At 39.2% G+C, this 144,179-nt stretch overlaps 1 long non-coding RNA gene across 3 annotated transcripts; it reads right to left on the bottom strand.

The window, feature by feature from the left end:
• Positions 1-6,560: 6,560 nt before the first annotated feature.
• On the bottom strand, positions 6,561-94,079 carry LOC106485862 (uncharacterized). 3 transcript variants are annotated; one of them, XR_010884966.1, is made up of 4 exons: positions 93,717-94,079; positions 92,370-92,452; positions 9,380-9,523; positions 6,561-7,583 (listed from the first exon to the last, which is right to left on the bottom strand). It is a non-coding gene; the product is annotated as an uncharacterized lncRNA (long non-coding RNA). The 3 variants fall into 3 exon arrangements; XR_010884967.1 differs by lacking the exon at positions 93,717-94,079 and having other exon boundaries at positions 92,370-92,639; XR_010884965.1 differs by lacking the exons at positions 92,370-92,452; positions 93,717-94,079 and adding an exon at positions 86,450-86,576.
• Between the last annotated feature and the right edge of the window lie 50,100 nt (positions 94,080-144,179).

The raw sequence follows: 144,179 nt of genomic DNA on the forward strand, positions 1-144,179 counted from the left end.
GGAGCTCCCAGCCCCCCACGCACATTTGGTGCCACTTACAAGCAGTCTGAATTCCTGTGTTTTACACTCCAAAAGGGAGGCTGTCAAGACTTGGAGATAAGGCCTGCTTGGGCGCCTGGACCTTGAGACACAAAAGCCTCCTCTCACGGCTGGGGCAGTGTTAATCGCTGTGGTCAGGACTGTCTCCTCCTCATGAGGACCTCGGGAGACACCACCTCCTCTCACGGCTGGGGCAGTGTTAATCGCTGTGGTCAGGACTGTCTCCTCCTCATGAGGACCTCAGGAGACACCACCTCCTCTCACGGCTGGGGCAGTGTTAATCGCTGTGGTCAGGACTGTCTCCTCCTCTTCAGGACCTCGGGAGACACCACCTCCTCTCACGGCTGGGGCAGCGTTAGTGATCGCAGCCTGGAATTACCTTCTTCTGACCCCAGCTCTGGACTCTCTCCTTGGGACCCCCACCCCTGCAGGAGTAAAGCAGACATTCGCAGTCACTCAAACGCCTTTCTTCAGGGCTGAAGAGTGCGCGAGGCAGCCGGCCTGCTGCTGGGGTGCTCCCCCACTCCCATTCTCGTTGAGCTAAGCTTCCATTAATAAGAATTGTTGCTTTGTACCATTGTAACTTGTGTAGTAAATCTTGATCTCTGAGACAAGTTGTGAGTCATGCAGTAAATCTCCTTCTCCCCCTCCTCCCCTCCCTCGCACCCCATGAAGCCCACATGGTCCGGGACTGTAAGGTAGTCGGTCGTCCAGCGACAGGGTTAATTGCACTAACCTTAATTAATTTCCCGTCAGCACAAATGCACCCACTTATGCAGGCTGCTTTTTGTGTTGATGATGACCCTGCTGTTTATTAAAGTAGAGTTTACAGTACAATAAGCACAGGATTAATGCAATGTTTGAAATGCACACCAATAAAAAAAAAAATTATCAGTGCAAAATTAGCAAAATCTGTCAAACTGTGGGTGTTATGGCCATTTGGAGCAGATATCTATCATTGCATTACCACTGGCTAATATTTGTATTCACACTACATCTACTCAGGCCATGACCATTGTTCCTGACCTCTTCCCTGCCAAACCACAAAACTATTTGACCTGAATTTAATGGTGCTTTTAATTCAACTGCCCAACTCAGGTGACTCCTCTGGTTTGGGCTGCTGGCCCACGCAGTCTGCAAGGAGGTAAGATGCTGGCAGTCTTTCCTCGTCTTTCCCCAATTTTTCTACCACTGTTAATGAACAGCCAAGTTCTGTGCAAATCTGCAAGACTCTGCTTTTTCTGGAGGAGCAGAGGGGTGAATAAAAATAATTTGAAAAAGCCTGCTGTGAGAGGCATTCCCATAAATCCCAGACAGGCAGAGAAAGGCAACGCAGGTGGTGGTAACACTGTTAAAAAGCTCCATTACCAGTGCAGAGATCCTGCCACCCAATACATTCAGATCCGTAAGAGAGTCTCCACTACAAAGACCTGTCCAAGAGGGTGCAAGAAACAACTGTTAGCTGAGGAACAAGACAGGCTCTGCTGTCTAAGAAAGTCAAAAGACTAACACTCTAGATTTAAGGACTCTTAAGGGACAATGCCAAAGCAAGATGTCTCAGTTGTACCTTTTAGCTCCTGCTTTTGAATCCGATTTATTCCCAGCTTATGGGGTCTATTGTACTAGCATGATAAAACCCAACAGCACTCAAATGTTCATGGCTGGATATATGTATATCCACCTTTGCACCCTTTACAGCAGTGCTGAATAAGAGCAGCACAGGAAAAAAAAATACATAGTGAAGTTCAAGCTCATGAATTCATATTAGTATATTTTAACCTCTTTGGTATGCTCTGAATCTTGTTTAAATATAATAGATTATGGGGGCTAGACATACACACACAGAAGAGACAGGAAAATGCTAAGGCAGAATAGACTTATTTCAATAACAGGAAAAGAAAACATATGTTTTGTTAGTAGCACAGATGCAGCTTAAATGAGACTAAATCTCCACTTCGGCTGTTTGTTGCTTTTAACAGCTTTTCCCCCACCTGCTACACTGACCCCGATCTGTCCTCGAGAAGACCCGGGTGTGCAAAGACCCTCTCCAGTGGATGCAGAGCGAAGCGCTGCCTCGCTGGCGCAGCCAGACCGGGCACAGACAGCAGGGGGAAAAGGCAAGATTTTTCCCTAAGCCTGATCGTCCTGTGGACGCACTCTGAGGAAGCAGCAAAGAGACAGTGCTAAAACTAATCCTACTAACTCGACACGAAAACTTTGACATTTGAGTTTCAAGCAACCACTACGAGCTCCACCGCATTGTAATCTGTTGTGAGAGAAGAACCAAGACCATTGGTATTATGTTTTTTCCTCCTAACTTAGCCAAGAAGCTGTTCAACCAGGATAGGTCTCTTGAGATAAGCAAACATTATTAAAAGTCTGTGAAGGTGTGTTCGTTAGGGCATGACATCAAAGCAGACCATAAACCCGGTGCTTGCACTGGGAACTGGGTTTTCCCTTGCCCCTGTCCAAAAACAGTCAGTTGAAAATAAGATAACTTGGAGTGAAAGATCTATAGCAGGATAGAATGAAATTGCTATGAACAGCTCCCATTTTCTGTCTTCTTGTCTCCCGCATACAGAGGGAGCCAGAGAAAGCAGCTTCACCAGAGTCCCACCCTAGCACTGTGGCAAAACCATCCAGGACTAGAAAAGTCTCCAAGGGTTTAGGCAGCTTTGAAGCTGCCCTTTGGTGCCCTGGCGGGGCTGAAGAGCAACATGCAACATTTGTCTGTTTTTATTCACAGCCTTTCTGAACTATTCAAGGTGAAGAAAATGAGAGGGGTAAGGAAAAAAAAAAAGGCTCATGGGACTACTGGCCTCCACTTTAAGCACAAGATTTGAGTTGGGGAATATGGGACTAGGGAGCCCTAATGTGCATGGTAGAAGATGTCAAAACAAAACCAATGGAGGGTCACAAGGCTGAGGACATTTTAAACCAGAATTTCCAGTTAAGGAGCTTACAATTTGGGAACCTAGCCCTCCCTAGGTGCTGACCCAGCACTTCAAAGTCAGCAATAGTCTCTTTGGACACAGATCACATAAGACAAACGTACTTAGCTTTATCAGGCCATATTTTTGCTATTCCTGGAAGTAAAAGTGTAATATGAGATCCAGTGTAGGCTTTTGGTTTTTTTTCTAATGCAGGCTGAAAATAAAACTAGTAATATTTCTCAGGAAAGAAGGTTTGATGCTTATTTCATTTGCTCTGATTTTACATCTCTAATGCCATAAAGCATGGCTATAATCTGAAAATTGTACTATAAGTGTGGAATAACTTTACCACAGACAGCAAACTAATTTCCATCAATGTAACTAAGAGCTAAGTATAGCTGCTGCTTCTTAATGGCCTATCAGGTTTATTCTAAATCATTAAAATGACAAAACAAACTAAACCAAAATAAAACTGAATTTTCTTGCCTTTATCAGCACATAACAACATTACAAACAGAGATTCCATAAAATATATTTATCAGCATTGTGACCAGTTATAAAATGTTGTCAGGACAGAGTGTTTATGTACTGTAGCATAGTAAAATTGTCCCCCTGTTAACTCTAAATCAGCCTCTGAACAGGTATTGGTGCTTCTTCAAACCGCCATCTAGCCCAGAGGGAAATGTCATTTGTGATGTCTGCAGTCGCATTTTTGCAGTGATGGATGTCATGGTTGAATTGTGACTTCCTATAAAGGTAAAATTTGCTGGATTTTGTACAAATAAATCCTAGAGACAGATCATGGAGGGTTTTTTGTTTTGTTTTTAAAGATGCAGTTAATTTTTAAGTGAGCGAATCAAGACCTGTAAACTTCAGTGTGATTAATGTAGCGTGTCATCTGCATGCTACAGCCATATTAACTCACGCTGTTATCTCATCAGATCTCATAAACAAAACACTGCCAGGATTTGTCAGCACCCGTATGTCTTCACCACAAAGTCTGGGTGACTGTCAGCCACATCCAAACAGCTGAATTAGCTTAGGCCAAATGCAAGTATTCCCTAAGCAAAGCATGACCCCCATTACTGTCTCTTAACTATTTCCAGCCTCAGTCATATTTAGGATACATTCCGTACTGAACTCATGGAAAATGAGTTGTTCTTTCTCCCCTCCCACCACTGAAATAAATAAAATATTCCAGACCAAATGTTCTCCTCCACATAACAAAGTATTTGTTGTGGTCCTGAACTGCTTTTCGGCATCATTGGATATATTCTCTAGCATTCTCCATGCTTCTTATCAGGAAAATTAAAATTTGGTGGTAAATGAAGTAATCTGCATAATACAGTTACAAAAACACCATCTCCATAAAACTAACAAGTTAAACAAAATGCCATATAAAGCCTCATTAATGCTACAGACAATGGATAAACATCTATAGGAGATCCAGTTGTAAACTGGGACCTCAGTTTGTAGTGAAAATTGAGTACCTCAGGCTTTTGATCGATATGTCTCAGGAAGGAAGGGGCAATTTTTCAAACTGAATAAGAACTTTCCCCTTTATTTTGCAACAATTCGCACAGGTAATCCTGAACAAATACTTTATCTATAATAGCTGCACTAATAACATAATATAGCCTTGATTCATAAAGTTATTTAGGAGCTCAGTTCCACAAAATCCATTGAACTTAATCCTGGATTTTTAGAGGCGTTTAGGAACTAGAAGTCACAGTTAAATGCTCTATGATCTTCAGTTTAATATCTTCCTTTCTCTTCCTTTTCGTAAACAAATAACATTCTCTACTGTATTTAGTAATCCCTGCTGAAGAAAGAGCAATAATAGCAAGAGAAAGACCTAGCACATTGCTTTTATGGGCAATAAATGAAATATTTCAGGTTTTTCTCAAAAGCAACATATAATTAAAAAAAAAAAAAAGCAACCCACTTTCACTTACAAATGCAAAGGATTATTACCTCAGAAGTTCAGACTGCTCTCATATAGTGGTTTCATTAGTCAGTAACAATTATCTTTTGTCCATTTAGAACATTTGAAATTTGTCTTTTTCAGTCATCTCATGCTCTTTGGTACTAATTCCCAGTCTTAACAGTCTCTCTGTCTCTCTCTGTTATTTATATATATCATGTAAAAACATTATCTTTCTACTCTCTCTTCTTCAGGTCCCTCAGGTTAGAAGTTATTTTAAAGCCATATATTCTAAAGTATTTTTCTATTATTCTCTGCTAAAGACAGCTTCCTTTTCTATAAGGGTCACAAAGTTCAGTAAAAGAGAAAGTGTTACTCTGTTAATTGTATAAGCTACCAGTCACCTTTGATTTAAAGTGAAAGTTAGTTTCAGAACTAATTTCTTCCTCCGTAAAGCTTGCAGCTGACCATATATCCATTTATCTCCATCTTAAAATGCAATTCTGAATTTCTTAAACCCAATCCTGGCAGGCACCACCCAGCTCAATGGAGAGAGCTCATGAACCGCCTTCATTAGCTCAGTTCACCTACAATCAGTGTTTGTCTCCTCCTTCCGCCAGTCGCCTCCGAGAACTGCATTTTGGAACAGGAAAATTCTCATATCGTCAGTGTGAAACCAGCGGGGCAGTGGGAAAGAGCGGGCAGTGCCATGAGCTGTGCTCCGACTCACCATGGTGCGGGCAGCTGCTACTCCAGCTTGTTGCAAACGCACCGGAGGCGCAGGCATCTACCTGCGCCTGCCGTCCCATCAGTCCGGCGAGTTAGCGGCTCCCCTCCACCTGCCAGCAGCTTTACGGCGCGGCAGCAGAACCATTTCAGCGTCCTGGGAAAACACTTACCATCCCAAAAAGGGTCTCATGCTATCCTGGGGTGAAACTGGGAACTTTCGAGGTCTGCTGAAGGAAGGCCACCCCCTCGCAGACCCGTCCGGGCACGAGCACACGGGCGCACGACCAGCTCCCAACCTGGGCACCATCCACCCGCACCACCAGCGGCGGGGGCTCTGCAGGGGGCTGGCGCCCCGGGCGCCTCTCAAGCCAATGGGCCAAAGCCCTAGTGCAGCTGGCTGGGTTGGGTGTTTGCTTTTTCTTCTCCTAGAAGATATTAGCCAAAACAGGAATGTTTTATGAACAAGCTTCAAAAAAAGTTTCAAACTTTGACAAACTTGCTGTTTTGCTTTTGTTTTTCCTTCCCCCAGAACACACGCAAACAGCTCAAATGTTATCATACAGGTTCAGATAGTAAGGCCGTAATTAGGAATCTGCCTCCCAAAGGAAAAAACAGAACTATGACATAAGTTGTCTTAAGGGAGAAATTTGCTCCTTGCACCCCAAGGCTCATTGTAACTAACTATTGCTTTTAGCTTTAATTGGAGTTGTGCAGCAACAATGTCATGCTCTTTCAGCTGGGAATAAACTCCCTCAAGTGGAGCAAAAAACCCTATATTTCTGGAAAATTTTAGCAAAATTATTTCCTATATGAAAGTCAGCAGCAGCTAATAAAATTGCATAAACTCTTAATGATACAACTAAATAAATGCAATCAGATATTTATTCAATATACAAATAAAATGCAATCAAACAATAACTCTGAAGAAATGCTTGAATTACATTTATTTATTTGTCCCCCTCAGGAACATTTTCACTTTTTATTTCCAACACAGCAAAATTTAAGGTCTTTAATGCAGCAAAGTACAGCTAAGAGCTCCTACCACATCCCTGAAAGTAGGGCTGATTGACATCACTAGTTTTGTACGGTGGAAATAAAGTGTTTCTATTAAATATTTAATATTGATACACAAAGTGGCATTCAAATGGACAAGGCTTTGTTCACAATCCATGTTTCTGGAATTCGCTATTGATTTTAAAAGATTTTACAGCAATAAGGTTGTTTCACAGAAAAATACAGGTAAAAATATTTAATTTTAAATACAAGAAGAAATTACAGCTATAAAGAAGACACGGCACGCATGTCCCACCGACTGCCTCAGGAGGACCTCCACCAGGGAGGAAGGTGATGCTCTCCACCAACAGCACCCTGAGTACCCTCGCTGTTGGGCTGCAGAGTCACTCCCATGCCTTTTCGTCCTGTCCCAATTAAAATCTTATATGGCCATTTCACAGCAAAGACCACCACCACATCCCAGCAAGCAGAAATAGCTGGCTGGACTCTGCACCATGAGCTGCTCTCCCCAAGGGACTGATGCTGGGCAGCTCACCAACGTCTACCCCAACGCTTTAACCAGCAGGATCACAGGGGCGGTCGTCACCTTCTCTTCACTGGTTGAGTTCAGCCCAATTTTTTTCCCAGCCAAGTCTGTCCAGCTAGCAACATCTAGCCAATGCATATTTGGGCCCAGCACACTCAAAAAGCCCCAGCCTCACCCATTAACACAGGGACAGACCCCGTTTCACTGCTTCGAGGCTTGCGTCACATTCCTTCAGGCAAGGAAGGGAAGTCGAGGCTAGGAGATGCCGCTATTTCCCAGGCAGCTCCCAAACCCGCATCAAGGGATGGTAGCGGCTGCTGACCAGGGCGGTGGGCAGGCATCCCAGTGGGGGGACTGCGCAGCTCCGGCAGACACAGGACATGGTCACTCAGGCCTCCAAGGCGATTAAAGGAACTTGCTGAGAACCAGAAATATTCAAAATAATAATAATAATAATAATAAATAAATAAATAAAAGAATAAAGAGGTCTTTTCTATCTATCTTTCAGGAATATAGATTTGAATCTCCTGAGAAAAATCCAACTGGAGTTAGGACTATGCTTAAGCCAGCAGTCCTTTACAAGTGACAACCTGCACATACAAGGGTCTTCTCCAAAAAATTATTTGCTCTGCACTGGACAGGCATTTGCCCAGGGTGCACCAGGCTTGCTTTCTGGTAACCGTTCAGGAACGATGCACCCCACCTGGTCTTCTAAGCTGAGAGCAAAGAACCTCTCCAGATGCAGGGCAAAGAAAGAAGCCACTTAATGAATGACCAGGATGCATGGCAAAAATAGGAACTTCAGGATGAGCAGCCTTGGAGTGCTAAAAAAAGGGAAAAAAAATCATCACACAAAACCTGAGACTTGCCAGGATAAGAGACGGAATTAGGTCAGTGAGAGAGGGCGGAAAGGCTCATGCTTGGAAGAGGCAGGAGCATGTGCTCACCACACCATGCTCACCTGCTGCAGCCCAGCTCATAGCCCACTCCTCGCTTCCCCCAGAAGCGGTGTCCTGGGAATCCAAAACCACTTAAACCAGACGTTCCAGAAATTTAGTTTCTAGCTTATCTTTCATGTCAGATGGAAAGTAAAGAGGAGAGTCGATTGGGAGAAGAGGTGCAAATGAAATCAAAGCTGAACTTTGAACATAACATACGATATGAAAGAGTATTATATATAAAGTAGACATTGTAAATATACATAGCAATACTAAGAAATGCTTAGATCTTTGCATTTTTCCTCTGTCTCAAAAAAAACATCCCTTATTTCAGGAATTCAGGCTGTTGAAGCTTAGTTGTTTTCAAAAACCTATTCCTGCAAAATTCAGCTCATGCAGTACAATAGGGAATAACCATGGTTATCATTATTGAATATTTTCTTGCTTCAGGGAAGACACTTGAAATTCTTAGTTTTCAAACATTACTTGAATTGGTGATAAAAAAGACCCTTTTAATTGTACCCACATTGGAACGTAAGATTTTAGAATCTCCAAATGTAAACATATATTTTGCTGGAGGTATGCATTATTTAACCACAACAATAGTTCTCATTAAAACTTAACTCCATTTTTTTCAGCTTTTTCAAAACATCTGCTTCTCATGGTAACTGTTTTTATAATTATAATAAACCAGATTTCTCTAGTGATGCTTCCTTAGTTGCACAAACAATAGGATTGTAGAATTTCTTTATAGCTTTGATAAACAAAACTTTATTACAAAAGAATTCATTAGTGCATTTCTTTGTTATTTCAAATCTATTGCTTTAAAAGTTAATGCCACAACACTTGACTGGGTTGCCATAAAGCTATCATTAGAAGCAAAAGGACTCTGAAAAACTTATTTTTACAAAGGTTTAAGAATAATATAATCTTTTTGATCCTAATTTAAAACATACCATAAAATTTGTTCACAACAAGTCAAAGATGTAAGTCACAAGTTGTACATATACCAGAAGAAGCATAGGATTAAAGCGTCAAATTATTGAAAGATTTGCCAGAGTTATTAATGCTTGATGGCAAAACTATTTAGAAGGAAAATGGAAGGCACCACAACAATGAATGATTTTATGTTTTAGCTTTAAAACTTCAGGATGGGGCATTATGAACAGAAGAATTAGAGGTTTGGTATAGATTCTTCAGATTATCAGGTTTGTATGCTTGTCACAAATTTAGAAGATAAAATACGATATTAATATTGTGACTAGATGACACTTACCACATGTCCCATGTAAACGCTTTCAGAAAACACATCCAAGACTGCTTTTTCTCCTGAAAACAGATTTTCAGCAAAAGTTGTGTGTGCCAGTCCGTATCTTGTATGACCTCAACAAGCCTTGGAGAGTTCACTTGCGTGGGCCAGCTAGCAGAGATGGGAAATTAAACTTAATTATTCACAAATATTTGAATCTAAAAGCCAAAGATTCACTTAAATTCTTTCATAGTAGTAAATATCATGCAGGACATTTCACAGGAAACAAGTGCAAAAGGTGCATATCCACAGTCTAGACAGATTCATTATAAGACATAAACACTCTCTTGCAACTTCTGTTATGATTGCTTAGACTGATCTGTGACAGGGTAATGGAAGCCATATACCTGAGATCAAAACAGCCAGTGTCCTCCCTTAAATTCTGTTGACAGAATTTAGCTAGCATTTTTAAATATTATCAGCCATTACTATTTTCCTCTTGGTTGTTAAATTAGCAGTTTGGGCATTGCCTTACACAGAGATGCTGAACATTCATCGACACAAAAAACTGCATAATTTTGCAAGTCCTTATCAGTAGGAAACAGTTGAAATGACTGGTCTTAAAGCAGGGTACATGACCCATCCAGGGTACTTTCTGTCCAAAAGTGTTCTTTACCCTCTGAAAACTTAAAAGCATAGTTATGTGAAGTCACAACAGGAATGAACAGAAATTGGTACTGTTTTTCCGTTTGTTCAATCCCACAACTCTGTTTTAAAGTCAGTGCCATATGTGATAATCTGTTAGTTGCAGATAGCAGGTATAGTTGTAGTCACTAAAAGTTTACAAACTTTAAGGCAAGCCTTAAAATATGCTTTTGGGGGGAACTGCCTTCCATTACTTTCTCCTCCCTACCTCTGCCCAAAAATGTCCTGTATATTAAAGATCTAAACTGTCAAATCCCCTACTGCAGCAATAGACCTTTAAAATCTGAGTTAAGCTAGTCAATTAATAATGAGTTTTTTTGCACTGGGAAAACAACACAGGTACTTACTGTTCATTTTTAATCATAAACTTATAAGACAAACCCAGAACTTCACGTTTTTAGAAGAGATTTCATGAGTTACATGAAATATGACATCCTATTATTATCACTAAGCCTTTTTTTTTTTTTTTTTTTTAAATGAGAACTGCAAATGTTTGGGGATTCCCACGCCCCAAAGCAAAGCAGTCACTGGGCAATCCTTCCACGTAGCTTTTGCCGATTCCACCACAAATACTTCTTATAAAATACATCCATTCAACTGTTGGAGAACAGTTTAGTAATCCCTCAACAGGGACTTCATTTTCCTTAAACAGCTCCTGCAGAGATTATTCCCTTCATTCCTGATGAATACCCCATCAGCAGTTTTCCCCCCATATCATGTATCATGCTACATTTCCCTATATTATTAACTCTGCTAAATTCACACAAAACCAGAAGTCTTGTTTAAATGGATAATGAAAACTCTGGCAGATTCAGAGGAAGAATAAACTCTTTGGTTCCTCTCATCTCTCATAAGAGCCTTGCAGTACAATTATTTTTTAATTGTTTCCTTTTGGCAACTCTCTGCCTTTTTTTTTTTAATCATAGTGGGAAAACAGATGGCCAATATCTCTAAAAGTTTCTCAGATTACTGTCAGAGTAATAAAACACCCAGTTTGGAAAAAGTTCTGACTTTGTTCTTTGGAAAAGTTCAGGCTCCTCCTGAATACCTCAACCTTCTTTCTCTACCAGGCCACACAACCTGGTATCAGAGGAAGGTCGGATCAAGACTGTGTACGTTTCAAAGTAAAGCCTGGCTTAACTCTAGAAACATGTGCTAGCACTGTTTTCGCTTACAGAAATGCACATTTCACAGAGTTTCAAAGCCCCATCCCCTTTATTTTTTAATATACAAAGCATTATGTTCTGGAGGCCAAGAATATATTACACCCATTAACTTGTCATTTATCTTATGACAGGAAAGTTAAGGTGCCAATTGCAATCCAGATGGGAAATACTTCAAGCCTTTCACAGAATAGAATAAAAAAAAATCCTGTCAACCACCTTGCGTATGTACAACCGAAGTGAAATGTTCCTGACTGAGAAAAAGGATAGGAACACGCAGGCACGCTGTGTTATACAAACACACTCACAGAGATGGATTTTCGTCATATGCCAGTACCCATGGACGCAGACTCTTCAATGACCACAAAACACATCTACATTGAACTGAAGTTTCCTGTCAGCACTTTTTTTAAGAGGAAAGCTTAGATTTTGATGAAGAAAATGATCAAAGAACCTGAAATACAGAGCTGGTTAAACTTTTTTCAAATGAAAGTAATTTAACCACATTGTTATATCTATTCTCACAAATGAAGTTTCATCAACTTCTTCATCCCTTTTCCTAAGTAACTGTGGTTCCACCTGGGCTACGGGAGCAGCCGGGGAGGGAAGAGCAGACAGGAGCTTTCCCCCACTCCACTGCGGTGCAGTCGGCTCTCGGAGTCTTCTGAGCGCAAGCAGATAAGGCACCGGGCACACAGCACTGGTACTGTTTTCTCCTTCTATGCATGCTATTTCTACCCTTGGCCTCACCCCCAAGTCGCAAATTTATTTCATTTCCTCTCTTTTCCTTTCCTTTTTTTTTTTCTTTCCTCTCTAGCCAAACCTGCTCTTTGGATTTAAATATTCAACCTGCCTAAGGATTCTTGGTAAACATTACTTATGCCATATGACAATACTAAATTGTAAGAGTCCATACAATCTGCTCATTAAGTGCATTAACAGAGACAAACCTACAAAAATGAGAAACCTGTGACTATTCCTGTTAAAAATGCAAGTTACATTTCTTCTAAGCATTGTGATAACTATTTGCCTCACTGGGGCTAAATCAATCTAGTCTAAAACTGGGAAAAATCATAATCAGAGCAGTAGGGGAAAAATAATGAGGTGCATTAAAAGATTCAAGGGACAAGAGATGCATATCAGTAGATGCACTGAACAGAAAACACACTGCAAGTTTGAGATTTTGGACTGGGACTGACAATTAGCTATTACTCAGGGAAGCCCTGTCTCTGGCCTCTCTCCCTCCTCCCACCAGAATTAGCTACCCAGCCAAGGGAACTGAGGTAAAATAGGATAAACTGACAATTTGGATTATTACTGTATTAAGTCATTATCATTTAAGGGACTGGAGCGTCTCTCATACAAGGAAAGCTGGGACTGTTTAGCCTGGAGAAGAGAAAGCTCAGAGGATTTTATCAATATTTAAAAATGCCTGATAGGAGAGTGTAAAGAAGATGGAGCCAGAGTCTTCTCAGTGATGCCCAGTGACAGGACAAGAGGCAACAGGCACAAACTGAAACACAGGAAATTCCATGCGAACACACAAAAACACTTTACTGTGAAGGTGGTTGAACACTGGAGCAGGTTGCCCAGAGAAGTTCTGGTGTCTCCATCCTTGGAGATGTTCAAAACCCATCTGGACACTGTCCTGGACAACCTGCTCCAGCTGATCCTACTTTAGCAGGGTGGTCAGACCAGATGATCTCCAGAGGTGCCTTCCAACCCCAACTATTCTACAACATCAAGTTCATCTCTTCTTTCCAATAACATCTCTGTTAAAATAGCTGACCTGAAATTTAGTCTCTCAAATCTTTAGGAAGTAGCACCTCTGCAGGTCTAAATCAGAGGAATTGTTTCAAAATTGCAGCTAGCATAAGGAATCACATGAAAGCTGCTTCTGAGCTGAAAGCATCACAACGGGAGTCAACAAGAGGCGCCACCAAAGCTGGGATAGGGCTTTCGCTGACTCAGCTATACCAGTATGCTAGTACCAGCTATTTTGCTGCTTCAAGACCTCCAGTTCCCAAGTGGATTTCCTAATCCTTTAATACTTCTTCTCTGTACCTTTTTTGTTGATGGGAGAAAGAAAAGCTCTTACGTTTGCCTGACTAGCTAAACATGTATGAAATTGCAATATATCACTTACATTTATAAAGTATCACTTGAACCATCTTTAATTTTTTAAACTAATCTATCTCAACTGCAAATACTTTGTATGACCTGGAAGCCAAGTCAGGACTCGTTCCTCTGCCCCATAAACACAGGGCGCCTTTCCTTTTCTCCAGCAGCAGCAGCCAAACACCACAGGACACTGTGCAGAGCTTTCAGAGCTGGGTTTTAGCTGTGAAAGCACGAAAGCTGCTGCTTGCCCAGACAGCAAAGCCATGTTGCTGTCAGAGGTGCCACCTGCAGGCAGCAGATACTGTCCCCTTCCAGTGGCAGCTGCCACCATTGCCAATAACAGGCACCTGCTGCCTGCAGCAGCAACACCGGTCAGCTCTGCTGAGAGGGAGACCTTTAGGCACTGTTTGCTGCCCAAGCAGCTCTTCAAGTCTTCTCCAACTTCTTCATCAATGACCTGGATGAAGGCACAGAGTGCACCCTCAGCAAGTTTGCTGATGATACAAAACTGGGAGGAGTGGCTGATACACCAGAGGGCTGTGCTGCCATTCAAAGAGACTTGGACAGGCTGGAGAGGTGGGCGGAGAGGAACTTTCTGAAGTTCAACAAAGGCAAATGCAGGGTCCTGCACCTAGGGAGGAATAAACCCAGTCACCAGTACAGGTTGGGGGTTGACCTGCTGGAAAGCAGCTCTGCCGAGAAGGACCTGGGAGTGCTGGTGGACACCAAGTTAAGCATGAGGCAGCAATGTGCCCTTGTGGCCAAGAAGGCCAATGGTATCCTGGGGTGCATCAGGAAGAGTGTTGCCAGCAGGTCGAGGGAGGTGATTCTCCCCCTCTACTCAGCCCTGGTGAGGCCACATCTGGAGTACTGCATCCAGTTCTGGGCTCCCCAGTACAAGAGGGATGTGGCACTACTGGAGCAAGTCCAGCGAAGGGCCACAAAGATGATTAGGGGACTGCAGCATCTCTCTTATGAGGAAAGGCTGAGAGAGCTGGGCCTGTTTAGCTTGGAGAAGAGAAGGCTGAGAGGAGATCTTATCAACGTGTACAAGTATCTGAAGGGAGGGTGTCGAGAGGATGGAGCCAGACTCTTTTCAGTGGTGCCGAGCGACAGGACGCGAGGCAACGGGCACAAACTGAAACACAGACGCTTCCATCTTAACATGAGGAAAAACTTTTTCACTGTGAGGGTGACAGAGCACTGGAACAGGTTGCCCCGAGAGGTGGTGGAGTCTCCTTCTCTGGAGATATTCAAAACGCGCCTGGATGCAATCCTGTGCAATGTGCTCTAGGTGACCCTGCTTGAGCAGGGGGGTTGGACTAGATGATCTCCAGAGGTCCCTTCCAACCTCAGCGATTCTGTGATTCTGTGATTCCATTGAGAAGAGACATCTGGCCAGGTGAAAGCGACCCACGGGCCAAGCCTCACACAAAGGCTCCCATCAGATCACACAAGTTCATACCAAAGCTGCTTACAGATTAAGGAACAACCATTTCCTTATGCAAGTCAATATATTGATGTTACAGATTGTGTTGTTTTTTTCCCCATTCAATAGAAAGTGAAATGAATGGTAAGTCATGTCTGCACCAAATTGTTATCAGCTGTTGAAAGCTATTGTTTCTCTTTTTTAAAAAAAAAATCCTTAAACCATTATTAAAGATAAAAGCAGGATGAAAACAGATTTGCAGTCATTCACATTCAAGTGAAGAAAATAGTTTTGTACAACAAGTGTTGAGATCAATTAAATCCTTCATTTTAGGTATAATTTAAAAGCCTCATAAAGTGATTTAATTTCCTGTTTCAAGGCAAATGCTGTTTTCTGTCAGTAGAAAAGGGCTATTCTCTTACAGGACAGCATGGTAATTATTCATCATCCTTGTGCTTTCAAACAGATGAGACTCGATGAAAAATAGTTCAATGAAAACAACATTAACTTACATTCAGCATGGAAGATCTCTACAGAAATAGGTTTTTGTAAAGGTGAGGGTTGGTTTTTTTTTTTCATTGTACAATCTCCCGGAGTTAAATTGTTATGTTACCAAAATAAACTAGCCCTTACACTGTGTAAAAAGCATGCAGATGTATTTAAGGCAGCTGTATTAAAACCCAAGATGTATTCTTTCAAGAAACAGCTACAAGAAAAAAAAAGGCAGTTCATGCTTACTAAGTAATATTTACACTGTGCTTGCACAAACTTTAATAAGCTTTTTAAACATAAGGCTTAATTAAAGTATATGGCAAATAACATGAACATGCTGGGGTTTGTCTCTAGCATCGGACAGTAGAAAAATAGCCTTTAAAACTGGCACAATAAGATGACTCAGATCTAAGTCACTTATTACCCTGCAGTGCAGAACAACAAGGCTGTAAAACCAAAGTTACTGCAGCTCAGTTATTGCCAGGGCGATTTTTTCTTTTCTTTTTTTCTTTTTTTTTTTTTTTTTTTTTAAGAGTTCAAAGGAGAGCAATAAAATAGGGGCATTATTCAGGTTCAATAAGGCTAAAAAAGCAGCAAGGAAGAAGTCATTTATTGTCTGATCCTAGGCACATTGAAGTCAATAGGAATTTATTGACCATAAATATTTTCTCTCCATAGCTTCTCAAATTATCAACAGCTTTACTGGCCTCTAATTATTTTATATTTTTAAAATTTCACTTGTAAGACTTAGGAGAACTACCAATAATTAGGCAGAAGGTAAGCAGGGCAATTCTATAGCACTTGATGAAAAAAGTCTGTATTATATTTATATCAACAATCTCTATGTAAAAAAACCTCTCCATTTAGTTTTATGAGTGGCACTCACCACAATGGCATGTCATGATGTAGAAACACTTTTTCTTCTTGAATGTTTTGTAGTTTCTAAAAAGTGCACTTTGTTCTTACTGAGCACATGTTCAAAAGCACAGTGAATTATCTGGTGTAGTTTCAATGTGTCCACAGACATAGCAGAACTGCAATAATACATGTGTAAACAATACCTTTAAAACAGCTGAGGTTTAATCCTACAGGTGCTGAATAGACTAACTGTGATCCAAGCAAATATTTAGCTCTAGGTGCATGCAGAGCCATATTCAAAATTAATGGAATTTCCTGTGCATACAGTTAAAACCACATTTTCATGCCTTATTGGCCAAAGAGCACACATTAAACACGTTGTCACAGTGAGTTCATAAAGCATGGAATCTTGTTTCTGAAAAGAAAGAAACAGGAAAAAGGAAGAAACAGGAAAAAGGAAGAAACAGGAAAAAGGAAGAAACAGGAAAAATATATATATATCGCAAGAGGTATTCTTTCTCCCCCAAGCAGTTAACAGAGAAATATTCATATTTTTTTCCTCCATTATCTGGAATGCCCATGTAGTACATTACCATTTCATATCCCATTCATGTAATGTGACAAGGAAAAAGTTAAAAAACAATTTGCGTTTGCGCCAGATCAAACAGCACCACATTTGTCATCATGTCCACAACACCTGACTTCGGAAAGGGCAAGTTTTGAAACTCAAATGAAAATTAAGTGGAAAGGTTATTAGGAACAGTGGGAAAAGGGCTGAAGAAGAGAGAAGAAACATGGCTTTTAAGGACATTCCAAAAATGCAAGCTAATTTCACAGGACAATCTTTTTGTTTAAAGTCCAGATTGAATTCAAAACATATCTACCTTTATCTAGTTCTTGAAACATGTACAAATCCAAAGTTTGATTATTTTGCATTATCAGAAATGTGTGTGCTAAGAAACTACAGAAACATTCTAACTAAAAGCATATTTATGATATATTTTCAATACAAAATCTGTATTTCCAAAATATTGTCAGGTTATATAGCAAAATGTAAAAGGAAATACATTTATAGGAGTTTTGAAATATGCTCCCAGAACTTCCTACCTGCTATGTCAGTACTGCAGTACTAACTCTGAGCCTTGATTACTCTTTCTGATAATACAGGGGTGGCTTGGAGCGGGTGTTGGGCCGACATTTCATACAAATCTCCCACCATCTCCAAACAGCAGTTGTTCCCCAAAATGCAAGATCTCATTTCCTCTCTAACCATTTCTTTTGCATCTTGTTATAGTCCTCCTGATAAACATTCACATATTTCCCCATCCTATGCCTGTCCCTCTCCACTGCCCTATTTAATTTACCTCCCCTTTTCTTTCCCCTTCAACTCCCGCACCTTTCAACTCACAACCAGAAACTGGAGCCACTTCACTTGGCTCATGCCTAACAAGCCAAGTTGGTTTTTTTATTCATCCAGGTCCCTGAGAATGGCCTACTAAAAGGACCTCAATACCTCACTTTCATAGGGAAGTACATACACTCATTTAGCAGTTTAAGGAGCAGAGGTTCCTGAAACAGCTGAGAGTTGGTGCTCCCGCACCCCCTTGTGCTCAGGTTACTCTTGGGTAATTCCGCCAGACAATTTCGCCTGCAGGCAGGCAGGCCTTTCACATCCACAGCTTGTAAAACAGTGCTTTTCAGACCAATTAGTGTGGATATTGTGATCCCAGGACATGCCAGGTACTGAGGGCAAATGCTAACAACATACAAACAGTCTCTCAGAAACAACAGATGTTGACGTTCTGGACATCGCTACCTTTATGCTGCCTTAGAAGATGATAAAGAGTTTATTAGGCTGCTCAGCAGCACTGTTCAGAATATTGTAGTGCTATTCAGCAAACCTTTTCAGGTTTTAATTTCAGCTAGTGGTGGAACAGAACCACCCCACTGGTGCAAATCTAGTTTGTAGACAAATCCCCTGACGGCAAGCCATGTCCCAACATCTAAAGCTCTTCAGCACAAGCCATCCTCAGTCTCTGCTCCGTCAGAGCTTTGAGGCCAATATATTTTCTCCAGACTTGAAGTCAGATGTGCCAAGCAAACCCAGAGATTCATTGTGTCAGCATCTCCTATTCCTTCCTCACCCACTGGCTTCTTTGGAAGCCCAGCTGTGTTTTCACAGTGCATTTCAATGTTTGTCCAGGAAGACAGTGATATCATTCAACCCATGTTTCTAAAGCACAACCTCTAGAGCACATGTTGACATAGCTAGTCATCTGGATCAATTTTCTTTTACCCTCATAACAATATTATCCATGCAGATTTTTTTTTTGACGGTCTCATAATGAACTTAAAACAATCAGCCAATGACTTCCTTATAGGACCACAGTATAACATAACCATAAAAAGAAAAGAAAATTAACTAACTTGTTGCCAAAGATTAAGGATTGTTTGTTTCCACTGTCTCCCAGATGCAACACACTATTGTTAAATCATGGCAAGTGAAATTAGGCAGCTTGTTAGTGAAGTCTACTCATCCATTAGCAATTTAAATTCCTGAGAGGATCAAAATACTTGAGTATTTCACTGCCTGAATATTAATAGCTAATACTTTTTGTTTATATGTAAATATCTGAAGTTTGTATCAGAAGCTAGTTGCAAAGAACAGTGTCAAACTACTTTTGCTTTTGAAAAAGTTCTTGAGCTCACAATACTCATTTTTTCTGATGCAGTTTTATTAATCTTTGCCCTCACAATTGGGATCATGACCTATCACATCTATCCAACCTGCACGAAAGAAAAAAGGAATAATTCTGCCCATCACAAGATCATTTTGTTTTCCTTTGATGTAGCTCTCAGTATTTGCTATGAGTGAGAATGCTTCTTTCCATACGCTAGCCAAAATGATTTGGATGCATAACAGGGAATCCATACATAAGCTCAACATTATTCTACAAATCCATAGACAAAGGAATAGGTAAAGAGAAGAATCATGAATGAGGGCATCATAAATGGATATCATAAATGCTCATTAATAAAGTATTAAATGCTGTTATCCTGATCTAGTAGCAGGAAGTAAATAAGAGTCAGATAACCAAGACTGCTATTGGGTTCTCATACAGCAAGCAAAGACCACATCACAGCAAGCAAGCAGTTTAGCATCCTCATAGATAGGCTAAGGAAGAAGAGCTGAGAATGGGACTCTTCTCGGGGCAATAACAGGACACTCCAGAGAAAGCCAAGATCAGAGACAGATCCAAGACGACCCTTCCAGGACTGGAATCTTTTGGAAAAATCATCTGGATAACAAGTTTACAGCAACTTTGGCATCTGATATCTAAGGGCAAACTACATGCTTATTTTGCATTATTCTCTGCTTCATGCTGCTTACTGAGAAATGGAAAATAGCTGGTGTGGTACAAGCCAGTATGCTGTGACAGTGACTGAGGCAACTGCGCATTATTTTTGCTGCTTTTACTGTGGCAGAGTATCCTACATGAGAGGCAAAACAAACACCTCAAACCATTACAGACCTGGGAGCCAGAAACTGAAAGACAAAGCCTTTTGCCTTCTATCTACAGTGCCAACAAGTTTCAGAGGAATGGTAAGTTATTGATCAGTCTCAAAAAGTACTAGGAGGCAGGTCATTATACTTATATCAGTAAATACTCCAACTTCTACAAAATGGCTCATGGAGATTTTGTAGGGCATCCTAAGAGTCAAAATCTGGATTATAAACAAGGGTTAAAATAAAAGTTGCAATCATGAATGGAGTATATCCCCTTCTCACATTCAACCTCCTAACTTTTCAGACTTCTGCTTGAAGTTTTGAGGCAGTTGTGTATGTGTGTGTGCATACATACATAAATATATATATATATATCACCGCAACAGCATGAAGTCATATGATATTGCCAGCAGTTTACTTGGATGCCACAAAATGTATAGTCAATAATACAAAATATCATCTTCCTGCTCGTGAGCGGCCCTCATTTCAAAAAGATTGAAAGCACCAATACGGTAATGCTAGATACTAATAAGCTGCACAAGCAGGCTCTCGCCATGCTCATTAACTCACCTATGGTGTTCTAGCTACAACCCACACGCACATTTTCCAAAAGCTTTTCCCTCCCCTCCTACTTCTTTGTCTAGGATTTTTCACTATAACCACACTCAGGAAGAAAATTATAAAGTCCATTATGACAAGTGTGTCTTGCCACAGCTTTTATTAAGAAATAATAAAAGGCAAGATGGAGAGGTACTGAAATAGAAGGGCTTTTGCCCTCCTAGCAACAGAATAAGTTAAACTGTGGAAGGAGAAAAATGCATGCTTTCTCTTGTTCTGGGTGAGGGTTTCAAGGACTTCCACAAATAACTTGCTGCAGAGGTCAATCCAGTTCATGATGTTTCCTTCCAACACACAGACTTCTTACTACAGCTGTACACAAATGAGTCAACCCCTCTGCCCATCCTCAGATGACTTGTCATATCAGGGTGCAGCCTAATATAAATGGATGTAACAAAGACTTTGCACAGCAAGAGCAATAAGAGCCATTCCCAAAGTGCCAACAAAGCCTATTCTCAAATTTCCCAACAGAAACTCTTTGTTGTCAGGCTTGTCTAAACATTGCTGATAGTTCATTTCCAGACTTTGCTTCCCAAAGGGCATGTGCTCAAGATCCATTGCACTGCTTTTTCTCATCCGCTTACCTCCCTGCTCTACCATACAAGGATATGAAACCAGGTAACTTCCACAAAGTGGAAATGGGCATGTCCCAGAAATGTATCATAATGTGCATATTACACTTCTGCAGCAGATCAGAGCCTTTTGAGAAGCCTGTCAGTTCTCAGTTCCTATGTATCTATTTTCTGACATTAAGAAGGAAGTCCAAACAAGTGCTCTAGCAACTAGAAATAGGTACCCACACTATAGCAAAATCTTTCTTTTGAAACTGAAAATAAACCTTAAAGGGAAAATTCAAAATCAATCTGAAGAACTGCTAGGTTTTTTTTACACTGTTTGCCTAAAAACAATTTTAGTCCACATAATTGCATAGATCCAACTGTAGAATTCATCACTAGGGGAGAGAATGACAAAATCTAAACTGTCTTTCCTCTGAGAAGCATTTCCTTTCAACAGCTCTGGTTTTGCTTCAGATGAAGTTGCAACCTGTATTCTTTGAAGATAGACACCAACTATAGATCATGTGAATCAGCAGGGGCACATGTCAGATTTACGGCTTTATGAAGCATCACAGAGCAGCAGAACTATTGCAAGGGAATGGAAAATTATTCGATACAAATAACTTTCATATCCTGTTTTAGTGTTTCATGGAAAATTGCCAACAATGGGATGTCTCTAATTATTACATAATCAACATTAATGAGACTGGTTTGTTATTGTAAGTTAAGTTTTGTGTGGAAGAGAGTGATGGGCTGAAGACAAAAGGAGATGTTAATCAACTTATAAATCTGATCTTCAGGGTTCGCATCAAAGCACTCATTTTCCAGAAAGCCAAGAGTCTTACTATATCTTTTATAACTGTGCATTTATTTATTTTTCCCAAACTGGAACCCTGCAGATTATTCCATGGGGGCTTGCAAAAGGCAAATAAAGAACTAAAGCTACTTAAGAGACAAAATCCCATAAAGGAGTCAACACCTTCTTTAGAACATTTATATAATACAGAAGTCAAAAGATGAAAATACTGCTTTACAGGACACAGGGTGTACTTCTTCCTCAACGAGGAAGGCCATGAGGTCTAAAAGCAGCCTCTTCAGTCATGCCTACAGCTTTCAAGACAGCTAAGCACCTCCGTAGGCATTAACCTTGCTATGTCTTTGCACCATCTGCACCCAAGATCTGCTACTGAGCAGAGGGAGCAGGTTCCCCAGACCTTTCCCCAGAGGGCAATCTTGACTTAGCAAAGCATGGAAAGGGAACCCCATCTCAACAGCATACACTGCCCGCCTTTTAGATCCAGCATAAAACCACCAAGTCACATTCACAACAAATGCCCTAAGCTCTCATTGCATTGTGCTTCTACTTCAGGAATTTCCAAAAATGTCAGTAAGCTGTGACCAGAAAAATATTTTTTCCATTATCAGTCTCAGTGACCACTGAAAAAACAAGAACATAAATTTGCCTTAATTTTGGTAATGGATAGAGTGTCCCCCACCCAAATAGATTTTTCCTCTAAATACAGACAAAAATTGTTTATGAGCAGTGTAACACCACAGACTTCCACTTATCAAATATATCGCTTAGTGAAATAATACTATTGCTAAAATTGTGAAGATTGAAGGGAAGATCATTAGCATGAACTCATTTTTGTTGTGCTTGAAAAAGCACGAACTTGCATAAATAGTTAGTAAAGGGCACCTTTAAATATCTTCCCACAACTCCTTAGTATTGCTTAGTTTGTTTTCAGATACAAGAAGTATTGGCTTCAGCTGAAGTCTCTTTCCTCATTAAGGATCTCGGCTCAGCTCCCAGCTAAGCTGGCTCAATTACATTAGGGACCAAAGACTAATTACACAAGTATTATGTTCTATTTAGAAAGTTAAATAAATAAATAAATAAATAAGGTATCTTTGGCTTTGTATGGGTGCATAGGGCTTTGTTTTTAAACGAATTTTTTTTGTAGCAGTTTTACATTTAAATTCATATGAAAGAAGAAATAGCTCATCTCAAAAAGGTCTCCCCAGCTGAAAGGCATTTTGTCACTTGACAGAGTAGCTGTATTTGGGCAGTATACTAAAAATAAAATAATAATGATTAAAAAAAAAAAAATCCACAACCACACACACACTGTTAGTTCTAAAACAAAACCATAACCCCTCTAAGATGCTGCCCTTTTCACTGCTGCTTTAACGAGTCACCCCATACTGACTTTGCTTAACAAGAACTATTTGCTAATACAACATAACTAGCAATACAAACTGTATTTTCTTATCTGAAACAATAGGAGACCAATTCTTTCCTCGAAGAATTAAAGTTTCCAATTTTACCCATGGCTACTTTGCATTTTCTTTAAGTAAAATCAGAGTTCTTATTTATGCGGCTGTTCAAAGAATTGTTATTTTATTTACAGTTAAATCTCATTAACTTAACAGGTTCTTGTCAGATGTCTACATTTTTTAGAGGAAGACATGTCCCCAAAAAAAGTAACAATAATGAATCCAAGGCAGCAAAAAAATATTTTCTTCTTAATATCCAGTTTCAAAGCACAGTGAAAATTATGCCCAAAGAATCTACAAATCCTGAGCTATTGCCTAGTTGGAGCCTCTGTATGATTTAACACATTTCATAATCACTCTTGGAATGTAGGAAAATGGTATTATAAAAATAGTTTCTTCTTGACTTAAATTTTACATCTAGAACATAATGGAATATTTAATATTTATCAAGTCAGTTCCACAAAGTTACTTGACACTGCTGAAGTGGAAGAATGCAAGGGAGGGCATGTTTGCATGGGACAGCTACATAAAGATATCCAACTTAATAGCAAATGTATAAATAAATAAATATATAAAAAAAAGTGTGCGAGTGTAAATAAATAAATAAATAAAAGCAGCTATGGCTAATTTATTCTGACTGAGCAGCCCATAAGCAGAATAGATGACAACACGAAGGGGCAACACTTCTTCTAGTGCTTGAAGCAACTGTGCAGTCTGATGGAGCTCTACATCATACTGTGTAAACAAAGACTAAATGTACATGGAGATTTAACTCATTCTGAACAAATTCAGTTTTCTGATAAGGTATCAAAACTATTTTTAGATTTGCCAAAAACTATCCTTTCCTGCCTAAATAGGCTTTAAATCTGGCTATCAGAAAGCAATCTTCTGTTCAGTAGGGAACCAATACACAAGCCCAGAAGCAAGAGGCATGAGTGGCAGTAATTCTGCTTTAAGATTCAGTAATTCTTTTGCAGAGAAACCTGATCTTCAAGGGGATGAGTGTCCTGAAATCCTGTCCACGAGGCTTGGCAGAGCACTCAGGCTAGCGCTGAACCCTCAACACCCAGAAAGGGTGTCTTAATACTGAAACTGGTGTTTAACACAGGTCGGAGATACACATGCAAATGCTAGGTATGCACATCAATTAAATCTTACTGGTAAAACCAAACAGTACCCTCTGCCCACATTTTCTTTAATGACAGAAACATTTGAGTAAATGCTGTCATATTTGCACCCTTAGAAATGCTCATTCTCAAACAGGCACAAAGCACATTGACAGGACAAGGAGGAGGGGGAGGAAATCAGTGTGCTTTTTTCTCCTCCATGGTCAAAGCCTTCAGTCAGAGGAACGGCTGAGCAGCACTGACCACAATCACATCAATCAATTTGATTAGGTATAATTTCACTCACTCACACAATCCTCTTTAATCATCTCAGGATATCTACAAAATTGGTGCTTGGGAGACTAGGAACATTAGATTTTATTTCTTGCAGTGATAAAAATGGCCTTTTTTGATTTTCAGCACAAAGTCATACTGGTGGGTTTAATTAGCTGGTAAAGATATCACCAGCAACCTCTCCCATACTCAAGGCTTCATAAATAATTAAAAAACAAAAACAAAAAGCAAAGCTTTGTAAAGTGTCTGGTTAAACATGACAACTAAATCCAATTTAAGCATCTAGATAAGAAGCTTGATTTTAAAAGGCATCTGTTTTCTGCCTTCACAGTACTTTTCAGTGATCACTCTTTTCCATACATATCCTTACTTAACGTTAAGAATTGCTTCCTTCTAATTCAGTGATTTATGAAGCACCTTTCTCAGCATTAAGGCTCCAGTTTCTATTAGAGAAAATAAGAGGTGATTGCAAGTCATTAGTATTGCAACAGTATATCAGAAATTCAGAATTGGTAAAAAAAAAAAAAAAAAAAAAAACCACACACAGTTCTCCAAGATCACTTATATACCTAAAACCATCTCCACAAATGGAAATTATCAAAAGGTCAGACATAAAAAGCATCAATTCATAAATACTAATTAGCACCTTGCCAGTGATTGCATGATAACATTTACTGATGCATAATTGAATACCAAAAATTAAAAAACAGAGAGTGTGGGTAGATTTAATAATTCATTCCTCCCACACTAATCAGAGTTTAACTATTTCTTCTAACAAGCACAATTAGATATTTTTGCTTCCTTTTTCTTTTCTTCTTCCTTTGTGAGTAACAGACTATCATCCTGTCTTTTTAATATTCTTATGTTTAAAGCTAAGGGGAGGGGGAAATCATTGCAATGAGCATAGCAAAATAGTTTCCAGCAACTCTAAAATGCTAAGTGTTTTAATTCATAAGTTTTTGCTTCGTTACGTGATATTTCTAGGATTCTTTGTTTCATAAACAATAGGAATTAAGTTATCCAATTAAAGTAGATGCATCTTCCCTCAAACCTTCTTCCGTGACTGCATGCTTATGATCCAGTGCATTTATAATGTATATTTGTATACACATACTCAAAAAGCCATCATCCACTATCCCAATAGCTGGGTGGTGGATAAGGACAGCTCATCTCCACTTTCAGTTTTGTCCGAGTAGACAAAAGAATCGAATAACATACACTCTTAGTTATTAACAGGATCAGTTATGTCAAGTTGTAACTATCTGGATGGAAGCACTCTGGTTTGAGAGCAGCCACAGTGAGCTCACACATCTTCGGAGCGCACACAAGAAAAAAAGATGATGCGCACAGAAAAAGCAGCCAGCAACACGAGTGTATAAAACATCAAAAACCACATATAGGTCTGGCAACTAAGAGCATTACGAGCACAACATAATAAAGCAACTATTGGCTACAGGGGAAGCATCAAACAAAGTCAAATCAAAAGTGAAAATACTTTATACTTCAGCCAAACCTTAAAACCTTGTCTTTTCACAATATTTTGTATTGCCAATATACTCTGCAGTCCAATGCTGGTACAGTGAGGATTAAAAGAAGTCACAACAGCAAGGCACACAGTTCTATAGAAGCCATATGGAAACCAAATTTCTGCAAAATTTAACAGAACAACAACAACAACAACATCCAGAATTCTGAGATCAGCCTCCCAGCATGTGAACCAAAAGAGTTCATCCATGGAAAGAGTGTGACATTTTATGTCATAAATAATAAAAAAAAAAAACAACTCACAGTCCCCAAAACACTTTCAAGAACACAGGAATAGGATTCTCAGTCTAACACTCAACAACATTAACAAAACATGTTCCCGAAGATCCTTGTGTCCCGCACTTGAGGGTGAGAGGAACAGCACTTGAACCTCCAAACCTTCTGGAAAAGCAAATCCTGCTAGAGTCATGTGTAACTCGCATAAACCAGCAAGAGGGCAGGGTGCAAGAACTGCTTCACCCCGCTTGCACGTTCTGCAGTGAGCACCAGCAAGCTACTTTATGCTTCTCCACAATGCTGCCTGGCACTAAAGTTTTCTTCATCCCCTTTCCAGGAAACCGTGGAGTACAAAATAAGTGTGACCCATTCAAGAGCCGTTCCCCATGCCTATAGGCATCTCTGCAGGCCTCCAGGAAGATACTGCAAACAATTCTAGCTTGTATCTCACAAGTGAGCTTAATTATGAGTTAATTAAGAGTGAAGGGACTGCAGAGCCCTCTGGCAGAAAGCACACAGGAATGGAAACCCTTCAAAAACCACTCTGCTTCTTCTGGGCTTGGATTAGGGAGATGTTGGCTGCAAAGAAGAACTGGAACGCAGCAGCCTCCCTCCCAGAGCAAAATAATACACATACCATTACAAATAACCCACATCAAGCTGGTCCTCTATCCAGTCATACCCCACAGACTTATTCTAGTGAACCTGGTTAAAATTCAACTAAGATAGCAAAAGAAGTTGTAATTGGGGGGGGGAAAAAGACTTATTAGAATATTTCTTGCTTGCTTACAACACTCAAATCTGGTAGTGCTGCACTCCATATGTGCTATACAATTCACAAAGTAAAATCATCTTAGCCAGCATTAAAGAATAATTTTTAATAATTAAAAGTGTTGTCTGTTTGTTTAATTATTGTTGGTCTTCTTTTTTTTAATCATTAACATGCATCTGCCTCCAGATTCCTTGGTCCATAAATGGCACTATATTTTGCATAATACATCTTTTACCTTACATTTCACCTTCGTGATGTGTGACATTAACACACCGTTAAAGTGACAGCTCTTTCCAATGATGTATTAGTTTAACAGTTCACATCAGGTTGTCCTAGAAATTATGGTACTGGACAGATCAAGTTCCAGTAAGGTACTCTGGCCAAAGAGGACTGTCAAGATGGATTCAGCTAACAGACAGGACAGCATGAGGTCTAGAGAGCAAAAGTGTCACAACCTCTAAGTATTTGGAAGTGGACAGTTTGCACTTAGCAGTATTGGGGGAAGAGGGGTAACGGCAGTTGATCCAGAGAAGGAATTACAACGCATGGCGTCACGTTTCTGTCGTCGCTCTCCTGTTTTAGCGGATTGCTAGCACTCAGCTGCTAAATTAGAAGGGGTGAAGGTCTGTTCTTTCTTATAATTTGTCCCTTCAATCCCTTGTTTGCAGAACAGCTCCCGGCCGCCACCAGCACGTTCCCACGGCCACGTGCAGGGGACGCTGCCAGCTCTCGAGTCCCTGCAAGGGCAGACAGGGCTTGCATTCAAGGGGGGGAGAGCGGGGAACAAATATTGGCGAGACCAGACACGGAAACAAGATATAAACTACAGCTGTAGAAATAACGAAGATACAGTCAGGTAAGTTAGCCTGACTGAAGCAGTCAGTTAAATGGTTCAGACTGAGTGACTTGACACCATCAAGGGCAGCTGGAAGCAGTCTGTTAGCACAAACGCAGTAGCACAGCTTCTGGTTATTTCCTAAATCCTTTTAAACCATGATGTTTTATCAGGAGTTTTTCTTCCTTCAGAGTTTGAAGCTGAAAAGTACTTGCCTCTTGATTCCTACCTTGTGTCAGATTTCATCATTCATTTGACAAAGGTGCTACGAAAACAGAAAATAAAAACGTGTCAAATTCGTCTGTCAGAGTGGTACAAACGGAAGCAAGTCAGTGTAATCATTTCAAGTGCTCTCCCATACTCGTCTGGCAGAATCAAGCCTTTTCTTCGCAATCTATTCCTATTATACTGGGTTTCTGGGGCACGCTAATAAAGGTCATAAGGGTTAGGGAAGTGGGGGGAAGAAGAGGAGGGGAGGGGAAGAAAAATCAACATTAAGGAAAAAACAGTTTGCTTTGCTCAGCTCATCAAGCTTGAAGATTTTTGCATTAGTTATTCCATATTGGTTGTAGCAAGCCATAAAGTTGAGCAGTGCCGAGTCACTGGTTTAAGTGACCAGTAACAAGGCAAGGCATTTTTAGAATATACTCTCAAGCACTGAAGCTCAGCTTACCCGGTAAAGCAAAGACATTGAACCCTAGCCTCCCACATTTTTGGTGAGTGCTTTAATGACTATTATATAAAAGGAAAACAATCACCCCCCATTCCTGCTGTGTTAAAGAGCTGGCTGTTGAGCTTTTCAGTAAGAAGCTCAGGAGAGCTGAGTGGATCCTGGCCAATTCCCCATGCAGGGAGATGCCAGCCTGCAACCCCACGTCAGGCGCCCAAACACCAGAACAGAGCAGTATTAAAACCAGCAATTGGCATTTTAGGCGTCTGCTCCTTAGCTTTCGGTTCTGGACCTAAGAAACAAATTCAAGTTTTTGCACTATGAAATTGCTTTTTAGATCTCACATAGCTATGGTTCTTCAAACCCCATCACGTATTTTTTGTACTCCTTAGCCAAAAAGAAATTAACAAAGTACTGAACAATTTCCTTTCATTCTCATTGTGAATATTTTTGAGGTTCTTGTCTTGATCTTTCAAGGAGTTCACCAGGTGCTTAAATTTACATTTCAATAGTTTAATTTACAAGTTACGCAATGGATTGCAGGTTTACTGTGTGTGTAGACTTTTGTTTTCCTTTTAACCTCAAATAAATAAAGGGATTCTATCATTTCTACATTTTCTTGCATCTCAAATGAAAGGACAGATCAAGTCATGAATAACCAGTTCATTTGAACATGAAGGGAGAAGAGTTGTTCTTAATATAGTTGTATTAGGATAACAAGTATTATACAAACTTTAAATTTCTCTACTAGACAGAATAAAGTATTAGAGAAAACAGTTTGGTAAGGAAGATTTCCTTCTTCTGCCTGCAACTTCAGAGCAGCCATCATTTTTTAACTGGTTCATAGCGATTCACTTGCATACGTTGGAATATTGATCAAAGAGTTGCTAGAAATATTTCTCAACACTAAGAAACGTTTTCAGCTTGCCACCGTGGCAAATCATCTGCTCATCCTTAATGCAGCAGGACAGAGAAAACAACAGTCCATTGCACTGCAGGGAAAGGCACAGGGGGAAGAGGGACTTTGTATGTTGGACTTTCTAGATGAAAGAAGATTACATACCTCCCAAATTTGGCAGGCTGGGTTTATGGGAGCTCAGGGAGTGAAAAGCCTATAACCCCTTGGCAATCTTTCAGGCTCTGTAGTAGAATTAGTCCCTGATGGGATTTGATTTACACTGCAATGACCTCAGACATGAGCAAAAAGGTGCCCAAAACTGAGAATACCATGAACTGTGTAAAAAGGGGCATAGGATAAATGAGAAGCATGTTATAGATATGTCAACATACATCTCCATTTTTTTGTTTATTCTTTTTGAATGATACCTTTAGAAATGATTACCAAGTTTGATGCCATTTTCACCTAAACCTGAATTTTCACAGCACATTGAACTAAGGAAAGGAACTAAATCTGCCTCCCCTTCAAGCTGTAAAGTCTCTTTATCTAGTATGAAGTACCTCCTTGGCCTGATCTTAAAATCTCTGGGGCTCCTGGAGTAAGAGTTAAGACAACTCACCATACAGAGTTTGCTGCCTGCACGAACCCCTGCCAGCAATGGGGAGCAGAGCGCCCCACAGCACGCGCAGCTGCCCGCACGCCCTCTTCGGTGGCCTTGTGGCTGAGACACAGGACATGCTTGCTGAGTCAGCGCCGAGGACTTGAGCACACGCGCGCGCGCGCACACACACACACACACACACAACTGCCTTCAACACAACAGCAAAGTAGAGATGCTCTGTGGAGGAAGGATGAGCTGCTCTTCCTGCCTCCTTCAATAATCCCAGCTGAAGGCATTTGTTGATGTAACATCACATATATTAGTTATTTAATTGCCTGTTTCCCCCATGACATTGGACTATTAATACCGCAAGCTCTCTGGGTTTGGTAAATGTACTGCCTTGCAGTGCTGTTGGGGTGATTTTTTTTTGGGGCTCCCCGGAAGACATTCATTACTTCAGCACATGTGAATCCCATCAAACTACTACTTTTACTTTCACAGTAAACAGTTTAGGAGGTTTTGCAAGCCTACAAACACCTCCTCAGAATTAATTTGCAACTTCTAATCAGCTAGAGGACAAAATGTCACATAGACAGAACTAGAGATAGCTGAGTGACGTGGAAAAGGATCACAGTCCCACTAGTCATCCCAAAGTCTTCGTTGAACCCTAACAACCCAAGAGGTGCATGACGTACATGGAAACCATCTGCAGCAGGCTCACTGCTACAGATTCATGACTATTATTACAAAAAAGTCTGGCAGGAATAGAAGAGGAAGTGGAGGAGGTAAGAGAAAATAAAGATGTTCAACCAAGCACATGAAAGCAAACGGTAACAGAGCTGTTAATATTTTGCTCTTCAAGGAAGAAATACCACACTGACTTTTCCTGGCATTCACAAAATTGTGATATCTTTGGTAGAAGAATGACACCTACGAAGAATTCTGCTACAATGAGAAAGAACATGTGGTTTTTATATAGGAAAGTTTATTTTACCATTTTATATGATAGCTAAAAACAAGTCAGAGAACTATATTTTGATGTCTACTCCATAATAAAAACAATTAAGATTTATAGAATGGAAAAACACAGATGGCTGCTGGTTTTGTTTTACTGAAGCTTCTATAATTTCTGCAAATAGGCTAGCAACTTATCTCAAAAATTCTGATTCCCTGGAAACATATTAGCTTCCCTGAACTTCTTTTCAAATAAGACTGCAAGATTAAAGAAACAATTTACCAGAATACTCAAGCACATGAAGTTTTAATCTTGCATAGTTTACTACAAAAATGTTAGCAGAACTTGACTTAAAAAAAAAAAAAAGCTTCTTAGTCCCAAGCAAATATAACTCATTCAAGCAGAAGAACTATCAAACAATTCACAGCCCTTATAAATCTTTCTCGTTTGGTCTGCATGAAAGATGATACTAGTAAATATGGCAGACAAGCAAAAGAGTATATCCTGACAACGATTAACCAAAGTGTTTTCAAACTAGAACGATGAGGGGGCCCATTTAATATTGGGACTGCTTTCTGACAGTCTTAACATGCACATCAAAAGAAAAATATGCTCTAAGATTTTGTCACCATAATGGTTTTGCTATTACATTAACTAGCAATTACTACACAATGCAGTGCAAGCTGACTAGGCTTTAAATGCCAGGTCCCACTTTCCAAACCTCCTCAGGCTGTTATTTCACTGTCTTCCATGCTTTGAAGAAGAAATTCAGCAAGATTACAATTACAAAAATTAATATGGCTACAAACACTATTCTCCAACAGTGTGCAAGGAAGCAGAAGAGATATTGGTTGTTGTTTACCCATTACTTTGTTCTTCACAATATTCAAGATGTAAAGAACACAGGTGGAAGCCAGGAAATGTTCCCCACCCACCCCCACCCCCCACTTTTGTAAAACCATTAAGCTAAACCAGTATAGCTAATTATCTTGCACTTGAGGGGCTTCACAATAGCTCATTGCATTGGCTCAGTGCTTGGGTTTGGGGACGATACAGCCACCATTCATTTCTACTGTCCACTCCGCAAACTTGAAAAATAGCAGTCTCTCCAAAGAGCCCCTGTAGTTCCAGATTTATCATTCCCCGCACTATGGGACAGGAAATGAAAAAAAGAGCAGGGCATAGATGTTTGAGTACTTCCATTATCTAAATGCTTGCTAGCAAAGTTTAGTGCAGAGTTTGAGAGTAACAAATGCCCCTGCTTTAAAACAACTAGTTTACTATTTCCTTGAGTGGTTAATTATAGAGCTTTATATACAAGAGCTTGCAGGCCTCTACACAGAGTAAATCCTATCTAAATGTGATACTCACTTCTATAAATAGCTGAGGATGTTTTCTTTTATGAGGTACTGCAGTAGTCTTCTTTGAACTATAAAGACTGGATTTATTAGGAACGAAGGAGAGCAGAGATGCTGCTGCTGCAGATATCTGCTTGCTAGGAAACAGTTGCTGTTTCTCCTCTTAGGAGACAGTACGCCTGCTCACGTTTCTGGCTGAAAAGAAGTGGAGTCAGGGCCTATATTTTCCGAATTATTTCAAGTATATTTGCATAATCCTATAGCCAAAGAAGTAAAGGCCAAGATCTGTGCAACAAAGTAAAATGGAGGAGCTTTCTGCACCTAGTTTCCTCCTGCATTTCCACACAGATCTAAAACAAACCCAAGGGTGTTTTTACCCAGCACACCCCCAGTGCCAAAAATGCTTCTTTGGAGTCAGACCCTTTAATCTGTGTGCCCCTCATAGGAGGCAGTGCTCTTTTGTCATAAAAATTACAAAGGATGTTGGGGTGTTCGCTTTTGGCCCTTTCTCTCTTCCTCCTCCTCCCTGCTCTTTTCATCTTCTGTAGTGTCTGTCAAGTCAGAGCTGGAACCAGGCAGTCAGCACGATCACCAAAGTTGCTCGTAGCCACGTGCGCATCAGGATCCAGACTGATGAAGCTGCCCAAACTCAAGAAAGTTCGTGCAACTCCAAAAATCCAGCCCCAAGAGGATTTCAGGGTTGCACTCATCCATGTCAAGCTTCTTCTAAATGTGGACTTTTTGTGACAAGGACAGAGATGATGAGCTTTCCCTATTTTTGATTTCAGTTTTGCACTTCCCGCTTAAGAGGTACTACTCATCCAGTAACAATATCTATTTTGACCACATAGCACAGTGGCCACCTTAGTGAATTGGCCAGCTGCAAATATTCAGCTTTGATTTGCTGACTGCTGTTTCATGCAAGGCTGCAGCGCTGTCTCTGGCACAGCTGGACCCTTTTGTAAACTTTGATTTCTTCTTTCATGCCCCGGTCCACCTCTCCCACTGAATGCCTCCAGAGCTCTTATTAATACATGGCTACACAGATCCTCACCTGAAACAAGTCAGAGTTCGACTGTAATTTGCTTTAAAAGATCTATGTCTGTCTATTTACTTAAGTAAGTACACTGTAGCAGCTCAGCTCTGTTAAGGAACGTAATACGCATTTGGGCATGGCTTTCACTGCAATAACATTTGATATCAAATGTCTGCCTGTGATTGCCAAATTTTCTTTTCTGCACTGCTCAAGTACTTTTCCATGTGATGTCGGGGTCGCCTCCTAAGGGACATGATCCCCATATACTTCAACAGTGACAGAAACATCCTAAAAGGGAGGCAACACTTCTAGTTATGCAGGCTGGTCACACAGCTCTGTATTTAATCCTCCAAATGAAATTTCAAAGGGTTGACATCAATTTTATTGAACACATTTTCCAGGCTATTTGGTAAGATAAAGTTGACTTATAATATGTTTGAAACATAAAAGAGTAGTCAAATAATACAGAGTCTGAAGGAACAGACAGTATTTACTGCATGCACTTAATACTATTGTAGTGATTAATAGTAATTAATAGTAACTAAGCAATATAACTTTACATTCAATAGAGTTTCAGCTGTTTGCCACAATCACTTACTGCATATACATTGCAGTTACACCTTAAGATACCTGCTCCAAATCCAAAAAATCTTAGGCTTCCTCCATTTGCATTGACCATCATTAGATGGGTATTCTTACTCATCTTAGAAATACCATAATTCAACATCATTATTAAAGGCCAAATCCAGAGCCACTGGAAAGACTGACACTGATACACAGACACTGGATCAAGACCTTTGGTTTTTGCATTAGTTACTGTCTAGCAGGGCTGTTAGCACTGAGCGCTCAGATGTTACTTAACTATTCCTTAACACTCCTTAAATGTTCCTGCGATTTCCCTCCCACACTTCCTATTGCCACTTGGTATGCAAATTCCCTGTGCTGAAAATGTGACCTGTACGTAGGCATAAATTTAAGCAATCAAAATACACGTAATACAGTCTTCTGTCTAGCATAGGAATCCTAAAAGGAAATAAATATCACAAATAAGCTTGTCACATATACAGAGATCCGTGAGCCCAAGTTAAAACCCTCCATGAAAAAGTTTTACTCTACCTTTTTGAAAAATCTTTGTCAAACTTTTCTATTGGCTATAATATTATAATTTTTATATGTATTGTTATATATTAATTCTATGAATTGAACACAGAGGTTCAACTGCTATTTCTAGAGAAATACTCCATTGACATTTTTGCCTTTTCTGATCCCTAACACAAAGAATGCACCAGTTTTGCAGAGTATACGCATACAAACAGTTTTTCTCTCCCTCAGAGCTTTCTGTGCCATACTTTCCCTTCTGTTCAGCATCAGTATGAGTAACATCATATGATATTATTTACCTCAATGCATGGCTTCAAGGCTTAGCCTATTAGACAGCAAGACAAGAAGCTCCCCCTCAAGGACAGGATTAATATTCCCCCTTCCCATAAATAACATCCTTCAGAAAAACTGGATTTTTTTTTTTTTTTTTTTTTGTTAACTTCATTTTTTTTCCCCTAGTTCCCTGGGGGAGGTGGGGGGAGAAGTTTTCAGTAAGAGTTATTTGCTCTTTTAAATCTTAAGACTCATAAGAATAGGAGAGGACTTTTCCCTTGTTTGTTTTTTTTTTTTTTTTTTAAACTATAAGTGCTGTTTCTACTAAAAAGAAATCATGTCCTCACACAAGGACCTAATAACTATATTGCTAGCCATCTGCTTTTTGTTTTGCCACTTGGTAGACACAGATGTGCATTTAAAAATGGCAGTAAGAAAACAAGCAGAGTTCAGCACTTTATTACAAGATCAATTTTTTCTTTCCATAATCTTTGCTTCCCCTTTAATGCTGGAAGAGAATCTATTTAACCTAATGAGGCTATTCATCTGGGCATTTTTCCCCCTCAATTGCTCAGTTCCTGCAAAGACGAGTTCCAGACCCAACATCCGTCCAGTGCAGGGAACACTGGGCCGGAGCAGAGCGCTCACTGCACCGTGTTGCACCCACTGAAACTTTCTGCTTTCTTCATTCGGTGTTGCCATGCCACCAGGGACTGCCGATGTTCAAAGAGGAAACCAATTGCCAGATTTGTGTGTGTATATATATACACATATTTACATACACACACGCACGCACACACCCCTTACCAGAGCGAAGTTACGCATACGAGCAACCTTCGCTAGCCTACTCAGAGGCACCAAGCCTTTGTGGGTTAGCAGTCCTTGTCCCAGCAAGCTGCCACTTCATTCCCTGCCTGGTCAGCCAGAATTAGAGTTACAGCTGCAAAATATCAACCAAGGAGCTGTTAAATCTGGGAGTGCTGCATCAGACAGATGAGCTTTCTGGGGGTGGAGGGGAATGCAATGGGAAACAGAAGAGCAGGAATACCTTAATTCTCAGCAAGACAAAAATCTTTGTGTGAACACTGATGGTAGTAAGCACATTATGAAATGCAACTGTATGGTACCTGCAAGCATTGATCATGAACAGAACAGATTTAAGAAGTCAGTTGTCTGTATTTATTCATTTCATAAACAAGTTAAAAAAAGCTGTAGATTCCCATAATTATAGTTTTATTGTGCTTTAACTCAGTTAGGCATTAATAAGCAAGGAGGGTTTTGGTGGGGAGAGTGGGGAGGGTTACACTTTAATAGTTTTAAATAATTTATTTTTCAGTTAAATCTAGGCTATTTTAATGATTTATTAAACATTCTGCACCAGCTGTATTAAACAGAGTCCAGGAGAAATTAATGATTAGGAGATAGTAGCTGGATATCCTGCCACTGTTACTCAGATAAATTGACTTTTTTAGAATAACTAAATAAAAAAAAATAAAGCTACTCGACAATTTGTGAAGTTTTATTGTTAATCACACTGCATATTGATAAATAACTAACCCTACTGGGGAAAACAGAAATGGGAATTAAGCATTTTTTCAAAATTCAGAAAAAATATTTTTCTTGTGTTTATTAAACTCTTCTACAAAAGACTACCTTCTGTTTAAGTTAATTTGTATTTTTAAGTTTCGTTTTTAAAAAGAAAGTGTTCAGCCTCTCTCATGTAGCTTACCCAAAATTTAGTATTTACCCACTATGGATTTTTCATGTTCTGTTCATTCTCCTACGTGCAGATTGCATCCCTCTGCATCTACACCTAAGCCCAGCTTCTCTAGATCTCTGAAATTATTCCCTTCTCCATGAAGCTTTAAAGAATCATCTTCACCTATTGTTTTCCCTATGAAGGCAAACAATATAACAACTCTGGGGGGTTCATGCCTAGCAAGTAGGGTTTCTAATTCCTTCCACCACAATTTTAAAAACATAACCCAGTCAAACTTAAAACAACTACTCCAACATCACTTGTGGCACAGCAATGTGATAAGTGATGTCATTACCTGCTGGTCCTTGAAATGTCCTTGGAGGAATCCCCAAATTCAAAGCAGATTTGATCTCCTGTGGTTTCAGCAGAGATCAAGACTAAACTGGGGAAACAGTTACACCTCCTAGCAAACTGAACACTCTGAAAACCTTCTGATTAGTAACTTAAGTTCCTTCACCAGACTGAACATCACATCAGAGGTTTCCCTCTGAATAATTACTGTCATAACTTCCTGACTCAATTAAAAAGAAATCTAACAGAAGACATGAGCCACCAGCAGAAGAATAGTACACTTAAAAGACCAAAAAGACTGTCTCATACGCTTTTTTCCCCCCAGAGAAGAATGCAACAAATTACTTGGTTTTGCTCTTTTTTTGTGTGTGTGAAAGACTTCATTTTTAGAAAACAAACTTCTCAAATTTATTATAGACTCCTATGTTCAAGACTCTTTAAACCTATTCAGATTTCAACTGCAAAGTGAACAAGCAGTTCACCAGGACTTCACATAGCTCTTGCATCTTGGCCTACTTAGTGCTGTTCAAATTCAGGCACATGCCCAGTATCCAGTCTGGGTCCATACAGACTTAATATAAGATAAATCCAAGCTAGTCCAATACCATAAAGGACTTAAAATATCCCCCAGAAAGTCAGGTAATAAATCACATCAAGAAAATAATTCTCAAAAGGATGTGTCCCAGTACAATCGAAGTGTCTCAGCAGAAATGCCCAGGATGACAATATTTACAGTAGGTGTAAACTTAATGCCACCTGACCAGACACTGCACAGAGCTGACCTCAGGTTGCTGGCTGCCCACTCCAGACCCACTCGCTAGCAGAGCATCTATCACATATAACAAATCTGCATGGCTTTGCAATCAGTCAGATCATCTCCAAAACAAACTATAGTGATAAAACTGAGCCCTGCCCTACCAGGAAGTCAGCTCTGTGCTATAGTCTCTAAAGTATTAAACAATACTAACTCTGAGCAAAATCAGCAGGAGATGAAGGCCTCTATACAGAGACAGACATACATTCTCAGGACATAACAGAAATACTGCCACACATCAAAAGTTCTTCTGCCTGGGGACTTGCCTATGAAGCGTGCTCTTCTATTCATAGATTTGATTATAGCCATTTGGGGCAGGTAAATGGTTCAAGTGCTAAGACAACACATGCAGGTATCTGATTTCTCTAGAGACCATGCAGTGCAACTATTCTGCTGGAAAAAGCTAAACTGCCTACGTTAGGTTTCAGATGGAAACAGTCATGAGTCAGGGTTATTAAACAAGGTAAACAGGCTACAGTAGAAATATTTAGGAGGGCTTCTAGAAAGTAATCCATTTAGATCACATGATCCATTTAGAAATTGCATTTTCTGTGATCCATTTAGAAGTTTTACAAAGGTCTCGTTTGCAACTCTTTAGAAGCAGGTGTTCCCTGAATATCAAACATAGTCCTTGATGCTTCCCTGTGCACTGTTTTAATAACAATCTAATTTTCTCCTCGTTTTATAATGAAACTGAAGATGATATTCAGGAGAAATCTAGGTGCTTATTACCATCCACCTCCCATTGTGGGCAAAGTCAAAATGCATGTTCTTGAACTTCTCATCCTTCAACTGGATCAGTCCGTTTGATGCCCAAAATCCTTAAATGCCTCAGCATCTCTGTTTGTGCCAGGTATATCCATGGCAGTGACACTGAAGCTCTTTGAACAAAGTACTCACCATTAACCGTATAACAATACTTCAGCACTTAACAAATTGATGAATGCATTCTTCAATAGTGGTGACACCTTGGTACAGCAGATCACCGAGACTGCCCTAAAACTTGTAATTCCCATGTAAGAGAAGTTCACCTCAGCCACTGTCAAAAAGTGCAAAAACTACACAACTCCCAACGTTTTATCCAGTATAAACAGGATGGAGAATAGTCAAGGACCGCACTTTTTGCATACAGCTGAAGTCTGTAGCCCTGAGTTTGATTTTATGTACTCTGGCTTTCATTAGAGTAACTGCTATAATCAAAGATTTAAACTTTAATAAGACCTGATTCTGATCTTATTTATAGAACATTATTTAACATTATTATTAAATTTAAAAGCTATAACTGTCTGAAGAGATTAAATTGGGTCTGTTTAGAGTTTTAAGGTTGCATTCTTTAAGACAGTGTCCTGAATGTACTCACTTATTAGATTGATTGTAACAATAAGCACCATGTCCCACTTCAAACACATTTTTCCCTAGAATTTGCTCTAGTTATCAAGTTATTTGATAAAAGTATTATACCCTTTAAGATTAATCCAAACTGTAAAACAATTCTTAATATTTCTGTAAGCATCTTTCTTTTATGCTTTAATGCTCATATTACTTTATACATTATCAGCACATATACAGCTTCAAGCATCCTGAAGGTTTCCTTGCTCTGTACAACAAAACTTGAGTTACTGCATGTGGCATTATTTTCTCAGGACCTCAGTCTTGACCATTTAAAACCCTTGACATTTTGGATTCTAGGAAGAGATTATGATGCACAAAGTAGCACTAACTAGGAAAAAAAGTAATAATTAAAGCCTACATCTCAAGTATTCCTACTTTGAAAAGTAGACTCTTAAGCATGAGCTGTTCTCATATGTAGCTGATTAAATGTACCCTCTGCAGCAATTTGTTTTGGAGATAGGAGGGTTAAAAATCAATTTATAATTAACTGGGGGGCAGGAAGGAGGGGAGAAAGAAGTAATAATTCACATTCATTTTAACTGGATTGCATAAATTCTTGCTTTAAAGAAAAAAAAGGGGCCACCTAAATTAAGTATTCTTCCTGTCTGTATAAAGAGTTTTTGGCTAGATTCGAATATTTTGTTTTTGCATAAGATGTGTATGATGTTATAGACTCCTCCTGAGAACAAAAGCATGCTTACAGCTGTAAATAATCCTTACTCTGACTATTTTAAGATACTCATCACACCAAGCAGTTAGTTTAACATTGCCATACTTTAAAGGTCAACTCTTTGTAGATCTGGTAGATCTTTTCCACCTACACTTCCCCGGGCATTCAATGAAATTACACTATTTTCAAGGCTAAACAAGTCTTTTATTTTCAGGGTCTTTCCATAAATATCACATTCAAGAGGGACACCTACATTATATCAGTGGCAGTAACTCTGACTCTGGCAGTTTTATAAATCTTCTCTTTATCATTTTTTGGAGAATTATAGTGAGATGTCTTCTGTTATGGTAGAACAGTTCTCTGACAAAGTTTTTAAAAAAATAGGTTTTTTTTTTTAAAGGATTTTCTTTTTCAATCAAAACCAAAAGATGAATAATCTACCATTATTCATGTCTGTTTGATGTTTCCCATCTAGCTTATATCTGTCTGCTTAGAACAAGATCAGAATTCTGGAAAAAATTATTCATATAAAATATAACAGTAATTGTGCTCTAAAAAGGTCACATTGCAGTGCTGCAGGCTGCATCTGTGAATAAGGTTATTTTAGATGTATAATTAATTTGCCATTTTACAAGTTTTTTGATCTGAAATATTAAAAACTCCACACAATTTGGAGAAAATAAAGTTATCACTTCATTGAACTGTAGACAAATCTTAGCAAAAATACAGATGACATAAGGATTATCTAAATAATTGCTAACAAACTTTCACCGTCAGAAACAATTCCCATAGCTACCCATCAAGTGAGGAATGCACCATGACAACAGCCAAATTAACCAATTCATCTCATATCAAGTGCATATTAGGAACTGCTCTCATACAATGATCCTATAGCCAGGTTTATAAGTAGTGATATGTCTATATTTTCAAAATACATACATTCAAAAGAAAGTTTTCTTTAGGCAATATGTAAACAGAGAAGGATTTCAATTATTCTAAGTTTTTCTTTATATACTTTTTTTATGTGTATGTATATATATGTGTGTGTGTGTGTGTGTATATATATATATATATATATATATGCATAAAGCCAAGCACCAAGCAGTCACATCAGTGACTGCAGCCAAGCAGTCACATCAGTGACTCTGACCTCTGTTCCTCTTCAAGAAATACTGAGAAACTTCAGTCTGGTACATGCTTTACACTAAAGTACCAACTCTGGCATATCCCTATTGAGTGAGATAAGGGAGCATAGAGAATTCTCTAATAAAATTTACCATTTTCAGCTGTTCCAGAATCAACTTCTTCACTACTGTTAAGCAAGTGGCACTGTGTAACTGCCCCTTAGGGAGCCTATACACACCATTAACACTTCATTTTCTCATCTGCTTTTTACTTGCATATCACCCTCTCTTAACCAAAGACCTGACACTTGAACAGTAAGACCAAAGCCTTCTACAAAGCAGATCATGCTTTTAGTATACTGGTGTCCCCACTTTTTAATGGAAAACCATAAGTATCAAATACAGTCAATATCACAAAGCTAGTTCCAGTACTCATTGATAGTTTGGAAGATTTTGGTTCAGAACACTCATAATTATCATCTTACAAATTAGCATAGATCTGATTCACAAAAATCCAGCCACAGTTTAATTTTCCATGAGACTGACTAAATCTTAAAAGAGTTTAAGACAGTTTATTTATTGTCTACCACCCTCCACAGATTACACACAGTAATTAACAAACAATGCTGTTCAATTAACAATGTATTTTTCTAGCCCTAGGTACCTTTTGCTATCCATATCTGTTAGAAGTTTATATGATAACGTAAATCTCCAACATCAGAATAAAGCAGCTCTACATAGAGAAATTCTTGCAATTAAAAGAAAATTGGACACATCCATAACATCAGCTTTCATTTAATTGCTAAACATTCTTTTTTGTCCATGGCAGGAAGGCTCATCTAGATGCAAATATTCCTCCAGAGAACCAGCATGATTATTTTTGTGACTGTCTTTTTAATTAATGCATTGCTTTTTTTTTTTTTTTTTTTTTTTTTTTAAGCTAAATATCAAAAAAGTTTTCAAAGTAGCAGCAAAAGCAGTACTATAATCTTTTGGCTCATGGAAAGCAGACTGTCTACAAAACAGATGTTGTTTGGGTTTGGGGGGATTTTTTCATTTTGTTTTAAGACATGGACTGCTGACTGACAAACATTTCTTAACCTTGGTTCACATTTCACTTTGTTACTGGCCTATGAAGCAATTCGGTCTGCTCAGCAAAACCCTTTCCTTCCTGAGGTGTTACAGCTACAAAATGACACATTCTGTCAAAACCTTTAAGTGACAGTTTTGATACAAGGTCATTGCTTGTAGGAGCAAGGGTTGAGCTACACTGTTTTAAAATGTTTACTATGTAGTTTCTGTATTACCATGGTACAAGTGTGCTTGAGTGACCTACTTTGCTTATTTAATGAGACTGTCAGAAGTGCAAAGCAAGAATGCTCTTCATGAGCATATTTTTCTACTGCCAAAGTAGGAAAGAAAAATGACAATGCAAAATGCCAAGGTTTATTTTAATTAGAGCAACACAGAAGGCGTTATAACAAAAAAGACGACTGTAGCTGGCATAGTTGGGTGTTGTGAACCAGACAGCATATATAGTCAAATAAGGTAATTAAATGTTTGTTTCTTCATCAAGCGACAGAGTCTTTTTTGCTTCCTCACTTTCAACAAATACTCACTAATTGTACAATAAAATTTACCATCTTCAACAATACATTGGATAGCTCTTAAAACACTGCGGGGAAACAGAAGTCCTTATGCGAAGTCTCCCATCCAAACATGGCTCAGAGAAATTTGAGCTAGCCCGACAGCCAAGGTACGTGCCACCACCACCACACAGCCAGCTAGAGGGGAAAGCTGCCACTTCTGCTGGTTGCACTTCCGCTGGTTGCATTTGGTGATGGGGATGGTGGAGGGAAACGGATCCATGACTTGTATTTTGAGGTAAAAGGCTTTGTATTTGGCTCATGTTCCAGACCCTGTGCTGGGAGGGCCTGATTCCAGCCAGATGGCATCCAACTGCCTTGGAGGAGCAAAGCACAGGCCCAAACTCCCTCCCCGCCCCAGTCCTGCTGACGCTGCCCATGCCGTTTCCCAGATTTGGGAGGGTCCAGCACTCTGGCTCCCTCCCCTTTCCGAGCCAGCCTGGGCAACCCTTGCTTGATGTGGTCCTAGCAAGGCAACCCAAATCTGGTCTAAAGCAAAGGGGAAGACCTTGGCAAAGCCCAGGTCACACGCAAGGGCAGGGGCAGCAGCAGAGCTGACTGCTGGGGGGCTTCGGGGTAACCCGGCCCATTGGCCAAGGGAGACACCGAGCAGCGCCGCTGGCTCAGGCCAGTCCCCACTCAGGGACCCGACTGCGTGCTCACGCCAGCCCTGTCCTTCAGCACGATGTTAAACCCGACGGGAACCTCAGTTCTCCCGAGTATCCAGATGCGTCTTGAAGCTTGCTAACCTGTTAGGATATTGCCATGCAACTCATAGGTCGATTAGGTTGTTTAATCTGATTTATAGACTGTAAGCTGCTCACTCTGAGTTATGCACTTAGCTTTCATTTTGACAGTTGGTTTCAACAGTTAAGATGAACACACATATTCCTTTTTAGTGTAATATATAGGCATATTAATAAGAAAATACACTTCCTTACTAATGAATATTTCAGTAAAGCTCACTACATGAAATGGATCAGAGAAAAAATTGCCCTCAGCTCTGTTCCAAGTTTTCTTTAACTGATGCTGGTGGTAAAAATTCCCCATCATTACAAGCATTTCCTTTCTTCTCTTTGGATATGAGGCACAGATTTTCCGTAGAAGAATCTTCTCCATTACAGTTTTCCACTCATCACTTAAAGCATGTGAGATCACAATTCTAAGGAGAATTGTAAATAGGTGTTTTGTTGTTACATCAGACCTTTATTCTTATTAAAATAAAAGAGCACTTGTCAGCAGTGACTTTTTGCTTCAGGTTTGCCATAACATGCATTTCTTTTACAGAAAAAAAATGCTAACTGTCATCTATGTGACAGGCCCTGTCATAATTCTGACATTCTTTGCAAATATCTGAGGAACTACAGTGAGAGGTGTAAATTATCTAAATGGAGCCACACACAGAATAGTAATAAGCCCTTTGGTAACACGTTTGAGATGCTTATGCGCAGCATGCTCAATTCTGTCATAACATTGTATATTCTAACCTCTGTGTACTAGTCCAAAATACTGAGTCAAGCAAATCCAATTTACATCTTTTCTTTTTTTTTCCCCCCAACACTCTTCAGCTTTCCTCAAATGGTGGGGCAACTGGACAGTTCCTCACCCAGTCTCCCAATCCTGTTGCAGTTATTTAGGGGAAGGGATGCCAAAAGGAGCCAGTTCAGGCACTCCTTATCTAAATAAGGAGTGATAGCCAGTTATGTAATTATCATAGCAACTCTTGGACAATGAGCCTAATGTAATGAATATTCACCTCAGTTCATGTCCATTCTTTACATAGAGGATTAACACCACCTTCATTTGGAGAAAAGAGTTTGCTGTTTGAAGAGAAGGGTACAGACAAATGCAGGGGAACAAAACGCTATGCCGTACTCAGGAGCCCAATGGGCTACGATGCCTCCCTTCCTGGCTCCCACTCTTTCACAAAAACACAGTACCTCTTATCCACATTGTATTTGCCTAGCTTCTGGCCCAGACATTTGACCATTCCTAAGTTTGTAAATTAAACTAGCTCCTTTACATTGAACAGGCTGTTTCTCAAATGGAAGCTTTAATTAATATTTAATATTAATCTGTGTAGAGAGGAAGAACAATTAACACGCCAGCTTCAGTAATCACACCACTGTCGTCTATTCAACAAGTTGAAATTAATTCTTCATGCATGAACCTAGGGAATCTTTTCCTTCAACAGAAATTAGCCCTTTATCCATCAGAATAAATTCTGCCATTTTTATAAGCTCTTATATTACAGAGTTTGAATAAGTAATCCAATCTCCACATATTTCACAATACCATCAATAAAGGCCAGAGGCTCAAAATGACTTAGCAGACTTTAGATCAGGCCTTATATTCCTATTAATTGGATAATATTTTAATACCCCACATGATGCCAAAACAGCTATAAAAAAAAACTTTTTCACAATGAAAACTCTGGATTAGAGTTACAGCTAACTGAGTTTCAGTGTGGAAAGATTCAGTTGTACACAAATGGGTTTAGAAGATACTAATGAATTTTGCACAGCTCTCAGGAAAGAGCTCACGAGTAGCTCTGGAAAGACCAAACACCATGTGTATCAGGAGCAGAGAACACGGTCATGTTTCAAGCATGACTTGTGACAACGCTTCTTCAGACAACCACAAGTGCTCTGGAACAGAGCAGTGACTAAAGACCACAGGATCTCCATCTTGGCCATAATAGGCCAAACGCTGAATCCAAAAAACTTGTGACAGTCTGTACTGTCAGGAAGGATGATTGGATTACAAGTTGTAGCCTTATTTTGCAGTCTACATAACTCACTGATCACCAACACACCTTTTGGATGCTTTGCAAAATTGTGGCATTTCTAGATCTTATGTTGATATAGCAACATAAAAATGGTGTTGTCTGGGCACAGTCTATCACTTGAAAATACAGGAACCTAGAGATTCTTCACTGCTATAAATAAAAACATTTAAAATAGCCACTTATAATCCTCCATGGAAGTTGTACTGTTACATCAACCATTTAGGCAAAATCTGGTAGAAATGCAGTCTCTTCGACTGTATCAAATATTTGCTTCTTTCAGATCTAGCGTTAAAAGAATCACGACTTCTAACATGAATATAAAACAGCCACTGATCATCATTTCAAACAAATGTTTGGCTTTCCCCTTTACAATACCACCTCAGCTTACATTTCTAGAACAGGTGGTACAAATTGGTCTTTTCTTATGTGTTCCTCCTGCTCGCTTCTTGTCATTGTCTGGTAGCAAACAATCTGAAAAAAATCTGAATAAAGCCATTATTGGACGCAAAAGTTGTTTTATGGTGGGACTAAGACCACTCATCAGACCAAACACAAAGAAGTCACTTGTAGCTTAAATTTGCCATTTTTACATTTACAAGCAAGAAAATAGCTCTCATTCACAATAAGCTGTATATCAGGTTGGCGTTTCATTGACATCATTATCCATTTTCCCAATCAGAAAATAAGGCCTAGGTAGAAAATACTGTATTTTAATATTTTCCAAAGGATAACATGCCAATATATTGAACACAAAACATCTCACCAAGACAGCTCATGATTATAATGACATCTTGAGGTGACCCAGGCAGGGCTCTAGTGAAATTGCCCGACAGGAAAGCTTCAAAACACATTAGGTTTCCACCAGCTTTGTGCCTGCCTTCCTGGCAACCTGCTCCCATGGCCTGGGCAGAGCCAGAGCAATCTCAGTCTCCCACCTCTTCAGCAGTCCCTTGGCAGCGCAGTGAAAAGTGCAAGACTTGGACAGCCTTTTAGTGACAAAATCCTCAAGTCTGGAGCTGTGGTAGACTAAGACCCTCAGGCTCCAACTTTGCATCAGCCTGAAAGCCCTGGCTCCTAAGCTCCATCACTCCTTGTCCTGCTTGTCAGGTGCACTTTTCTAGGGCTAAATAAATACAAAAGGTTCAATTCTCCTTCCAAACCAGAAGGAAACTAGTTTTCAAAATGCTGAAAATCTTTATGAAATGCAATTACATTTCCATACCCATCTCTATTAGAGAGATACATAACTACTTTTATTTTTATGGAGGCAGATAGGAACAACGAATCAGGAGTCCTAACTGCACTCCATCTTCTGCAGGGATTTGAGGCTCCAGAGCAATAACACATTACTGGGGTATTCAAAGACATAATTAATGCCAGGCACTCTTGAAAGTGATCATAGTGACAAGACAGCAAGGAACAAAACTCTCCTGAATTTCTAGCTTTAGGCTCTTTGCTAGACAGCAACACAGAGCAACAGCCCAGCCAAAGGCCAAGAAGTTCCTTTCTCCTCATCCCTGGATGTCACAGAGAAGCTCCTGCAGGACATCTATGCTGTCAAACTTCAAGGTTGATCTAGAAGTTTTGCTTGAGAGTACTAGCAGGATGCAGATTACACTACTAGAGTATTGTGTATAAAATACATACCCAGTGCCACCAATTAACAGGTTTAAATGTAATTATACTTGGTATAATAAGTACATTTGAGCCTAGAAAGATCTAGCTTTCCTATTCTAAACAGAAACAAGTAAGATATCATAGTGCAAAAAAATCACATCTTGAATTACAGGCATTAGCAAAACTAATTAGTTGAAAATGAAAATTAATTGAATACAGCATTGTTCCAATCCATTTATCTAACCTGATCAAGGTATCATTAAGTAATTAAGTAGCAATACTATAATGTACAGCTTATTAAACCACAAGGTCATACAAAGGCCACCCTGTTAGAGTCTCTTTGCATGAAAAAGGTGGCTATATTTAGGTTTTAAATAAAAACCACATAAGTGCATATTTACTGAATGCTTTCAGAATCAACTAGTCAATTAAAGAAAAAAAAGCTGATCCCTTGAGATATGAAACTGCATAATAATGCTATTATATCTGCTAACTAGCTCTTCTCATAGAAGAGATCATTCTTTCAATGCACTTCGACAATGATCTTGGCACCCTTAGTCCCGTTTTTCAAATACGCTACTTAAGGGAGAAGGCTATGTAACTTGCCTAAAAGCCAAAAGAGATTCAGAGCCAACAGCTGACTGAAGTTACTTCAGGATTTTTCCATATACCTCTGTGTCAGCAGACACACACCAGTATTTACATTTCATCTGAGATGACTGATAGACTGCACCTTTTTTATGTAGTTATTACCCAAATGAGTGATAATGCTGAATATTACATTAGACTTTTTGCAAAGGAGGATTCTAAACATAAAATTGGAGCTTTACAAAAAATTACACTGATTTGCAGCACAAGCAGGACCTGGAAACCCCTCCCCAAATTCTGAGCAATTCCTTAGACAAGTAGGTTCCAGCTGTACATAGTTAAGATCCTCTTTTTCCCCACCCACAACGACAGACAGAAGCTAAAATTGACTCAAGATCAAGTTTCAAGAAAGAGTCCAAAAAGCTATGAACCAGCGTGAAACAACAGACATAACATTAATATTTTAGGTAAACATTTCAAAAGCAACTAAGTTCAGATGCCACTGACTTGGAGGTTTAAGTTCCACTCTGACTACATGCAGTTAAAACAATTTAACTTCTAGTTTTTGTAACTATAAGTTACATGAAAAAGTCTAACTTTTTTTCATAAAAGGTAACAGATCTGGAATCTTTACTTCTGAGCATTTATTTGGACTCTAAAAGAAAAAAAGGGGGGGGGCGGCACGTGTGGAGATAAGTGCTATGTTGAAAAGTAAGGGCTCAGTGAATGACACAGTTCCAGTAAACCATACATTGTAAAAGCAATTCCAGGAAATATAAACTTAAGGAATGAAAGTAGTTTCAGCCTATGACAAGTAAATTGCATGACTGTGGGATATAGTTCAATTTCCCACCAAAAAAAAATCCTGTTTTACAGATGAAAAATTCATTTCATTCCCCATAGTCTGAAAGTATTTTTCTGATGTTTGAGAGAATTGTAACTGCAGAAGCAGAAAAACACATATATCTTGTCATTTTCTTGATTTTGGTGCGGGCAGAGAATTATCACATAAAGCCATTCTACACCCTGACTCACTTTCTGGGAGAGTGAAGACTGTAATCTCCTTCCTCACACTGAGATAGTTTTACTCTACACTTATGCGAAAACTTGAGAAAGAAGGTCTTTCCCTTTGTTTAAATGATTGGCAGACAATAGCCTGTGTCTTTGTGATTCATGTCATGCTTTTTATGCTATTATATATTTTAATAAGTGAGAGATTATGTAGAGCTAGAGCCCAGCACTGAGTCTGGACACCACTGAGGACAGGTCAGAACAGGCAGGAGGATCAACTCCCTCCTTTCTGCTCCAGGACCTGGAACAGCATCCTTGGCAGCCTTTCCTTCCTCAACTCCAAATGTCTAGAAAAATATGAGCTCAAGAGAATATATTAGCACACCATACACACACACAAACACCCCAAAAACCCTCCCAGGTTAATTGATAGTCTACAGTCATTTCTACGCTCAAATCCATGCAAAATCAACCTATTCTGCGTACTTCCCCAGCCTTCCATGTAGCTTGAGATGAGAGAAACGCAAGAGGAACCACCTGCCAAAGACAGGTGGAACAAAAACTAAAGTAGTAGTTATGAACTGTCTAACAAGAAATAATTAAATAATGTAGAGAATCCAGCCACAAGCACAAGATTTAAATAGTGAAATTAATCAGGAGCCAGCCACTGCAACTTCTAAATAAAATGCTACACAAGTGGTATGTCAGATAAAAGAGACCAGAGGAAGCTACAGCAACTATTTTATATAAACATTGGTTCTGGAGTGAAGATAAGGACTGTCCCATTTTAGACATGTAAAAGTATATGTAATAAATGCAACATGCAGAGAATTTTATTGCCATCAGTAAAACTCAGAGATAATAAATAAAAGGCCCAATCTACACAAGCACCAAGTACCAAGCAAACGCTTCTTTGCCTAGCAACAGGTAGTCATTTTTTAAAATTTTTATTGCAATCTCTAAGCCGAAAAGGAGAGACATCGAGGAATTCTGGAGGTGCAGGATGATGTAATATCCAAACCTAAACACTCTGTACTTGCCACTACCAGTAACTACAGCTCTGAAGAATCACCTGCGAGCTTCAGAAGGTGGTTGGTTGTTCTATTCTTTGTATGGAATATTCAGAGTGCAGCAGAATTAGTATTCTGTAGTTCTGAGTAATCATAAACCTGAAGTAAAATAAACTATTCAGATTTCCCTGGAATAGTGAAACAAAATCTTTGTACAACTTTAAACAATGATCTATTCCACCTGTATGACTCTACTCTTAATATTAGCATCCTACCTGGAATACAAAACAAGATTATCACTGAGATTTCAATCAGGAAATTAATTCTTAAGAAAAAAGAGAAAGTAAATGAAAGAAGGAAAAAAGCAAAAAACTCAATATTGTTTATTAGACTTTTTAAACCTGACAATTTCACTTTATGATTTCATTTCCATGATAATATAAAATATCCATTTAGCTGATTGAATCATTTGGTAGAAACCGATTTAATTCCTTAACAAAATAACTCTAGTGCACTGATGTATAAAATGTTTAACAAAGGTGCTTTACTTTTCTAATCTTCAGGCAGTTACTTTTATTATTATTATGAAAACTTGATTAGGAATGACTTCAAAATACACAGGAAAAGGCTCCAATTGCCACATTCATATTGATCAACTTGAAAGTGTAGAGATTACATTTTCAAGCTTTGTACCAGAAAACCATCTGGGAGCTCATTTAGAGCATCTCTGCAGAATCTGTATAAACTTTGTACATAGTCATTTAAATCATCTCACACATGCACAAAAGCTATTACTTCAGCCTTTATTGTTTGGAGCAGAATTTATTTTTGACAATGACTTATGCTGAAAATGACTTGCTTTTAGTTTTTGGTATGCTCACTTCATGGTCTATATAGGAAGATTATTATTTCTGATGGATACTTAGATTTTCATAAGGAGGGCTAATGAATAACAAATAACGTGGAATACATTTCGCCCCATTCCCTCACATGCAATAAGATCATCTCCTTCCCCAGGAGGAACACAATATCACTATATTGCTTAGTAATGTAGGTTTTTTTCAGTGTTTGATTTTGGTCATGGCTCTCTCCTTGGCATGCCATTTTATTACCGTAATCAGGAACAGAATTTCGTATTTATTTTACATTTTAACTTATTTAAAAGAAATTAAATTCTGTTTCCATGCAAAGGGACAAACCAAGGCCTGTGGCCCTCAGGAAGCAGAAAGCTTAAGCAAGAGACCAATGAAGCATCAGTTCTGTGCCTTTTCTTTGCAAAAGCATGATTTGCACTCTATTTATGAGCATCTCACTGTGGGACTGGATTTTGTTTGTAGAATAATTCATGGAAAGATTTTCCCACTGTGAATATTTGTTTAATTACAAATAAGCTGCATGCTTCATCACAAAAAAGTTTAAGAGTGGAATTGATATCACAAGGATTATGCGCCCTGTTACAAGGTTAAATAGGATTTTTTTTTTAATTAAATACACTCCGATATTATTCATTTATCAACTTAGAAGTCAAGCATCAGTTGGAAGTTTTAAACATATTAATACAATTTGACCTTCATGAATTATTTGAAACTAAAACCAAAATAGCTTCAGTTCATTCAATAAACTGCTCTCTGTGAAGATGCTGAACAACCCTTCATCCTCATCTTGTTTATGGTATATAATGTGTCAAGGTTTATTCACAACAGAAGAGCATTTTCTCTTCTACCAGACAAACATGACCGCGCGGAGGCTCTGGCAAGGCCAAAACAACTTAGCCAATGAGCTGATGCAGGCTGTATTCACAGCCGAGCTGGGAACCCTGCCACTGATGGGTTACACTCAGCAAAAAACAGTCATCATGAAGCTTTTATTTTAATTAGTAAAGTGTCATAACAAGAATCATTTAGTCATCTTTCTGGATGGATTGGCTCAATTTTATAGTGAATGATTAGAGTTTTTTGTTTTGTTTTTTTGTTTGTTTGTTTTTTAATGTTAGCCTGCTCTTCTGGCTTCTGGAAAATTAATAAAGTAATGAATAAATACCAAGGGTATATAATGAGAGAGCTGAAAAGATAGCTGAAAAGGAGATTTGTGATAGCCATCATTATTGGCTCCAATAATTTACGTGAATATTGTTTATCTACTGCTGAAATTTCTTCCAGTACTTCTAGGCCTATTTTCTTGAAGAAAAGAAGGCCTGTTACTCAAAATACACATACAGTTTTACTTGTCACTTTACTCTTGAAAGCAACTTTTACAGAACAATAGTGTTGAATTCAAGTGCAGTTATATTCTTTAAAAAACATACTGATAACGATTTCAAATCTGATTGAAATACTTGTCCAATTTAAGTACATAAACAGCTAAGGCATCTCTTAAGACAGACAGAACTCCACTCAATCTAAAGGTATATTTCTATTTTTTAATCATTTTCATGCCTCTTCACTGATTTTCCAGCTTCCTGTTTAGATTTTAGCCTCAGATTCAGAGGCTCTCACTAGCCCTCACACCAAGACCAAATACAGAAGTTACTGCTACTACCAAATATTTCTTTTTTATTATTATTATTAATAAATAAAAAAAATTGAGGAATCAAATTAGGGGGTTTCAGGGCAATTTCACCCTGGGAGATCATAAATGCTAATTAAGCATCATTATCCTCTTAAGTTTGTTTTTCAGGGTCTTATTTCTCAGAACCCAGTTCTCCCCCCTCAAACATTTAGCTTACGTTTGAGCATGACCAAATTAAAAGCCTGTAAACAAAGAAGGTATGCTGTTGACCGAATTCAGCTACTCCAATGATGCAGAATGGCCAAGACCCATGTTGGTTACTTAGCCTTCTCCCATTTTTCCAGAGATCATCTGCAAATTTTTGTAAGCAATGATTAAATACAGATTTATCTTTTTTAACTGCTCGAAACCATTGACACCAACATTTTCTGGAATCCAGAACTAATCAGGTACAATCATAACTTTGTTTAAAATTACATTTTGAGATTACCATAAAAATCTGTTTCTTATTCATGTAATGAATTTCCTGTTAGTTTTGCATTATTTATTGCTGTTATTATTTACTGTTTAGTTTAATTGTTATAGTTGTAATTATTACATCTATGCTCTACCATATTTCAATACTATTACTTTTATCAACTAACCAAATTTGAAATCAAATCACAATATTCTAGCAAGTTAGTTTGACACTAATGTTTATGATAAAGTCAAGCTAATCATCTCAGACCATATATTCCCCTTAACTGTGTTCATCAAGGACCGCATTAGACAGTTCATTATTTCTGTAGCCATGCCAGCCGATTTTAACGTTTAGTTAAGTCATCCTGTTCATCCTTTGAAAATACCTGGGGAATGTCAGTCTCCTCCCACAACTCTGGGGCTCAACTGCTCCAGGAGGTCTGGGGGAATAAGCAAAAGAGAGCCCCTGGGGCCAGCGGACTTCTTGGGTAATTCTCCAAATCCCTTGGAGGACAGCTATCCGGGTCTGCTAATTTAAAAAACATCTAACTTTAGCAGCTGTCATTCAGTATCATTCAGCTGATGCAGATGAACTTTGTTACTGCCATATAATAAGTACGTATCATATCACATGTGCTTTTTTCCAATTTCAGAAAAGTTTATTTAACAATGTTTTCTGTATTACTATCAACAATTTTATCGTGTATGACAGCAAAATAGTAATTAGGATTTTGTATCTTCTCAATATACTTTAAAACTATATTTTAGTCTAACTCTGCCCATCCTGGATTCTTCACTGTATTTAATTACTATAGAGAATGGATGGAGAAAGTAAACTTATATGAACAGTGAGATGTGCATTTAACCAAGGTCAAATAAGATCAGGTGTGTGATATGCAAATACGAGAGGGGATAAAGCCAAAGTTATCAGCATGGCATCCAAACATGATAGACCGAGTACTATTTTTGGCTTGAAAAGCCCCAGTGGATTTGCTGAGTGAATTCATGCTGACAATTAGGCTCATCCAGTTTTTGAAGATATTGATAGGGGTTCCAGAGAAGTCTAAACATTAAACATTAAAATTTAGAGGTACGTTCAGAAAAGAAAAAAAGAAAAAGAAAACCCTTTTCTATTCCTTTCTTAGTCGCATTTGCAGAGAAAATGCTACAATTTTGAAACAAAAGTGGTTTCAAGCTGACAGCCTGACATTTGCATTTAGAATTTAAAGTCAGTCTGGTTCTTCTTCCAATACCTTCCAGAGGCAGCGAACACCATTACGCATACCGGGCTTTGTGCTGCCGAGAAGAGTCGGACCGTAATGCATTTGCACAAGGACGATCATTCTCATCCCCCCTATAATCAGCGGAGGGGGACGGGCACCTTCAGAGTGTGCTTCAGCTAGCAGAGGAACTGAATAGCCTCTGAAGCACCCACCATTTACTGATTTAACAATGCTCCTAATTTAGGTGCCACAGTTAGATGCCAAAATTTTGGTGGTTACTGCCATAAATAAATCATTATCAGCATGGAGCAAAAAGATTCTGACAGCTCTATTAAGTGCTCTGATACATTTACATTTACAATACCATTTCCTTTAAATTGCACTATCAGCCATCTCACTTTTGACTGAGACTTCTTCTGAAATATAATTTCCAGTTTCAGCATAAGGATATACAATGTATAAGGACATATATCAAATAGAAATTCAGCTTCTAGCAATAAGAATACCACAGATTAAAACCACTCTTATCTGAAGGAGAGCAAGTCAGAAATGAATTTTTACAAGTCTTTGTTTTCAGAGAAATAAAAAGCAGGCATCCAATATATCCTCATTTTTAGAATGCACAATCACAGACCTGTGAAGGATCTTTGGCCACAAGGCTGTTTGTATTAGATTAATCGTTCTGGGCTCAGAATCCAATCACTCCAAAGGCTGCACAGTCATATGTAAAATTCAGCTAAATCTGTGAAAATGGAAAACATCCAGGACTCTCATCAGAAAAATCCTCTCCCATGATCTGCCTTCCAAACAGGAATCAGATTTGGATGCATTTAGGAAGGAAATTGTGCTCTGAAATAATTAAACCTACCCCTCCTTCTCCCAGCAGGTTGAAGACCGTATATGCAGATTACACAAAACTGTATTCATAAGTTTTATTTCATGCCAGCAGGTAAGAGTGTTGCAATTTGGCAATAGCTACTGTTTTCAGGTGTTTGAGGAGCCTCAAAGCATAAAATAACTCTCCTGCACCTGGCCCCAACCAGTATCCTACACATGCTCTATAGTGTCCATGCCCAGAACAGCACCTTATGACTTGGTCGCAGAACAAAGACCAGCAGATGCCAATGCAGGTAGGATGAACATTACAATATATCTCCCGATTTATAGGCACAGCCTGTTGAGCTGCCAGTGACCTGTTTCCTAGCACATGCACCATTCCAACCACCTCACATCGCACTTGTTTTCATGTATACCCGGAGCTATAAGGACTTTGCAAAACTGGGGAAAGGCAATACAAGAAAGAGCCATTTGATTAGCTCTCATCCTTCTCTTTTTCTACCAGAGCTTTAATGAGTTTCATAGCAACCTGCCCAGGTTCAAAGCAAGAAGAACAGTTATCTGGAAATGATGTATCCCAGAGACAGAGGAATACAGCTTTCACATTCACACTTGCAATGCTAACAGAAATACAGCAAGGAGAGAGAATGGGTCTCTTCATAAAGAGAATCAGTTTAGTTTGAGCAAGACTGAGATTTCCCAAATATCTGTTCTATGCAGAGAGTATATCAGTTAATGTTACAACATTTTACTAATGCTTTCTATTAGCATATTGTCTTCATCCTCTCTCCATCAGTATACTTTTTACCTCATCTTCATGTGCATCATTTTGTCCCCAATTATTTTCTTTTCATTCCCAAAATCATTTTTACCATGAAAAATTGCATTATATTTCAATAATGTGAAAAATGCTCCAATTTTGCAGCACTGAAGAATGAGCTAATCATTTCAAATGCTTTACCTAACTTACTGAAAAATCTAAGAAAATAATACTTCCTCAGCCATTTCTGAAGCAACTTGCATCCAGGACAGAAACAGCTGTTTTTTATGAGTGCATGAAAGCAACACTGTAAACACAGAGTAAAGAACCTCACCTCATCTGACTCGGAGAAATCACTGAGCCCAATATTCATTCTCTCACAAAACACACTACAGTACCTTGCATCAGTTAGAGTGATGTATCTAACCACCACTATCAGTGCAGGTAACTCTTGCACACACAGCTGACTAAAACCCTGTGGTTTAACTCAAAGCCTTCAGAATTGGTCTTAATGAAAGAGGAGGCCCATCACTACTGTAGCATCTCAGGAACATCCTCAGGGAGATAAGCCCCATCCCAGGTATACTAAGCTACTTCAAAAGCAAAACACTAGCACCATACAAGTAAATGTGACCAATTCATTTTCAACAGAAATATTTATCTGGATTCAAATGTTTGTACTGAATACATCTATTGCTAGGCACAGTGAGAATAGGGGTTGATTTCAGAGATCTACCTTGGTCTGAATAGAATGAAAATCCCCTTAGGATGTTCCTCTACCATGCTGGTCCATGGCAGCAGCAGCAGCAGCCAGGAGAACTGGCCTGAATCATAGCAGATGGCCAGAAAGAGCCAGCCTTGACCAAGAGCCATGACGGATCACAGTTGTTCTGTGCTAGATCACTGCCCTGAGAAGGTCAGGCTAAGTTATCCCAACTGAGATGGGCTAAAAATGGTCATTGCTTTGCTCACATGCATGTCCAAGAATAATAAGCTTCTGTATAGACTTCTGAATGACGCTGTGCCTTCCAGTTGCTGTAATTCCCACGTCACCTGCAGGTTTACCATGCTGCTTGGAGTGGCACTAGAGTTCACAGTGTCTCAGAAGGCAACCCAGAGAAAGCTAATGGCATATCAAAAGCCAAGAAGTAACACATACTTAGAAATATGCCCCACTTTGATTAGAAACCAGATGCTCTGAGAAACATCAGCAACTTATTCTAAATATAACATAGAACCTATACTTTGAAAACCTGAAGTGTTCATTAAGGAGGCAAAGTATCCTATCAGAAAAGTCCTCTTCTCCATGCTCCTACCAGGACTTATTAGTAATCTTTTTGCCTTAACGTGTTAGTGACAGAGCAAAAAATGGTATATAGGATTGTGCAGTATTAGGGATTTCTCAACACTGTGTATTCACCCAATATGTCTAGCCTATAGTTTAAAAGAGACATCATGTTGTTTCCTCTCTTCAGAGTTTAAGACACATTCTAGACGACTCATCTTTTTCAGGCCATAAAAATGCTAACCCCCTCAGTTCTGCAACGCAGATCATAAAGCAAAGGAGGAAAATAAAGGGAGATAGCAAAGAAAGATATCTCTTCTGAGCAGCAAGAAGTCAGGCGTCCAACACCACGGCTTGCTGGTAGTAAAGCAGTGCAATAACCAGGCAGAATTTCAGGATAAGCTTCACCGGTCATGAAGAAACGCCAGTGTCACAAGATGAGAGAGGGCTGTGTTTAGTAGAAGCCTATCCCATTTTCCTGTTCTTATAAAAAGAATAAAAGACTTGCCTATTTGAAACTACAAAAGCCATCTGTACAGTTGAGTTATACTAAAAATAAATAAATAAAGCACACCCACACAAACACACACACCCACAACAATAACCAAAACACACCCACAAGCAACCTGCACCAAAAAATTAGTTACGGACCAGAGATCAGTGTCCCAGCTCTGCTCCTCACCCCAACCAGTCTGGATACCTCTGCAGCTCAGTCCCTAACTCAGTCCTGGCCCCATTGCGCTCCCCAGCGAGGTTTTCCGCAGCCACCTTGCTGCTTGGGGCCACCCGCAAGCAGAGGTCAGCACTGCACAGGCTGGGAGCACAGGGGGAGCAGGAGGAGGACATCCCCACACAAAGTGCTGCAAGGCCACCCCATGGCAGAGCATCTGAAAGCACCTGGTGACTTCAGGAAACAAAGCAGGGCCAAAAGAATAGCAAGATAAAAAGAGCTGGCAGTTTCCACCTCATGCATCTCAAGTGAGAGCCCATCCCACATGAGAGCCACAATCCAACTTTGTAAGAGCTGCTTTTCCTAGATACAGAGCCAAAGAAGAAATTGGCACTTGTATTTGCCTATTTCTAGTCAGACTCCAGAGAGGAGAACATCTCACTCTGCAGCTAGTGTCAAGCTTCCTTCCCTTGGAGCACTGAATTTGCTTTTAAAGTGTCAGATGATTTGGTGGGTTTTTTGAACATTGTGAGGAAAAGAAGCATTAGCTAAATTATTAAATAGGCTGAGGCTTTTCTGGCCTCATCAAGGCTAATGGAGAGATCCTCTACAATCCCTTGTGGACAGTTAGCAGGGAAGAGAGTATAGAGCTGTTCTGACAGGTTATAAGTTTTCAGAACAGAACCAAAGCCACTCACATGTAGAAGAGGAAAAAAAACCCAAAACAAAATAAAATCATTAAAGTCAGGTTCATATACATGCTTTGCTCTTCAACAACTAAACTTATATTAGAAATCACAGTGAAAACTGCAATTGTAATTAATATTGATATGTTGCTCGATGATGCAGCCAAATATTAGCTTCTAGATAATTTTTATGCCAAGCTTTCCTTTTGTTTTACAAAACTATGAGTATATATTATAGAAGCATATATGGAACTGCTGTTGGATAATGTCTTTTTCTTGATAAAGATAAGTACTATCAGTCTTTCTTAAATGATATAGCTGATGTGTAAGAAACTATATAATTTTGAGAAGTCAAAGGTTGAATAATTACTCTCATTTTTCCCCATTGAACTTTGCTGTATAGTTTGTGGGTTTTTTTAAGCAGATGCATTTTTAATATTTGCTTCCAGATTTTTTTTTAGAGTTATTTAAAAATAAGTCTTTATTAACTACAGGAATATACAGAGTATTTAAAAGGTTTAAAATGCACAAAACATGCTGTAATTTCTGTCAGCAAAATATATATAGTTGAAGTTCCAAAAAGAAGCAATGGGAACATTCCCATTCTTGTTCTGCCTGCTGAGAGACAGCAAGATGTAAAAAGATCATGAAAAGAATAGGTGGAATCACCCACAATTATACACAGATTAGGTTAGATTGTCTCAATTGTGATGGCTGAAAAAGGGAATTGAATCAATGCACAAAATGTGAATTAGATTGCTAGAGGATAAATCACATATGTGATAGTGTGCTTCAGATGTTGGTTAGCATGTCATAATTTTCATTTTTTTCATTTGCAGACATTTGCTTGTTGACATTACAGCTACAACTATCATGAAGAGGAACAGCTGAGAGCTATTACCCTCCAAATCAATCTTCATTTTGTCATGCAGGTTCATAGATTCACACAATCTAGAGTTACAGGAGCTGTTAAGAATGCTCTAATAAAACCAGACCTCCTGTCTATATATCAGAAGCAATTAATTTTTCTGCATACATCTCTGCACTGAGCACTATAACTTGACCTAACCAAACTGAGGAGAGGAGGTGGATAAAGCAGCCTTCCCTTGGACAAGCAGTATAGGATGGAAATCTGTTCACTAGCTCCTCCAAAATCATGCTGCAATACACAGCTTCTGCTGAGAAAGAGTAAATAAACATTACCAGCCCCATAACAGCCCTGGCCAGAGGGCAGCTGCCCTGGATGCTTTGAGGCAAGTCCCACAAGACAACCAACACAGAAGCATCTCATTGGCTAAGGAGTTATAAAATGCTCAAGGAATCATTCTTTTTATTTTTCCTGTTGAACCTTGCCTTCACTAATAAGGACACAGTTAAAACACCAGCTCAGTTTGCAGTATAGGGGGAATCGGGGTGGGGAGGATGGTTTTATCCTCTTCGGGTGCAGGGCTGAGCCCCGGCCCCACAGGCTCCCAACAGCATTGCCAGGGAGGGGGCACTTGCCCTCGAGCTGGGGCCAGCAAAAGCAACACCTCGCCTTCTTTCCATTAACAACTACCAGTTACCTCCAAACAGCCTGGTGAGGCTTCTACACCCCTTTATGTCTAATAGTTTTTAAAGTTACACCAATACATTAAGCTTGCTTTCAAAGCATGAACTAGATGCCAGCAGCCCACAAGCTGTTTCATAACCCTTGTTCTACTCTAAGGCGGAGAGAGTAGCCTATGAGATATTTAGCAGTTGAGTATGTTGGACTGGATTTGACACATTTCCAGATTTATGCAAAGTAGTCTGAACCAGCTGAAAATTTGCAATGATTTACTGCAAACAGGGATTGCACTTGATACAGCTGACTGAAGTAGCGCTAGCTCTTCTCCATGTCAGAAGTACCACAAGGAAGAGCCAGGAAGCTCAGCTCCACCAGCACAAATCCCTGTGCTAGCTGGAAGGACCACAAACCCTCGAGATAGGCTGGAACCATTAGCCTTGTTCATTAATTTATTTGGGGACCAGAACCCTCCTCTCCTATAGGGAGCTCCAACCCTCTCCTTTCAGCTGCCTCTTCACCAGAACTGAGCTATTTTCAGATGCTGTAAAGTATCAGGACAGCTATGCTATATTCTGTTTAAAAACTGCGGAAGTAATTATCTAGCTGAAAAGCTCATAATAAAGAAATGAGGTTGTTAAAAACAAATTCCTTGTAATTCAATATAAAACATACATAATATACTTTAGAGAAGAATCCGGGTCTTGATGTGGGTGGGAAACACAACCTGAAAGTTAATTCCATTTATAATTCAATAACTGAAGAAATTGGTCTATGCTCTAATGTAACTAAACAGAATAGGTATAGTCATATTCTAACTTCAGAGACCATTAAAAGAAAGATTATAGCAGGGAAGCTGCTCTCTGCCTCTGGACACATGCAAAGTATCAATAAGCAGTGCGTGGCTTTTCTTATTGACAATCTTTTACAGCATGGTAATATTTTCCATTAGAATTACTAGAATGACCCTATAACTCTAACAAGAGCAACTGCTATTTTTTAGGAAGACCCAAATGCTAATTTTAATACTGACACAAGCAGAACAAAAAAACTCATAACTAATGATAATGGTCAATGATTGCAAGCATGACAAGCTACTATATTTGCATAAACAGATGGAGTGCTCTTAAGGACATTCAAAAACATGCTCTGTGAGAATGCATTAATATAATGTTTTTCATTTTAGCCTAAAAAGTGCTAATGAATGGAATATTCCTGAGCTATCACTTCATCTTTAGCATTGACTGCTTCACATGAGTTATTTGCGTAACTTCCTGATGCACACAAAGAGAGATTGGACTCTCTCCCTGCACCACAGCCAAGAAGAGAAGATTTTCTTTAGAAAAAGTGGTACAAAACGCTGGACGAGATGGGTTAGCCCCTGGGAAGAAGTGGGGAACCTCCTCATACACATACAGAGGTCCTATACCACAGTCATCACTAACTCCCTGATAGATTTTAATAGATATAGATGCATGCATGTGCAGATGTACACATGTGCACGGACACACACAGAGCTGCAAAACCCCCATCTCTTCTTCGGTGACAGTAAGAAAAGGAAAGCTGGGCATCATATGGTTTTGCTACAGCTCCTGTTGGCACATGAGCAGCTTTCTGCCCTACTCTGCATACACTCATTTACATCAGAAAGAAACAAATGTAAAATGGGCAATAAAACTATGATTCTCAGTTGCCACACTGTACACCAAGTTTAAGCCATGAAAATGCCTTGCAAAGTACAACCATATTGCATAGTATAACCGTACAAACAAGTATTAAGGCCTCATATGACTTACACAGTTTTCTTATATGTAGAAATAAATTGGTAGAGGTGAACAATAAACTACCTACTTCAAGTCTACAGCATACCAAATGAATACCCACAGCAAAACAATCCCCCACAAAAATAAAAAGCCAGACTTGTTAGAGAGTTAAACCTGGGGTTATTTGAAGGAGAACCTGTTATTGTTTTCTTTTCACTGTGTTCAGAGAAAGAATACAATTTTGCACATGCTTTTTGTAAATAAAGGAAACTCTGATCTCCCACCGCTTATTTTTCATATTTCTGGAGCAGCCTGAAGCCACCAAAAAAAATTTTAGCTAGCAGCGGATGTCTGAATGACAAGTAATGTATACAAAAGCGTCAAGTTGTTTCTCTTAAATATAGGGTCTATGGATATGTACCACCTACCCTATATGTACATACACCCAGAAAATAATCTGTTCATTGTAGATTAACAAAGCTCCAGGTATGGATATTTAACAACCAAACAGGTGAATGCACCCATTCTGCTGGCAAAGAAAACTCCATACATGAGCATTTAGCTTGAATACAACCCAAAACAAGAAGAGTTAAGGCATAGGAGTTTGGTTCAACATCGATTCTGTTGCCCCAGATTCTTCCTTTCCCAGGACATATCTCCTTCAGCAAAAATGTGTGGGGACAGGAATTAAAGTACTAACTTAAGCCAAGATAATTCCGATTAAAAAAAAGGAGAGTGGGAGGAGGGCACCCCACACCAAAACCCCATAAATCTATTTAACTACAGAAGGGAACTGGCTATCCAAACAGCTCACTTCGTGACAGAAACAGTGATTCATCACTTCAAGCCTTAAAGTCCAAAAGAGAAGCCATTGTTCAGAAAAAGAATTATCAACTGGTAGTCATAAGCGCATGCATATATATGTTTATATAAAAATCACACGCACAGGACATTAGACTGAAAGCTCATAATGATTTGGGGTAAGTATAGTAAAGTAAGTATATCAAATTTAGAAATAATAGGACTGAAAATATATATCCATTTCAGAGCTCTACAGTTCAGTCATGGATGCATGGTATGGCGGCTGCTCTCCTCCCTTACGATCCACCCTCTGGGACAGTTTTCCCCAGTTTCTCCTCACCAAGCTGTTGACATCAGGGACATCCCCACTGGTGGGTGGATGCTTGGGTCTGCAGGCCAGCACACCGTGGGTCCAAGTCTGCACCAAACCTACGAGGCTTGCTCCCTTTTATACCCAGTCAGAACAACACCAGCCCCCAGCTATACCAAAGCTGCCTGACCTCAGTCAGTAGCAGCGCGCGCATCCGCAGGTGACCTCCAGCTCAGCCCACCACCCCGTTCGGTGGGTAACAACGCACCCACTAACGGGTCATTCTGCAGGGAAGGGCTCCACAGCGCCGAGATGTCAATGGCGCGCGTCTGCAGTGTCGCTTCTCCTTTGTCGGGACTGGTCAGTCATGGGGTCATTAGAAGGTGCGCTCCCAGGTGACAGCAACCTCAGTGTGGTGGCTCTGGCCGCGGTGCACCGGGGGTTTGTTAACTCTTGGGGAGCGCCCCAGAGCAAACCCCTCTTCTACGGGCTGCACCATCCGCCGTCCCACGCTCGCCTGCGCGGCGCCTGTCAAGCAGTAATCACCACTGTTTAAGTGGTGGTACTTTCTTCATTCTAGTAACAAATCCACAAGATAAGGCTTTGTAACAGATTGCACTGGAATATTTGGCATCATTATGATTCCTAATGTTTGCTAAATAACATGGGTGCAATGACATCTTAATAAGAAATGCATGAGCTGTTTGTTATCTCTTAGGACCTATTGGAGAAATACTGAGAAATTATCTGCCATCATTCTGTTACCCAGTGAGTAAAATTCAAGAGAATAATAAAAAGTACAGTTTTGACACACCTTATAAACAAGAGAACATATTTCAGAGGTTTATAAAAAAAATGGGGAGGAAAAAAAAAAAAGCAGAAGTACCCCTATTTGTTCCATAGCAATCTAACAACAAATGAAAGTGTCTGCTTTTGAATAAAGCTTTTTAAAGGCTTGGATGCAGGAGCTGCTACCTTCTCCCCTTCTCCCCCCCCCCCTTTTTTTTTTTTTTTTTTTGATATTCAGGATAAGATTAAGTTCCCATAGGCATGAACATTGCATTATGGACAACAGGATCCATTCTGGCAATCCTAAACGCATGCCTGACATCAACAGGGATATTCAGTGCAGCCATTTCTCAAAAAATAAAGTGCATAGGTCTAGAAACAGCTTTAAAGCAATAGTTTAGCTTCATCTTCCACTCAAAATGAAAAAGCCTGAAAGTTTATTTCTTTTTCCAGGTGTATCAGGCCATAAAAATCAATAACACCAAGGCAGAGTTATATGTTCCTCCAAACTTGTGACTCTTCACAGATTCTGGGAAAAATAGCTATTACAATTTCCACAGAGTTTACATTTTCAAAGATCTCACTTTAAAGTAAAGCTTACATTACTGTTAAAGTGACATTTTCAAGACTGATAGACTTTAATTAGACTTGCCTGCCATGATTTGAACTATCAGTTCATGCATGTGCATCACATCTTACCCCTTTACACTGCCAGCCTGCTTTTGATCAAGCAGAGCAATGAAATACACACCTCCAGCTCTTTGAAGTGTTTCAGAAAACAGCATGCCCCACAACTTCAGCATCCTCCCACCTCTCCAAAGGACACAAATTTCCCATGAGTAGGAATGCACGTATTCACAGCTGCATGCCTAGGAGTGGCAGCGTCCGGCCAGGTTTGTCTGCCTTGCATAATAACAGTTCAGAGCCTGAGGACTCCCCAAGCCAGAAGTGATCTCTCTACCTTTAATTTAGTTTAAAGCATGGGGCTGTATTTTTCTTCTTGGTTTTGGTGTATATTTGGAGGGGAGTTAGTGCGCATGTATGAAGTGGTCGCTAAGTTGGGCAATTGCGTCTGCACTGTAGCTGTGGAGCATGAAGAAAGGCTTCTTCCGAGTCATCAAAACAGATTAACAAGTTCCTTTGCCTTCCCCCCCAACCCCCGTATCTCTTTACATAATGGGTGGAGTTCAAATATGGCCTAAATACAAATGGCAGTTTCCCCTATACAACGATACCCACCTTACAGAGTGGGTATTCACTTATGGCCACGCTAACAGCAGCCTGGCAATTCAGAAATACCAACATAAATACTATTTTCTGCATAAAAATTGCAAAAAAAAAAGAGTTCAAAACAGTTATGTAATATTAAAGTGACATTTATGTAGCCCTGGGATAGATGCAAAAATATCAGGGCAGGAGTGGAGGGGAAGAGGGAGAAAATTCCAAAACCAAGATTCAACCTCACTTGAAAACTCCAATCAGAGCACAGCGTTTTCATATTAATCTTGTGATTTCAGTAATGTCTCCTTTATGTGGAGATGATTCTATGAAGGTTTCTTCAAGATCCTGTGCAAGATGTTCAACATGAGAAGAGAAAGTAGTACACTCAAGGACCCTTAAAGGCCATCAGCCTTGAAACAGCCGAAGATGACGCCTATTTTACATGCCTTCCCCCAAACGAGGGAGCCGGCAAGCAAACGAAAGGAGTGACATATGCTGCAAGTCAAATTCACCACATGAAATAATAATTTCATTTACATAAAAGTGACATTACAAGGTTTTAATTAGCACTAATGATTGGGAGACTCAGAGAAATACAAAATATGGTATAAAGTGAGCAAATACAAATAGAGAAAGTATAATACAGACTGCGATGTCCTTTGCTCGTTTGACAGGTGCTGTTCAGTTTTTTTTTATATATTCTATAGCATAATCTTCATTGTGCTGCAGTACATTTTTTGCTAAGAGTAATCAAGTTCCAGCACCGTTATTACAGTAATCTGCACACTGTAATTTCATTAAGTCCTTACTGGCAAGCATTGAAGACCACTACATATCATTTACACAGTAAAAGATAAACCTTTACTCAGGGTGAACCCGACGGATTCGGGACTCCATTCTCCTTGCCCCAAAGCAGCTCAAGCATGAGGCTCTTCAGTAAATATTTTACAAGGCATCAGCTTGCGCTGCGAAAGAGGGCCAAGACTTAGCCCCGAAGAGAGCAAAGAGGTCCCGTACGGCCCTGCATGCTCCGCCAGGGTGCTGAGGCTTCCCAGGACATTTTGAATCTGGAAACGCAGCTGCTTTCTGGAAAGGGTGCAGTCGTACAAGCCAGCTGAGGCAGTGCCACAGCTCCCCAAAAGGGTCCCCAAGCACGCCGCGCTCACTCCAGAGACAAACCCTTAGCCAAGGCGCCAGCTCAGCACATTAAACAGCAAGTTTCCCACTGGGTCAGGTTTCTGCCAGTCTAGCAATGACAGTCAGCTCTGGACAGGCAGGGCACAGAGGCAAACTATATCCTTAGGAATTTGGATCTAATCGGTATTAAAAGATTAAGTAAAATGAGAAGAGTTTATGTCAAGCCCAGAATTCAACAGAATACCCACCACACGTGTTTGCACAGATGCCCAAGTATTGCTATTGACTTTAAAATGCTTGCATGGGATTTGCAAAGGACTGGCATACACAAATTGTCCTCCAAGACCTCTAAGTTGCAGGAGTCATGCATACAAGGATGTGGTCTGCCTTAGATACAGTGGCCTCCAGGTATCATTATCTACAACTGTCATAGAGAACAAATTTTGGTCCCCAACTCTTCAAGCTGTTAAATACACAAGTTTACAAACGAGAGGAATGGTTTACAAGTACTGGCAAGAAGCTATAGTTTGCCTGTCTTCCCCCTTTTTTTAAGCCATAAAGATGCTTGATTCATATCAGCCACATTCTCCTCTCTCAGAGCAGAAGGGAGGAATAAATACACTGAGAAAGGAAAAATATTAGGTTTTGATTATCTTCCTGCTAACAGCGGCTGTACAATGTTATAACCCTGCTGACTAGCATTCTAATCCCCTTGAACTTATTGAAGTTATGTAAGCATAAAACCCATGTCACTGTCAGACCTCAATAGCAGTTTCTATCTTAAGAGTGCTTAAGAGAAGCATATTTTCCAGTCCTCTTTCCTACTTCCTCATTGAAGAAGAAAAAAAAAGCCACACACACATCTCACTCTAAGACATATTTAATTAAAACAAGGAAAGGCACAGAACGGAGATGGCTCGGTTTATTCAGTAGAACATAAGAGAAATGAGGTGGTGGTGAGGAACAGATCATGCACAGAGAACTAAACCAGAGTTAAAAAATTTCAACCTCTTTAAGACCCTGTGATGATATGGGTCCTTCCAGGGACCAACTGCTATATCTTGATCACTAGAGCACTACATACAAACTTCATTAGTCACAGAGTCAAGCTGTCTTTGTTTTCCTGTGTGTATATACTTGTTTGATTGTGATAATTTTGACCATAGCTATTCCCTGCTCCACCATACCCATCTCTTTCCTTCATGTATACTCTAATACAAACCTGCTGCACTCGAAGACGCTATTCAGATAGATATCTCCCTTAGCAACTGAAGGTTGAAACCAAAACATAACCAGGATAGCTCAGCTAGCCAGCCCAAAAAGCCAGAATCTTGTAGCCATTTTCACCTTGTATTTTTTGAATAGTCTGTCCTTAGGTATATGCCATGCTAAAGACATTACAAAAAGGGAAGAAAGTTCCTTTTGCATCTCAAAACAAAGACACTCAAACCCACTGCTAGAAAAGCTTCCTTTGTAAGCATGTAAAAGAATGGTGTCCAAGCAAAAGGAACTGAAATATCAATTAATGATTTTTCACAAATGCCAAAAAGTGAATTAAACTGTATTACAAGATGACAGAAATATGGTTCTTAAGAATTATTATTGGATAAAAGTTTCAGAAGTGCTTAGGTTCAAAGCTAACTCAAGTGCTTTTACATTTAACAGTAGTCCCCTAGCCAAAAAGAAAGTCCAAAACTAAGCATTTTAAAAGTGTTCTAGTCTTGGACAATTAAAAAAAAAAAAAACCCACACACACAAGTCAAACTAAGTACCATAAGAAAAAACACATTTATATATTTTGGTAAACAGTATCTTCATTTTCCACCTTACCCCACCCCATGTTGTACGTTTGCTTGTGTCTAGTCATTAACCAGAGGAAACCGTGTTTGGCCAGTGTCAGCAGCCTCCCCCCGGGGCCAGGGCGCTCACGGGAGCCGGGGCTCCCGAGGCACCAGAGCCCGCCACGGCGCCCGCTGCCCCGTCACCGCACGGCAGCCTCCCTGCTCCCGCACGCCTAAGGGCTGGGCAGCGCGGCCTGCGCCGCAAGCACTCGTGCCAGTTCAGCAATCGGTCTTAATTAGAAGAACCAACTCTCACGTATGCTAAGGCCAGCTCAGTGGCAATGCAAGAAACAGTGTTCCATCTTCAGGTATACTAAATTATACCAGGTATACTAAAAAAACAAAAACAAGACACAAACAAAAAAGCATTTGAAATATTCTGTGCATTTCTTTCAAGCTGGAAATTTGTAAGCAAAGTTCCCACTGCAGAGTTTACTCTAAAGTACCCCTTTAATTTCCTACTCCTGTTCCCCAAGCCAGAGTTGAATATAATTTGATTTTTACAGAATTCCATTTTGAATTAGACATTGAAAGTACCACTGTGATGAACCCAAGTGGTAACTGAAGTTATAAACTGATTTAAAATTAATTTTCAAGTTCACCTGTGATCCAAGAATTTCCTGCACTACTAGGGAGAAGTGAAAAAGCAGTTTGCTATGAAAAGGAACATAAAAAATGGCTTCTAATAAAACCAATTTCTATAGTAGTAAGTTAGGGATAAATGGATTAATACAATTGTAGTCTTCAGCTCAGCAGTAAAAAGAAAAATATCTGCTGTTTGCAAGAAGCTCAAGGACAAAGTCAGCCACAGAAAATTGTTCTTGAGAACAAGGATTTAATTCCTGCACCTGCAGCACTGTCTTGCCAGGCACGCAGACTCGGACAGCCAGCTGTCTTGCCTATTGCGCCAATTTGGTAACCTAGTTACAGTATCAGAGAACCACTAGGAAGACAAAGGTAAATGCTGCATTTTTCTGGGAAAAGAATGATTTTGCTATTATTTAGACATACAGCAGTATTTTGAAGTAACCAGTACAGGCTGTCATCAAGACAATATATTAGAAGTGGACATAAACATCAGTATCTGGTTGGTGCTTTTGCAATGCATCAGTAGAAAGTTCTGAAATAGGGGCTTCTGCGATGAGCACAAAAGCTGGTTCAAGAACAGGTCAGGGAGGGTGAGTTTTATCTAGAGCTACAACACAGGTTATATACCAGAAAAAAGGCTGCAACAGGGTATCCAAGTGATCACAGGTAGTCCCCACGTACCAGTCATGAACCACAAGTTGGATCCAGAGAAAAGGGTTCGATCTTGTCTACAGGTTTAATTCACCCATCGCTTGAATCCAAATCAGACATGATTATGCTAAATTAACCCACAAGGCCAAGGATAGGGCAGACTGTTTTGTTAATAAACAAGTTACTTGCATTATGTATGGGTTTTCTGCTAACGTATTATTTACCCAGTAGAACCACTCTCACTTGAGGAGGCTAAACTTCACATTAGCAGGTCCAAATGCGGATTAAACTCTGCATCAAAGATAACAGCTATCAAGCAGAGGCATAGAGACAAAACAACTATTATTCTTCACCTTAACAAAAACCCTGTGCAGAGAATAACTACAGACATTGCCACAGCTCTGTGGATTGTAATGTTCAAAGAGGATTTTGATGCCTGGTAACAGCTTTTGACACTGATGGTGAACAGAGATGCAAAAAAAGCACTGTAGGATTCAAAGGTCCAAGACCAGAGTTGGTGGGGTAATGGGAAACCTGTGCAACTTTAAGTATCCTTCTACCATTTATAAATTCTCTAGGTTAAAAACATCACATATTTACCACCCCCTCCTGCTCTCCCCCACACCCCCTCAAAAGAAAGTTATTACATTTATTGGAAGTTTTCTTTACAAAAAGTTAACAGTTGTCATCTTCATCCATCCTTAGCTCACCTTCCTCACAACTCTTCTCCAAGCTGTGTTTTCATTGTGTTTACAGGCAATTTGCATAGCCAATAGGTGTCAAAGAAACCCATCCATCAGTTTTTAAATAGTGGTAGCAGGAATAACACAAATTGCTTCATTTAAGACAAGGTGCAATTCCTACAGCTCAAGCAATCATTTGGTTGCTGTTAAGGAATATCTAAGTTTCAATGACTGATGGCATAAACTGAGCCGAAGGTTTACAATTACTCTGGAACAATCCTGTTAGCTCAGATAACAGCATTTCCAAGCTCATGTCAAAAGGTTTTCTCAAAAACAAGAATAAGGAAGTTGTAAATCAAATGTGTTTACAATGTAAACAAGTCAGAAATATGACCACTAATCTGGTCTCTCAGGTTCAGTGTTTTTAATCAATGCTGCCTTTATAAGCTCTCCTCCCAGCGGACCAGTTGTTTCAGAACTGATACAGACCTTGATGAATTACTAAAACGTCAATAACTGTAAGCTTTAATTGCTCAATTAGGACCGTGTGTTTTCACACTTCTCAAGCAGCTCTTAGTTTCTGCTGCTCCTGCATAAGTTCCAATTCTGAGTGTTTGCTTTGCTGACATTAAAGGATGAGGTTACTTGTCTGTATTCTCAATATTTCATACACAAGCCTTTCTTATACAGTGATTCCCCACCTGACAGCAAACCCTGAAGCAATCACACACTAAACAATTACAACAATTCATAAAAATAAGCAGTGCACAAAACGCAGCAGAAGAACATTACCTTACAAAACTTGATACCCTCAGGGGATCTATTTTCTTTTTGCAAACACATAGCTCCCTTTGACATTAATGGGAGTTACATGAATTAAAAAAAAAAAAAAAAAAAACACAATAGATCCTGTTTCTGAAAAACATATTTGCACTAAGTAGTTATTGGCAGCCTGCTTAGACCAGGTGATTGGTGATGGGGCTACCTGGAGATAGTTGTCCACAGGCTGCTGGTTCACACTCCAGGAAGCTGCAAGTGGCAAGTGTCGTTACCCCTCTGATGATCGCTTGCTCATTTCTTGTCTTGGGTTCTCAACAGCTACATTATCAAAGACACCCCAACTGAGATTCTTCCTTAAGAGTGGTCCTCTCACACCACTGCTTAAGCGCACTGGTGCATCCAGCCCTAATTAAGATAACAGCATTTGTACGCTCAATACAACTCCCTTCCACTGTGGAATAGACAGCAAAACTAGATATCAGTTCTAAACCAAAACGGTTTCATCTTCCCAAATTTATGGAAAGTTCCTGGGTCTAAATGTAGTTAGGCCCAGCTAAATATTGGAGTATGATAATACTATTTAGTATTTTGCATTTTCCATTGCATTTTGTAAGAGAATTACATGGAAACTCATGAGAGCAATAGCAACAGCATCAATTCGTCAAAAAAAAAGCAACAAGATTTATATCTACATGCAATCACAGAGTTATAATTGAGACTACTGTGATCACATCATAGTATGCTTCAGTTCATATATTTTTGCACCAAAGTATTTTGGGTGTGGCTGTTAAAGCTCAGTTTGAATTTCTGATATGAAACCACATGGAATTATGCGCAAAGGTAAACCAATAAAAGCGGTCATGAGGAAAAAGAAATAAGTGGTGGTTTAATAAAGTCTCCCAAAGCCCAGTCTCCTCCTCAACAGGATTCGTTCTCCTCCTCAACCCACTTGTCCTCAGCCCTTCTGTCAACCTTCATTTTCTTGACTGTTCTCCCATATGTCAGTTTATGTCCACTCTTCCTCAGTGAGGCCTCGAATTCTGACCTCACTTCAGGTCTCCTCCCTAGTCCATATCCTCTGCCACTAACACGGCTAATCAGCACAGAAATTAGCAGTTTGGAAAGAGCCAGACAATACCTTTCCAAAACCCAAGCAAAGAAGCATTAGGTATATTTTCTTATTAACAAGCAATACACAATCAGTAATACTAAAGCTAGGCAAATACTGTAAGATACAAGATATAGGACATGGAGATGAGCTGTAAAAGGACAACTCCATTGACAACAGCTGAGTTTTTGGCTCAAAAGCTCAGATTTTGCAATGGTGGTCACAGTCATTCCACAATTTCAGAAGGTCTTTATCGTGGGAAAGACAGATGTCCCTTAAGATTTTCACGGTACTAAAGTACTACTTTGACTCACACAACTGCCTAATGATTCCCAATACTTTGTCTTGTATTCATACAACTGTTCTCTCTTGAACAGGAGATTAATTCTTCCCATATCACACAACATTTTTTGGTTTTGCCATTAATCTTATAAACAAGAAGCTCAGACAAAGCCATTCTGCCATGCCAGCACATTTGCCTTTCGAAGCCAAGACACAAAAGCCTTCCCCACTATCCAAGATCCAATTTCTTAACACAGCTTAACAAAGCAATTGCAAAACATTTCCTGAAAATAGGTTGGACTCTCTGATACTAAAAGAAAAAAGTAATCTTATAATTCTGCCTCTATTGTTAGGGACAGCAGAGAGTCCAAAATGACAAAAACATACAATATTCCCAGAAGATTCATATCACAGATTAACCTTCTAATTTCACCACCTGCTCACCACTTCCCCCATGTCAAGACACCAGCAGACATCTAGTATTCCTCTAGGTCATTAGCTCCTGTCATACAGTAAAGTATCTGTGCTCTTCTCTGGCCACTGCCACATGTCTATATAAATGAAGTCTGGCGAGTTCAAGAGGAGGCACTTTTGAGGATTGGTACTTCGTCCCATCAGCTCATGGCAACAAATGGCAAAGCCACTCTGATAATGTGCATCAAGTTGAAATAAAGGAGCACAGTGACTCTTCTTATTGAATGAAAATAATGAAGGTATCCCCATCATATTAGGCAACAGTCATTTTCAGTCAGTCTAGGAAGACACCCTCTTTCAGAGGCAACCTGCTTACACCGCCCGTCTTTCAGAGGGCGTTCCTCCAAAGAAGCGTTCTTGGTATGCATTGCTACGTATTTTGGGGCAGTTTGGCAGGAATACGCAGCTGGATGTGTGGGATGATGCATGATGAAAGGAAAACAAAACTATACATTTATTGATAAAGAGGAGACCGGCAAATCTTACCAAGAAAAGGGGAGATGGGTGGAAAACCCTGAATACAAAGAAACATTACACAAGTCCTTAAACGAGAAGGAAGCAGTAGGACATGGTGCTCAGGCATGAAGATTTTCTGGTACAATTGTACCACTGCAGCGCCTCCAAGCATAGCACACACTGACACAACAGTGCTTTTGCTGCTATAACTTATACCGGTCTACAAATGAAATAAGTCTACAAGCTAAAGTTATTGTGCTACAAAGCACCACTTCTTGCAAATACAATACCCTTTTCTACTCGAGTTTTTGCCGATAGGCATAAGGCAACAGCAACAACAGAGTTAAAGCTTAATATACCCACAGCAAAAAAAGGCTTTAAGAGAAAGTGAACAGCAAATCCATTTGAAGAAATCATTATCTGCCCATGGATATTTATCAAAGAGAGATCAAAGCAGTAGAGTTAATTCATCATTAATTATCTGCCAAGTTTCTTACAAGCACAGAATAATTATTGTTAAGAGATAGTTATTGGATATTGGTTATCTTCCCAAATTTAGAACAGGAAATAAATCCATCGCCCCCAGCCACTGTGGGGTAACTGTTGGCCTTTTGAAAGGTGACTATCTCATGGGGCACAGTATAATATAAGAACTCTCCAATATTTTGAAATAAAATGTATACAGGGATGATATGCAATCTCGGTGCAAAAATGACTTCTAGTTCACAGGCAGTTTTTGAACAGTACATTTTTATATTGTCAGTTTGACCTACTCACCCATTGGCTGACCACTAATCCACTTCAGTAAGAATTACTTCTGTTATGTCCCTCTAAACAGATTCCAATCGAACAATATGAGGAAGAGAAAAAACACACCATATATAGCTCATAAGATGTCTTGTCCCATCCTCACATCTGCACATGAGAAGTAAGGCTAAAAAGATTTCTGACATTCAGGCAAAAAGAGTTACATGTTTAAAGTCAGGCTTCTGAAATCCATAGAACTAGAATGCTATAGAATACCTATACAATACCTTATTTTACACTTTCCTGTTGTATACAGCAACTGTCTCAACTAGTACTGGTCATAAAATATCAGCTCTTTGTATGTGATATATAAAGAACTGAGTTCTTACTGTTTCCAACCCTTTAGAATTTGTGCATGATAATGAAATAACTTGACTTTAGAGTTATGAAAGAATATCAGTAAGATTGAAAACAATCTAAAGCAGCATCTCATAAGTGTAGACTAAGCAAAATGCATATTGTAGTGGCATATAAAGCCTGAAAACTTTATTGGTACTACTAAGAATGATTTGCATATTAATTCCTGACTTCATCATTCAAAACTAATTCAGCTATCCCAGACCCTTGCTGAAAGAAGAAACACACATTACCTATGTAACTTAACATAATGCTCACAGGTAGAAAGAGCTTGTTTCTCTTCTGTTGCAATCTTTTAAAAGAATGAAAACAGACAGGCTTCAAAGTGGGATGAACTAACAGACTTGCTATGTTTATCCACTCCTCATATGAATATATGTGGAAACATGTCAAAATACTAGCAGATTAACAGGAACCATCTTGATAATTGCATTTGGCTATGCACAAGCATTTTGTGGATCTGTAAATCACTTTGGGAAATCATATCCCCATGCCTGGAGTTCAGCCTTCCTGAGAAGAGCTTGCAGCTCAGTTTTTAAAAGATACCACCCTGAGACAAGACCAACAACTGATGTCTTGCACCTATTAGGTCTCTCTACTGACTTCAGTTACAACCCTGAATTCCTAATGACTGCAAGTACTCCCTACAGAAATGAAGATTATGTAGTGATTAGAGCAACCAAGAACTTTGCAATGATGTGAATTTTTCTAGAATAAGAAGAGGAAGGGAAAAAAAATGCAGAAGATGATTTACTAGATCACACAGAATTATTCTTGCAAGAAAAAATAGAAAGAAAAAAGAAATCCTTCTCCCCACACACGCACACCCTACTTATGGAAAGGAGTGGAAAAATAAAACCATTACTCTGTATTTGAATGCCTGTAGAGTACACCTTTACAGAGTAATGCCTCGAGTGCAGACGCATTTTATTAGGACAAGATACATTCCAAGAGAGCAAGAAAATTCAGCGAAGCTAAGTGGCCACAGCAGGGTAACTTTTACTGGGCACATTCTTTACAGCCTCAAGGCACTGAAGCAGTTAAAGTTTTATGAGCAGGTCTGCCATTATTTACAGCAGCTCATTCCCTTTGCACTGCGAGCCCCAGAACAAGCAACAACCAAGTCCATGACCCTCTAGATAAGAGGGAATACATCTGATATCTTCCAGCTGCAGATAACCTTTGATAAGTATTCAGCAAGGGTCCTTTGACCGATACACTGTGACTTTGTGGAATACAGCAGGAGACTACGTGAAATATTGTGCTCAGGGATTAATTGAGCAGTTCCTCTTGCACATAAATGAAGGTTTCATCCCTGCCTGCTACCACTGAACAAGAGCAGAACACAAAGACAGACTACCACAACCAAGACAAGTTTAGTCTTTGATCTAAAACCCAAATCTAGCTACATTGCACTGCCCAGGTGCTCCACTTTGAATATTTCCTATTATGTCACCAGTCTTCATGTCACCTGCAGATTTTATAACCAATTGCTTTCTTCCAGATCAGTTTAGGTTTTGGATTTTCTGTTTGTTTTTAAAACAATCAGCTGGAAATAAATAAAAAAGTCACTGATGATAAAAAGTGTAGATGACAGAGCAATTGGAGGAGTAGCAAATATTGAGCAGGGTAGGATAACTGTACAAAGCAAGCCAGCTTGGATAGCAAGTCAGAGCTATTCACAAACCTAAGGTCAGGCATTTGAAAAAGGAATTCAGAATAGGCATCTGTACTCTGGAAAGCATCATAAGGGGGAAAAAAATTACAAACTTGAAAAATGTAAGGCCTAGATTTAGCAAAGTATTTAAACATGTGTCTAAATCTCAGTGAAATATATTATTGAATTTAAATAGGCACCCAAATGCTTTTCTATACTAGGATCTTCACTCATAATTCTGTACATGATCTTTTTAAAGTAAACCACACTCTATAGGATCAAAGTTGAGCATGCTGCTTTTAGGCAAAAGAGAACAGCTATTCACGCTCTCAAAGTACATTTTCAGTCTAGCATAAATAGTTTGTAATTCCAAAATAGTGTCTCACTTTTGCCAGAACAGACCATAGCAATGCCAACAGGTCCATATAATATTCCTGAAACAAACAAACAAACAAAAGTTACATTCAGCTATGTTTCTTTTGTTTTTCATGAGGAAAAAAAAGAAGAAAAAACAGAAAACATTTGGCTGTAAGTATGTGATGCTGTGGACAGTCTTATACAGAATTCTGCAAGGAAAACATAAGAATCACTACTTGCATGTAGCTCTCAAAACTGTTTTTTTTTGGAAAAAATTGGAATGTGTTAGCCTTTGCAATTACATATAACCTTGTCAGGATTTTTTTTTTTTTTTTAATGAGTATTCTGATTCTTTTCATTCACATTAAAGGCAACATGCATAGCTAGTAAAGGAAGAGAATAGGGTAACTTAAGGCACAACATAGAAAGCAGTCTGTACTGCGCTCTAACCAGCTTCACAGTGCTAGTTAAGAAAGCAGTAAACCCTGCTGAAGGTGGGGGATTTACGTTTTTGCCTAATTATTTAATAGATACAACTGACTTATCCTATTTGGGTTGTACAGGTACTTAGGATGGCTTTTTAAAACACATTAGCAAATAAGTTTCCAATATTGTATTTTCAAGGTTAAGTTTTGCATGTCCTACTTGCAGATCTAAAGTAGCCTAGAGTTAGGAAACAGTGCTTTTGCAAGATCCTAGCCAGTGAGGCTACAGGGTAAGATTCAGAACACAGTTGAAAAGTAAAGAATGCCTTAAAATTTCATGCTCCAGTTACAGCTACCATTTTACTAGAAAAGGTACTATGAATGTGACATTGCTCTAAAAATATTCACCTCAGTTTGTAAAGGACTTATTTTCATCAGGGTTTATAAAACTGCTAAGATCTCATTGGTCTGTTATCTGGGGTCTTCCATTTACACAATCATTTTCTGGCTTAAAAATATTCTAGATATGTTTAAAAAGTAAAAAATGAAATCGTGTGCCATATCAGCCATGGTACATTCCATTCTTTTGCCTGTCTCTGCAGAGGGAAAGGGCACCACACATCTCTAAATGAAGAGTCAGACTTTTGTTCTCAATACAAGATGCGCAGAACAAACCTGCAGAATGTGACTGGAAGAACCAACGTTACTCTCATCAAGATCACACCGAGAGCAGCAGCGTCTGATATCTCTCTATTAAAAGGGTTACGCTATTACAGAAGTTGAGCATATGCAACATTAGCCATGTGGCTTCACTACTTTTTTGCACTGTTAAAAAAGTTTTGTTAGTATATGGTGATCAAAGGTCTACAAGTATTAGCATTTATATGCTTAACTAGGAGAAAACAGATAATGGATGAAGTTTTCTTAATAAAAATGTTTTTAATAAAGTAAACCTTCCTTTGAGCAGTTCAGAAGTCACCTGTTCACTGATATAGGCCTATCCATCTAATGGCTTTTTAGGCATAATACTAGAGCTCAGTGACTTGATTCACCTACTTCAACAGTACAGAGAGTTCAACTAATCATGACAACTTTGGAAACAGATATATATAGGACGAGGACAATAAAGTTGTCCTATGAATAGCAGGAAGTCTGCTCCACTTAAAGATAACCCATAGCCAAATATTTAAAAAGATAGGGAGGACAGCACAGCAAAGTGTTTCTGTGGTGGGTCAAAAAAGAATCTTTGTTTAAAAAAAGCTAAAATTTATTCTTCATATTACATTTCTTCAGTAACTTACTAGTGAAAGTCTTAGAAGAAAGGCAAGCCTACGATATCTCAAAATATGCATTTATACTTTCCTTTGTATTTCATTTTTCCCTCAGTGATCTTAACTGCAAGGAAAACTTGTTCCAAAGAAGTGACAACAGACTGGTCTCAGAGGACTTGTACAGTTGTCAGTGTTTGGAGAGTATAGTAGAGACAGCCCTGTAAGAACAGTTTATACATTGATAGCCAGGTGCTATGGCTTTCCTCCGTGAACTGGAAAAAAATAAAGTAAAACACATTAAAAAAAAATCAGAGGACTCAGTGAGGAGAAAGCATAAAAAAGCCCATCTAGGTAGCAGCCTCAGGTATATTGGTAAAATCGGTGGTCTTGGTAAAGTTTGAAAGGTGTGTGCATACCTTTAAGTCTCAAAAGAGAATAGCCAAACAGAATACTAATTAAACACGGCAACTGAAGAGCAAGGGGGAAATGAAGTGATTAACATAGATGGTTTATCAGGATAACTTTTCCCCCCCATCACATTGCTAGCAGTGCTCTGTTGAAAACACATCCCTGCACTACACACCAAGTCATGTTGTACTTCACTTTCATGGATAGAAAAGAAAAAAAACGTGAAGATGACAAGGAATAACAACTGCCCATAATGACAGCCATACAAGTGTGCGTAAGTTTTCTGACAACATGATTGTCATTAATGCACTACAAATCCCAATTAGAGCGAAGCCTTGTTTCTTTTTGCTTCCTCTAAAAGCAGTCACCATTTTTAAGTCAAAAGAGGCACCATTTAATGGTCAAAAAGTTGACAGAAATGTGAGCAATTAACTGCTGTCAAGTAAATGATGGTTTAAGGATTATACTACCAGCAGCTTGCCATATTCACAGAAAAAAAGAAATCCAGACCAAACGAGGAAGCCATGAGTTTTCCTTATTCCTTGGGTTGGAGGCAGTGATCCTCCACAGACCAGAGCTCTGCTGCTGCACTGGCTCTCGAATCAAACTGCCCCTTTTTTAGATGCTGAAACACTACTGATGCTTCCTCATGCTCAGAAGAGAAGCAAAGCGGGTGGGCAGTCCTTGGACAAAGCTCAGCAATAGCCAGAGGCAAGCTATTTGCCATCTCCAAACTACCTTTTCATTCCTCAGTTTGCCTTGTACGCTGCTTCAGCTTTGCCAGGTAGCTCCTGCTCAGAGGGGCCTCGGATGAAGGAGAGGAGGAGAGAGGTTCCTCCATCTTTAGAGGGCCGTCTGTACACAGGACCTCCCTATGTATGTGCATTTACAGGTCACAAGCTCTGCTAAACTCCCTACCCACTACTAGAACTATATAATAAATAATGCATTACCAAAGTACTTTGAGCTCTTCAGACAAAAAAAGCAATACAACCAGAAGTTATTACTTCTGTGTGACATATTATTAAACCCAAGCTGAACTTTCATTTTCAGAAACAATTTAGGACCAAACCATTAACCAACATCCAAGACTAAATCACACTAAGATTACTACTGAAAGGGACAAGTATAAGCATTTTTATATGGCATCAAAAAAAGAGAAAGGCAATATCCAGGCTTTTTTTAAAAAGTTACCAGCAGCAGTCTAAAAGAGTCTTCATAAAGTATACAGACTTATAGTATACTGTATACAATTTTAATAAAACAGCCTCTAAAATATTTTGAGGGAACCAAAAAAAAAAAGTCCAATTCAGATTAGTTTAAACAGAGGTGACACGTAATAATGGTTACAGTCTCACTCCAATAGCAAGTATCTTCAAACACATAAATTAGCCAAAGAAAAAAAAAGGAAAAGGCATCTTTGGTTGGCAAAATTATTTATCATGTTGAGAAGAAAGCCCTCTCTAAGACAGGAAGGGGAGAAGAGTCATCCCAAAAAAGCACTGGCCTCAGATTTTCAATGCTTCAGAGCAAATTAAAGATTCGTCCCTGCTTTTCACTAGATATGTGGCAAATAGGCTTTATTTGCTGTATCACAATTATTTTTATTTACCAAAAGTCTGCAGAGCTGCATTGATCCAGCTACACTTGAGGCCATTTAATCTAAAGAAAACTGTTGTACAGAAAATGTTTAAAAACAATAGCTGCAAAGGGCAACTTGGGGAGCTTTAATGAGATTTTCTGTTCAGTGCAAGTTTAGTGCTCCCACAGAACAGATCAATATGAGTTTATTTTTCCCTAGATACGTTGGAGAGCATCCTGCACTGTGAAACAGCCCAAGACGACCAACCCCCCCGCTCCCTTGACCCTTTCTGTCCGTTTCTCGCGAAGCTTTGCAGCAAGGAGCTGGCCGTCCCACTGGCAGGAGTGCCAGAGACAAGACAGGCATCTGCAGCATCCCATAAACTTCAAGTCTTATTGGATGGAAAAGAATTTCTTTGGGAGAAGAAATACTATGCAGTCTGACCTGGAAAGCATTTTTTACTTTTTCTTTCCTCCCCCAGCTCCCCAACCCAATTTCTGTGGACAAACAAGAACATGTACTTCAGTGTTGGCATCTGGGTAGGTCATGGCTTAGAGAGATTCCTTGCAAGTATTTAGTACCAGTCACAATAGTAAAACATAGCACTATTCGATGACAAAAGCATGCTTTTCTCGATCCATTTGCTTAATGTCTCCTGGCTACTTTTAAATTTCCTTTAAAGTTTTTCAGCCTCATTTCCCAATTCCACTTCATTCTTTCTACCACAAATTCTCTGCAAGCATGAGATGCAAGAATTGATGAGCAATTCTTTTCCTTTCTTTAGCTGTAAACACAGTCTTCCTAAGTTTACAAACAAAACAGGTCAAGCACAGTAGAATACAACTCAGTTATGTGGTGTCTCATCTCACTTCTTAAAGAGGTAACTCCTTTCCTATTTCTGCATTTCATAACAGGAGATAGTCATGAAAAGAGTGGGTTAAGAGGACTATGTTAAAACCCCTGCAAATGTGCATTCCCCATTTCAATGGGGATTTGAGGATTTGGTACAGATTTTTTGTTTGTTTTACTATAATGGAAAAGGTGGAAAATTCATATTCTGAAGTGAACTGACTGCCCTTGAGCTCTCTCTCTCTCTCTGCCCCCTTCTTGTTTTAAGTCTCATTTTAATGCTGTATCATCAAGAGTTCTGTAAAAGTGCTTCCCTTCCCTCCCCCCTGCCTGCTACACAAAGATCGACAGGAATTGGGATGAGTTTGAATCAAAACATAGAGCAAGGCAAATTCAGAGGCCTCTGATGATGCTGGGAACTTCCAGTTTCTGGATGCCCAACAGGCCATATTTTGGGAAGCACTGATAACCTACCTGCTGATAACAAAGTCTCTCATTATGACCCAGAAGAGTCAAGTCTTAACATCTGACATAGGTGGTTGCACTCAAGACATGAAATCATATCCAAAGGGTGTTCAGTGGCTATCACACTTCTAGTGTGGAAAGCAAGGATTGTAGTTTACAAAGAATTTTAATTGCTGTTGCTGTAGAAGAAAGGTGAATGTTACCAGAAGCATTTACTACAGAAATTAGTAACTTTAATGTCTGACAACACTTTTCTCAAGTTCTCTCAAGTTTTCTCAAATTCTGTACACAATTATTAAACATAGGTTCACTTGAACTCATCTCTCCCTACATCAGTCGAGTAAAGGCTCTGATGAGACTGGAGGTCCGAAGTCTGTTCACATCTGTCAATCTAGCACAGACCTTTCCAACACCAACTCTGCGGGAGGCTAGAGCCCATTCAAAAGGGTGCCAGCTGCCCGGGAACACGAGCGCTTGGTTTCATCCTGCCACTGCTTTCAAACAGCACAGGGCTCTTAACCCAGTTTGTGCATCCTTTTGGTAATTCCTCAAACTGAATATCATTTCTTCTTCCAAACCATATGGCAAGTGCAGTCAGAGAAGGCAGGTGACTTTATAACCAGATACCAGCTGAATTCACAGTTTATGTTTTAATGAAGATAGTCTAAAAAACTCATTGCAAACATTGTGTTTCTCATTGTCAAGGAAAGAAACACACAGCATGCATTTATTTAAAACTACCCACATTCTCTGTGTTGTCCGTACATCTTTATTTGCAATTCTGTGGCATTTTCAGAAATATCTAAAATGGCACAAAATGTTCAATGAAAACACCTTCCTGCAACCTCCTCCCCCTTTCAGTTTATACCAAAACTGCTACTCTCATTTCCGTTCATATGCAGCTTTAATTGCTGTTGTAATGGTAAAGATCAATATTGGTCCATTAACCCATCTACCCTGCAAGACTTCTCAAGCTCATTCTCATTCATGCAGAATGCTGCACAGCACCGAGAGCTACTGACAAGCAGAAATGGGGTCAAGGACTCTGCCGCCGATGCTGGCTGGGGGATTATCTCACCATGGGCATTTCAGTCAGTTTCTGGACTGGACAGCAGATTTTAGAGGAGATGTAAAACCACAGAATTTCTTAAAGATACTACTAATTAGACACCAAATATCAAGTATTTGCAGTGTTTGGTAATACAGCTCCTAGTCCAGTAGTATTAAAAAATTAAGTGGACTCATATAAATAAAAAAATGAATAAAGCTTTTCCCAAATACAGCAGATGGGAAAAATCAAAACACTGTTTTTGTTTGGGAACAAGAATACCAAACTTGAGCTGAAAGTTTTCCTTGATTGTGAATTTAAGCTGAACCAAGCGGGCATGCAATTCTCAATGCCTCAGGAGGAAAAGCTTTGCTACTGCCATAGTAACAACTTCTACTGAACTAGCAGTCAGCAGGAGCCTTTGCAAGAGGCAACAGTTTCTGGACCCAGTTCCCACTGACTTCCCAACAGAGAAAACAACAAATTCATGCCTCCGCAGGATCCCTGCGGGGTGTAAGAACAGCAACTCCAGTGCTGGATACCACATCACATCGCTTGGATGAGAGCTCTGATCCAAACCTCAGAGGCACACTGAAGCTCTTGCAGTATTGTTTGAGGTCTTCCACCTGACTAACAGGTATGCTGAGGCTGCTCAAGTTTAAGTGAGTGGCTGCCACATGAGCCTTTCCCCTGAATAAGAAAGCACTAAGCAGAAAATTGCATGCCTCTGAGTTACCTGTTTAAGAACAAAAGCGTACTATCATATGTATAGGTCACCAAAAAGTAACGCAGGCTGGCCAAGCAGATGTCAAGACATGAGCATGCTTTCCCAGTTAAAACAATTTGGATAAATAAAAACATACGTCTAAATGTTGTCTATAAAAGTCAAACCAAAGCTTCAGACTAATTCAGTCCAGTACCTATGAACTTGGGCAGCTGTCACACAACTTTTAGGAAATACCCAACACAACCTCAGAGCATTCTCTCTCTCTGGAAAACATGACCTGCTTGCCAGCCAAACAGAGGCAAAGATGGGCAAGAGCTGGAGATGCCTCATGCTACTATCCCTCTAGGCACACTGCACTTCTGCCCGATGACATGCAGACATCCCTTGTAGCCTATTTCGAATCAGAAAACCCAGAAAAAGCCAGCAGTAAGTATAGCACAAAGTTGAATTTTTAAAGTTGGATTATTAAAATCCAAGTTTAGTGTGAACATATCTGACAGCATCCAAGCTATTCCAGACAGATTATTAGAAAGGTATGGATGCCAAATGGCTCACCACTGAGCACTTTTTAACAGCATTCCTATTGCTTTGCGTACTGCTATTTTGTAAGAAATTAGGAGGGAACAGTCAACAGCTGGTTTTCACTAGTTAATTCAAGTCATGTCAGTTACATGGAACTCGCTTTTTTAATGTCGTTCTCTCTGCTTAGAAAGGCAGAATATATAATCTAATACATCTTTCCAGAGACAAAACACTCTGAGGTCAGCACGCTTGGGCTGACTCACCAACAAGCATATATAATGGTCCTTCAGAAGTGAAGAGTTAGTCATTAAATACATCATCCAACAAATTACTTGTGGCTTATCATTCAGTGCAATGTCTAGGGTATTTGCACCAACACCACTTTCTTACTTGTGAGAAACCAAAACCTGAAGTATTTTCAGTAGATCAGTAGTAAATTTTTTCCTGGGAAACATGAGGAACATTTATTTTAGAATCTGAACCAGTTCAGTACCTCCATGTATTTCTCTGGTATTCATAAATGATCTACTCCTATCTTTAGCAATGCCTCAAAGCGATCTTCTTACCGGAAAGCAAGGAAGGACTCCTCACAGAAGATCAAGCCTGTCAGAATTAGGTCCTTCTAAATGGACTTATATTTTAGAAGTGCATAATTTAAACAATTCAACACCACCGTATAACATTTAATGCTTTAGTGTGCGTTTCTTACATAGCCACCAACTTGAGTGTTAGTCACTACAGAAGATTCAAAAATTAAAAAAAAAATCAGTACTAAAAACATCTGTGTGGCCAGAAATGGCTGTATATTTAAACAAAAGTTAGAGTATGTCATGAATCATCCTGACAGACTGGCAGGGAGGGGGGGGAAATCTTTCCTTTATTCTCCTTATCCTAGGTATAGGCCTCTTACCTGAGTCTCTGTTCTCTTCTTTTCCTCTCCACTTTGCTTGGTTTAAATTCCTTTTGTTAACTGGATCCAGCAAGTCCTAACGGCAATTCTCCCTGAAATAACTCTCACTACAAAGACGACCAATAATGAGCAATCCCACTCAAACAACCAAAACCCCTTATGATCGGGTCATTCTTTCTCCTTCCAGATTAGAAGGAGCAGCTTCTATTTTTCCTGCTGTTTCACCGCGATGACCCATACCATGCAGTTACTGGCGCTCCTTGCCAGCCACTGAAAGAGCGTGGTCTCCTGCCTGAAGATTTCCCCACTTCTGAGTCAAAGGGCCTTTGAAAGCCTCGGAAAGCCATTCCCACCATGTGTTCCCTTCCTTTCTGCAGGATGCGAATCCTCCTGCTGGAAAGGGAGTGGCCAATGAAATCCAAGGGATGCAACCCACAAAACCTCCTTAGTGGCAGTATTGTCATCTAAATGAAAGTTTAGAACTCCAGCCTCAAAAATCTTACGCAGAAGGAAGCAGACACAAGTGGCTTTCTTAACACCGTGGCTTAGCAAGTCCCAGGTCATCTAAGAGCCAGCACTGCTACCACAGTACAGGGTGGCATTTACTCCTTCTTTCATGGTATTTTGAGATAAGGCCTGTGTTCTCTCACATGAGAGCTGTGTACTGCTACACAGGGCTGAGATGTGCTCACCGGTGAGCCTAACCCGGTTCACTTCATAGAGCTTTCATCTGCTTTCTCTGCTGGATGATGGTTTACAGCTACCCATCCTAGTCTCAGTGAACCTGGGCAAAGTCACCAGTACCAAGAAGCCACATTGCCCAAGCACCTGGAACAGCAGGATATCAGTAATAAAAATTTTAAAAAAATAAAAAAATAAAAAAAGGAAGAACCTGGTGTAGGAAAACTTTGATATTCAAAATATAATAGCACTTTATTGATAAAGATAGACTACTCAGTGGTGAGCACTGTAACAGCCTCTGAATATATTCTCGTTGCTGGACGTAGGTATTCAGAATAAGCATTAAAAAAAATAATAACAAAAAAAACCAAACACACACTGCACACACCAAACACTTCAAGGAAGAGCAGGAGGGAAGAGCAACAGGGAGCCAGTTTCCAAAACAGAGAGCACAGTTCACAGAAAACATGAGCTTTTCAGTTGGAGTCTACGCTTTCAGGTTGTTTCAGTGGAGATGTAAGCTGGAGATGAAGCCAAAAAGCCTGGAATAGTCAAAACACAGCTTCAGTCTGAAAAGAAGCACAGGAGGAAGTCTGGGGTTCAGCACTAGCTAAGAAATGGGGGGGAGGGAAGGGGGAAAATAAAGGGACAAACTTAAGAGTACTGACTCAAAATTTCCATTTGGATCTTGTTTGTGCTCAGAACTCTGTGCAAATTGCTTGCCAATAAAATCAGTTTTTATTAAAGAAATACAACCTTATCACCAATTTCTCCTTTTAAGAGAAACAATATGCAAGGTGTTAAATATTGGCTAACCATTTGGGTGGGGGTTTTTTTGGTTTTTTGTTTTTTTAACAAGGAAAACATAAAAATGGAACAAGACAGCTAAGAACAAAGGAATAATTACAGGCACAGATAGAAAGGGATGTAAGATTTTGCCGATTACAGCCTTCCAGCATGGTGGCAGCAGGGAAGGAAAGCGAGAGTGCTTTTAACCTCTCTTAAGCAGGACGCTAATAACATGTGACTGTAATTTCAGAATTGAGGAAAAAGCAGTTTATACCTACACAGAAACACTTATAGCTTACATTTAAGCATATGCTTGGGATGCTACTGAAAGCAGGAGCATATATGTAGTGGTCAGAAGAGGACAAATAAAATACTGGAGTAGATTCAGCATACTGAAAAACGCTTCAAAGTTTTAAATTCCTTGTCATTTATTTTTCCTCCAGATGCTGCTCAGTGGAATTTACAAAATTAAGTTACATAAAAATGCTTTCATTCGTATGAAATAAGAATTTCATTTCTTTCCATTCAGATGACCTAAGTGATTGTGCACATTACAATACCCTGCATTGCATAAGAAGACAGGAGGAAAAAAAAAAAAAGTTTTCCAACCAAAAATGGAGAAAAAAATAAATAGATAAATTTCAACAAACTTACAGCATCTGCTGCTGCAGCAAGATGGAATGTCACTAGCAGAAGTGGAATTTAGATAAAATGCCGTGTTACAAACATGTATCATACCCATTTACAACAGAACTTAATAAACCCAACATTGAAAAAAATTACTATTCATTGAAAAGAAACCACAAGATCAGATGTGACATGAATGCAGTGATCATCTATGGAATAATTTAAATTGATATCTTTTCACAGAGGACCCATTAACCAGGTATAACAAAAAAAAATCATAATTAATCTGAAAACAAGAATGCAACACTAAGTTCCCCAGCATCTCAGCTTTTCTAACAAAGGAAACATTCCCTGCTGTCTTTCATCAGAAAAAAAAATCTAATAAAGTTTTATTAAAACATACAGCAACATAACAGATAGGTTTAAAATACAGCCTCTGTACAGTGTAATGAGGTTCTGGCTCATAAAAATGCTTAGATTTTCATTAGAGAGATCAATGAACCCAAAAGAAAATTAGTTTAGCAAAAATATACGTGAAAGTCTTGCAGAATACTGCTTAACTGGAAGTGTAGCTTTTAAGATTCAATATGAAACAGAACATCTTTCATGAAGAAATAAGTGAGAAACTCTGTGCTGCCAAACTAAGAGGACTAACAAACCTGAAGCCTTTGACAGAGCAGCAAGGGGCCCCCTGAAGTTGGTGGCCGTGCCCAGGGGAAGCGCATCCGAGGGAGCTCAGGAAGGAGCACGAAAGGCGGCAGGGCGCGAGGAAAGGCGAAGCGGCCGCGCAGCGCTGCTCCGCGGGGAACGGCCGGCCGGCACAGACCGGCGGTTACACCTCCGCTCTCCCGCGCGCCCCTTTCTGGGGTGCAAGTGTCCGCTCCAGGCAGGCTGCGCGCCCGGGGTTTTGCTCCGTAACAAAATGGGTAGCCCACATCGTAAGGGGAATTGCTGCAAAATTAACCAAACTTAGGACTCAAAGGATTATATTTTCCTTTAAGTTGCAACAATCTATAAAATTGCCTTTAAAGATACCTAAGCAATAAACGTAGAGGCTTAGTAATAAACATTACTAAGCAGTAATAACAGTCATGTTAACACAGCCAGATACCTCCCTTTCTCCCCACACTAAAGGGATCTCAGCTCTTAAACTCCTTTTCCCCATTCCACAAGTATCTGGCAATAACCTTGAAAGAGTTACTGCTTAACCTTTATCACATTGGTGCAAATGCATCTTCCTGAATATCTCACTGGGGTTCCCCCGCCTCCAATAAAATAAACACCTTCTTTTAAAATTTTGGTCTATTTTCCATGCAGTTTTTGCATTAAATATTGAAAACAGCCACTACTGTCATTTAAAAAACAACAACAAAAAAAGATTAATTAAAAAAGATTAAAGGAACAACACTGAACACATGCAAATATCCCGGGAATGGATGCATGTTATAGAAAAATAACCCAATAAGCAAATACAATTTCTGAAAGCCAAACATTACTGTGCAAACTAGCTAAACACAAGTCTAATCTAATTTGAAGTGGAAAGGTTTCAAATATTATCAAGCAGCAACAAGAAAACATTGACCTTTCAGCTATATTGCACTTCTAATCTAACCATGCAGCTCCTCATTCTGAGCCAAGGGCAGCACTTTTGGAAAGTTTCAACACTGAAAGTTTTCAGTACATAAGGTCATATACTGCACTGTAACTGAATATCTGCTCGTGCTCCCAGTCACTTGGTACCTCTTATCTACAGTAAGGAGGGGTATGACAAATAGCTTTGAATACTCTTACAGCTATCAGTAAGTGTTCTGGATATGAATAAATAATTTCCTTCCGATTACAGTGAGATCTGACATACCCACAGGCATGACTGTCAAGGCAGGCAATACAAGGGGAGCTGGCATTCACAGCAGGTGACAGACAGCACTTGCAGAAGAGGGTTGCTCCTGTTCAAACTGCTCACATAAAGTGCATATGGATAGCCTAAGGGATAACAGATACACCGAGCAAGCAGTTTTCAAACTAAAAGAATCCAGATAACTAGGAATACTTTGGAATAACCGTGCTCTGGGTTGCAGCCCTGGTGGCACAAAAGTTCCTAGCTGGCATTAGTCAGGTCCTCTGCAGGCAGGAATTTGCATTCTTTGAGAATCAGTTGTATTCAGAGGATTACACAAAGTCCCAGAGCTGTACCAGGCCTGCACGACATCGGCTCTTCAGCTGGACATGCTCCACTCAGCCATTTTTGCACTTTCTGGGCAAAATGACATGTCTGGCTGGCCCAGTTCCCTCAGTCATCAGCAACAGACACAGCAGCCATGAAGGCGCTGCCTTCTGGTTGCTCCAGCCTGCCTATCTGCAAATGAGGCAGCCCCCCGAGACACTACCACCAAGAGCTGCCTGAGGCCAAGCGGCAGCAGGCTGGGAGACAGCCATCAGTGAACAGCATCAGTGAACAGCCATCCGAAGGCTACTGGAAAGGTCAAGAGGGGAGAGAGACAGCGAGAGGTGCTGCACCGTGGAGAGACTGGGAAAGTACAGAGATGTGCAGGAAAGGCCGGCAGGATCAGCCGCGCTCTCCCCACAGATCCTCAATTCACTGGGAGACTCCAGGACAAATTGCCCACCAGTCAACCACTGCCTGGCAAATACTGTTTGCAGCAGCTGATTAGGAATGACTGCTCATCAGTATCAACTGTCTATTCCTAAGTGGCTTTGCCCAGAAAAACACAACTGAGGAGGCGATGATTGCTCTCCATAGAAATCTTTGGGAAAGGGACAAACAACAAGGGAGAAGAGCCAAACAGATTCAATATTGGCAGGTTTAAGCTGGCAGTGAATAATGGAAGCTAAAGAATTGGAGGAGAATTTCAGCCATCAGAACACCAGAGCCACAGGAAAATATGTATCTGAGCAAACAACACGAACTTCTGAAGACAACCAATTGTTCTAGCTGCTTTCAACGCCATTAAGTCCTAGAGTCCAATCACTTGCCATTGTAGGCAGTTGTAACACTCCTTCCAGGCCTACATTCCTGCAGGACAGAGCAGCTGAGTGAAAACCTGCCTTCCTCCAAATTAATAAGACTCCCACTGCCTGCAAGGGAGCCAGATTTCTCCAGGGATTTACACATTAGATGCTTAAAGTACTAGTTTTAAGAACCCTTATTTATCAAAAAACATTTCTTAAGAAAGACAGGTTAATTTAAAGTAAGACAATCCCACTCTTGGAAAAATGGCTTGCTGTACACCAGTAGCTGATGTAGCTTTTACAGCCTTGTTATTTTTTGATATACTAGAGTAAGCTAACTGCTGAAATATTTGCCTTGAGATTCCTCAAGGAACATAATACTTCCATACTAAAGAGTTTAATGCAGTAGTTTGTTAGAAGATGGTATTTTTCCTAGAGCTTTTAAAAGCCTAAATTTACCCTCAATTCACAGAAAAGAAGAAGTGCAAGTCTTCATTTTGTTAGTGCTTACAAGGCTAAGAAAGAATTAAGACTTTTTAATTTAGGTTTTCTTACAGCACGTACCTCTGCAGCAATATATGCCATGAAACTAAGAACACTCCCATAGACTATAGTGCTTTTACTACAGATAAGTATGTCCAGTTTAGCTCAACTGTGTTCAATTTAATACCCAAAAGAAAAAAAAAAAAAAAAAGCTTTGGATTGCAGATGAACACATTTGGAAGCCTAGAACAATATTCTAAGAGATCAAGTAGTACAACAGATACCCTGCTTATTCTACACATTAATTGCACAGACTGCTGTTAATCTAAGTTTGCAGCTAAGTTCTAGTATGTTTTAAGTCAGGGGAGGACACAAGATAAATGGAAGTGCGGATACAGAGTTATTATATATAGTGTTGTGTGTGAAATTGGTTTGGAGGAGCAGAGTTACATAAATTCTCTCCCTGCAGTCAGACATGTTGCCCTTTCCACTCTTCAGCACACAGAAAAATGGAATAAAGTAATCGGGAAGAACGCTACAGCTTGAGATACACCCCAAATACAACAATACACACTGTCACTTTTTAAAACGAAAAACATAGGGGACTATGGCTGTCTCCTCGGAGAGATTCAGAACGTTAGAAGCTTCAAGCTGTATTATTTTGCACACTGGCTCGCCCAAGTTGAGGATGAAAATCAGCTCTATCCAGAAAGCCAGGTAGATGGAGCCACCCTCACCAGGGCCTTGCCTGGGGCCACCTCACGGTGCTGCACTGGGAGAGCACCAAACAGGGCTGCCCGTCATGAGAGGGAGAGTTTCCCCCTTGGACACCAAGGCAGTAAGCTGAGCACCTCACCTAACCCAAAGGGCACCCAACACCCGCTCCACAGCCATATGCTGCTTACCTGGCAGGGCCCCCACTGCAAAGCCACAGATTTACTCCTCGCTCTCTACCACAGCCACGCAACATAACACCACCCCAGCACTCCCCCACCACTCCCATCGCAAGGGGACTTAAACTCATGCCTGAAAACTGTTGCACCAGCTGGCAGTTAAATTAATTCAAATTAACACCCAAGACTGGTGGGGGCAGGCATGGTAGAGTGTCACCTGGAAGAACAGAAGACCATGCTTGGCTGGACACACACGGCAGGAGAATTTGATTCAGCTTGATTAGCAAACACCTCCCAGGCAGCTTCAGGTTTGCTTCTCTAGCCACTTAGGTCAATAGGACTTTTGACATTGATTATGGCAACTGCAGGAATCTGCTTTAGAGTTGTTCAGCACACATCTGTGAAACACTGCCATTCTCTGTGTTCATTTATTTTGCCAGACACTTTCCTTGTGACATTTTCCATTTATTGCGGGAGAAAAAACATGTAAAAATCCTCAAACCAAGCAAGACAGGACTTCCCGGTACACCCTTTGGCCTGAAGGTCTCTCTGTAAAATGAAAAATTAATCCTGAAGGGGACTTTAAGACGTGACTTAATGTATCCTCCTGCCCCAAGGAAGGACTAGCTACTCCTTAATACTTCTGACAGATGCTTATTTCACTTATTCTTTAAAAGTGCCAGTGACAGAAATGCCTGATTTCCATATTCAATCTGTGCAATACTTCACTTTCCCAACTTTACTTTTCCATCATATCTAACTGAAATCTTCCTTGACACCCTACTTTTGTCTGATCTATTGGGTTATTCCCTTCCTCTCCAGAGCAGCCTTCTCCTGGAGGAAGGAGATGTGACCATCTCTTTCTGGAATAAATAATTGCAAACCCAAGAGGTATCACTTGTTTTCTACATCTCTCTTCTTTCTCTCTGTTTTCTGACTGACCTTCTCTGCTTAATCCAGCTCCTGCTTGCTATGCAGTGCACAGGAGCTGTACACAGCCCAGATCGCACCAAGTATTTCTGTATCCTGAAGCAATATGCCCTGGTCTTCCTTGACACACCTCTAACATAAGCCTGTGAAGCCTGTTGTAAAGTGTCCCATGCATTTTTTTTCCACAGAAGAGAATCAAATTAATGTAAAAAATTAACATCTGATCCATTATAGGGGAACGGAGCCCCAGAAGTCAGTGAGATTGAAGATGGCTTCAGTTTTTGGATTTTGCTACAGGGCAAAACTGCTAAATAGTAAAAACTTTGCTGAATACATTTGAGTAAACAATGAGGTGTAACCTTACATTTCCTATACCCTAGCAAGCATTCCTGTACTTAGATGCTCATATATAACAGTCTCAGCTTCTGAGCAGTCAGGCCTTCTGCCTGGTGAGTGCTAGCCTGATTTGTATGGTGCACCCGAGCAGCAAAGCATGGGCAAGAATCAGTTTGGCTTCACAGTAAGAGATTAGAGAATAAATATATTGAGTATGAAAACTAAAAACAAAAAACGTTTTCTAAACTAAGAAGAAATAAAGAGGTTATACATTGTCCATGCTGCAAGACAAAGAGATGCAAAAAGAAATGCAGTCAAAGAACAAGATAGACTAACATAACACCTGATGGAAAACATAACATGTTTTTTGCTAATTTTTTTCAGTCCAGAACAAGGAGGAAAATGCAGGTTTTACCCTCTGTGACCTCCATATTGGGCAGCCAACAAGTTTGGTTGTGATATTTCATTATGGTCTACCCCACCATCATGGAATATAACATACTGCTTTTCTGAAAGAAACATACATATATTCCTGTGAGCTATCAACTTCAAAGCTTCTGAATACAAAAATACTAATCCACCTGGACAAAGAGAAAAAAATGTGATCCTACAGAGGAAGAATTTATGTATTAAAAATCTTTGTTACCTGTGTGCTTATATTTATCTCTTGTAGTTTCCCCTCTGAGGTTTTAATACATATTTCATCAAATGTAGACTTCCAAGACTCAGACTGCATGCTAGTGGGAATCTACCCTTAGGACTTCCTAGAGAGAGATTGCTAAGATTAATGTGGAAACCTTCCCAAGTAGATACATAATGGTATAAATGATAAATGAAGACTATTATATAACCACATCAACCTTTCGAATATAAATTGTGGATCTGGCTGTGGATCACAGATACAGCATCACCTTTTTCCACTTTCTTCTCAAATGCAATCCTAGTTTGTAATCATTGCAGGCTGTACCTTGTAATTCAGGTGTAGATCATACTGATGATGGGGTGAGCCAGGTACACAAGGGAAACGTGTCATCGTTGCAGTCAGGCCTCCTGCAAAAAAGCATTCCTCTTCTACACCTCTTGTCCCCGCTCTCTTTAATTCAATATAAGCTATGGAAGCAGCGCCTGTAAAGCTCAGGCTGCTGTGATACCATTGCCTTTATTCTTTCCATAGTCTCTGTGACATGAGCAGTTCTCCACACCTAGGCAAGGAGTGGGAATGAGCAGAGTCAACGCATCCAGGTCAATCAACGCATGAGATCGCTTTCTTGCCTTCTCAACATGGCAATGGTGTGTGTTCATTTATGATGATCGCCCATCCGGTGATGGTGCAGCATGTATTAAACTGTATCGTCAGTCAAGGCTCAGTGAACAATTAACAACCTTGCAATGGTACTATAGTTCAGTAATTCATGCAGTTTCAAACACGTCAAACCATCTGTGTTCAGAAACATTAAAAGATCTTGTGTTAAAAGTGTTCTTATCAGCAGTTAGTTAATCCCATGATAAATCTGAGCAGTGAACTTAACAGTTTAGAAATAGAGTCAAAAGAAGCAATGTACAATTTTTATTTCAACATATTTCTCTAATTGCTAATTGGACCTTCCTGGACCATGAAGATAATTAGCTTATTTTTTCCTCTCATTTCGTGATATCTCCACTTTTTCATACACTGTGCCTGGAGAACACAATGTTCCAGATGAGGGAAAAAACACTGAAGTATGGTAATTAGAGAAAATAGCAACCTGGAGTTGTGACCCACATCAAGAACATTAACACATACTCAGTGAAGAGACACCACTAGAAACAACCAATTAAAGACTGTGTGAGAAGTGCCTTAAGTTATTCTGTTCCTTGAAAAGGTGCAGGCCACTGAGCAGGATAAAGTGCTTACTGGCAAACTGAAAATGGAATTTGCAGACAGGTCTCCCCAAACCTCACATCAAGTATGACATTTGCAATTTTAATACGCTTGTACACTGACAGCATACAGAGGAGAAAAGCTGCTACAGTAATAGACAGCATGTCTGTTCTAGAAGGTGAATAAGCTCCTGCTTTTTATTTCCTTAAAGTTAGGAAAATGCATTTTAACATGTGAGTGCTTGAGGTAATGATACATATATATTTTTAAGAGATGTAGGAGTGTTGCCTAATGGCTAGGATATTGGACTATTGCTTGGGAGACTTTTTTTATTGCTGACTCTCTGTTGTCTTATGAGTTCATTTGTAACCCTTTGTGTCTTTCTGGAAACTTATTCCCCAAAACTAAAATGAGAAGGATGGTATACATTAGATTTACTTAATAGTTCCTTACCTCCTGAAAGTTCAGCTTCAGCCATCCTGTACTTGCACATTGCTCAAGCTGCGATGTCCAGGAGCAGTGGGCTGGTGCTCAGGACTAGCATCCTCCTGTTCTTCACGTCCTACGGACAGAAAGAGCAGCTGGGACCCCAGTCCTTAGTAGAGGCTAAGATTTGCTTCCAGATTTGGTTTTGTTCATGTGAAAGGCAGCAATTAGTTGTTGTTAATTCTGTTTTTCGCTGTGAGCTAGCTAAAATAGTTGCAGATGGCATGCGCTCTTCTTGAGCCCAGGGTTGCAGGCAGTGAAAGGAGGCACACTCAAAGAACACGATTTCACACCAGAAGAAGCTGTCTCCTGCAGGAGTGTCACCGACTCACTTTGTATGAAAGTATAATCAGGAAGACTCACAGGTAATTTACTATGGAGATAGAAGGGAAGGAAAACAGATGTTAATGCTGGAATGGTAACTGCCATTTGCCTGGCCTTAATCCATGACAAAATACAAGATCTGTACTCATATCTGTTGTGCCACATTCCAAAACTTGAACTCAATCACTTAAAGTCACATCTGTGCAGACACAGCCACCAACTTACGGGCCCTTAGAGACACAGAAGGAAAGCAATATATAAGAAAAAAATACAGAGTTTCAAATTCCTGCTAAAAAGGACTGAATTTCTTTTCAGTTTTGAGACATTAATTTGGACTTGGAAACTTATTCCCGCTGTAGCTCTCCTCCAAGGAATTACTTAAACAACACAGTAATTGTAGTGCTATATTAAAAAAAAAAATTTTTTTTTGAGAGTTTTTGAGAAAATATGCGTAGGAGACCCAGCAAAGAGAAAGTGGTTTAATACTAATGCTTCACCCTGTCAATTCTCCATCCATAGAGTTACTTTCCTGGCCCTAGCGAATCTTTAAAACTTCTTAGTGAAGCTTTGGAACCACGGTGCCTCATCTGTCCTTAAACGTGTGAAGTCCCTCCTCTAGCAGGCAGAGTGTGCTCCACCAGTCACATTCACCAGAAATTCTGCTTATAGGAAACAATCCATCAGCCTTTTATCTCTTTGCAAAGCTCTCATTTACATGTCCTATAACCACACAGGCATTGGGGCATTCCTTTAGCAGTGGTTTTAGAGCTGACTAATAAAAATAACATTCAGCGTAAGGGTCTGACTGAGAAGAGCTTTATTCCATCCATGGCAGCCCTGACTTCAGTGGGAATGTTTGTAAAGAAAACCACTATCCAACATTGTATTTGGAGCAGTAGTGTAGTATCCATAAAGCACATGATTTTATCTTCTATGCCTCTTACCTCTAAGCAGATTTCATGACACAAATTCCTTAAAGCATTTCAATCATCCATTAGGGTAGAAGAGGCTATACATATACCCACAAAAATAACAAATGGACTGTAAAATAAATGTGCTTTTAAAAATTATTATTCAAAACAACAATTATCTTTCATAGTTTTAACAAAGGAAATGTATCCTAGAGGCAAGACTTTGCAGAGTAAAAAAAAATTGGTTTGTCATGTGATAGTTATCCTGAGTCACACATATTTATAATCTTACATGGCACTGAAATACTTATTGGGAGACAAATGGGGTAATTTAATATGACCTGGAAGAAATGTCCTGATAATTAACTAATGACAGATTTTTTTACAGTCTATAAGGAACTGCAATCTCAGATTTATTTCACACTTTTTTTTCTGAGTAACTTCTTTTAACACTTAAAATCTCTTTAACCTGAATTGGTCTGTATCTGTAGCATCAAAAGAAAAAAAGAACAATATGGAAGTGTGGTAAAGCTTTCACTCAGTATTCTCTGAAGGCTTCCAAGCAGTTTCAATGATATGTGAGTCAAACTTAACGCTCAGCTGATTCAAATATGCATGTTATTTCATATATTTATACTCCCTGAAATTACCGGTAGAAAAGGAGGACTGGAGTAAAATGTGAATACATATCAATTACAATTGTATTATAGCAGTTACTACTGATACAAGACGTTCATTTGTCTAAATAAGATCCTCTAATTTGTACAATTTTCCAAGGGGGTTTAGGAAGTTGGTCATATTTGTAAAGGCACTTCAGGGTGCCACCAGGTGAAAGATAGGAAGTAGAAGTTGTGGGATTTTCAGCACTGCTTAAATACTTCCAGTGGGAGTTTTGAAAATCTACTAAATGTCTCCTTTCATTTTAGGGTGCTTAAATACTTTTAAAATTGCACAAGGCCACAGCTTCAGCTGAACTTCAGTTCAAGCCAAATCCATATAGTTAGCATGTTCTAGTGTTTGATTTTAGCCCTTCAGAGATGCTGCTTTACTAATAGGAAAGTGCTTTCAGTAAGGCTTTACATCCAGAACACAGGGTAAATCATTCCAAAGACCTACTGGGAGACACTTGGGAGGTGAGAGGGGAGGAACTGTAGTGATAGACCCTGTAGAAAATCCATACAGTGACAGAAAGAGCAAGTCTAATTAGCAGGAAGAGGCGAGACTGCTAGAAAGAGCAAGCCTTATCAGCGGGAATAGGTGATGACATAGGTCTACACAACTGGTGGAATTAGAACAATTATATGCACAGCTAACTGTGTTGTATTTACATGCTTTATACACATACTGTACAGACTTGGTGTTGACCTAATTAATGTTTGAATTTAATTTGAAAACATTAGAGGTTCATAAGTCAGAGCAAGCAACTTAGAAACATGAAACATTTGGTGCCATTGGTTTGCAGGGCTCTCAAGCCTTTAGCAAGAAGTATCTCCAAATACTTAAGAACAGATGTTTTGAAAACCTTGGTGAGAACATTTGAGAATGAGATACTGATTTTCATCAGTACTATATTATGCTATGCTCAGTGTATCAAAAAAGGAAAGTCTGTTTTCATGTTAAATCTGTTGGACTTCTTGTTAACATATTAGCAATTAGGCTAGAGAAGCATATTGATACTTGTATTTTGTGGAACTAAAATGCACTATATCAGCTTCAGTCCCTTAAATTAAATGTTGACAAGAAAAGCTGGGCAAAGTTATTTGTTACCCCATCTGCCACTCAAAATGTCAAGCCTGGGTAATGCCATTTTCCACTCTTTCCTGATATATGCGCATCATCAGATATTGTTTGCTTTTGCTCTGTGATGGCATTAAGAAAGAAGAGTCAAAACCATAAAGGTCAGGTTGTTCCTTTTGGTTTGTCAAGCTCTTTAATCCTCTTCCAATGGACTTGGATTTAGGGAAAAATGTGAAGAAGAGCAGTTTTAAGAGAACTGAAGAAGACCAGCTCTCACACTGAAAAGCTTTTGGAGAAAAGAAAATTTATAAATCGTAGCACAATAAAAAATTCACGTTATAAAAACTATTAAGGATTGATATAAAGCTACATTTGTCAACATATGATGCCGGCAATTAGCAAGGATCAGTATGGCAATAGGGAACAGTTAGGCACATAAGCAAAATGCTTGGATTCAACTTAAACAAAGTGTCCATAAATTTGCCCTGCTTTGAGCAATGGCCCTTTTAACACTGCCACTGGAACATAACTTTGCATTAGCTCAAATGGGAGAGACTACTTCTATTTGGAATCCAAGGTTTAAATTACAGTCCCATAATAGTGAATGTGTGATCCATCAAGTGATTATGGTAGGATTATTGCCAAATATAGTGGGATAGCTGTAATTGTCCCAGAAATGCAGGACACCTGTATTTATTACACAACCCTGAAATTTATCCATATTATTGTATTTGGGGGGTACATACCAATATATCTGCAAAACTACATTAGAAGAGCCAGTTATTGCTAGCAGCAAACACATTTAATGACAAAAGAGTATGACTTCTGTAGGCTCAGCATTACATGCTCATTTGCAGATGTTAATGAGGTGGAAAATTAAAAAAGACAACAGTATGTGGGACTTGCTATTTCCAAACACTCAAATAACTTATTTTACTTGTCTAGATCTCAGATGTTCTTTGTCAGAGATCACCACGCTCCCAACTTAAATTGCGAAAAGTGTGAAAGCGTAAATTATCGAATTTTTGTTTTTACTTTAGACTGTTTGGCTCATCTGTGAGGATGTACAAGTTAATTATTTTTATTCTGTTAGAACAATGTTGCTGATGAGATGTGAGCAGAAGGGAGAAGGGCCATGCTGCTGAAGTTATTGTCAGATTCCCTGCTGGTAGCACTATTTCACCTGTTAATGAGAATAAGATAACAAATAGATCTATATAATCTGAGATGTCAAATTATAATGTTTTTCTCAGCCTGCTCCACATATAAAATAACATGTTCGCCATAAAAACCAAAGCTACATATCAAAAAGAGCAAAGGTTTGTGCTGACTTAGTACCTGCAACAACACAAATTAGATATCTAAAACTGCATATTTGTATCGCAGTCCACTTCTCTCAGGCAGACCATTTAAAACCATGAAGAGGACAGCTGAAGCTACCACGGATTTTTGCAAGTTCAAAACTCTCCTGTCCTGAATTAATCTGTAAACTGGGCCCTTGGCTGAGCAGCTCTTAGCTCAGTACAAACAGAGGTACACACTTTGCCACTCTTAGTCAAGTGGCTGTGTGACAAGAAATATAACTTTTCCTTCCTCAGAGAAGGCTTACACAGACAGAGGCTTAGACACTTTTTTTTTCCCCCCTTCTTCTGCACACTGGCCGAAATAGTTGCTTTCATCATTAGCAGCAGCAGGTATCCCTGGCAGAGGCCTGCATGCCACCAGTACCAGACGTACCCCTGTGCTGCAGTTCCTGAATTTCAGTCCTGAGCATGATCCAAAATCCAGTGAAGTCAAGGAAACGCTCTTATCACCTCTCATGGGCTCAGCTGCTTCATCTCAAGGCAACTGGAAGTGGCTAGTGACAGGAAGCTGTATTTTATAGGTGGAATGAATATGATACATCACTAGATAAAGAGATAAGCCTTTATTCTTAAAAGCAAATAATCTTCCAGCATAAATGAGAGAATTAAAGAGGGAAAACAACATGAAGCATAACATAAATCAGAATCCATTAATAGCATATGCATGTTATTCCATGAAAGCTACTAAGAAAAGATGGATGTTTTCATTCAGTCATATTATTTATAAATATAGGCAAAACAAATATCAGGACTAGAAAAAACCTCTTCTAATAAAAATAATGTATTTTGCAGAATGAAAAATCTTTTATAGTCATTAATCATTAATAAGTCAATATTTTCCAAAGATATTATAAATTTATTATTTCCTGTTCTTGTATGGAAGAGGTGGTGATATGTCTGGTGCTACAGTATCCATTGTTTTATACTCTTGATTGTTTTTAAATTTAAATTTTAGAGTTGAGACTGTATTTATACTGACAGGAACTATAGACAGAGAAATCAAAGCTATTTGCATTCAAACCTGGATTTCACAAGACTTAAGGAAGACAACGACTTCTATATTTAGGGCTGAATGTTTGCCAATACTGCTGGCAGCATAACAGTGTGGTTGACCTTACAAATATGTTTTTACATGCCCAAGGAGAAATATCAAAGTATTTTTAAGATTTCATTAGAAGTGAATGTGCCACCTTTTTAACCAATATCTTCCCTTCCTGTAAAAAAAAAAAGAAAAGAAAACTTACCAGACTTTGCTTTGCTTTTTGCTTTTCTTGGGTTATTTGCCACATGGGAAGCTAAAAGCACTAGAAGCAACCTCTTCATTAATGGTATTGTACAATCTCCCTCCCTAAAGAGTGATTACTTGCCATTATTTGTCTCTCCTGCTTTTGGTTTGACTATTTTGGCTCTATTCTGCAAAAATTCTGCAAAAGTTCCGCCACATGCTCTGCTTGCACATGAGGAGAAGAGGAGGATTCCCGCGCAGTGACACAGGACAAGTTTTCACATGGGACTGAAACACAAAGCAGTCGCCCTTGGCAAATCATAAGCCGTTTCCCTTGCCACCGTGCAGTTCCCTGGTTCTATAGGTTAGTAGGTATGTCCAGCACGTGTCAGTCAGATACTAGTGAATAAAGTATCTTGCCACCAGAAACTATCACTAGCCAGAAATGCTGCTTACAGAGGCTGCCAGGAGCAGGGCCCCTTCGCGCTCCGCCCAGAGCCCTTCGCAGCCCCCACGGCACGTGGAGACGTCTGGGGTCTCCCTTACGCAGAGCCAGCAGCAGGGCCAGGGCATCCACCTTATCTCCCGAACTGACAATGCCATCCTGCCTTTTTTTCTTTTTCTTTTCTTTTTTTTTTTTTAAGTTTGGAGCTATATATGCATCTCTATATAAACCATATATATTATCATAATAGAATCAATGATTCTATTTTTTTCTGCTGTTTGATGTCACTCTATGGATTTCAGAAGAAAGCTATGATTTGCAAACCAATTATCTGCAACTTTTTGGATAGCTTTTAAATCCAAAATGTAGAAAGATATTGCAGACAGAAAAAATATTTGGAAATCATCCCTTCTCCACAGTTAAAAAAAAAAAATACAAAGGTTAGGGTGGGGGATTAGTAAATATATCTTGTAATATTAACTTCCAACATACATTCCCAAAGAAATAGACAGTATGTTAAGTTGAAAAGTTCTAATAAGGCAATATCTTTATTTTAATACATCACTATTCACAAACCAGTGTGCGTGTCACCAGTCTCTGGCTGGCACTGACAGCATCCGTGCCATTTCCAGCAACTGAGGGGTTCATTGTGAGCTTTTCCTTAAGCCCCTTATTCCGCAAGAGAATGCCTCTGTGGCGCATAGCTTCATTGCAAACAGGATGAGCTGCCTCTGCGCATCTTTGTGACCTGACTTTCAAAGGCACAGTCAAAATTGCATCTGATCTCTTGTACTGGTGCTCATCTTTGTTGGTGAAGATTAGCACAAGGTAAATACAGATTTCTTTCTTTTTAATTTGCACATTTGACTGCTTTCAGATGTGTACATATGCCTTGGTGTTGAATGCAACTCGACAGTTCTTATTGGTTAGGTGCTGAATCATAAGAACAGTATTGATGGGGTTAAATTGGATCCAAAACATTATTTCCACCCTTCATGTAGGTGTGTTAATTTTTATTTAAAAACATCACAACTCAAAGAAAAAGTGCATGTGACATTTTCCATTGACATTGTAGTCTTTCCAAAGCCCTACAGATATTGCCTGACTTTAATGGCACAGTTACTATTTCTCCCTTCCAAGCAATCACAATAACAATGGAAATGACAAAAAGAGATGCTCCCGCTGGAACTGTGTCTCAGGAAACAGAGTTTTAATGGAACCAGTTCAATATACCTTTGACACAAAGAAAACATTATTAACAGTAACTAAAATGTATTCATAAAAACAGTTTATTTTCAAATGCAAAATCCTTGGTCTTTACAATTTTAAAGACAGGAAAAAATCTGTGATGTTTTACATTGACATTGTGCTCTCCCTCCCTGAAGTCCTGCAGATACAATATGACTTCAATGGCACAATTGCTATTTTTTCCTCTTCCAAGCAATCTTGATCTCAGTGGAAGTGACATTAAGAGATGCTCCAACTGAAATTGTATCACCGGGGATAGGGATTTCACGGCATCAGTTCAGTTTACCTCTGACACAATGAAAACACTGTTAAGAGTAGCTAAAGCATATTCATAGCAGTGGCTACTTTTCAAATGCAAAATCCTCAATAGTTTGGACTTCAAAGTAAGTGCGGCAGAACACAGCTAGAACACAGCCATAACAAATTTTGCAAAGTCAAGCACAAGTTGAGCTGATTTCATGCAACTAACCTAAAAGAAACAAGGGAGGAAGGACAAGACTCGCAGCAGTATCATTTATATGTGTCCTGTTGACAGGAGCTGTATCTATGTTGCATGATTATGGATCACGCTTGCTGCACAGAAAGTGTTCAAAGATTTTAGCAGAAATCTGCTAACGATTTTTACTGCATAGATATTAATGAAAACTCACTCATATTTATAATATCAGCCTGAAGGATTTGCATGAAAAGAGCAAAAATTTTTTGGCCCACAACACTGTTTCTTCTGTCAAATCTCAGGTTTCTGCCATGAACTCTTGACACTTAGCTATATCCCTGAAAAACATAGGGAAACTGGACTGCTGGCAAACAGCCATTTTGTCCCTTAATTTATCTAAAAAAAAATGTGGAGTCATTTGGTGAGACTTAAACAACATTTTTGACTAGTCAAAACAAGACCATCAATGGGAAAAAGATCAAATAATTTCAATGTGAAATTTTACAACTCGAAAAGTTAAAAGCAACTCAAAGATACTATTAAAAAGGAGCTACAAGGCAAACTTACATTGCTCCTTATTTTATAACATGTAGTCTTACTAAAAATCTAGTGTTTCACTTGTCCCGCCTGTAAAAAAAAAAATCTTCCTTTGGCACTGACCTTCTGTCAGATCTGCCAGACTTTGTTATGTAATTTCCCCTTAGCAATGCCATGTTATCCATGCTAGTATGGTCTACAAGAACAAGCAATGTGACAGAAATGAGATGCTGCCTGTTGCAATTTTTTTTTAATTATGAATAGAACCAATGTTACTGCAATAACAATAATAAAACAAAACTAGTAAAAGTGGAGAATTTACAAATACTGTCATTGCTGGCATGTAAAAGAACACTCAGAAAATAAAATCTTAATCCCTTGAAATAAATAGGAGAGTAGCTGTTGACTTTTATGTGGATGGTATTTCACACAAAGAGCAATAAACATGTATTTTCTTGAGTGTTGCAGAATGACAGCATAACAAAGGTTTTCAGTGACATTTCTTCTGGATATTTACAATCCAAAATAAGAGCGCAAGAAAGGCCCCTACTAACAAGACCCAGTTACTGTTACTGACCTGCTGTTTCTGGTATTAATGGGAGATGATTAGAGTTTGTGTGTGTGTGCGTGTGACATTTCCTGTCTGAGAATTCATTCACACTATTTGCTTTCAGGTAAACAAATAAAAAAGAGACAGAAAATCATGGGTGCCCCTAAGGAAAAGAAAAAGAAAGGAACTGTCCTTTCTTCAACCTTACAAAATGCACTCAGATGCATATCTGAGAGGAAAACACGGGACGCTACATGAGGTGGCAGGTACTGCGCGAGGTAGACCTGCTTTGTGGTCTTCTAAATCGGAGGGCCAGAAAGACCCTGGGCTGCTCCTGGGTGTTGGCGCCCAAGAGCACAACATCTGCCCCCGCCTGCCCACCCGCCACGCGGGGCAATTCCCCTCGGCAGCATCCTACTCACCACGCACGCTCCTCCCTGTCACGTCCCTCCCCGCTTTCTGACATACTGATTGCTGGGAAGAGAAGCAGGATCTTCATATATGCCATGCACAAAATTCATCAGGATCATATTTTCAAAGCGGCCTCAGACTGTTACATTTCATCTGCAGTTTTCATGTCTGAACCTCTGTACACACGAGAGTGGTTCTGTGTCTGTACAGTTGAAAGGGCTTGCATCAATCAAGCAGTGGGGGCACTCTCTGCACCGTAGGCTCCAAAGACATCAGCTGTTTGAAGTCCATGAAAGACCTACGTTATCTTCTTTGCTATAGAGCACAGTGTGGGAATTCATCATCCTGTGGTTTTTCATGTGAAAATTTGATAGTAAAAACTGTAAAAATACTTTGTGCAGAGTACAAAGGTATGTTGACAGTGGCACTGAAACAAAGATGAGATCAGTTCTGCATTTCTTTGTCCTCACCATCCAGTCAGGTTCCAACCTTTCTACTCATTTAATTTTAAGTTCTTTTACATTTACTAAAATGCACTTTTACATTTAAATTTGAAAATTGTCTTTGTCTACTGTCTAAGAATTGATTTAGTCAATCAATCAAATAGGATCCTGGGAAGGATTTCATTAAGTAATATAGTTTTGGTAATGTTTTTCAATGTTTTAACCTTGTTTTTTATTTTATGTTAGAGAATACATCTGTACACAACACACGCCTAAATTTCTATAATGAAATATACCTGTATTTTGGGGAAAAAAGATAAAAATACATACAAAAGACCTCATATCTTTACAAAAAAAATTTAAGAGCTCAGAATCCATAACTTGTTCTGTCTGCAGAAGGCTCCTATTTTTGTAGTTTATACTCTAGTGCCCTGTCTCATTTGTGTGCTGTTGTCTCTTCTTGAGAAAAGATCTTTCTGAGGAAAGGTGCATTGCTCACACACATTCTAAAAAAGCACATAGACAGCATCAACTACTGAAGTTAATGCAAACACTTTAATAATCTCTGGCAAAATCTAATATTTCCTTTTTTTCTTTTTCTACCACCAGTGCTTCTGTTGCATTTCTTACAACTCTCGTTGTGTAAGGAACAAAAACACCTGTGCAGACAAAACCCAAATAGTTGTCTAAGCACCGTCCTATTTTTGGAGGAACTAAATGATTGTCAAATCTGTGTCTAGACATTTTGAAGATATTCAACTTTTCTTATTGGGCAACAGCAGCCTTCAAGGCTCAGTAAGTTATCCACATTTAGAGATTTCATAAGAGGATGCTTTGAATAGTTATATTCTTTACCCCACCCAGGTTATACCTCTGATTTTTGTTATGAAAAAACTTTCAAATGCCAGCCAGCATCACCCACACATGGAGCATGTAAAAAAGCTTTGCAGTACCGCTCCCACCAGTGAGCATTTCCCAATAAAAGCCAAAGCATGGAAGGGAAAACTCGCCTCTTTTCAAAAGGCCACATCCACAAAACTTTTTAAGTTTTATAGTCACCTTTGGATAAAAACATATTTCTAAGGACCAAAAGACAATTTCTAGAGGTTCTTATTTTAGCCTTTTTTGTCCTGTACATTTTACAGATGATTTGGATTGTTGTTTGATGTCCACATTCAGTCCTGACGGTGATCCTGTGATACCACTCAGAGCAACTCTGATTAAGTTGCTTCTGATCTTTCATTTCAGCAAGATTAGAGTCAATTGCTGGCTGAATTCATGCATATGTAAGTTTTACAACCACCTTCTGCACAGGTAGCTGAGGTTCACAACTCAGATTTGCCAGTTGTTTTTCCTTCATACCAATGCTTCAGCAGTCCACTTTTATCAAGAAACTCTCCACATCTCTGAACCTGGCAGAGTCTTTTAGATCTGGGCAAAAAAGGATAGTAACACCATGTTCAAGCTTTGCACAACAGGGAAACTTCCCAATTCTGATGTAATTAGATCTTCTACCAGTGTATAGCATCTTTTTGTGGCTGAAATCTTAAAACAGAGCAATCATCACAACCAGCACCCTAAACCATCTCTCTAATATTTAAGCACTCTCATTTCAACTGATCTGCATGTGCTCTAAAGCTAGCATCCATGTTTGTCTAAGGCTAGAAATAAAAAAAGGGAAAATAAAATAAAAAAACAGCAGATAGCTCCTTGGTACATTCCACTGCTAGTCTTTGTGATTTGCTAACCACACCCTGGGCTTCTCTTCCAGACAAGTTGCTAGAAATTTCTTGATGGAGAGAGAGAGAGAGAGAGAGAGAGAGAGGGGGGCAAATGAGAATTTTTTTGGGGGAAAAAAAAGAGATAATGAGCAAATCAGGCTTAGAGCCTGCTGAAGCACAAACAATGGCAACTGTATGACCAGTTGCCTATACTGTGATTGCAGTTTCTATGTTATATTGAGACTATACTTGCCATCTTGCCATTTTATTATAGCACAGATAATATGATATGGCCAATGACAATACCTTATCTAGGAGTCACCACACAGAAATCTTGAGACGCCTCTTTGGAGGCCAAAATCACGTCTCCAGAAAGGGACACAACAAATGGTATTTTTTTGCTTTGCAGAAATTTCAAGAAACAGACAGGTTGTGCTGTACAAATAGTCGGCTCTGTCCCAACCCTTCCAAACTCTACTGGTGGCAAAACAGGACTGCAAACAGACAACTGCTCTGTGATAAGGTTTCCCTTTTAGTTTGCACTCAGATGTTTCTTCATTTTTGTCTAGCTCAATTTTTTAAGATATTTTATACCATAGATTAACTATTTTTTAAAAATACTTGATTTTAATCATAAAATATGCTAACTTACCAATTGGACTAAGGATGGGAGGGAATCTTCCCTTTCATTTTTAATCAATATTTCTGGACTAAGAGTAAGCGTGGCTTGCAAAGGGACAGGGCAGTGTTTCCCCAAGGTATTTCACTGTGTCTCCTCCACCTCAGAAGGTTTCCTCTGCTGTTTAAGAAGATGAAAAAAATTACCTGTTTTATGACCAAAACATACAACTCATTTAGCAGCATAACTAGATTGTAACTTGACTGGCACCTTCTTATATTTCTTAATCTCTGTGAAAAGCAAGAGTATGAGTACAAGTTAAAAGACAGAGGCAGTGTTGGTGGCCTGCAACAGTGATAAAACACAACCTGCTGGTGGATGGATGGTGCAGTGACAGTAACAAGTGAAGCCCATCACCTTGTTCAGGTTCGTGGGCATACACAATAAACCTACACAGAGCTGTGGCATTTGAACTGGGAGTGGGGAAACGATATCTGAGTTTCAGAAGAGGAGATGCTGGGGAGATTTCGTCTTTCTTGTGCGTGTTTATCGGATGCCACCAAGCACAACATGTGGCCACCACGGAGGGATGCGTCTGAGGCATGTGGGACCGATGGGCAAGGGCTGCTCTGTTCTGAAACAAAGTCAGAAAACGAAGTCCAAATAAAAGCAAAAACTGATCACCCTCGGCCACAATCCAACCAATCCATTTAACGTTAACTAGTTGTTAAACCTAAGTAGATACCTGCATGTCCTTACATTCAGATTCATATATGTCATTAGATTATTTCATTCAGCCTCTAATTAAAACAGAAACTCCATTTATCCTCCAAACGGAAAAGGGAGTACAGGAGTGATGGCAAATTCCTGTACGTACACAACCATCTTTCAGGAGTACGAGTTGGAGCTGGCTTTCTTCTCTCCTGTGCCAGATACCCGAGCCTCCAGTGGGAGGCTCCTGGAGCTACTGGGTCCCTTCCCTGCGTGCCAGGCCCAGAGCTAGTGCATGAAAGACTGGGCGCTAAATGAGACTGAGAAAAATGGCCAAGTTCAGCGCTCCTTAGAATATGAGGCATATTCAGCTAATGACAGCACATGTTTAATTTCTTAAAAGATGATAACATTAACTGAATGCAAAACTGCATGTAAATTCGTAGCAAAAGAAAAGTTTAATTTGCTATTAAATTATTTCAGGGAATATCAGTCACCATGTTTAATTCAAAACTAAGTCACAGGCTGTAAAAATGGGTATGTGCTCCCGAGAAGTGCCATTCATTCTCTGGACAAAGATGAACAACAAGGTATACATTAGAGTAGAGTTGTTTCTTATTATATAAAATACTTCTTAGTTCCACTGCACATGACCTGTGGGCCATATAACATCTGCATCATGTGCTTGACCAAACATAGAAGTGCTTGCAGGATGGCCTCTCAGTTTTTGGTGGTGTCTAGATGCATTGCTTTGGTAAAACCATTGAGGACAGCTTTCAGGAGTAATATACTGCGATCACAGAAAGCCTAAGAAGCCATGTATGTGCAGTACTGATTCGGCATTACTTCAGAACAGAAGCAGAACATCAATTATCAGTGCAGCAGACAGATACAATGTGACAAATGCTTGAAAGCAAAACCTCAGAAAAAACTCTCATTTGTTTCTTTTCTTTTCAAAATGTTCCTTTTTATTTCCACCTTGCCTTCTTCCCTAAAACAGTGAATTGAGACAGAAGGGAGAAACTCAAGCTGACTGTGGAGGAAAAAAAGGAGGTCTGCACCAAAGGATACGACAAGCATTTAGTCCATCCAAAAGTGTTTGCAAGTTATTGCAAATGCAAAGAAAATTATCTGGCTTACATTCAGCAATGGAGCAGGCAAAACCTACTGAAGTCCTAGTATAAGTTATTAATCCTAAGAAAGAACAAATCTTGCTTGACTTTTCCATTCAGCTTAACAGATAGGATTTCTTTTGCTTGCCATGAGCTGAAGCTGTTGCCAACATGGCAAACTGGCACTGAGGGTCAGATTCTGTCTTTAAACAGACTAATACCTAGTTCTGGACTAGATCCAGCTAAGCATTCAGTAGCTGTTTAACTTCAAACGTAGTCTTAAATACTTTGTCGTATTGAGGCATTTGCAAACAGTCCGAACAAAATCAGCAGACCTGATAGATAAGTAAGGTGTTACATCATGTCCAAAAGTAACAGAAACCGGCTGAGAAACATTTCACATTAAATAAATGTTCTTCTTTCACAAAGTCTTTAACATAGTTTGGCAAAGTTCTTGCCTATTATTACTGGTGGCAAAGCAAGCAGTTAAGGTCTATGAGCCAAAAAGTATTGGGCTTCTCTCCTCTTACTTCCGTGCCAGCCACTTGCACCATCTACAAGACTATCCTTATAAAAGTTTCAGCTATTTTTGCTAACACGTCACTTGAATGCAGCCTAGATGTGCTGTGTGAGGCTTATCCCCATCAAACAGCTTCCCGCCACACATTTTTATGTGCTCCTGTCTTTCTAATCAGCTTGGGGGATCTCTGTTTTTATTGCATCTCACATTATATATATATATATTTTTTTTTTTTTTTTATATTCCTGGTGGCTTATTATGAAACTTCTTTACCCTGGACTGCCTGATGAATTTGCTACTGAGAATTTAAGTGCAGTAAGTAAGTTTCATCCATCATTTTCTTCCTTTCACTATTTGTCTCTGGAAGAGAAAGTAATAGTCACAGGGTCTTTGAAGAAAGGTTTGTGACCTGACCCAGGCCTTCAATGAAAACTAATAATGAATTGACAATATTAGGCTTGTGCTTAGGAGTGTGAGATCTGTTATAATGTAGGTTGGAAAGAAAGATCCATTAAATAGCTTGCCAACGGTACAGTATTAGTCGAACTGATTCTTTCTCCTGCAGGAGCTATAAATCAACAGCACGTGCCCAGATTCATGAAGGAAGTTAAAATCTTTTTCTTTCAAGAAAGATTATTCAAAGAATTTTTGTTCTTGTTCAGTTTTCATATGTTATTTAATCATTTGATTTATATTAATTCTTACCATCAGTCACTGAGGAACTATCGATTTGTTCTTTGCATTACAACCTGTACAACCACATAATGAAAAGATAGATCTCCAAATAAACAAAAAATTTTTTGTTGCAATCCTCCATAACTAATAATATCCAAACCCAGACATATGTCATTTTATCTGATTGCAAAAATGGTCTACACTTTAAATGTCCTCTGACATTTTTTCATGATGACTTTTCAAAAGGCATCTTGGGTTTCTATTTTACTTACATATAAACGTTGACCTTTTTGCCAGCAATAAAAAATATCTCCAGAAGTAACAGAAAACTGATCATCAGTGCTACTTTCATGAATCACATGAAAATGCGTGCCTGTAACAGTATTTTCTGAGCTGTCCGAATCTCATCTGAATGCAAGATGGGACACTGGAGGCGGCTCTCTGTTTCCCTGCAGCATGAGCCTGACCCTGCAGACCCTCAGCCATGAGCAAGGCAACTACCAAGAATGCCACTATTTCCCCAGAGCAACCTATACAATAAAAAAGCTAACACTTGCAGCTCAGAAAGCCTCAAACAAAGCAGCGGTCACAATTATATTCTGTCATCTTTTGCACAACAATTCCCTGAGAAGTCTATAAAATAGTTACTTACGGAAAGGGAAAGAACAAACCAGTAAATGAAGGTAAAAGTAGTGTTTTGGGACTGGGCAACACAAACCCCATGCCTTGGGTGCTTGGCCTCTCCAGCCTTCAGCTTGCACACGCCAGAGCAGGCAAGGCTCACACTTCCCCAGACAAGCTAGGGGAAAGCAGGGAAGAAGGAGCAGGCTCTTGCCTCCTTCGTTCGCTGTGGCTCTCTGATGAATTCCTATAATTTCCTATATGAGTGATAGGAATCAGTATTCATCAGTAATTTATACAAAGTTCATCAGTAATTATTCATCAGTAATTTGTACAAAGTTTTGGTGTGCCAGGTGTTGTCTTTTAGCTTAAACAGCTCTTTTTCCTTCTTTGTTTTTACCCTGTCCACCCCTTCTTTTCTCCCCTTAAATTTAGAGAGAGAATACAGTCCTCTGCTCCTCTTTTTTTTTTTTGCTAAACTAAACAAAGAAACCCTTTCTAGCCTCATAGTAGTTTCTCCAGTTACTTAACATTCTTGTAGCCTTTTCCTGAATCATAATTTTGCTTTATCTTCCTTCATCGTGAAGGACCTGAAATTAACTCAGTTTTGCAGATAAAGCGATCCCATTACTTACACAATGACACTGCAAGTTCCCTATTGCCCTTGGGTACTTTTATTAGTGGGAAGACTGTGTCTGAGTTCATAACCATGTGTGCTTTACTGAGCACATAACAAGCTGAATTTTTAGTACAGGAATATTTACACTATTGAATATTAGAGAAAAGCGTTTGAAGTGGAGAGAGCGAGAGCTGCGTGTCTGGTCTCCGTGTATGCAGAACATCCTACAGACAAAACAGGGAAAGACTATTAATGTTCAAGGAAATGCAAACAGAAGGTGCAGCTGTTTCCTCAACAAATTCTGCAGAGAAATCCTCCCCTCCTTTGGTTCTCCTTTTTCTGTAATCACCTTGACTTCTGCTTCAGTCTTTTCTGTGAAGAATACATACGGTATATGTTTGAGAGTACTTACTTGTCAGTACTTATTTGCCAAAATGTTTTTGCTTAACAAGCATAGCACCTCTGTGTAAAGGCAGGACACTGTTTAGTTCCGAGTATTCTGCTGCAAAATTTGCATTTTTTATTTCATTAAAAATTACACTCTCTGTGTTTTTCAGTCCTTTTTTTCCAGCAAAAAAATTGAGCATGTAATTCTGGTCATTTGTTTTGCAAACTAAGTCCACTGAATCATTATATCATCTTCCTGCCAAAACATCTACACTCTCTTACAAATAAATGAACAATAAAACAATCCTGTCTTTTTCTCAGACAGATTTTGCAGTGGTCTTCTAGTCATTTTAGGGATTCTGATCCCTGATACAATTTGACCCCAAATAAGAAATTCCATGAATCTGAAAAAGATGCACACTCGGCCTCAGTCCTTCATCTCTTTGCTGCAAAAGTTTCTCATATGAAATTGCTTTCATTTTTATTCCAAAAATGCAGTATTCTTTAAGTCTCTACAATACAGACTGATTTGTTTTGCTTACTTAATGTAAGCTGTAAAATAAATTTAAGGTGTTAGACAAATTCATATTTTAAAGCAATATTTTAAATTCCTTGTTCTTTTCAGTTAAGCCTAATTCTTATTCGAATCTTTACAAATTATCTGCTCCATCTGGGACTGCAATAGAAGTTTAAACCACACTTTATTTCTTTTGTTTCTTTGTTTCAAAACATTTTTTTTCCCAGTAACTACTGCATTTCTACTACTATGGAGGTTTCTTATGTGATTAAAAATAACCCTATAAGAGTTAGGAGTTCTGACACAAATTTCAGAAGACTGTTTAATGCTACAATTGAGGTAAAGGACGTTAGAGGAAAGAGCCTGCAAGAGGAGGAGGCTGTGAACACAATTTCCTTCCAGTGCCCCCGTTCTGCGCTGCTGCCCTAGTCCCCCAGTCAGTCTGCACCAAAACCACCGGGACCTCGCTCCTGTCCCACACACCTCCCGTCTCTCCATAGACATTCCCGGTGGAGGAAGAGCACACGTCTGCAACAGCCCTGCCTCCAGTGACAGTTCCTGTGACTCTGTGTGCAGGATGGAGGGTCCCAGGAGGCCAAGGAGGATACGGGAGGAGTACAGGGGACATTTACTATCTGCTAAAGTGGAAAAACTCCGGCAGTGGGAGGACAGATATTAGCCACCCTGGCGCAGGGTTGCTGTCTCTCCAAAACCCATTGAAACAGAATGTTTGCAGGAAAAAAAAGGTCTTTTTCTTACCCTGCTGGAAAGCTATAGCAGCAAGACAGTCTACATATCAGTGCTCCGTGTCCCAGAGAAAGTGGGATTCTGTCAGCCGAATTTGGCACAGGCAACGCGGCACCGGGCGCACGTCTCTGCCAAGCAGCTTCCAGGTGCCCCCGCATAGCACGCTCGCATCCTGCCCACTCTGCCGCCCTCTGAAGCCAAACTAGTTGCCATGGCAGTGGAAAGAGGTGCTGCTGGACCCATCAAGGTAGCGAAAAAGGGTTGACAGGTGTCATTTAGCACGCCACAGTAGTCGTCTCCTGTATCCAGCTGGGGTTTCTTATAAACTCCCCTTCAGCCCATTCCTAACCCTTTTTACAGTTCTTGTACTATAAGACAGCATCTCTATTTTCTTCAGTTTATTTGAATACTTATTTCCAGAAGATCCCCAGTACCAATTTACACATAAGTGAAACCTATCTGTAAAGTACAGACTCTTGTTTTAGAAGTCATAGGTGTCAGGAAAAAAAAAAAAGAAAATCATTGCTACTGTCACAGGCTTCCTCTCCTTCTCTGCATCACTCTGGTGCCACCTTTTTTCTCCCCTCAAGCAGTACAGCATTAAACACAGGCTCTGGATTGTATTTGGCTACATACCAAGAGATAAAGTTCCTAACAATATTGTCCATAAAATGAGTAGCTATGAAACTCTGACACTACTCCAATCTCAGATGCTCCTTGCTACAAGCATCCTGTTTGCTCCTGCTTGGTCTTGGAAGTCCCTTTAACCAGGAGGTTCAGGAGGACCCAGGCAGGCAAGCAGAGGAGAGTCAGACCCAACATATTTGTGTACAGGAGAGCAGGCAACACCGGATTTCCCAAATTCTCCTTCCCCGCCAGCCCAGGCCTGGCCAGCAATGCCCCGGGGTAAACCCTGGTGTGCTCAGTCATGTCCATGCTGGCCTAGGCACAAACTTCAACATTAGGCGCAGGGGAGCATTAGCTCATAGGTGGGAGCTCCAGAGCAAAAATAATCTGTCAAAGGTAATGTGGGAGAGGTCAAAGGCATGGATGCAGTTCAGCAGAAACCCAGCTTTATTCATAATGAATAATATCCTCAAGAATGACCTTTCCTCCAAGGGTTCTCTCACATAATGGCATTCAGAGCTAGAGAAGGCTAATTCACTTACCACGTGATAGAAATTGGTAATTCACTCACCACACTTTCTGTAATCTCTCTGCCACTTGACTCATGACATAAAAATCTCCTTCCTTCTTCCAACACTGTGTGTTCCTCTCCAGATATCCTGAGTTTCATGTTACTCTATTCAGAGCATGCTAGCTCATAATAAACTCACTGGATTAACCTCAAATGTCCCATTTGGGCAGGGTGCTTCTATTTGTCTGTAATTATTATTGAATTGACAAGAAGCTCTTTGCAGTCATCCACCTAGACATACCCTTGAAACCTATGAAATGAGCTATGGGTATGCCTGCCTTTGGGAGAACAAGGGTCTAGACACCCTTCCTTGGAAGTAATGTTTCATGAATGACCTTTATTTTAATTAGGTTAATAATAAAAATTTAAGTTATTTTAATTAATAACCCTTGAGCATGACAGGCATTGGTTTTCAAAGATCTTGGGGATCTAGCTCTTCCCCGTGAGTCCAGGGGAGCAGTGCCACCTCAGCACTCTCGAATAGGAAGAAGGGAAGGACAGAAGCAGTGCCTGAAGCTTTATGCTGCAGGTCAGGAAGTCATGGCTATATTGGCTGCTCGTCCCATATCTGATGCTTGGATGTCACTCCATTTCCCCTCCAGTCTTTCCTGATCGTTTAGATTACAAAGTTTTCAAGGATAAGGACTTCCTCTCTCTGCTCATTTGAGCAATGCGTAGCTTGTTCAGAGGGGCCTTGACAGCTTTGGGAATCTCTCTATGTGACTGAAATTTATATGTGAGAAACACGTTTCAAAACAGCATTTTAGCAAACCCCGTCCCTGACACATTCTCTCCACAGCTGTGAATGGAGATGATGATGTATGGAAAATGCACTCATTTGAATGATAGGATTTCCCAGAGAGAATCCAGTTCAATGAGATTGCTTGGGAGGTGGGAAATGCTGAGTAGCAGCAGACACATTCATATGCATGGCCTGTTATGCATTCCTGAGGCTCTGGTTATGAGCAAGGATTTCTATTACTATAGCATTGTGAATGTATCTTACTGCAGCATTGCTAATTGTTTTGGTATCTGCCATACAGTTTTAAACCTCATATCCTGCCTTGTAATGATATATGAAAAAACATTCAGAAGTGCTAACATGCTTTAGGAGGCAAAAACCAATGATACGCAGCTATACGACTTGCCAGAGCTATGCTGGTATCCTTGCGTAGCACAGCACTGGCAGAGGAGAATGCCCAATTCTGCTTAAGAAGATCTAAGGCAGTGCTAGACTGTGAAAATAGCCCTTCTGTTTCTAAATCATTTAGGTGCTTTGGAATTTCTTGGCAAGAGTGTTTAGAGAATTCTTTGAATTTTAGCACATTTCAAGAAAACTTTGGCAACATCTATTTCAAATAATATGAAAACCAAGCAAATAGATTATCACAGAAGGAAGACGAAGAGAAAAATAAGAGGAACTATACAGGAAAAAATATGAGGACATGAGGTTGACTAAGATTTATGATTTTCACTGAAATCAATAGTCAAACAGATCAGAAAGCAATTATTTTTTCTTTTTTTTTCCTCTTAAAGAGACAGAAGGTTGTAAAGGATATTCTTTACTCTTGTGGAACACTGTACAGATGTCAAGGGTTAATTTTGAACAACAGAGATCCAGGATAGAGCTAATGAAAAGTAAGTAACAAAGCAGAATCTCTCGTCCAGCAGCAGGGAGAAAGTGAGTTAGAGAAATGGGAAGGAAAAGACAGGAAGGTGGGGAGAAGAAAATAGAGGAAAGCACGAGTCCTGTGCAAGTCAATTCTTTCTGCAAAAATAGAAGCAGCAGAAGGAACAAATTAGCAGGTTTTTCAGATACAACACATAGTAGTTAAAAAGAAGTATGATGTAATTGAGGTCATGGATATTTAGTTTATTCAGGAGACTGGCTAAGATACTAAACTAAAAAAAAGCAGACTCAAAAGAGTTGAAAGAGAATGCTGAAAAAAGGGATATTCAACACCTAAATAAAGAAATTTTGTATTGCAAACTTGGTAAAGAACTGAAAGCACACACTATCACTAAAAATTACAGGAGTGTTGGGGTGAAAGGCAGAATTATTAGATTTTGGGACATTATAATAGCTCTAGATCACAAACAACCACAGTGCAAAGTATGTTATATGATCGCATATACTCAACCATGCTGGAGTCTGCCAGAAAATCTGCCTGGGAATGCCAAAGGTGCCTGTTTGGCCTCCCAGGAGCAGACGGGCGAACTGGAGTGAGCAGGAGGCTGAGCTGCTACAGCAAGTGCTCCTTGTGTGCTCAGTCACACACTGGATCGAGCTCCACAGGCTTTTTTCACCTATGTCGACTTCCCTTTGGTTCTTACCACCTGATACAGACGAGAAGATATCTTCAAAGTTCCCCTTCTTCAAGACATTCATGGGCAAGATCATTAAGTTATTTCTGCAATGACGATAAGAGAGCAGTGAGATATGTGTCAAGAGGTGTTGTCGGTTGTCCAGAAATGCCTGAAGGAAACATAACTAACAGAACGTGAGTAGGACATCTAGCTTCAGACAGACTGTTTCATCCAGCAGGCTGCTGGGAAAAGACAAGCCGGTGGCAGTAATTAATGAGCAGCAGAATCTGGGAGCAGTCTTCTGCTTGCAATACAGATCTGGTGTCCATGGCTTTGGAAAGGATAGAGGTTATGAAGGCTGCAATTCCAGAGCTGGAAAATAGCATTATGATGGGGCAACACGGGCAAAAATGCCAGGGGGAAGAGACTGCATTTTGGTAGGGCTCTCCAAAGGCTAGAAGTGATCAATAATAGCTAAAATTTGGCACAGGATCCCATTTTGATGGTAGCCACAATGTATGGATGAAGAAGTAACTCTGCCAAAAATTAAGCTTGTTTGGGATCAGTTGCTTCCTGCCTATGAAGAAAACTGCTCTGAATATTTGGAATCCCTGGGAGAGAGATCTGGGGGATTTCTAGCTGGTTTAGTTCCCATCTGGACACCACCAGATTACAATCTCCTAGGTCATAGAATTTCTAAGGCATATAATTTTCTGATACCAACATGAAGATCCAAATTTCATGTTTGCATGAACAGCTTGACAGAGAGAAATTCATGCACATCCCTCACTCTCCACCCTCACAAATGCCTTCCTTGCTTCTGTTTACTTTTAATTATAGTAAAGATTCATCATAGTTATCAACTCTCAACCAGAATTGTCCTGAAATAACCACTAAGTACAGTATATGATATGATAAGCTGCCCAAGATGTCTCAGCATCTTCTTTTCTTATCCCTGAGTTAATGCCTTTGGTAAAGATTTATGAACTTTCTTGAAACTGCTGCTGTGAGGCCTTTCCAAAGGAAATATATATTCCTGATAATGTGTTTTAGCTCAAGTACTTACAAGTATCCTCTACTTTGATTGCTGAGAGACAGCCAAAAAAGCTACAACTATTGCCACATCTTGCCTCGTGTAAGCCATCCTATGGCTCAGTCCAGCAAAATATATAGGTATTCAGCACTGGTATATTTCCTTCAACTAATTCAATAAAAAATGGGTAATTGATAGCAGAAAAAGGCAAAAATAGGGATAATGCTCCTCACCTAATTCTCTACTTCCTTCAGACTCATGCCAACTTTTTCTTCCCTTGCCTTGAGCTTGGGGGTCTCAGATGCTTTGCTGAACAGACTTTAGATTCAGGTTTGTATCAGAGAGTATCATGGTCCAGGTTTTCCAGTTTATTAAGTTATGCTTAAAATTAATTTTCTGGTCATTTCCTCTTTAGGGTTTTTGTGCCTTGAACACCACAATGATTCTAGACCTTCAAATGGACTATGCACTATGGTGACACTATGGTAACAACACTGCAGTGAAGATCTTTTATAGAACATTTTGTCCTGACCCCACCCCTTTCACTGTTTTGATTTTTATAATAATATCTGTGTTTACTTATGAATAATCTAGTAAACAACTTGAAATCCCCTGTCTTCAGCTAATGTTAATCAAAGTTATCATCAAAATAAGTTAGTAGTTAAAATGATTTAGAGAACCTGAGGCTCTGAAACAGTTTAAGTAAATTGACACAGCACTCAAAAATATTCTAGAATTATGAATTATTTCTAATCCATTAATATTGCAAACTCCTTCTACTATTTCAAGGCCAGTTTTTATATGGATTTAGGGCTTAGACTTTAATGTTATTTATTAGAAATGGCAAATACAGGCACATATTCAGCTAGTGAATCTTATGCTTCCATAATTCAGTTCCACTTCTGTAGTATGTCTGCCTGGTTTCTTTAGAGAGCAATATTTTATGATATTTATATTCTGTCATCCAGCTACATGGCACACACAGACCATCACAGACCTATTGAATTCAATTGGAGAGATGTTGTTCTACAACATTTGAGGAGCTAGTTATATATTTTGGGGGGATATTTATGCAATTCCTGGTTATTTTTCAACAGTATTTTAAGACTGGGTCTTTAACAATTCTAGGCTGTAAATTTTCAAATATTTTATTTTTATGAAAAAAAATAGCAGTCTGACGGGTGCAGAGAAGGACTGCTTTAATTCCAGACCTCACCATATGGAAGAGCGTGGCTTAGTTGGTCTGGCTGAAGAGGGGACATGCCTGCCCTATGTATAGACAGAGGGGCTGGTGAGAGGTGGAGGAAAGATGAAAAGCAGGAGAGCATATTACTTGAGTTAAAAGACAATTCTAGCACATGAAAATGAAAATATTAAGACTCAAAATTAAAGAAATCTCTAAATTATTGCAGGCTGAGAATTTGAAACAACTCTCCAATAAAGCAGTGTACGAAGCTAACTGCTTTTAAAAACACCACAAAGTAACGAAGGGATTGAGAGCTACAGTCTCTTAAGGCAGAAGACTGTGCTGAGTGAAGAAGTCTCTTCCAGTACTGACTTCCTACATTATTTCTTAGTGTTCTGGAACAGACCATGTTACTGATTACAGTCTTTGATACCTTTATGATAGAAGAGATTGTCCTGTGAAGCTGAGATCATATTTCAATTACAGAAACAATTTTAACCTTGTGATCTGAAGGTTCCCCAGGAAAAAAGGTTAAGTTTGCTCCCAGCACTCTTCACGTTTCATGTATTTCATATTAAGGTTTTCTTCTTCTTAAAAGCACTGACCTTTTCTTGAGTCAAAAGCATGTTTGGTAAGAGAGACAGTTAAAGTGTCATATTTAGGAAAAGCTCAGCAGCAAATGATACTGTAACATGAAAATAAGTTTGTCCAAAAGAACGGGCAATGGACTAACATGACAGTGGATGGGAATACAGTGTAAATTAGATGCAAAGGTAGATCTCTGCTGGAGGCTGAAAATATTTACCATCATAGTTGGTCTGTAAATTGAAGGACAACTGGAGCAAGTTACAACTGAAAATGAAACAGAAGATGAAGATACTGGAATTTAAAAGTATAATAAAATGAAAATTTTGACAAAGCATCTAAAACAATTTTTTTTAAATTCAGGACATTAATATTTTTGCAATTCAAATGAAAAAAACATCACTTCATAGATTTGAATTATAATATTTTATATATTTGCTATCAAAGCTTTACTGTTTACTACTGCATTACTGTAGTATCAGCTACATTGACACAGAGTTTTAAAGGATATAACACATTTTTTTGATCAGTAGATACTGTTGGGGGAGGGAAAAAATAGCTTTCAGGAACAAAAGCCCTTCAGGTCTGAAATGGAATTAGCAAGTTTCAGGCTAACTATGGATTGCTCCAAGTTAAACTTAATTAGGTCAATCAACTAGTCATTTCAAAAAAGGCACTTGGTAACTGTGGGGAAGTAGTAGTAAGGGGAAAGGGGGAAGAGATGAGGTACTTAGTTTCTCTCAGAGAGAGAAAGAAAATGATCATTTCTGGAACACGGAAGAGTTAAGAAGAATTGAACATGTGGAAAGTCATGATGTGCCATAAAAGCAGTATCTCTATTGAGTCCAAGATTTTTATCATCCAGTTAGAGTTCAGTTTTGGATTATCTTTTGACAATACATTATAGCTCTGCCTCAGAGGTGAGGGATGGATGTTTCTATTTTTTATCCCATACTCACCAGTTGTTTGCTTTCACTGAACTTGTATTGATGAGAGCAAGCGCTGCCCTGCGCAAAGCATACATTTAGGGTCTGTGAATTCTGGTAGTTCTGATACACAGGACATTTGATGAGGTAGTTTAGAGATATACTAGTGAGTTTTGAACGTATTTGATGCTCAAACATGCTAAAAAAAACATAACATACCAGGGCTTATATTCTTATGCTTATATTTCTTTTTATCAGCACTTTTTTCCCTTTAATGGGTTCAGTAACTATTATAATAAGGGTATAACACTCTTTTGGAAAAACTGATATTCCATAATAACTTTATTCTACACAAGCTATATATCTGAATCTGATTTCATATTTATTTTGGTACCTAAGGAGCAAGACACCTACAATAACGCTACCTGTCTGTTAGCTTTCCTTTCCCACAGTAAATGCTGGCCTGCTGAGGACAAATTTAAAAGAGAGATAAATATATAAATCTCCTGCAAGCATTTTGGGAATCAGCAGCTGTACAGGAAAGAAACACAAACTAATGCTCTAAATGAAAGAAAGACAGGCAAGATTCAGCCATTATATACTTTTTTTTGGCAGCCTGGAAAATATAAGTAGCTGCATGTTAACTGCAGAAAGTGTGATTTCTTGCCGGTGGGATCGTCATGGGAGACTGGAAGAGGAACTGGGAGTAATGCAGTGGGGAGAGAGGACAAGAGACATAAATCCATTCGAAACCAGGCTTCATTAATTCTACTGTTCACAATCAAACGTTTTATTCTCTCTCTTAACAACTACTTTTTGCTTGGTAATTGCAATTCTGAGTTACTTTATGCACATGCATACATATCCTATACACACAAATGAGTAGTAAAAATAGTAATTTACAGAGACACAAAGAACAGGTGCACTTTACCTCATTTTTCCTTCCTTGATCTTCACAGTGCCTGAACACATACACACACATTCACTAAGGAGAGGCTGAACTGGAAACCAGCTCAGCGAGACAGATTTCCCAAAGACTGCATGTGAGCTATACATCAAGGAGCATAATGGGCCATAAATATTTTTGAAGATACAAAGGATAACCCATATGGATTTTTCCTTTTTGAGGGGAGATAGACAGAGAGGAAAGAAACACCAGATTTTTCAGATGACCAATAATGACAAGAACAAAGTATATAGATGAATTTGGCTATTTGTAGGTATAAAGAAAGAAAAAACATGGTTGGAGGATGAATAACAAGGGGAATATTCAAGGGTGCAAACAGAAGGGGCTGGTTCAGCAGTGAACAGAATAGCAAATTTTGGGAAGGTGCAGTGCAGTAGTAAAATACTTGGGGAAGCACATGCTGTTGTCAAAAAAAGAAGTTAGTGACTGACTAACCTTGACGAAGCATTTTGGGTTTGGGGGCTTTTTTTTGCTTTTGGGCTTGGCATTCAAACAATGTGGTTTTCTCTTTAGAAAACCTGTTAACCTATTAAAAATACGGGCAAAGGAAATTACATGTTTTCTTATTTAGCATGTCACTTATTGCTATGAGGTTCTGGAATGCTCCTTCTCAGTGTGTTTTCTTCTGAAACGCAAAGTAGAACATGGGAAGGACCAACAATGCTATGAGCCAGAGTAATCAAGAACAATGTGCATGGAGGGGAAAAGTTTATTTTGAAAATGAACTTCTAGTTTAGTGGCAAAACCTTGTTGCTGGAATCCTTAGAATTCTATCCAAAATAAGTAATAGGCAACAGATTATTGCAGCATCTTATAGTGCCAACAGCTCTTATTGACAGAAAGACATGAATTATATTTTTAAACTGAAGTCACAGGATAAGTGTTAAGTCTTTAAAGAAACTGTAGTGCAGACTGAGCTATAAAATTTTGGGATAACAGTCAATCGTAAATCTCCTTGACAGTTATGTCTGCAGTTCTAAAACTGAACTACTGAAACAGTGATACAATAATAATAAAAGCAATGCAACATAAGTCCTAAATGCACTAGATTTATGAATAGGAGATTCTCTCATGAAAAGGGCACAGAAACCCCAATTAGCTAGAAAAAAAGATTAATAGAATTTTTTCAGTATCCAGCAATGTGACTATCATCCAGATAATGAATTATTCATTCCCTAAAAAACTAATCTTATTCTCCAGCAATACCACGTTAAAAAAAAAATTGTAACCATGGTAATTTACACTATGTTTCTGTATTTTGATGTAGTAAAGAAGATCACTACTAATATTTCACAGGAGTAAAGATGAAATGGAAAGGGAAAAAAATAGGAAAACCTGTCTACGAACAGTCTGATCAGTGGCAAACATCAATAGGGCTCATGCTTCTGTACTGCCAGCTTACCAGAACAAGTGAATATTGTTATACTAGTTTTCTTGCTTTCTTCCTTTCATAAAACACTGTTCAGAAGGTTTTCAGCAGGTTTTCAGTAGGAGCTTAGTATATCAGTAATTAGAATCTTTCCTCCACTAATGGAAAACCTAAGAAACTTTGGACCTTAATAACAGGGATGTTGGACTGAGTCCTATTAACATAGACCCTAGTAACCTAAATTAGGTTACTTGTGCTTGAAGTTAGACAGGGGCTTACAATATTTTCCAACTAGTCCTTTGTTCCTCATTGATCTACTCAAGCGGATCAAAGCAATGGCAGATTTGAGTCAGAAATTGCTCTTCAGCTAGAGACTTCAGCATCAGGCCACAGCTGAGGAAAATGCCTTCTTGTGGGTCTTTGAAGGCAGAATGAAAGTTGGCAGCAGCGCTTGTGGCGAGAGGCCACGGTTCTCGCTGGACGGCCACAGCTGCGGGGGAGTACGAAGCAAGAAACAACTATGTGCACATCTTCTACTGTGTAAATGATATTTGTCAGGTCTGAATAAACAACTATGTAGAAATTCTTCTATAATTTAGCATAACGGTAACTCAGCTTCCATTGGGCTTTGTATAGATATAAGGTGTGTAAAATTATTCAGGCAGCTCTCTCAGTGCATCTCATTAGCTGTTTCTGACAGCTATTTCCTCATACCCAAGCTCCTTGCAGAAAAGGCTGGCAACTGCTGCAGACTTCCCCTGGTGCTACGCACAGGGGTACTTCCGTAGTTTGTGTCCACTTAAGAAAGCTCAGTTCTGACTGATTGCAATGGTGATCTGCAATGCAGATCTGACCCAGAGAGGAATTTAGACTGATCTTGCTATATTCAAATTAAAGTCTTAAGCCACATCTTTCAAAGGGACAACTCAGATGGAATAAAGCCCAGGATTTGGTCTGAGAGAAAAGAAAATAAAACCTTTACTTTATATTTTATTGCCAACCTCACTTACTTAGGAACACAGACTACCCTTTCCCATTGCACATTAACATATAAAAACAAGTTAATGAAAAACCTATTTAAGTTATTTACAATCTTCCAGGATAGCTCTGCTAAACACCCTCAGAGTTAGGAAAACCAAGTGGCTCAGTAAGATTGGCAGCTCAGTACACTGGATGTCATTCAGACAGCTGGCAAGAGGACTTCATATATATCAAAGACAGAGAAGTAAAGAGCAATAATTGTCCAAAAGATGATGGTGCTGAAGCAGGGATGGATACTGTCCTGACTGAAAGAAATTATAGGTGTGTAAAATAAGCGTGAAGTCAAAATTACACCAACTTGGCTTAGAAGTAGAGAGCAAATATCAATTTGTACAGAATTTTACCATTTTATCTTCAGAAAAAGTTGTATGTATGAGCCTACTTTCACTCACCCACTGTCAGCAACTGACACTTTTAGAAATATCCATCAAAGCCTGCAGGGGAAGAACATGCCCTCAGTATAGCAAATAGAAACCTTCATTTTGCTCAGAGTTCATTCCTTGTTACTTCCAGTTTCTGTTTATCTTCATGAGTTAACATCATGAGGAACAGCAATTTTATTTTGGCTGTGACAGTTAGCTAAGATATTGCCCTTATAGTTTCAAGATAAAACAAATATAAATATCACCTAGTATTTGAAAGAAATGCATGCATATTATATATGTATGTATGTATGTATGTATATGTATATATATATACGCACACATATATAACATATGTATGTATGTATGATATTTTTAGAGGGGGCTTGTTTGTTTTGGGTTTTGTACTTGTGAAAAACATCCAGATCATTTCAAAAGAACTAAACGTCTAACAGCGAACACTACCCCCAACATATTATCAAGGTTGCAGGCAATGACAGCTGATTAACATACATCCGATGTTTTCCTAGTGGTTATAGTCCACCAACCAAAACATTTTATTAATAACTTCTCTCAAGCATTTATGCTGTGTTAAAGTAAAAAAGCCTGCACCATACTGCACCCTGGAAATATGATAAAAGATAGTTTCAAAACAAACTGACAAGGGTTATGGCACTAAAATCATCACTCACTTTCACAATGAAAAATAAGCTTTTTTGATACAAATTATGTTGCCACAGAAACCAGATCACAGAATCTAAGACCAATTTTCTGCAGAATTCATGGGACCTTGAGTTTAATCACCAGTGATGGTGTTAATTTAAAAGCAGGGAAAATAATAAAAATATTCTGTAATTTTCTGAGAGTTAATAATTGCATGGCTGTGGAGAAGTGCTATTCTTCTTCTAAAATGTCTTCGTAATTTGAAGCCCACTGCTGTGAACACTATTGGACATAGTGGCATCTTATTAACTTTACTGAAGTTGCTCCTAATTGCAAGTACGGCTGACACGTCCAGCGGTAAGATTTTGGAGGACTAAGCTTTTAGATTAGGACATTTTTCAAAACATGTTATCTTCTTTTCCTGCATTTACCAGTAAAACTCCAAATATAGCTGTGGCACTTCAGAAATGATTGTTAATATGCTGTGGAGAGGAAGATAGGGAGAACACTCTAGGGAGTTCTCCCTCAGCAGCTCCGTATTCTCTCCCACACCCTGTAATTTCCACCCTGGGGAAGCTGACAGGATTGGTTCTACCTGTGAAATTTCCATAAGTACCAAACTAAGTGCTATTAAATCCATGGAAGAGAAATTTGATGTTAAATTGGACACTTATGCTCTATGAATGGTAAAAATTAGGGGATAAAATGGAAATGCTTGAAGGTAGTCATTCAGCTATGAATGAGCAATATGATATTTAAAAAAAAAAGATCTAAGGGCTAATGTAAGAAATCTTTCTGCTCTGTTAAAAATAATGATATTTTAGACCATAAATTAGAGGCTCTGGAGAACCAGTGTCAGAGCTGGTATTTTAGAATAAGTGGTGTTTCTGAAGGAAATGGTGACATTGAAACAGCAGTTGGCACCTGAGTATCCCATTTCCAAAGCACTGCCAAAAGTGCATCAGATCTAATGGGTCTGCAAAAAATCATTCAGAAATGCAAGCTGCAGGGCTGCCTTATAGAGTGGTTGCTCTCTTTTGGTTGAGCATTTTCCAATTCCATTGCTATTTCCTGAGCCAATTTAACCTTGTAACAATCTTATTCTTGACTCAATGGGAGAAGAATTTCTATTTTAGAATGGGTTAAAAAACACACAATATGCATATTTTTGTTGAAAGCTGGACCATTTCTAAGCTTTGTAAATTTATCTTTTCCCAGAAAGGAACATATTTGGTGTTCATTTGTATTTTATCATATAAAAGCAGTTCTTTACAAATGAGCAATTAAAATGTAAATGGGATAATTTTCAATGGAGATTATATTGACAAATATATTTTTTAATCTTGCAAAAACCAGAAGCAGCCCAGGAAACATCTTTACAGCATCCAAGTAGGATAGAAGAGCAAGAGTTTTAATGATGATCAGGTCTTTAGAGAAGACATGGCTCTTCCTAGAATCCCACTCCAGCTTTCTTCCAGGACAGAAATTTGCATTCTTCCAATGATGTGGTCTGTATTTGAAAGCTGCATAGGTATCTACACACCTTTCCCACAAGCAAGGAAATATAATCTGTCCTTATTCTGATAAAATGGGCAAATTATAATAGTGAATATAAACCTTGGAAACTAGCCATTTCCCACATGACATCCGTCTCTCCTGAGAGCTGTCCCTGCCAGATTTTGCTGTCATTTCAGTGTAACTTCAAAATATATGTTTCTGTCATACTGGAAGTAAACATTACAAAACCTTCAGGAAAGAGTCACTCTTTGAAGAGAGCAGCTGATATCCCATGCATGCTACATGAGATAAGCAGGCAACAGGAACCTACCCTGCATTTGCATTTGGACAGGTTCAGGTAGGTGCCCCAGTACATCTTCCAAACCTCCAGCATTTATGAGTTAGGTTTTCCCTCCCCTCCTCTGCACTTAGCAGAACTTTGCAGGATACTTGCAGTTTATTAAAACAATAGACAAGGTGTATTACAAATACAAAAATCTCCCACATTGCATTTCAATTATATAGCCAATGGTTTGTAATTGTTTCTCCTTTGTGGTGCCACCTTCTGCGGAATATATAGTACAGATTCTACTCTAGAGGCAATCTCTAAGTTTGAACAAAACCCAATAAAAAATTAACCCTCACCTCTGGCATTTCCATAATAAATAACCGCAAGAAGTGAAACTTGGTAAGGTGAAGCAAGGTCAGGATGGGAATGTAAGTAGGATGCAAGTAGGATGTTGGACTTATTCAGGGGATATACTGAATTAGAGATTTCAGAGGGTAATTTTATTACAGGTACCTTGATCCTGATTCCCATAGTGCCCAGTTGTTGTTTTTTTTCCCAAATCCTGTCAATTATCATTTGTGTTATGCTGAAGACATAAGAATTCCTCTTTTTTTAATATTTTTATCCTTGTTCATTTAACTCTGGATATCCACAAAAATGTACAAACTGTTTTTTAATGCTTTTAAGCCCTAGATTCTACAGAATACAGGAGCAAGGAGATATTTACTCTAATTAGCATTACATTTTAGTAGTCAGATGAAGAACTGTACATGAGAAACAAATAACAGAGATGACAAAACTGTGCCACAGACATCAGTGATGTCTAAAGGATTTCAGAACCACAATAGAGAGAAAACTACACAAAGTAAGCCCCTTAGTTAACATGGAGCTCAAAAAATAAGTCAGGAAGTCAGGAAAGTGTTATCTCTACACTAGGGTGTTAATGAGGCTTTTGATGGACTGTGGCATTCAGCTCTCCTGTCCTCATTTTAAAAGATATTGAACTCCAGAGAGCTCAGCAAGAATGCTCCAATAATTATTTTGCATTGTAAAACAGCCTATACTTTGAAACTGAACAAAACAAATTCTAGTTGAAAATACATTTAACTAAACCCAGAAATGACAATATTAACATTAGGACCACTTACCTGAGGCAGTGTAGATTTGGCATCAGTTCAGCTTTTTAAATCTAGACTAGATTTTGCAGAATGAGCAGAAGTTCAGAAACTGAATCAGATTTTAAAGAACTAATACTAGCATCATTTGTTGAAATTCAAGTCATATGTTATTTCAGTAGAAGTCACACCAGAAAGGATTAACAATCTATTCTGACAGCAACAATTATTCTACAAATCTATCCAGAATGTTAAAAATGTTGTTATAGCTTTTCAAAGTATTGTCATTCAATTTCACCAAATATTCTTTAGTTCTTGTATTGCAAAAAAGCCTAAATAGCTTTCTCATAATGAGAAAGCAGAGAGGCCAGATTATCAGCTATGAAGAGTTTATTTTGAAGACCTTGTTTTGAATAGCTCATGAAGTTCTCTCTATAAATCTAACCATCCCATTCCTTTCAATCTCTTCTTGCCATGAAAATCTTTCTAAATTTCTAATAGTTGCCATCATCCTTTCCTATCTCCATTCTTTTTCTGTTGAATTATTCTGTAGAGGACATGCAGAACGAAGTAGGAATTTTCAATTCATATAAGTGTCATTTTTAAGTAATATTTTCTGTTTTCTTCTTTCTATACTACAGATTTCTTTTTCTTCTGTGACCCAACAAGTACTAGCTCCTATTTCACAAATATGCATACTAGCTGCTGAACATGAGCCTACCTTGTTTTTCTATTTAAAAAAAAAAAAAGTGGATTTCCCTTGATTCTGCTATGAACGTGTGTATATTTATTTCACCTTGCTGAGTCTATGCAATGAAAGTCTATGAACATTTCTTCCTAACGATCCAGAGCACTAAATCCAGAGACATGAAGTTTTCAGTGTTACTAGAGGTGCTTAAAGGACTATTATCAACTGAATTGATGTACTAAATTCAGAATCACCTTGAAACCTGGCAAAAGTTTTTAATCTACCAAACCAGCAAGACAGATAAATGCCACCCCCAAATAATATTATACTAAACATGTTAAATGATATATTTTTACAATTATGTACATACGACTTTTTGTACACAAATGCTATCTACTGAAATCACATATCCACATCAGGTCTGCAATATTGTAAATGACTAGAATATCCACAAAGCAAAGATAGGTGAGAGCACTTGGGACTCAGTTCTACCTACAACCCAGGTAAGTATCAAATGTGAGCTTATATGTAAACATACGTATTGAATTACTAGAATCAATGGAAGGAGTTGCTCATGCTTTGCCTATTTCATCAGTAAAAATTTGGTTTGGGGAATTAGTTTTTTAATCTATTAAGAGGAAAGATCTCACTGAAATTACCTGAAAATTCAATTGTGTTGTACATTTGTTTATGTTTCTGTTCAGCATATTGTAAATTTTGAAGACAGAAAGCCTCACTAAGAAGCTATTGCTTCCCAGTTGTAGAATTACAAAAAAATGGGTAATTGAATCCCCTTTTCAGCTGTTAAGATGTTAAATTATTTTTCTCAAGCACATCATGTGTAAATTTAATTTCCACATCTCTGAAATATTAACTTTAAATATAGGCAGAAAGCCTGGATTATTCTACAGTTGGAGATATTTAGAAATTTTACATTTTTATGTACAACTAGAAATGACTTTTTATAAGATTTATTCACTCTCCTCTCTTTATCTTTATGCTGCAGTGTGTATATGTAGGTGCTCACATACGGCATCTCAATAGCTACCAGTTATTTCATGTCCTTCTCAGAACAATGCAAAACCGTTTACAGTCTTCCTGTCATTAAAAAAAGCCAAAACAAAATGATAGCAATTCTTTTGTTCAAGCAGGGAAAGAGAATCATGTTGAAGTGAATATTTGAATTCTTTGACTATTCAACATTTTGAATGTTGAAGGGAGTATTTGAATTCTCTAGCCTTTTGCAACAAATAAAACTGTCTAAATAACGTGACTTTTACATAATTATTGAAGAGAATATTTTGATGCTAAAGAAAAAGGACAATCAATGACCATAGAATTTCTTTAAATACTGAATAGCTTTAATGGAGGTTGGAAAAATACTAACCTTGAAATGATTTTCTACCTTTTCATGAACCCAAATCCTTAATCCTCACAAGGGCAGCCAGTCTGTCCGTCAAGATCAAGAGGAGTAGCAGCCTCGACAGTATCTCACAGGCAACAGCAATACCACGAAAGGAAAAGGCAGTGCTATTTATATACTTTTTTCAATTTATTTTTCAAAAATTTAGATCTGAACACTAAATCTTCAACTTAAGCTCCTAATAATTATTAAAGAACAGAGAAGCTAACTCAGATATTGCAAACTTCAGAGAAGCAGACTCTTTGGACTGAACAAAAATACATAAAAAAAGAGGGCACCAGACTTCGATTCTGACCATGAAAAACTCCACTGGCTATTTAAAACACAAGAACTAATATCTTCTGAAAAAACACTTAAATTGTTGAGAACATATTTAGGCTGAAGTTTTCAGAGGCAATAGAATTTCAGTGGGATGTGGTCTCTAATTCTCTTTGATTCCTTTGAAAATCCTTTCCTCAAGCTATGGGTCAATGTTATTCCTACTAGATCACAAAGTCATATTTCTAGCAGAAGAATAAAGCTCTGAAGTTATTTGATCACTCAGAAAATAGTTTTATCTTCATCTATACAAATGGCATGGAGTAATAGCAACTAGAGAAAGGAATACTATCATTCGCAATATATTTGAATAAATGTTATCAGAGAATATTTGCAGAACATTTCCCCAGAATATGTAATCAGTATAAATGGCATGTAATGACATCATTATTTCCAAGGATGCACAACTGAATGTAATCAAGATAGCATTTAGCAGCAGAGTCATTATAACCGTCTGTGTCTAAGCTCCTAAGCCGCCTAGATGTTACACAAAATATTTTTGCTTAAGCCTCTTAAATTGAGGGTTAATATAACATATTTTATCTCACAACAGGCATAATATCATTCACAAAGGCAATTGTGATGGCTAAGCTAGCAGCCAGTAATTTGTTATGAAGCCATAATTGAACTGCATGTGCCCATTTTTGAAGGCTGGAGTGGGGAATGTGCCTGGAGGTTTCCAGAAATCCTGCAATGGACTCCTCTGCGTTCTCAGCTGTACAGAGATATTCCAAAATCTGACTTTAAGAGGATGTCTGAAGCTGAGTATCCTCATGTGAACTTACCTTGGCAAGTTCCTCTTCCTCGAACAGCAGGGCCAGTAATCAAAGTAAAATAATCCTGGAAAAAATAAGAATAATTCTGTGCAGCACTTGCCAAGCCATCCCTCTAAGAATCCTAAGGACTTTACAGATACTAATTTTTTAATCTTCATATCACTTTAATGTTATATCTGCAAAGCAAAAACATGAGGCTTCCTGTATGTGTCACTTTTAACGGTTTTAGAAAGTCTGCCCCCTAACAATTTGCAGACACAGTTTCACAGCCTTTACTGTTATGCTAGCTGGATACACTGTGGATTGGGGTGATTTCATTACAAAGGGATCTTTGTTTGCTACCTAGATCCTCTGAGGCAGGCAAATAACTCTCTTATTTTGGAAAGGACAGGAAACTAAGCACAGAGGAGCTCTCACAATTATGTGAGAAATCTCATGTTAAACCAGTAAAGCTCACTCTGAAAAAATGTTTCAGATGTCAGCGCATCATGGCAATGATTGAGCAACCCACCAGACCACAATGAAAGGCCAGCAGAATTTCTGATATTCAGAGGATTCACACAACTCAGGGACACCTGATCCAAAAGATCTTTTCTGTCAGGGTCTATCAGCAAATCAAGCTGACTGCAGGAGCTTCCTACTCTTGTCAGCAAGCCTTCCTTGTTTACCTTGCCCCCAACTTAATCTTTCTTCTTTTGGTCATCTTAATGACACTGCATAGCTCTAAGGTGCTTATTTTTACTCGAGCAACTGCCTTCTCGCTAATTGAATGCCCATGAGAGCTTGAAAGCACACAAGGGCTGCTCACTGAGGTTGTTTGATTGGAAAAGGATCTTTTTTTGCTGTTTCTGAGAGGCAAAATGTATTATTCTAAACTGAGTATGTGAAGAGACTGAGGCTCAAACTTGAAACAGAAACAGGAGGGTAGGTGGAAACACATCCTATTAACACTTGTGAGTAAAAGCTGCAAAACTACAGACGTCATCCCAAGGCTTTGCTGACCCACAGCATTCCCCACAGTGAGTTATTCTTTATAAGGCCTTTGTACAAACGGCTGTTCCTAATGAGACCGCTCAGAATCAAATCTTAAAATCTTAGAAAGAATAAAAATAGGATTGGTAGGTACCTCAGTGTGTTACCTAATCCATCCATCTACTCCGAAACAGCTTCAGATCTAGGGAAAGAGGAAATCACCAACACCAGTCACTGCCTGTGAATATTTAGGGGTAAGAGCAGCTGAGTAACTTTGGGCCATCAGTTCATTTGGCAACCACAAGTTTCAGTTTTCCACTCAGTGAATTCAATGCAAAACAGTGACTTTGTCAGGAGCACCAAGTCGCAGCGTTCTGGAGGAATCTCTGTTGCCGCAGAACCAGGGAAGAAACACGGGAAGTTGCCAATGCCACTCACTCCCCCCAACCCCAAATCCAAATCACGACCAACTATAGCTAACCATTTCTGGTAAATCTGTACGTAAAATGCTCCAGTGATAGAAATTGTGCAATCCCTGTTGGAAATTCATTCTAGTGCTTAAGTATCTTTATCATTAGAAAGTTTTCCCAATGTATATCCTAACTTATTGCAATCCAAGCTCACTATATCCTGTATTAGCTACAGTCAGTTTATTTTTTCTCCTCTTCTGATTGCTTAACAGAGTCCTCCTGGTATATATTTTTTTCTGATGATTATTTTCATTCTAAACTTTGTCTACAAAATGTGAGCCATTCTCCCTGGGGGACTGCTCAGTAAAAATGGCTATTAATCTTAGGAATAGATTTTTCTTTTTCAGCTCAGTAGTTGCTAGTCCTTGAATTTAAACACCATCAAATGTACCCTGACAAGACAAATTCATATTAATACTTTTTCAGCTCTCATCAAAGACAAATTGAGCCTCCATAAGGAAAAGTTCAGAAAATTCTGAGATGGAAAACAGTGTTTATATGAAAAACCTTTACTGCATTGTTCAATTGATTGTGATTGGTACAGTCATAGAAAAGAATATGCAGAGAAGAACAGTAATGATTTTAGGGTATTTAAAACACTTTACAGTAAGAAGATTAAACAGTTCAATCTGTTCAGTTTAACAAAAAAAGACTGAGTGGTGCCCAGAGAAAGGTATTATAAGCATATTCTCAGGAAGAAACACCACATCTCAAGGCCTCTATAATGCAGAAAAAGGAAGAAGAGTGGTGAATGAAGGAAAGCTAAATTAAGCACAGAGAGATAATTAGCCACTGTAACAAATTGTCACTGGCAATGGCAGATTCTCCATCTGTCAAAACCTCAAAGTCTGCCTGAATAGTATGATTCTGGCAAATATTGGATTCAAAGAGATATAATGGATGAAATAATATGCTGGCAGGTGACTTGATAATCTGATAGGGCCTTCTGGCCTAATAATTAACACTGTGATCCTCTGCCCAAACTATAGAAATGTTAAAAAAATAAATATATCAAAAGGATTCACAGCAAAAAGTTTTTTCAGAGGAATATTTTCCTCAATTAAGCCCCTCATGACTCCGGTTTATCTCAAGAGAGGGCAAGGGAGGAGACTAACCATAACCTAAGGTGTTTGTCAATAGATATTCATGTTTTTTAAACTGTGTAAATAATAATCGTAATGCAATACAAATACATGTTTTGTCCATGTTTCAGGACTTGATATGCTGTTGTATAACAAGAGGAACTGCAGTGTAATTTTTCCATCTCTTGCTTGCTGTTCGCAAAGCAACCGAGAAGTAAAATGCGCAAACATCATAACCTTAGTCTGCAATGTAAAGTCTTCTGGCAGAAGATCAAAGAAGATAGAACATAAAAGCTCCAGATAAGGCTTAAAACTACAAAGCTTGAACCAAAGGTGTGAGAATTGACAAGTCTGTTTGTAGAAGAAATATCTTTAATAACAAGCATTGCCTCCATGGAAACAAGGCCTCGAGTCTGGTTTGGATCCGGGCAGTGACAAAGGAGAGCGGTTACTCAAGGTGCTGCGATTGTCTCTGGAATCTGAAATATATCATCAGCCTCATAAACACCACACTTTTTTAGAAAAAGAAAAAAAAAAAAAAAGTATTACGGTGTGTTTTCCATTCCAGTCTCTAAACAGCCCTGTAGGGAAATTAGGCAATTCACTAATAACATAGGAAAGAAAGAAAAGGTTAAAAAAAAATTTTTTAACTTGTTAATTATTAAGAATACAGAACTTATTAAACATTAGCAGAGTGGAGTACTAGGCTCAGTGTGTTAAACAGAAAGGCTGCATAAGGAGGGTTTTTTTCCCCCTAGAAAATAAAGTCTTAAAAGTGATTGCCTTGTAAACAAAACATGAGCTTGCACAGTACTGCCCCTGCACAGACATCTGTCACTTAACAGATGTCCCCCTAATAACTCACCCAAACAACGCTGCTCGCCAGCCAGCAGGAACAAAGGAGCTGCTTTGATGGATTTACAGGGTGACGTCTGGGTAAAGGACTCTGGTGCCTGAGATCTAGCTGTTATACATAATATACTTACTTAGTTACAGCATGATTGGGCCTTAAACTGTTTTCTTTTTCTAGAGAAGTTGTATTTTTCCTTGCAAAATTAAAAGAAAACATTAAGCAACACAGTTGCTGTAACTGCTTTCCATTCTAAAACAGGAAATAAATTCTTTCCGTTACTTTTATTCCTGGTGGGGGTAATTTTGTTTAACCACTGTGATTATAATTTTATTTACTCTGGTGATAAAATCAATACCTGTTAAATGCTGATGAATCAGGAAATGCTACAGTCACTGTATTAATAGGAAGAAGGAACTAGAAAAATGCTCAACTAATATCTTTCTCACACTTTTAGTACACATATTCGAACCGTTAATTTATACTACTCTGATCCTGCAATTTTCCCTTACCCATAAGGCAGCGAGGATTAATCACCCCTAAAACAAATACCTTTTACTTCAAATTATGGAAATAAATCTTTAAAAATTTCATGCTGATGTGAATTTAAATTAGAGAGTATTTATAGATGAAGCCTTAGTGATTTTCTTTATTCACTCATTCCAGTTTGTTTTTAAGCAAGATCTCCCAGCTCGCTGCTTGGCGTCCCTTTCGCGAGGGGCTCTCTCTGCAAGCCCAACAGCCCTGCGCTTACCACACTGCAGTGTGCCTCGAGGAGGGAAATGTAGCAGCCCAGATATTACATTATGATTTTTACTGCATTATTAATTTGGAGAACTAACAGTAAAACAACTTTTTTTTTTCATTAGCACAAGGAGAAAGGAAACTAAATTAGGGAGGCAAACATAACAGATGAGCAGATTACAACTTTCATGTAAGATATACAGCCCAATCTTCCTACATGACCAAACTCCAGATGGATGAGTTCACCGTCAGAGGGGTCCAGGCAGACAGGGAGAAGGAGCAAGCCAGTCTTGCCCTGTGGCCGATATTACAGATCCTCTCGTCCCCTCTCCACATGGGTGAGTGGTGTTAAAATGCCTCTAGAGCCACAGAGCTGTGAGTTATGGTCCTCTCTTGCCCTCTCGGCCACAGCTGGTGTAGCAGGCGGCTTGTGCAGTGCAGTGTCACTGTCACAGCAAAGCATGGGCGTCTCTCTGCAGCTTCTGCCTCCTCGGGTGCCTCTGCATAGCAGGGTACCAGCACGAAGAGCTCGGATGTCAACCTGAGGACCCCCGGAGCTTAGGCTCCCTCCAGGGTATGTCCCTTCCAGCAGTATTTACCGGTGCCTCCTCCTGCCCCAGGAGCCCACGTCAGCTGTGCTCAGCGGCAACCTTGGGGTCTGCTGACAGGCGGCATGTAGCCCCCCGGGTCTCACGTCGGGAGGGCTGCACTGTGCCCAAGATACAAATCCTGCATTTATGGATTTTTTTTTGGTTCTTTTCCTCAAATAAATAAAATACTTGCCATTGTAAATCACGTTTCTCCAAAGCAGAAAGAACCTTGAAGTTATCTTTCATCCCACGTCACAGGTATCCATTAAAGATTATGTACTTCCTGGCAGGAGACTAGTCCTGGCTATAGGGAAGGAGAAAGCATTATTACTGGGTTTTTTTAATTCTGTTGGAGAAGTTATTTCAAGATCACACACCTGCCAAGCTCCCGGGAATAAAAATTTAGGTATACCAGGAGCCACCGGGAAGGATTTCACCCCTTCCAAAGCATTGCTGGTTCTCTTTGACCCCTTGTCCTCACTTGACTGAAGGAGGAAGGGAAGAAGGGAAGAAATAATTCCCTAGAATACAGCAGTTAACTTTGAACTGACAGCTTTAAAGTGAAACTCATTTATATATTTTAGTGAAACTTCACCAGAATGAAGGCTTTGTGAGAGATGTAAAAAGTTTCACACTAAGATAATACGAAACTATTACTGCATTTTTGAAAATGAGACTTGAAGACTCCACCTGGTCACTGAGTCTAGTGTCCTGCATCAATGCAGCGGTGCAGCTGATGTATAGAAGAGTCCACAGATCATCTGTACTGTCTTTCTCATGAACCAAAAACTTCCCCACATCCAAAATTACTACTTTTGGTCCTCTTCCCCACAAAACTCCATAGCAAAATCTGTCATGTTTCAGATATCTGTGTACTCTTTGGTACATATCTTACCTAATTCATGGATAAAAATGCATCAGTAACTCAGAAACAATTCCTCTCATGCTATCATAAAATTTGAAATATTTTCCAGGGATTCAGAGAAAGACAAGTTTTACATAAGCAGTTTTTTTCAAATATTATTTGAAGCATGCTCTGAAACCTGTGAAAAATGTTGCAACTTGCATATTAAAAGAAAAAGTGCTACAATAACACATTTTCTATTGGAAACTTCTCATAATCAATGAACCAGCAAAAAGCCTTTTCTGGCTGTATGCCTCCTCAGAAGATGAGCCATATCTGGCAACAGGTGTTGACACAGCTTCCATTATATACATTAATCAATTTAATTCAAAAGCCCTTATTGGCAGGGCAGACTATATGAATGTGGCAAAAGGGCGAGAAAAGTGATAATGACTGCTTTATCTGCAGACTGGCTAGAGACACTGAAATGATGGTTCTATACAGAACAACCCATGCCCGGGTCAGGATCATACAAGGAAAAATACTTGTATATGTAGTTTTTAGCCGATGCTGAGCAACTTTTACCTACTGCTAACAGACATCTGAAATTTGATCAGTCTGGTACAGATTGAGAGGGGGGATCTGTCGGGTTCAAAACTTCCCAAAAGCAAAACTGCACCAGTACCTATTAGGTCAAGCTGACCACTTTACTAAAAAGAACAGTTGCACAATGTGTAGTTGATAGGGAAGGATCTAGAGCAGTATTTGAAGGTAGAAGCTTAAATAAATGACAGAGGTCGTGGGTTTGCTTTCCAGACCTCAGGGAAAATGAGTATCTGGATGGCACAGTCAGTTCATTGTATTATATTGGCACTGGTCTGTATTTAAATTGCCAGCAATAAGTGGATAGTCCCTTTCACGTGTACTGCCAGCAATCAAAAAAACTGAGAATATATTTCCTGTATTAGGTACTGTGCTGCTACTGCTTTAGCTCCTAGCAATGTGTGGATCCTTTTAAATAGAAGCCAGGATCATTTCATAGTAATATTGTTTTGGCTCCTCACTAAACTTACTTTAAAAAATATATATATTTAAAGGCCTACTATCAATCATTCAACAAAATTACAACTGATAGCTGGCCTGAATAAAATAGACTTTTTTATTACAGAATCAGCTTTTTGAGATCACAATTTTGGTTATATACCAAATATACTGTACAGAACAAAAAAAAATCCTATCTAGTGGTGCATTTAGGTAAGGCTGGTGAAAAAGCTGAGGCAATCATTGCTCGTGAAATGTCTGGGTAGCTTTCAATGGCCTTTATCAAACATACTGTTTATAAATAGTCAAGTAATTTAAAAACAGAAAGTATGCTGCTCCTTAAAAATTGAGTGCACATTTTTCCGCATACCATTCCCAATTTCCCTGAGAGCGCAAAACAAAGCTCTTGCACAAGATGTACTGGGAAAGCAGAGGAGAAGGAGGAGGAGGAAGAGGAGGACTCTAAATTCCCTTTTCCATCCCGGGGTACCTGCTTCAACAAGCCTGCCTTCAGCTCCTCAGGTGAGCACTGTCAGCAGAGCAGGGCTGTTTACACTGGGGGGGGGGGGGGTGTCTGGATGTGCTGATCACTCTGTTTCTATAGAAAGTCTTACTGTTGTTTCTATTATTATTAAAAGCACAGACAATTCAGATGGTATATATTCCCAGATCCACAAACAGAAGGGAGACTGTTTTGATCAAATTACTGTTCTTGAAGCTTCCCCTCCAAAGGCCAGAATTTTAGTTTCCAGATTAACATTTCTCTTTTCAGTATGAAAGAGTGGCATGGCAAACTCTGTGGTATTCTTTAAAAGGAATTCAGAGTTTATAAATTAAAATGATGGGTCTACAGAGTTATTTTAATTGGATTTTTTTGTTCCAAAGCAAAGCCATGCTGAGGAATAAATTTCCCAAGGATCACACACTCCCCAAAGTCCCAGCATCCTCTAAATCCTCCATCTGCTAAACTGAACAGACTTCTGCTTAGTTTTCATTTTAATTTCTTCATGATGCCTGCCATTCAGACACTTGAAGTTATACAAAGGAGAGCCTCCAGAGCTTAGATAACTCTTCGATAAATTCCCATTGTGATGGGATGGATGCTCTCCTATTAATTCTTCACATTATTTCAAATAATATTTTATTATTGCTCTTCTCAATTAATTCATCAGTTTAGGAACAAAAGCCTGTGATTAAGAGGTATGAATGTCACTGGGTTTTTCCTCTTTTTTAAGGAGACTTTTCAAGTAATTTCTGTTTGGAGCTGTTGTCCCAATGTAGTCTTAGGGTTTTATTTTGTCCCAAAGTGAAATCTGTATCAATGGATAACAGTCAAATTCTTATTTTTTACCAATTCAGTGTCAGCTGAGATTGCAGTGATAGAAGTGAGAATAAAAGTTGGCATAAAATTTCAATATAGAAGGTCATGTAAGAATCAACCTTGACATTTTTGCTCCTACTGTATCCATATCTCTAATCGAATCAGGTCAATTCTCCTCTCAGTTTTTTCTCACTGACTTCACTGGAGCTATATGGTTACCTATGGGCTGTTTCTTAACCCAACATTAGCTTCCAGCTCAGACTGTTGGACAGATGAAACATATCCCTGAGCTCAGCTGAGTTGTTGTGACTATGCTGCAGATAAAATGAGAGCAAAATCTGGTATGATACTGATGAAGGCCTCTATGTAGAAGAGCATGGCCTTAAATAAGGCAATGGATGTATTTAAAATAAGCCTGAGAAGATACAAACTGCCTGCTGTAACCAGAGATACAGGTAGCACAGACTAGATAATGCAAATAAGGAGCAAAAAGTATATTAAAGAAACAATTTCAACATTAGTCACTTCCACTTTTACATTAAACTTACTATTCTTATTATTTCTCCTTTCTTCTTCTAATATGATCATGATAAAGCTAGGAAGAGTTTATGAAAATCTTAGAGTGAATTAATTCTGGCTCGGTACAAATTGGAATGGCTGTAGCACTTCGTAACAGAAAAAAATCTGGATGGCTTCCCTCTGCTTTTCCTTTCATACATAACATCTTCTCTAGCTTAATTGTGATGTTTTATTTTACTACTCAGATCCAACATATCAAAAGGGAGATTTTGCTCTCCAGTGTACTGATATGCGCCAATAAAAGTAATGCTGTTAGTCTGGATCTGCATCGCTTACAACTGACAGAAGAACCCAGACCTAGTTTTTCTTCATTCCACACCACATTGAATACATTTTGAAGCAAAGATGAAGGAATTTATATGCCCCGGCATATAAAGAGCACTCTACTGTAAACAGGTATCCACACATTCATACAGCTGTCTTTAAGACACAAACTTCATCCCCATGATATCAGGTGGCTCATCTTCCAACCACATCTTAGCTCTAACTTTCCCATTTCCAAGTCAAAAGCTCCATTAGATTAAAAATTGTTTTGGGAAGTACTTTCATAATTACATGGCATACCAGAGCCTGCCACAGACTCCAGTACTTTGAACACTATCCCACATTTTCTGTCAGAAGCTGTGAATGTCAAGTGTTGCAGGTGGAGATAATAAAAGGTTGCAATGCTGTCAGAAGTGCCGTTATTTCTTGTTGATTGGCCTGCTGTAGAGCTACTCTAATCCAGGTTTGTGAAGGGATGAGGGGAAATCAATCAGTTTCCTGCAGCTCTGGAGCCAGCAGTTTTGATGCCCCATCTTCCTTGCTAGTGTTACTGTAAGATCCTTTGAGATATTTGCTGACTCCGGTTTGAATCATGAATCAGTGGAGAAATTCAAGGTTTTTGTCACTGCTTATTTGTTTAAATACAATGCTGTCAAATTAAAGTTTAAGCTTCAGCTCAATTCATTCCCCAGAGAAATGTGAGACACCACAACATATCCTATTAGCTGTATATTCACTGCCATTCACAGTCTCCACCATCATAACTCGCATTGCTGCATGCCTGAGTCACACTCTCTGAGAAATAGGGATAGGAAGGCAAAAAAGGAGGAAACATTGGCTGTCATCTCAATTCACAGTAAATTACAAGTTTCTCTCATTTCATGAACATTAATAGAATAAAAATACCTGCGACATCAGAACAAGAGATGTTGGCAAGTTTTGCTGGGGTAGCTGGGTCTACCATGCAAATGTCTTCCACATCCGCAGAGCAGCAGGGGCCTCGATCGAGCTTATAAACACACCCCTCCACTGGAGCTGTCCGGGGGAAAGGGATCTATCCAAGGGCATTACTTAACATTTTCAGAGCCTGACCTGCTAATTTGTAGCAAGCTGTCCAATTTTTTTTTATTATTTACCAGACTCTGTTGTTGTTATCTGGCAGAATTCCACGAAAGCCATATGGATTTACCCATGTGCAGGATCTGGGGCTGTCAGCTAGCTCCTACACCTATCATGTGGGGAATAAACCAAAGTTTTAAAACCACTCACTTCTAATTGTTTGCACTCCCATTGGATTATAAGGAAAAACATTACTTCAAGGTTAATGCTATTGCCAAATCCAAGAGTAGAGCCAAGTGTAGGACTAGATTATAAATGTCTGAAAAGGGAGCTCCTAATAAAAGCATGCCACAGCGCGAGTGGTTACATCACTCCTGTTTGTAATGCAGCAAATAGCCAAAATACCTGTTCCAGAGGATATCAGCTATTCTGGCTGCTTTGCGCAGATCCAGGCTGCCCTTCCTAACCTTCCCTGGAAGGCAGCAAAAACCCTAGTCATTAACTGAACAGTTGCTCTTTAAAGTGTTACCGGTTTCCCTGTCTAAAAGTCCAACATAATGAGCAGACATTTTTTGAATGTACTGCTAAAAATATGAACCTGTGCTTCTCTGCTCTTGGATTACTGTGCATTTTGGCTTTCTTTAATAATACTGTGTCCTCATGCTTTTAATATCTTATTCACAATAATACCCGTAAAGTTTTCCCTAGGAGAACATAGACAATAATTAAATCAGAATCTCTCACACTTCAAATGAACCAGCATCTGTCAGATCTTATCAGAAAAAAAAAAATGGGCACGGCAAAATAAATAAATAAATGAAACAGTAAGACAGACAATAAAATTCTGAGGGGATGCCATCTGGAATACCAGCTCTCCTTTTTGTATCCAAGTGCCCAATGCTCAAGCCATTTCAGGAATTATTACGATCAAATCCTTTTGGAGAAGCAAGCAGCTAACACCCAAGACATCAGCAGTGGAATGCTGCTTCCAATGACTTTGATTAAAACTGACAATGAACCAGAAATTAAAAAAAGAGTGGTCTGTGCTTTTAGATAAAGCAACTGTGAAAGTACTAAACACAGAAATATTTTCTCCCATACTATGATTCCATCAGCACTCATTCTTTTCCATTTCAAATGCCTGAATATTGGCACATGTTTAAACACAACTATGCATTATTTTATCCATGAAAATATAAATCAGCTGCCATGACAAATTACTTGTTTTAATACAACCTCAATTATTTTCTCCTATCTGGTGTGACAGTTTCTTGGTACTGTCACCCATTTACTCATCCTAAATTTTGGAAAATGACTTGATAACTATAAAAACATTTATGCTGAAGAGCTACTTTCTGTGATGTACTAGAAACAGATTTTGTAATGCAGGTTTTCACCGCACGGTGAAAGCACTGCCCATCACATATTACTGTTAGTTACACTCACTGTGTAAACACAATACTAAACTCATGGTATAATCAAAGACCTTTACTTTTCCTTAAGGCTTCATAAGCAACAAGAGGAAAGTACGCCATCCGAATAAGAGAACAGCTTGCACAGCTGTTCAAGGTGGTTTTCAACACAGCTTAAAAGTTACATGAGGAGTTTCATATCCATGCTGCACCCCTGCTCGGCAGCGAGGGTTTCTGCACTGCGGGGGGGTTATGGCTCCGACAGAGCCCAAGCGCAGCGGGCCCCGGCACCTGGCGCTCTTCTCCTGTCTGCCAAACAGCTGCCTCCTCCTCTGTCTCTGGCATTAAGCATTTCACTCCTTGCTCTAGTGTCCACAGAGGAGCAAACACTTAATTCTTTTGAGACAGGGTTTAAAAATGCACATGTGGCTCCTTATGATGGGGTGAGTTCTGTCAATTTTCCTTTTCAAACACAGCAATGATTTGAGAATACAAGTTAGAGCTAAAAAAACACTGATGATGTCAATGACTGCATTACGTACAACAGCAGCGCTCCCCATTTCAGAACTCATCACGACGTTTCATCGCCCCATTCACTCCACATCGTAAGCTGGCAGCTTCGAAGAAGAGTACTTTGTGGGTGGACAACCAGTTTCCTCAAGGAAATCACACCTTCTTTCAAGTCTTGTATTTACTTTTTGCAAAATGGGCATGATAGCATTTATCTGCTTTCCTCCCTGGATAGTTTGTGAGAATTTTATCAACATTGGTAAAGTACTTTTGAACCTGTGAGCACCCTTTGAATAAAAGCAACTTGATTTTAGCATGATAGGTGGTTTATATATATAATGCATGAGCTATCTTGGCATTATAATCCTGAACAAAGAGGAACAGTTTCTGACTTTTATACAGCTGTATACCACATGTAACACTTTGCTGAAGGCAGTAAAGTTGCTCTGAATTACACTGAGGCAACGGAGAACGGAATATCACCCGTGCTACTTTTTACTCATACTTTATCTACCTTTCCTGTAGTTCTCCACTATTTTTGCATTCATTTTCCTAATAAATCTGACAAAAACTCTGCCAATAAAAGCTACTGTGAGAAATGGGAAAATATAAATATCATTGATGAATTCTTCTTCCTATTTTTTTTATCCTAATTGATTTTACTTGTGAATAGTGATGACCTATTTAAATCCAGAGGCTAGTATGACAGAAGACCAAAACCCTCTCCTCAGATAAAAGGGATGCTGAGGCAACAGGTACTGAGGGCTTATTTTTAACTGAACAAACACAAATAAGTTTGCCCATAGATGTGGTCAACAAGGGAAACATCACCCCTAGTCAAACTAGCTCCCCTGAATTGGAAGGAAATTCTGCAGCTGCACAAGCCACAGCTGGAGACCACAGGCAAAAACAGAGATGGGAAGAGGCAGGGCTAATTGTGGAGAAGTCAGCGGGCACGCGGTCTGACACGGAGCAGCTGCGCGCCAGCGTCTGGCCCCCACTGCAGAAGGGCCATGACTCCAGTGGGGCCCCGTGACGTGGTCATGGGTCCCTGCGCTGGTGCCAGGGTGCATTCAGAGAGTCCCAGTCCAGGCACATGTGTCTTTAGCTGCGTAAGCAGCCAAGGGGCAGCAACTCCACAGACTGTTTCGTCTTCTCCATGGAGTGAATTGCCATCCCAAGCTCTTTTCACAGGAACCCCAAGAGGGTCCCTTGATCCCAGCGATTTGTCACCCTTATCGAGCTTGACCAAATGCAAGTCAACAGGCTAGAGATAAAGGCTCCATTATCCCAACGGTCAGCTCTAAAGCTGCATAGTCCTTAATTTAGTCTTCAGCCAGATCACACAAGGTCTTTTTGGTCCTACTGACTTCTCTCTTGAAGACCTCAAGCTATGGATCCATTGACTACAGCTATGTATTTTTGTCTTAATTTTTATAACTGAAAAGAGTATCTTTTAAACCTGAAACATCTCTAAACCTTGAGAGAAGTGATTTAAAACCATCTGTGTAGGGACAAAGATCACCTGAATAGAAAGAGCAATGAATTCCTATAGGTGATCTATAACTACAGCACATCAATAAAATTAGATAAACAGACTTATCTTAATGAATTTGCCGGTATCAGCAATTCCAGAGCTTCTCTCTATCATATCTTTTTTGTAGGCCATACACATCAGTTTACACACATGAAGCAGCTATTGATCTGTCTGAGAAAAGTGTGCTTAGACAGCACTTTTAGAAAAAAAAGGAATATAGCAATGCTGCCAAAATAAACAAACTACTGTACTGCATTCCTTGCACATGCACACTTGATGTGTTTTACTACTGGTTGTTGCTATCTGAAGTATAATCACTGTTATCAGAGTGAAGAAGCAAGCTGTAATGCTTTGAGGCACAGAAAGAAAAGCATTTCTTCTAAAATCTGCATCATGTTCTTTCACATTAGTTTGGGACGCAGCAGTTATAATGCACAAGGATGGTAATGTGTAATTTTATTACAGACCCAGGAAGCATTGAAAGATTATCTCAAAAGGAATCTTATTAGATTTTTCTTATATGGGTTTAAAAAAAAAAATTAAATCATTCCCTGAAAAAAGTAGATTTGTTGCAGTTGAAAAACAGAGGCATTTCAGTGTTCTAGTAAACTGGAATCTAGAAAATCTCTTATGAATTTCAGTATCTCTCTATTTCTCCAAATCTTCTACGTTACAAACCTACCACTACCAAATCTACAAATGCTAAACAGTTTCTGAAAGTTTTCTGTGTTGCTTTAATGGTTTAGGATTTTTGGTTTGGTTTGTTTTTAGAGTTTAATCTGTGGCAAAGCCCCAAACCTACAATGCACTGAATAAATAGGTAGGAAACATATGGACTATACTCTAAGTCAAGAGGTACACCCTAAAGCATACGGACAACTGGGCAAACTCAAGCCCCAACCATGACTGGTTAACTCATAATCACATAGAAATAAGCGATAAATGTTTCACTATTTAGCTGTTATTAATTGCACCAAAATTCGCCTTGCCCTCTGGAGCTACCGCTCAGCTCCTGTTGCCCACCTTGTGTTCAGACGAATGGACAGCTCACAGAAAAGAAGCTTCATTCTCTCTGAGACAGACATACGACAGAGGATCCAGAGAGGTGCTAGCTGAGCAGACATGAGAAAAAATTCCCAGTAAACATCTAGACCCAGAAGGACCCCAGCAAGATTATTTAGCCACACGCACGGCTCTCGGCAGCGTGGGCTCCGAGTGCCTGGGAGACGTTGTTCGAACAGGACCAAGCACTAATCCTGGCAGATAAGAGCAACCCTCAGGCGGGTGTTTCGCTCCTCTGGACACTGAGGTATGCTTGGTAAGGCACAGACTGTATCTACTGGCCAGGCACGGAGATCTGCAGGAGATATGGGAAACAGTAAGGGGCATTTAAAAAAATATAGTTACAAGCTGAAGGGAGGTTCAATAGCTCATGAAATATCAGCAGTCTCCTTATGTTTCATGTACCAAATGCTATACGTTAACAGAAGAGCACCTCTCATTTCTAAAAATCAAACCAGCTCTTTATTAAA

The sequence above is a fragment of the Apteryx mantelli genome, chromosome 9 (genome assembly GCF_036417845.1).
Source record: "Apteryx mantelli isolate bAptMan1 chromosome 9, bAptMan1.hap1, whole genome shotgun sequence".
In the NCBI taxonomy this organism is placed as follows: domain Eukaryota; kingdom Metazoa; phylum Chordata; class Aves; order Apterygiformes; family Apterygidae; genus Apteryx; species Apteryx mantelli.